The sequence below is a fragment of the Eumetopias jubatus genome, unplaced genomic scaffold (assembly GCF_037043125.1).
Source record: "Eumetopias jubatus isolate StellerSeaLion01/CBP00866 unplaced genomic scaffold, mEumJub1_p1.0 scaffold_16, whole genome shotgun sequence".
NCBI lineage: Eukaryota > Metazoa > Chordata > Mammalia > Carnivora > Otariidae > Eumetopias > Eumetopias jubatus.
In genome coordinates, this window is record NW_028274822.1 from 75,051,795 (window position 1) to 75,174,657 (window position 122,863).

At 48.1% G+C, this 122,863-nt stretch overlaps 1 protein-coding gene and 1 pseudogene across 5 annotated transcripts; one reads left to right on the plus strand and one right to left on the minus strand.

The window, feature by feature from the left end:
• Nucleotides 1–461: 461 nt before the first annotated feature.
• On the minus strand, nt 462–87,162 carry SGSM1 (small G protein signaling modulator 1). Of its 5 annotated transcripts, none has more exons than XM_028124630.2 (27): nt 87,078–87,162; nt 86,929–86,972; nt 57,204–57,279; nt 54,967–55,098; nt 53,309–53,471; nt 51,597–51,749; nt 48,616–48,683; nt 48,194–48,339; nt 47,929–48,054; nt 44,410–44,534; nt 40,920–40,987; nt 39,694–39,857; nt 39,193–39,325; nt 35,670–35,834; nt 33,644–33,782; nt 31,253–31,317; nt 29,256–29,401; nt 25,259–25,387; nt 20,241–20,423; nt 18,937–19,005; nt 17,003–17,593; nt 14,709–14,833; nt 12,666–12,748; nt 7,871–7,980; nt 5,749–5,845; nt 4,520–4,687; nt 462–2,668 (listed from the first exon to the last, which is right to left on the minus strand). In XM_028124630.2, exons 1-27 carry the CDS (start codon nt 87,094–87,096, stop codon nt 2,580–2,582), a joined length of 3,576 nt encoding a protein of 1,191 aa, XP_027980431.2. In that variant the 5' UTR covers nt 87,097–87,162; the 3' UTR covers nt 462–2,579. The 5 variants fall into 5 exon arrangements, with proteins under 5 accessions (XP_027980431.2, XP_027980430.2, XP_027980432.2 ...); XM_028124629.2 differs by having other exon boundaries at nt 47,929–48,060; XM_028124631.2 differs by lacking the exon at nt 54,967–55,098 and having other exon boundaries at nt 47,929–48,060.
• LOC148162319 (ubiquitin-conjugating enzyme E2 L3 pseudogene) lies at nt 23,190–23,679 on the plus strand (annotated as a pseudogene).
• Nucleotides 87,163–122,863: the final 35,701 nt, after the last annotated feature.

Genomic DNA, 122,863 nt, shown 5'->3' on the forward strand with positions numbered 1-122,863 from the left:
GCCTGCCAGGGGATGAGAGACACGTGGCCCAGTTTCCCCCAGTTTCCTGGCCGACAGCCGGACAACCATCAGAAGCGGAGTCGCCTTGGTGGCCATCAGCGGACCACAGACACATGAAGAAGTCCACCTCAGACCAGAAGACCCTCTCAGCCCATGCGGTCAACCCACAGAACTGCAAGCTAAATAAATGGCAGTGCGAGGCCACTGAGCTTTGGGGTGCTTTGTTATGCAGCATTACTCATGCTGACAGCTAACTGATACAAGGGAGCGAGAAGTGTTTCGCCTGCCTTGAACCTCCTGGGGAAAGACCAGGCAGCTACCATGAGACTCGGTCTCCGTCTGGGTCTGGGTCACTGGGGTGGGGTTGGGAGGACACAGTCTTCCACAGCGAATATCTCTCTCCTTCATGTTAAAAAAAATTCCTGCAGCTCAGAAATGAAAAAATAACCCATATACACACATTTCTCTGTTTATATGTATTTTCTCTCTATATAGACACAACTCTTTAGGAAACAGTTACAAGAAAAAGAGGAGGGCACTCCATAGACAGAACGACTTCCCACACACTCAATTTCCAGGACACAAGGACGCACACAATGTACAGAGACCGAAAAAAGCACAGTAAAGCCGAATAAATAGGAGTTGTTCCAAATCACAACCACGGACACTTCTCTGGAACACCACGAGAGAGAAAGCGGAGAAGGGACTGTGTGCTGTACTCTGTGACTGGTCTGGCGAGAAAATAAATAAGAATCGGAAGGTCTAGGACCTGGGTCTTGCTAAAACAATGTCCTCTGTAACGAACAGCTGAGTGACTAGATAGCCTTTGATCCGGAGGGGGCTTTTGCACATTCCCCCCCCCTCCCCGTCTTGGGAAGGCAGGGGACCAGAGCGGGGAGATGCAATTGTCACGGAGCATACTCTTCGGAGGCAAGGGTCATTTAGGTCTCGTCCGTCCTGCTCAAGGGGCCCCCGCATCAGGGACTGCGGGGGGTGGATGCAGCTGAAGGCACTGGGGCCAACGGATTAGCCTTCACAAGCACGCAGGGCAGCGATTCCTCCCCCTCCTGGTTTGCTCAGGACAGAGGACTAATGTACTCTCTCTCTGAAAGCTTCCATGTGCTTTGAGTCTCCTCCCCTCTCCAAAATCCTCCCTGCCATTCCGGGGAGGAGCCTTCCAAACGGACGCCATTTCTCCCACGTCCCGTGCATTCTCAGAAGAGGGTTGGCAGGACCGCTCGAGCAGAAGGACAGGTAGGCAGGGCGAACCAGCTAGATCAGGGTCTGTCTGTGATTGGCAACCCTCTGTGTGAAGACACGGAGGGGACCATTCCCAGACTTAGCCATGACCCTGGCGCCAGGTCAGCGGCATGTTTTCCAAGGGAAACACATGCCCCAGGCTTACCCTGGCTGACCTCAGTCTCCCCTGGCTGACCTGTGCCTTCCTTTTCCTCCTTTGTCCTGAGCGAGCCAAGGCACCTAGAGAAAAGCCAGCCTCCCCGACTTCTCTAGAAGTGGCTTTCGCCAACACGTACCTTCCAATCTTCTGGACCACCAGACCCCACGTGCAGAAGGAGAGGTGAGGTCTTCCCCAGGAAGGGAAGAAAGGGACGTGTACTCTGCCCTGTGGGGGGGGGAAGGAGGGGGACTCTGGGGGGGACCCCAAGTAGCCTCAGGCTGTCTCACACCTACAGACATTTCTCATGCTCCATCACCCTTCCAGGGAGAGGCCTTTCTTGAAAAGAAGAAAATTAGTCTCTCCTGGGGTCAGGAGAAAAAAATGAGAAAATACAACAAACGGCATCCAGCCCCTGAAAGGGAGGTGCACTCCCGTGTGCCTTTTCTGAATGGGAAGGGGCCTCAGGACACAGGCCCCGTAAAGAAAAGGCGAGGAGGGAGATACATCGGTATCCCCTCCTCGATGTCAGTGGTTCTCAAATGGGGACATTTGGCAATATCTGGAAACGTCTTGGTTGTCACAACTGGGTTGGGGAGGGGGCCCTACTGGCGTCTAGCAGGCAGAGGCCAGGGATGCTGCTCAACACCCTACAATACACGGCCCCTCTCCGAAAAGAACTACTACCTAGCCCCAACGACCACAGTGCGGAGGTGCAGAAACTGCTCCAAGCCAACCTTCCAGCCATGCTCTGGAACACCTCCAAAGGCCCCTTTCGGAGCACAGAGGTAGCCCCACAGACCTCTCCTACACCAATTCCCCCCAAAACTCCCTCCCCGAGTCTCATCTGACAGAGCAGCTTGGAGGGACCGGGACAGAGTAAGAGAGATGCGCCTGTTCTGGAGGCCACCCACAAAAATGCTCCCTCCGTCTGCTGATGCACCCCAACTCCCACAAGGGAGGAAGCCCAGACTCGAACAATCTTTGGTCAAACGGAAAAACGTAAGGCTGAACTGAAGGGGCAACCCCTCGACCCCACCTGCCTGGGTGGCCAAAGTTGGGGTAGTTTTTCTTTGCACAGAAGTCCATGCTCATGAACAGACACGGGGACCTCGCGCCTGGGGCGGCCAGGAGGAAAAGCGGGCGGGCAGCTCGGCAGACATGGCCCAGGGAGAGCAGGCCCTCACTTGTTCTCGATCAGAGTCTGCACCTTGTAGACGAGGTCCCGGGCCAGCTTCAGGACGTGTTTGGTGTTGTGCCGCTCGGCCATTTCTGAAAGAGCGGAAGGCAAGAGCTCATGAGCCTCCTTCTCTGTCCACCCTGGGGCCCCCCTTGCACCTTCTAGTGGAGGGGTCCCTGGGGCATCCCCATCATCATCATCTGGCATCATCCCCAAGCAGAGACCTTGGGGAAGGCCTGCCCCTTTGGACCCTGGTTTCTGCCTCTGTAAAATGGGGGTTACCACAGGTTCTGCCTTATGAGGCTACTGTGAAATCAAACTAGAGGATGTGGGTTCCCAGTGCATGCTTGAAGAAAGTTAGGTCTTCCCACCCACCTTGTATAAACACCACGACTGGGGGCCTTTCAAGAAAGCAATGCTGGGGGTGCCTGGGTGGCTCAGTCGGTTAAGTGTCTGCCTTCAGCTCGGGTAAGGATCCCAGGGTCCTTGGATCCAGTCCCACATCGGGCTCCTTGCTCAGCGGGGAGCCTGCTTGTCCTTCTCCCTCTGCCTCTCCCCTTCCTCATGCTCTCTCCCTCTCTCTCCAATAATAAGAATCTTAAAAAAAAATACCAGGCAATCAATCAAAATCAAATAAAGACTATAGGTTAATTAACAGTAATGTACCAATGTTAACTTCTTAGTCGTGAAAATGTTCTAGATCAGGTAATGTAGAGACATCAAGGGCAGCTGAGCGGAGGGTATCAAGAACTCTTTGTACTAGCTTTGCAACTTCTCTTTAAATCGGCAGTTATTCCAAAATAAAGTGTTTGATTTAAAAATAAAAATAAAATAATGTTTCTCGGGTGCCTGGCTGGCTGAGTCGGGAGAGCATGTGACTCTTTTTATTTTTTATTTATTTTTATTATTTTATTTTATATTTCATTTTGTTTTTTTAAATATTTTATTTATCTGAGAGAGAGCAAATGCAAGAAAGAGCACAAGAGGTGGAGAGGGGCAGAGGGAGAAGGAGAAGCAGGCTCTCCGCTGAGCAGGGATCCTGATGCAGGGCTCGATCCCAGCACCCCGAGATCATGACCTGAGCCAAAGGCAGACGCTTCACCGACTGAGGCACCCAGGTGCCCCAGAGCGTGTGGCTCTTGATCTCGGGGTTGTGAGTCCCAGCTCCACGTTGGGTGTAGAGATTACTTTAAAATAAAAATCTTAAAAAAAAAAAAAAAAGCGTTCTTGGGGTAGGGTCAAAGGTGGCTTTTTTTTCTTCTTTTGCTTTTTTTCCAAAATCATCTTCAGTTTTTAAAAATTTTTAAATAGTGATAATAGGAGCAAGAACTTGCAGTTATGGGGCTCCTCAGATGAGCAAGGTATTGCATAATAGGTTTTATCCATGTTGTCTCATTTAATCGTCCCAACATCTCTGTGAGGGAGGGGTTAGGACCATTCTATCCCCACAGAATCTGAAGCCCAGAGACAGGAAGTCACTTGCCCAAGGTCACACAGCTCCCAAGTGGCTGGGATCGGAATCCCATTTCAAAGGCTGTGCCTTTCTGACGTCACTTCAAATGCCTTCCTGGGGCTGCTTTTGTGCCCATCAGCCCTCCGAAGCAGACACTTTTACCCCATTTTACAGATGAGGAAGAGACGTTTAGAAAGAGGGGAAGTGACTTATCCACGGGCACAGATGCTTAGTGGCAGAGCCGGGGTTTGCCCCCGAGCCTGATTTCAACACCCATGCTCCTTCTGCTAGATTCCTGAGAAAAATGCATTCTCCGCGTTACAAGATGTCAACTCATCCGTTTGGAAATAGACCCAAGAAGCGGATGGAAACCGCCCCCCATCCCCTTCACCGCGTGTCAATCTGAGCACATCTCCCACCCTCCAAGGCCCCAGGAAGGGGCCCGTCAGAAGCCCGCACCCCTCAGAGGACAGCCCAGTCCCATGGGTACCGTTAAAGAATTTGATGATGTCCGTAAAGTCCATATTGTTCTCCAAGATGATGTCACGGTAGACCTCCACCAGAGCCAGCGCGATGAAGAGGACGTAGTGGGCGGACGAGACATGTTTGGCTGCCCAGATGGTCTCCCAGACAGAGAAGACGTCATCGTAGACGAGTTCTGCCAAGGCACCGGCACGCACACGCGTGGGGAGAGGGTCAGCCACGGACCTCCCGCTGCCGCCCTCCCTCTGGGAAAATCCCAGGCCAGCTGTGCCCTACGCTTCTGTCCTCGTGCAGCCGATAGAGCTCAGGTCAGGAGACAGGAGACCTGCACTCTGCCACTTGACCATCAGAAGCCTCAGTTTCCCTATTAGGAGAAAAGGCTGCGCGGACTAGGGGGTTTTGAGTTTCCAGCTTCTGTAAGGGAAGGAACCGAGCCTGGCCGGGTTTCATTTACACGGACCTGTCCCTGCTGTCTGTCCCTTGACCAGTGTCCCCCTTTCTCCCTGCACCTTTCAGCTCCTTTAGCACCCATGGGGGTACCGCCTTGCTTCTGCACACAGGCAGAGCTCACTGCTGCCTCTGGGGCTGGTCGAGAAACGAGAGCAAGCGATGGTGGAAAGCAAGGCTTCCTGTGTCCAATAAGCTCAGTCTGAATCCAGCCCCACCCCTGGCAAGGTGACCTCCCCTCCATCATCCTCTCCCTCTCCTCCTCTGCAAGTGGGGTGAGGCTTGAAGAGAAAATACATAGAAATGGCTCAGCACGCTGCCTGGCACACAATAAACACCTCCCTGCAGGGTAGATACTCTTACCAGCGTCACCCCCACCTTGCAGAATACCAGGGTGCTGTGCTATACCCCATTTCTAAGTCACATGGGCCACATGCCGCACGGGACAAGGGGTGCCTTGCCTCTGATAAGCAGCATAACAGAACGGAAGGGCACTACCTGGGCTTAGGAGGTGGACAGAGGTGGCCTAAGATTCTGGCTCCACTGGTCTGACCTCTGAATTGAATTCTTAGCCTTTGTTTCCTCATCCGTAAAATGGGGACTGTAACAGCAAACTGTCATTGCAAAATAGGGCAGGTGAGCCAATAGTCAGAACTCGATAAACAGGTGTTCCTCACTTCCTCTGGCTTTGCTCCAACATCCCCAGCCTCACCTCCATGGTTCCTTTCTTCCCCCTGAGGTTTCTGCTGCAAAGAGTCTGGGAACCACGCCCCGGTCTGAAGTCATTACCTCGCTTGAAATCCAGTAGGAACCAGCGGTAGCAGAAGTAGAAGTGAGTGTAGTCCCCGTTCTGATGCATCAGCTCAAAGAGCTCTGAGTCCAGAATCTGCCCGCGGGAGAAAAGATTGGCATCAGCCTCCCGGCAAGAGGCTGGCCCAGAGGAGTCCGCTGAATAGAGGCTGACCCTCTTACCGGATGCCACACAGCCCCATGACCAAGTGGAGTTAGGCAACGGGCAAAAGATTTGAAGTGAAAATCGACCCAGCTCAGGTCAACCCAGTCGTTTCTCCAAAGATACGCAAATAACCATAAAGCACGAGGAGAGATGCTCAGCATAATTGGTCAGGAAAACGCAAATCAAAACAGTAACGAGGTACCACTTCACACCCTCTAGGACATGAATCCAGAATCAAAACGACAGACAATGAAGCGTTAGTGACAATGGAGAGAAACTGGAGCCCTGATATGCGGCTGGAGGGAATGTAGCCTGGGGCAGGTGAAATGTCAGCCCTAAGGACATCGTCGAGAGAAATGCAAAGAGACGGCCACACAGAGACCTGTACACGAATGTTCATAGCGGCACAATTCCCAAGAGCCGAAGCGTAGAAACAGCCCAAGTGTCCGTCAGTGAATGGCCTGATACATAAAACACGGCAGAGCCCGCCAGTGGAGAATCATTTGGCAATAAAAAGTCATGGCCTCCTGACACCTGCTACCACACAGATGCACCTTGAAAACATGTTGCTGAGTGAAAGAAGCCAGACACAAAAGGCCACATGTCATGTTACTGCATTTCTGTGAAATGTCCGGAATCGGTCAATCTATGGAGACAGAAAGTAGATTAGTGGTTACCAGGAGCTGGGGAGAGGAACTGATGTTACCATGGTTACTAGGGTTTCTTTTTGGGATGCTGAAAATGTTCTGAAATTAGTGATGGTTTCACCACTGTGATTATGCTAGAAACCACTGGACTGTATATTTAAAAAGGGTAAATTGCATGGTATGTGAATTATATCTCAATAAAGCTGTGTGTGTGTGTGTGTGTGTGTGTGTGTGTGTGTGAGACAGAGAGAGAGAGAGAGAGAGAGAGAGAGAGAGAGAGAAATATACCCAGATGTTACTTTGAGGAAAAGGACCAATACAAGCAAACATCTTTTTTTAATTTAAATTCAATTAATCATATAGTGTATAATTAGTTTCAGAGGTAGATGTCAGTGATTCATCAATCTTATATAACACCCAGTGTTCATTCCATCAAATGCCCTCCTTCATGCCCATCACCCAGTTACCCCATCCCTCCACCCCTCTCCCCTCCAGCAACCCTCAGTTTGTGTCCTATGATTAAAAATCTCTTATGGTTTGTCTTCACCTTATTTTTCTCTCCCTTCCCCTATGATCCTCTGTTTTGTTTCTTACATCCCAAATATGAGTGAAATCATATGATAATTCTTTCTCTAATTGACTTATTTCACTCAGCATAATACCCTCTAGTTCCATCTACGTCGTTGCAAATGGCAAGATCTCATTCCTTTTGATGGCTGCATAATATTCCATTGTGTATATATACCACATCTTCTTTATCCACTCATCTGTCGACGGACATCTAGGCTCTTTTCACAGTTTGGCTATTTGTGGATGTTGCTGCTATGAACATTGGGGTGCAGGTGCCCCTTCGGATCACTACATTTGTATCTTTGGGGTAAATACCCAGTAGGGCAATTGCTGGGTCATAGGGTAGCTCTGTTTTCAACTCTTTTCCAGAGTGGCTGCATCAGCTTGCCTTCCCACCAGCAGTGTAGGAAGGTTCCACTTTCTCCGCATTCTCGCCAACATGTGTCGTTTCCTGACTTGTTAATTTTAGCCATTCTGACCGTTGTAAAGTGGTATCTCAGTGTGGTTTTGATTTGTATTTCCCTGACAAGCAAACATCTTTTTAAGGGCTTGTTCATTATGTAGCCAGGGGGCCTGGACTGATTAAATGCTCAGTGAGAATGAATCCAGTGGCATTGATTTGAGCTAACGGAGTTGGAATGAACTGAACTGAGTTAGACTAAGCATGGCTAGTCTGTTGACCTGAGGACCATTGGGCTGAGGTGGAAGAAGTTACATTATCGAGTAAGACCGGTCCTACCTGGATCAGCGACCTCATGTTGGCAAAGTGCGTGTCCATGGCGCCTCCGTGGGGGAAGTTCTGGTTCATCCTCTTCATGAGCTCTGTGAAGCAGCTGAAGGCGAGGGCCTCTGGGGAAAGAGCACAGGAGAAACAGCTGCCACGGCCCGGGGAACCCGAGCTCCCAAGGTGATCCCAAGGTCGAAGGCCCCGAGCTGGTTCGTGAGGCCCACAGTCAGAGGACACGCACACAGACAAGGGAGAGTCCGTGGATCCCACGTCAGGGAATGCTCTGCAGTCTTAACCATATGCTTTCCACCTTCGAGGGGTCGAAATAGCCTTTCTTTTAGGAAATGATGATGACACAAGATCCTCTTTTTATTTACTTTTTTAAAAAATATTTATTTGTTTTAGAGAGAGGGCATGTGCCTATGGGAGGGGCAGAGGAAGAGAGAGAGAGGAAGGGAATCTCAAGCAGACTCCCCGGTGAGCATGGAGCCCGACGAGGGGCTTGATTTCACAACCCTGAGATCATGACTGGAGTTGAAACCCAGAGTTGGATGCCTAACTGAGTCAATGAGGTGCTCCCACATACTCTTTTTAAAAGATCCCTGTTTGCTCTAATAAAAATTTGTTGATGTTTGGTTGGTCCCAAACTTTTTTTTTCTTTTTTCAAAATTCTACCAGTTCATGGATTTCTCAAGTCTGGGAACTGCTGAATTAAAATGGCGATTGTCAATACTGGAAAGGTTCTAACAGGCATTATGCAGAGAAAGGGTCCAATAACTTTGAGAAATGCTAGACAGGAACTACATATAATTGAGAAAGTAAAGGCTCTGAGAAGTCCCGCAATAAAGAAACCTGTTTCATACTGTTTTAGCCAGCGTTTAGAGAACTTTGTTTGAAAATGGTACCTTTTTTTTTTCCTCTTAACACCTGGTAACTTGGGAGAAAGTTACACAAGACTGGAAGGTTTCCCAAGGCATAGTAAGATCTTCATTTTTATTTTTTTATTTTTTTTAAAGATTTTATTTATTTATTTGAGAGAGAAAAAGCACGAGAGGGAAGAGGGTCAGAGGGAGAAGCAGACTCCCCGCTGAGCAGGGAGCCCGATGCGGGACTTGATCCCAGGACTCCAGGATCATGACCTGAGCCGAAGGCAGTCGTTTAACCAACTGAGCCACCCAGGCGCCCAAGATCTTCATTTTTAAAAAGACTTTATTTTTGGGACGCCTGGGTGGCTCAGTCAGTTACAAGTCTGCCTTCAGCTCAGGTCATGATCCCAGGGTCCTGGGATGGAGCCCCGCATCGGGCTCCCTGCTCAAAGGGAAGCCTGCTTCTCCCTCTGCCTGCCACTCCCCCCGCTTGAGCTTGCGCACGCTCCCTCTCTTTGACAAATAAAGAAATAAAATTAAAAAAAAAACCAGACTTTATATTTTTAGAACACTTTAGATTTATAGAAAAATTGAGAAGAGAGCAGAGACAATTTCCATATACCCCCACACTCGGTTTCCCTTATGAGGAACATCTTAGCATGGCCCATTTGTTACAATTAACGACCACTGATGACACATTATTAACTAAACTCCATAGTTTTGTTTATTTTCTGTTCCAAGAACCCACCTGGGATAACACATCACGTACAGGTCCTCCCTCTCTCCTCTCCTCTCTCTCCAGGACAGTTTCTCAGGCTTTCCCTGTTTGTCATGACCTTGGAAGTTGTGAGAGCAGTTGTCACGTATTCTAGGTGAGCCTTCTCTATTGGAATTTGTGATGTTTTTCTCACGATAAAGACTGGGATTTGGGGTTACTGGGAGAAGGACCACAAGGGTAACGTGCCATTTTAATCACATCATGTCACCGGCACCTGCTACCCACAGGATTATGAGCAGTAATGTTGATTTCGGTCACCTGGCTGTCACAGTGTTTGTCATGGTCTCTCTACCAGAGTTTCCCTCCTGCCCGCACCTTCTATACTGAACTGCTGGGAAGGAAGTCACGATGCACAGCCCGTGTCTAAGGAGGAGAGCGTTATGCTCCCTGTTTTTTAACAGCCTTATTGAGATTCACACAGCATAAAATTCACCGTTTTAAATGTAAGGCTCGGGTTTTTAGTAAAATTCACAGAATTGTGCAACCATCCTCTCGAAGGTCAGAACATTTTCAGCACCTCCACAGACAACCCCACACATCAGCAGGCATGGCCCATTTCCCTCTTCCACCAGCCCCTGTCAGCCCTTTGTTTTCAGTCTCCACAGCTTTGCCTCTGCTGGACATTTCTAATAAATGGAATCATGCACTATGTGGCCTTTTATGTCTGGCTTCTTTCACTTAGCATAGACTTTTCAAGGTTCATCCACATTGTAGCATGTGTCAAGTAGTTATTTTTTGACCAAATAGTATTCCATTATAGGGCTACACTACATTTTATGCATGCATCCCTGATAAACATTTGGGTTGTTTCCACTTTTTTGGCTATTGTGAATAATGCTGCTGTGTGCACATTCCTGCACAGAGTATTTGTGTGAACATATGTTTTCATTTCTCTTGGGGTATACCTAGAAGTGGAATTGCTGGGTCTTACAGTAACTCTATGTTTAACATTATGAGGAACTGCCAGACTGCTTTCCAAAACGTTAGACATTTTACAATCCCACTAGCAAAGTACAAAGGCGCCAATGTCTCCATATTATCACTAACACTTGTTGATAGTTTCCATGGTTTTGATTCTAGCCATCTTAGTGGGTGTGCAGTGGTATCTCTTTGTGGTTTTCATTTGCATGTCCCTAGTGACACAAAGATGTTGAGCATCTTTTAATATGTTTACTGGCCACTTGTATGTCTTCTATTCTGTTGAGAAATTCTATCCAAACCTTTTGTCCATTTTTAATTGGGTCATTTACCTTTTTCTTGCTGAATGGTAAGAGCTCTTTACATATTTTGGATATAAGTCCCTTATATTATACATGTGATTTGCAAGCATGTTCTTCCGTTCTTTGGGCTCTCTTCATTTTCTTGATGGTGTTCTTTGAAGCACAATAGTTTTTAATTTTGTTAGGTCCAATTTATTTTTAATTTTGTCACTTTATTCTTTTGGTGCCATATCTAAGAGACCACTGCTTAACACCCAAAGTCATAAACCCAAGGTGACCAAGATGTATGCCTATGTTTTCTTCTAATAATTTTACTGTTTTAACTCTTATATTTAAGGTCTATGATCCATTTTGAGTTAGTAGTTTTGCATATAGTATGAAGCAGGAGTTTGACTTCAATCTTGAGCATGTGGACACTTGGTTGTTTCAGCATCTTACGTTGAAAAGACCCTTCTCTCCTTGCAGGGCTGAAATATCTTGGCACCCTTGTCAAAATCAAGTGATGTAAAACTACCAGAAACACTTATTTCTGGAATTCCTTTTTTTTTTTTTTAAAGAATTTATTTGTCAGAGAAAGAGAGAGCGAGCACAAGCAGGGGGAGGGGCAGAGGCAGAAGGAGAAGCAGGCTCCCCTGCTGAGCAAGGAGCCAGAAGCCGGACTCGATCCCAGGACCCTGGGATCATGACTTGAGCCAAAGGCATATGCTTAACTGACTGAGCCACCCAGGCGTCCCTATTTCTAGACTTCCAATTTTATTGTACTGATCTACATGTCTATCCTTGTGGAAGTACCACACTCTCTTGATTACTGTAATGTAGTAGGTTTTGAAATTGGGAACTGTGGGTCCTCTAACATCTGCTTTTTCAAAATTGATTTTGTTATTCTTGGTCCCTTGCATCTCAGATGAGTTTTAGGGTCAGCTTGCCCATTTGTACAAAAAGTGCAGCTGGGATATTGATAGGGATCGCACTGAATCAATTTGGAGAGAATGGCCATCTTCACACTACTAAGTCTTCTGACCCATAAACATGAGGTGTCTTTCCATTTATTTAGATCTTCAAATTTTTTAAAGATTTTATTTATTTGAGAGAGAGAGAATACGTGAGCAGGGGGGAGGGGTAGAGGGAGAGGGAGAAGCAGGCTCCCCACCGAGCAGGGAGCCCACCAGCCTCAACCCCAGGACCCTGGGATCATGACCTGAGACGAAGGCAGACGCTTAACTGAGCCACCCAGGCGTCCCTAGATCCTAAATTTTGTTAACACTGTTTTACAGTTTTGGTATGCAGGCATACCTGTTTTGTTGTACTTTTCTGATACTTTTTTTAAATAAATTGAAGGTTTGTGACAATCCTGCATCAAGCAAGTCTGTCTATCGGCATCGTTTTTCCAACAGCATTTGCTCACTTCATGTCTCTGTGTCACATTTTGGTAATTCTTGCAATGTTTCAAACATTTTCCTTATTATTATATTTGCTACGGTGATCTGTAATCAGTGATTATGACTCACCCAACTCAGATGATGGTATTTTTTTTTTAGCAATAAAGTATTTTTAAAATTAAGGTAGGTACATTATTTTTCTAGACAATGCTATATTGCACACTTAATAGACTACAGTGTAGTGTAAGCATAACTTGTATATGCACTGGGCAATCAAAAAATTCATTTGACTCCTTTATTGCAATATCCACTGTATCACAGTGGTCTGTAATTGAACCTGCAAATCTTTCAATTCTTCTGTTAAATTTATTCATAAATGTCTTGTTTTAGATGCTATTACAAATGGAACTGCCTTCCTAATTTCACTTTTGGATTGTTCAGTGCAAGTGTAGGCAAGTACAACTGACTTTTGTATATACAACTTGTGTCTCGCAACCCTGCTGGACTTTATTAGCTCCAGTATTTGGGGGGGAGGGGCAGTGGGAGTGGGGAGGACATACTCACCATCATCCAGAATGACCAGCAATGGAGCCAGGAGGTCACACATGCCCTGGACATAGCCAATCTCAATGTGCTGCCAGATGTAGCTGCAAGAGAGACAAGGGGCCCGTGGATGGCGCTCACGACCTGTCTCTCCAATCCGTTCATCCTCTCCCTCCTCCCTGGCGCGGTCCCCCATCCCTCACCTGGACCACTCATTCCTTCAGCTCCCACCTGCATCCCCTACCCCGGGCTGACACTCTTCAAATATCCTATTCTCAGCCACCACAATGGCCTTCCTAAAGCCCAACTCAAGAGCACCACATGCTCACAGGCTCCCCACTGCATGCCATGACAATGTGCAAACTCCTTCACTGGGGGTACAAGGCATTCAGTGTCTCCTCCCCATCCATCTTCACGCCCCCCCCAACCTCCTGGTACTTCTTCCTCTCTGGCACATATTCACGCCCCTGGGCTTTGCCCTACCAGTTCTGTGCCTGGAGTTCCCACCTGCCCCTTAATAATAAGAACTAATATTTACTGAGGGTTTACCGTATACTCAGGCACTAAACATGTATAGCACCATGAAATTCTCAAAACAATCACGAGAAAGGTATTATCATATCCCATTTTACAGATGAGGAGACTGAGGCCCGGAGACATAAGTGACATGCATAGAGTCATTCACCTAATAATAAATGGCAGAGGCAAGATTTGAACCCAGGTGGCCTCACTGCAGGGTATGTGTATGCCAAGTGGTTTCTTGAGTCTCTCCTAATTTACCAAAGGCCATCTTGAATGTCACCTCCTCTGTGAGGCCTTCCATGATTTCTCCCAAAGCCATAACCCAGAAAAAGTTGGTCTATCCTTCCTTCTTCCCCAGCACCTTTTCATTTTAATGTAATATACTATATTGAAGTTCACTATATTTGTATCCCCTCAACTCAATTTTGAGAGGCAATGATTGCTTAGGAGATTGTAAAATAGAATAGTTAAGAGATAGTACTTATTAATAAAAATGAGTTAGAGCAGGGGTTGGCAAACCTTTCCTGAGAGATAATAATTATTTTCAGCTTTGCACGCCGTACATTCTCTGTCTTAACTACTCAACTCTGCAGCAGCAATCACAGATACTATGCAAACAAATGGGCATGGCTAAGTTCTAAGAAAACTTTATTTGCAAAAACGAGTGGTGGGCTGCATTTGGCCTATGGGCTATACTAGTCGTTTGTGAACCCCTGGGTTAGAGTAGAATGGAGAGATGTCCAGGATGCATTATTAAGTGCATAAAGCAAGTTGTAGAAAACATAGTATTAATCCCATATAGGTAAAATACAAAAAAAAAAACATTAAAACACATATGCACGCATGTGATATTATACAATATATACAATCTGTTGTGGTTTTTTACGCATATAATACATATATGGCTTGGGAAGATGTTCGCTCAATTGTTAGCAGGAGTTTCTTCTAGGGGAGGGGGCGTTATGACTGGAAAGGGAAGCAGTTTCTCTTTGGACCTTATGAACTTCTGGTTTCGCTGGTTGATTGAGGTTTTTAATAAGCCTGAGTTGCTTTCATATTTTGAGAAATAAAATATTCAGTATGTAGTGAAAAGTAATAAGAAGCTCCAGGTCTTGGCTTAAGGAAATAAAGCACAAGATTCTAGAACCTGAGAGATGGGAGTATGAGCTCCCATTCAGCCAACTGCCCCGCTGGGGGACTCCAGCAATGTGGTGGCCCTCAACCTCCGTTTCCTCCCCTGTAGATGGGGGATGGGTGGGGCAGGGGGGTGGGAGGTAACACCCCCCAGGCTTGCTGTGAGGACGAGGCGAAACAGCTTTTAGTAAAGGGCTCAGGAGAGAACCTGGTATACAGTAAGGGCTTAATAAATGCTCCGTTATTATCATTGCTCAGATTGTTATCTTGTCGGTGTGGGCTGGCATAAATGCCAGGTGGGCAAGGTGCCAGGAGCAGAGGTGGCTGTCCAGCTGGGCTCCCTGGGGCCCCTGTCTCTGCTACCCTCTTCTGCACCCCTGCAGACCCCCGCCCCCCACCCCCAACCACCTGCACATGATGTTGCGCAGCTTCTCCAGGTTGGCGGGCGTGAAGTACCAATAGTTGCGGTCACACCTCTGCACATCCTTCTCGATGCGGTGCAGGTTCACCGTGTACAGGTCCAGGAGCTCTGGCTGCAGGCCCCGCGGAGGGGAAGGAAAGAACAGTTACACCCCCACTCCTCCCAGAGGTCAGATTCCACAGGTTCTCCCTCCTCCCCCCTCATGGGCTCCAGGTGCCACTGAAATGCACATCCTCTCCCTGGACCGCGTGGGTGTTTGGTTTCCTTTCTGTTGTTGCCCCGGAAAGCCTCTTTTTACTTGGTATGATGAAAGTTCTTTTTGTTTTTCTCCCTTCTATGAAACAAGACAATTCTCTAAGGTGCACAGACTAACTATCCCCGTTGAGCGCAGGAGGGTTATAACTAGCTGGAGGTGCACCCCCACCCCCTGAACACCGGACAGGAAGAACGGAGGAAGCGAGCAAGAGTCCAGTTCTGGCCATAAGCTGGACTTGCTGCCTTGACCCCACCTGATGAAAAGCTGCAATGATATGGCAAGAAAAGTATGGAATATTTCAAGGCCAAAATTTAACCCAAAAAGGCAAGAAAATACCAAATCTGGCTTTTGCCTTGAAGGAAGCTGCCAAATTGGCAAAATGTAAGCTTGGATTGAATGGTTTTGGGGTCCTTCTCCCCTAAGGTCAGGAATCTATTAAGAGACTTTCCTACATTAAGGTGGGACCCCCAAAGAGCCCCATCCCTGGTAAGAGAAGCCCGGAAGAAAAACTAACATTTGGGGTCTCAAGGACAAATGCCTGTCTTGAATAGAGGTGCCAAATGAAGTGTAAAATATATCTCCCTGGATAATTAACAGCTTTGAATCAGGTTTGCAACGTATGCAGGTGGATAATCCAAAAGCAAGAGTAACTTCTACATGAAGGTGAAGAAAAATCTAAGATGACAGCTATCTCTCGGGAGCAGTGGACTGGGAAAAGCCACTGGAGAGACTTCTTGAGACATAAAAGTGAATAGAAAAGCCGATGTGTCTGAATGTTCCAGGAGAGATTTAGAAAACTGGCAGAGTTGGGGCGCCTGGGTGGCTCAGTTGGTTAATCGACTGCCTTCGGCTCAGGTCATGATCCTGGAGTCCCGGGATCGATTCCCGCATCGGGCTCCCTGCTCGGCAGGGAGTCTGCTTCTCCCTCTGACCCTCTGCCCTCTAGTGCTCTCTCTCTCTCTCATTCTCTCTCAAATAAATAAATAAATAAATCTTAAAAAAAAAAAAAGAAAATTGGCAGAGTTTGGAGGTTGGGGGCTGAACTGCTGGTGCATATGTGGCAAACGTAGGAAAGGAAAACAGAGACAAGGAAATGAAAACGCAGCCAGGGAAAACGGAATTTTTTTGATAGGAAAGAAAAAATAAATACAGCTTCCTACATGGTGTATACATTATGTTGTTATACTAGTATAACATATAACTAAAATGATTATAACTGTAGTGGAGGGATGGGGCTGGGAAGGTGTCACCCGTGGGGTGAGGGTGTGGGTGTGGAATGTCTGGAACTGAAGAAAAAGGAAAAAAAAAAGATCAAGAAGTAGCAATACAAGTATGTTATTTACAGACATGGGGGTAAACATCAGAAAATTTGGGCAGAGTAAGTAACCTTCACTGCCTCTGGGAGAGCTCCACGTGGGTGTGCTCCGTGCGGGTGGGTGGGGGCGGCACTTCTGGTTCCCTCTTTAGCCTTGTTTTGACTCTATAAACTATGGGCAAGTGTATCTTAGATAGAAACAACAAGCTCTTTAAAGGAAAATGGAAACACCACGCCTGGCTCAGAAAACCTCCCATTCAGCTGACATCCTTTGGCTTGGACTTTTTGGCAAGAAAGCAAACTTGAGTATTTAAAAGATGCCGGACCTGAGTGTACGCCAAGATGCTCATCCTCAAGGCTGCTATTGACGGAGGGCTCACCACACGTCAGGCACGGAAGACCAGACTCTTACTAATTCTGAGCTCAAGAGAGAAGGTACCCAACTGATAGGGAAACTGAGGCTCAGAGAGATAGAGAGACATGCCTCAGCTGGGATTGAATCTGGGACGGTTTGAACTGCACAGCCTGTTGATCTTGAAGTAGGATAGCCCCCTCCCAAAGGGGCTTCTCCAGGGCAGCCTCTGTGCTGGGGAAAATGTTAACAGACCCGAGGTCGTTTGTGCTGGGAAACTGAGGCTCGTGGGACACGCCCAACCCTCCCGCAGCTGTTAGGTGAGAGAACCGAGTGGAGGAGAATCCTGGCGGCTTACAGAGTAAGTGACACCGCTGGAAGACACGGGGGATGCCTCGTTGTTGGCAGAAGTGACCACGGCCAGAGAAGCCAGGGCGGGGAAGAGACTTTCCATCTCGGGCTCTTCTGAGAGGTTGTCCTCGCTGTCCACCTGGCTGTGCTTCTCCACCTCGCCGCCGCCCCAGCCCTCCATGGCGGCCCCCTCCTTCTCGGGCAGGGCCACGTCCATGCTGCCGGTGAGGGACATGAACTCGTCCATGCTCTCGTTGGCGAGGAGGTCGCTCTCCAGGCTGTCCTGCACGGCCAGCTGCTCGCGGGGGGCCTCCTCCCGGGAGGTGGTGGCCTCGCTGCTCTGCCCATCATCCGCGCTGCTGTCCCCAGGTCGGAGCGCCAGGGGGGCGTTGCGCTGGGCGTCCATGACACTATCTTCTGTGCTCAGGCTGGGCTCTGAGTGCTCCGAGAGGCCCGAGGAGAAGTTGTGGGAAGACGGATGGCCAGAGTCCGGGGAGCAGGTGCCATTCACCAGGTTCCCATTGGGGATCTTGGGCTGTTTCTCCTCCAACCTGCCTTCCGTCTCTACCTGCTCTACTTCGTCCACAGACTCAAACACCTGAAGACAAGGTGCACAAAAACAGATGAGGATGTCCACTGTGGCGCTGCTTCCAGCCGCAACCTTAATCCCCATCAGCGGGGGACAGGTTCAAATATGGAACATGCACGCGCAATACTATACAGTCGGGAAAAAGGGTGGGGTGGGACCAGGTATAATATCTGCTCCTGTTGTAAAAATTAAAAAGTGACCTATTGCATGGAAATGCATAGAATAATCCAGAAATAAGGAAGCACTGAAATTGTCTGAGGAGGGAGTACTTGGGAATTCAAGCGGCAAGAAGCGCACCTTTCATCACACAAAATGATAGGCACGTAGATTTTTTAAGTGAAAAATTAGTTAAAAACATAAGGAACAGGCTAAAAACAGCATATTATATCCACGTGGTTGGCTATTACAGATCAATTTTCAAAAGTAGTTAGATATGTATGAACCACTATGGAAAAGCCTCCAGGATACATCTCAAAGATTTATCTGTGGTTCTTTGTGTCCTGAGATCATATCCTATTAAGGAGATAAGACCACGTTCCAAGGGGACATGAAATATTTCTTCTCTGTGTGTTTATGTCACCAATCTGATTTGATTTGCTATTAAAATCACATTTTTGGTTTTTAAAAGTTTCTTCTAGATTCAACTGTTTTAAATTATGTAAAAAAAAAAAAAAAGTACCTAATTCCAAAGTTGGAACTAGGAAACAAGGGGTATTCATGGAAATGTAGCTTCTTTCCCTGTGCCCCTCCCCTGACTCCTGTAGGTAACCATTCTGATTCGTTTCTGGCTTATTCATCCACTGTTTTTGAAAATAGGTATATTAATATTAGAATTTCCTCTTTTTATGCAAAAGGTGACACTGTGCATATTTTGGGGGCTTTGCATTTTTATTTAATATCCAGTGAGATGAGTTAACATTTCACTGAATAAAATGGAAAGCTGTGGACCCACACATACGATGGCATTTATGTAGAAATTTTCAAAAATTATCAAACATTGCAATATATCCTTTACATACTGTGTACATACTTCTGTGTATGTACAGGCAGTCAGCAGGGTGACAGGGACACACAGCAAAATGCTATTTCTAGGGAGCGCAAGTGGGGATTAGGAATGGTCAAAGCCAAATTTAGCTTTCTCTGCAATATTTTAATTATTTACAAGAAGAGATTCATGTATTACTTGTGTAACTAAAAACTCCATTTTTAACGCTAGTATAAAAAGCTAAAACAAACAGACCATAAGTGACCTATAGATGATAGATGTCCAATGCCTTTACTCCAGGTTGGAGGGAGGGGGTGGATGGGGGAAGGGGAGAAATGGGGAAGGGGCGGGGCCTGCGGAAGTTCACCTGTGTGCTGTTGCTGGAGTCACTCTGCAGGCGGACATGCTGCCGGCCGGAACTGCAGCTCTGGGAGGACTGATAGAAAAAGGGGCAGAGAGAGCAGGGGTGAGGCTGCATCCCAGCTCTGGGCCCCTGCCCCTCAGCTCAAGGAGGGATAGGAATCCCTATCCAATCAGATAGGAATCTGTACAACGAGAAGGGGGGTTCTCCCTCTGTTCCCTGGAGCCTCGGGGGCCACACAGCACCCACAGGACCCCACCTCCCACTCCTGCAACTGGAAAACCCTACCTTTAACTGCCCTGTACTTGAGACTTCTGGCTAATATATAAGTTCAACTCCCGAGTGACTGGTTGGCACTGTTGGCCTGATTTTTTGTTATTCCCCTGTCTGCATGCTTTTGCCCTGTAACTTCTAACTCCTGCATACTCAGTTGCAAGGCTGGGCCCTGTCACCTGCTTCGGCCAGGGGGATGTCAGCAACCTCGCCAGGGCAGGGGTTTAACCAGCCCTTGTGTGTATTTCCGCTTTGTCTCTTTATGATCTGCATTCACTACAAGAACGTGCCCAGCTCAGCCTGCTGGGGGTTGGGACATGGGGCGCACAAGCCGGTCACCCCAGACGTGGGAGAGAGCCCAGCGAAGATCAACAAACCATTTAGCTAACCAGGCGCTGACAGTGGGCACAAGAGTAAGCCCAACCAGCCCCGCTCAGAGGTGCTCGGCTGAGCCAGACCCATGCGTGTATGTTCAGTGTTTACTGTTAGAAGTTGCTGACTTTGGGTGGTTGCTTGCAATGCTATGCAACGTGATTGCTGGCAACCCGATGAGGATACATCGCTGGGGAAGAGAAGTAACTTTCTTCTCAGCTCCTTCTTTGGGCTGCTGAACTGGAGGCTCTGTGAGAGCCCAGAGGTCTGACTTGGCCACTGGAGCGTTCCTGACATTCCAGAACATTCCTGGCACGCGGCAGGCACTCAGTGAGCATTTGCTGAATACGTGAAAGTCTAGCACTGTGCTAGGCGCTTTGTAGGCACTATCTCACGTGAGCCGCACACAAACCTCCCCTACGCAAATGGTTGTTCCCATTTTGTAGATGTGGAAACTGAGGCCCAGAAGTAAAGGTGCTTGCTTGAGGCCCCACAGCTAGGAAATGGTGAGGTTGGATTCAAACACAGGTCTGTCAAACTCCATGTTTTGACAAATGCCGGGGGTGACGGCTCCAGACACCCAGCCGTCACCATTCCTACAATAAACGGCACAGACCCCGGCCTTTACTGCCCCGCTGTGCTCCCAGATGGGTGCCGCCCATCACCTCATTGCTGATGGTGGAGTCCCGGTGCATCATCCGGTGCAGGTGGCTGTCCAGGCTGGCCCCTGACGAGCATTTAGCCAAGGCAGCCGCGTGGGACTCCCGCTCCCTCTGCCGCACGATTGCCTCACAGCCCAGCCATTCGGCCATTGTCTGCGTGTAGCACGCGTGAATCTGCTCGTCCACCTGCCGGGGCAGAGGAAAGGTCACCCCTGGGGGGAGCCAGCCCAAGCCAGAAGAGGATGCTAGCTCTGGCCTGGGACCCTGAGCCCCAGAGACACCCAGCCATCATTCATGAGACATCCGGTGGATATTAAATGAACGCCTACTATGCGCAGGGCACTGGCTACGCCCTGGGGATACACACATGTGTGCAAGGCTACTTCTTTCTTTCCATGTTCCCTTCCTCCCTCCCTCCCTCCCTAGTCGATTCATTCATTCATACGTTCAAGTATCTGCGTACTAAGCCTAGGGGCTTCGGAAGTGAGAGGACTGTTTCTTTCCTTATTACCTTTTCTTCTTCTTCATTTGCTCATTTACCCATAATTCGGAAGTACCTACACCGTGCTAGGTACCACACTAGGCATAGGGGAAACAAGATGAGCAGGATGCCCCGCTCCATCTACCCATCCACTCCCTCCACACATTTACTGAGGACCTCCCACGTGCCCAGTGCAGGGCCAGGAGCAGAGGATACAAAGATGAACACAGCTGACCTCTCCCCTTTACTCCTGCAATGGCCTTACGGAAGGATTACAGATTTCAAGCATTTTCCTTGTGGCATGTCAGCAGACCAGAGGGCAGCTTGCGTTGTTCCTGATACACAGCCCAGGAAACTGAGGCTCTGAATCTGTCAGGCCCCTGGGCACAAGTGGGGGCAGGCGAGCTGATCTGAGTAAGGGTGTGGAGGCGCACAAAGAGAGAGGGCAGAGAGCCTGCCCCGAGCCGAGCTGGGAGGGGTGGGGAGTGTCCTTCAGCCATTCAGGGCTTCCAGAGAGAGGCTGAGGGTCCACCCTGGCCAAAGGCCTTTCCTCCCGCCCACTGACCTCCAGAAGATTCGTCCCAGCACACCTCCCCATTCCCGCTGCCTTTCTCGGCTAGGTTTCCACGGCCCTGCCCCAGGACGACCCCGGTAGCCTCCTTCCCAGTGCCTGCTTGTCCCAGCCTGCCCCGCCAGCGCATCTGCCCTTCGGCAGCCTGTCTCTCTCCTCCCCAGCCCCACCTCTCACTGTCACCCCCACTGTCCTGCCCTTTATGCTCCAGCCACTGTGCCCACCATGCACTTCCCACCCTCCCCACACAAACCCACACAGATACACACACACCCCCCGCATCATGCATGAGTCTCCCCTCGGGCTTTGCTCTTGCCGGCCCCTCTTCCTAGAGGCCCTTCCTCACCCCTCTTGCCTGGAAAGCGAGCAGCTAGCCTTCTGCCTGGCAGAGGTACCTCCTGTGCGCTCTTACAACCCCTGGGTTTGCCTCCATCGGACTCTGCACAACCCCCACTAAACTGGCAAGGACCTTGTCTAATGCACCATCGGGTCCCTGGTCCCAAGCACGGGGCCTGGCACCCCAGAGCGCCGTTCCTGTTTGCCAGGAGCCCAGCAGGCAAGGGGTGAAGCATGGCGGGGGCCTCCTGCTCTTCCCGAGACGATTTTAGACAGTTCACTGGCACGGGGGTCTTATCATACGGAATCACAGTGTGATTTCTATTTCTAGCTCCCCTTTAACTTTTCCGATTATGGGAAAGGTCAGTCTGGTGCTACAGTGTCCTGACACCTCCTATAATGCTTCATAATCCCCCTTTCTGACAGCGAGGGAGCAGGCCTCAGTCAGGCTACGGCATCTGTGTGGAATTGAATTATACCTTTTTGTCATATCCTATTTATTTTTACGGTTTCCTTCTATTATGGCAAGTCATGGCAGTTTTCCACTGAATGCAGGGATATCAACTTATCTTTTTAAATAAGCTCTACACACAGTGAGTCAACTTATTGACGAATATACAACAGCACAGGTGGTACATGGATATGGTTTTAAGAACTTAGTATGAACAAAAGAACGTAGAGGGGCGCCTGCGTGGCTCAATTGGTTAAGTGACTGCCTTCGGCTCAGGTCATGATCCTGGAGTCCCTGGATCGAGTCCTGCATCGGGCTCCCTGCTCGCCAGGGAGTCTGCTTCTCTCTCTGACCCTCCCCCCTCATGTGCTTTCTCTCTCTCTCTGAAATAAATAAATAAAATCTTTAAAAAAAAATAAAAGAATGTAGAGTCTCTCAATAATTTTTATATTGATTACACGCTGAAATGGTAATATATTGGCTATGTTGGGTTAAATAAAGTATATTAAAATTAATTTCACCTTGATGAAATGATGTAGACCCCCCCCCTCCCCACACACACACACACAAGAACACAAGAGCTAATGCAGAAGCCAGTGAGATCCTAGTGAGGTCTGTAGTTAAGCGAGCACTATTGTGCCAATGTTAATGTCCTGGCCCTCGGTAATGGGCTACTGTTCTAGGTGATGCTTCCACTGGGGAAAGCCGATTGATGGGTATGGCAGGACCTCTTTATTACAGTTTTTGCAACTTCTCAGGAACTTATCATTTTTAAAAGTTTTGTGGGCATCTGTTTCTTTCCGGTTTTCAAAACAGGACTACTAAAACATTAACTGAACATTTAAGATTAACATAGGTGCTCCAGTGTGGTATCAGCTGAAGGTGACTCATTGCAGGGTGGTATTAGATCAATGGAACATAATGGAGAATCCACACTAATATGCCCAACTGATTGCTGAGAGGGGCACAAAAGCAATTCAATGAGGAAGGATAGCCTTTCTGTCAAATGGTGCTGGAACCACTGGACATCACAGGCCAAAAAATGAATGTTCTTGACCTAAACCACTCACTGTATACAAAAATGAACTCAAAATGGATCACAGATTGGGGAAAGCAGCAGCACCAGATCCAAGATGGCGGCCAGCAGGAGGCTGATGAAGGAGCTTGAAGAAATCCGCAAATGTGGAATGAAATGTGGAACTTCCGTAACATCCAGGTTGATGAAGCTAATTTATTGACATGGCAAGGGCTTATTGTTCCTGACAACCCTCCATATGATAAGGGGGCCTTCAGAATCGAAATCAACTTTCCAGCAGAGTGCCCATTCAAACCACCGAAGATCACATTTAAAACAAATATCTATCACCCGAACATCGATGAAAAGGGGCAGGTCTGTCTGCCAGTAATTAGTGCTGAAAACTGGAAGCCAGCAACCAAAACCGACCAAGAAATCCAGTCCCTCATAGCACTGGTGAACGACCCCCAGCCCAAGCACCCACTTCGGGCTGACCTAGCTGAAGAATACTCTAAGGACCGTAAAAAATTCTGTAAGAATGCTGAAGAGTTTACAAAGAAATACAGGGAGAAGCGACCTGTGGACTAAACTCTGCCGTGATCGATTCCAGTGAGTGTGAGCGGACACCCCGCAAAGCAGGACTCTGTGGAAAATTGACACGTGCGGCTGCCTGGCGTTTGCTTGTGGCAGTTACTAACTTTCTACAGTTTTCTTAATCAAAAGCAGTCTAGGTAACCTGTAAAGAAAGGATTAAAAGTTTAAGATGTTCTAAAAAAAAATGGATCACAGACTTAAATGTAACATGTACAACTATAAAACTTTGAGAAAAGAAACATAGGAGAAAATTTTTGGGATCCAGGGCTAAGGAAAACATTCTTAGACTCGACACAAAAAGCACAATGTATATGAGGAAAAATTGATAAACTGAACCTCATCAAAAATTTAGAAATTTGTCCTGCAAACGATCCCACTGAGAGGATGAAAAGAGAAGACACAGACTGGGAGAAAATATTTGCAAGCCATTTATCCAACAAAGAAGGAATATCTAGAGCATATAAAGAATGCCTAAATCTAACAGTAAAAACCCAAACAATTCAGCTAGAGAATGGACAAACAACGTGAGCAGACACTTCACCAAAGATACTCAGGTGGCAAGTAAGCATGTGCAAAGATGTTCAATATCACTGGCCCTTTGGGAAATGCCAACTAAAACCACAATGGAACATCATTTACACCTGCCTGAGCGGCTAACATAAAAAAAAACAGCAATGAGACCAAAACTCCAGGGAGGATGCAGGTGTGGATCACTTGGATATTGCTGGTGGGAACAGAAATTGTTCAGCTGTTGCAAAAGCTTGCCAGTTTCTTCCAAAACTAAGCATGCATACCGTATGTCTCAGCAGTTGTACTCTTGAGCATCTAATGATGACTTACGCTCCCACGAAAACACGAATGTTCACTGCTGCTTTATAATAGCCCAAACCAGGAAACAGCCCACCTGCCCACCAACAGGTGGATAGTCACTACTGTGATGCACCCAGGCCACGGAACACCATAGAACTCTTGGCCACGGAAAGGACAGACTGCCAGAGGATTACGCTCAGTGAAAAAGTCAATCCCAAAAGGTTACATACTACATGATTCTATTTGTACAACATTGTCAAAAAGACAAAACTGCAGGAATGAAGAATAGACTGGTGGTTGCCAAGTGCTAGGCTGGGAGGTATGGGTAAAAAAGAGTAACAGGAAGACTCTGGTAGCACTGGAAATGTTCAGTATGTTGACTGTGGTGGTGATACACACACACACACACACACACACACACACACACACACACAAAATGTTCAATGCCCTGGTTGTGATACTGTATTATACTTTTTTTAAGATGCTACCACTGGGAGGAACTGGATAAAGGATACACGAGTTTCTTCTGCATTATTTCTTGTAACTCTGTGAATCTATAATTATGTCCCAAAATAAAACTTTAAATAACGGTATCTGTGTCTTGTATTGTATTTCTACTGGACAGCCCTGCCCCAGAGCTTCCTGGCTCCCCCATGTTCCCCTGTCCCATCTTGGTCCAGCATGAAACCAGAGCACCCCCAGCCCCACAGTACCTGGCTCCTTTTGTTGCCAAAGACCCCACTGCCCATCAGGGGCAACCAACCTCCTTCCTCTCTGTTTCTGTCATCCCGAACTGGTAGTGGCCCAGGAGGAAGGGCCACACGGCCTTGCGGATCTCCGGCTGGATGCCCCCATAGTAGATGAGGCGTAGCAACTCCTGCTCCTCGTAACTCTGTGGTAGGCGGGAGGAAGTAAAGGGTTTGGTCAACAGAAAACCAGAAGGAGGGCTCTGTGAGCTGGCAGTCCCACTTCTCAGATGTGGCCTTTAGAGATCATGGTGTGAATAAGCAAAGCCGTGTGTACCGGGATATCCATCCTGGCAACATATGGGAAAACCCCCAACTACCCGCAGATGGGAATACCAACAAAGAGAAGAAAGGGCAGGAGGTGCATCCATGAGAACTTACACAAAAAGATGTTCAAAGTGTATTGTGAAGTGGGGAAAAAAAACCAAAATGCGGAACATACCTGGTGTGAACCCATTTTGTGCAAAAAACCCAAAAGGTCAGTATAGAATGAGTTAACATTTCTACTTAATTTTTAGTCAGTTTTGTGCATTATGTTGATGTGGCAACATTATCTCAAAGTTATTAATCTTGACTCAGCTCAAAGAAAATTATTTAAAAGCAAATCAATCCAAAATGAACATTTCCAGCTGGTTCTTCATGCACTAATAACTTCTGGGCACACCAGGGTGACTTTAACAACTGTTTGCTGTACTGTCCAATAGATTTGCCCTCTTTTTAAACATTCATTTTCAGGCAAAGGCTTTGCAGTTATAATTAGTCGCACTGGGGGACCAGCAGGTTCTATCTGTTCGTGTGTGTGTGTGTGTGTGTGTGTGTAAAGCACCAATGACTACTAGAAAGTTATCCTGAAGGGTAGTGGGGTTCTGTTTCCTCCTCTCTCTTAATATTCCAAAATTACAAGCATATTTCACATTTTTTACAGTAAGCTCAATGCCCAATGTGGGGCTTGAACTCACAACCCTGAGGTCAAGAGTCGCATGCTCCACTGACTGAGCCAGCCAGGCATCCCACTGATTTTACATCTTAATGCTCATCTTAGATGTGCCCGACGACAATGGCAAAACCAGCCACTCTTTTGTCTTTGTTGGAAATTTTAATTTGTATTCTGCAGACAGCTTTGTCAAAGCTGTTTAAAAATCAGAGAACTATTTGTGGCTGGGGTTGTAAACTCTTCCTCAAAAATCCACCTGCTTGGGTGTTATGCTGAGTGAAATAAGTCAATCAGAGAAAGACATGTATCATATGACCTCACTGATATGAGGAATTCTTAATCTCAGGAAAGAAACTGAGTGTTACTGGAGTGGTTGGGGGTGGGAGGGATGGGGTGGCTGGGTGATAGACATTGGGGAGGGTATGTGCTACGGTGAGCGCTGTGAATTGTGCAAGACTATTGAATCACAGATCTGTACTTCTGAAACAAATAACGCAACATATTTTAAGAAAAAAGAAAAAGAAGATAACAGGAGAGGAAGAAAAGGGGAGTATGTCAGAGGGGGAGACGAACCATGAGAGATGATGGACTCTGAAAAACAAACTGAGGGTTCTAGAGGGGAGGGGGGTGGGGGGATGGGTTAGCCTGGTGATGGGTATTGAGGAGGGCACGTTCTGCATGGAGCACTGGGTGTTATGAACAAACAATGAATCATGGAACACTGCATCAAAAACTAATGATGTAATATATGGTGATTAACATAACAATAAAAAAATTTAAAAAAAAATCCACCTGCTGGGGTCCTGGAGCCCACAGCTGGACTCCATTTCCCAGCCTCCCTTGCAGTTAGGGGTGGCCATGTGACAAGGTACTGGCCAATGGGATGTGACAGGATGTGATATAAGCCATTTCCAGGCCAGGGCTTTGAAGAAGCAGGTATATTCCCTTCAGACTCTCCATTTCCCCTCTGCTGCCTGGAGGCAGATGACCATGAGGCTCTGGAGGATGGTGGGGCCATGAGACCCCTGAACCTCTGGAGGGAGAACAGATGCCCACTCACCAGGAATGCCCACCCAGGACTCCTCAGTGAGCAAGAAATACACCCCATGATGTCAAGCAACTAAAAAAGTGTGGACTATTTGTTACTGTGGCTCAGTGCACCCTAATACAACAATGCAACCAAGAAAGATAAAAATATGGCCGGTTTGTGAAAGGGTTGCAAAAGTGTTAGATGAAAAATATTCATTTTTGACTGATTTATTTTTTCAACCAACTTGTCCCTAGACTAGTATCTCCCAAATTGGGGAGATCACTAGAAGCTTTTGGGGAACTTTCAAAAAATATAAATTCTTGGGCTCCACTCCCAGAGATGCTAAATCAGCAATGCTGGAGTGGAGCCCAGAAGTCTATAAATCTTTTGAATTCCTCAGGAAATGTGGACTCTCCCAGGCTGTCGGGGATTATGAACACTATGACTTTTTTTTTTGAGAAAGTAAGTTGGTATATCTATTTAAATTTTAAATGCATATCAATTTAATTTCTAGGAATCTACCCCTGAATAAAAGCACTGGTCAGGATATGTGCTTATAAAGATGTTGACTGAAGCATTGTTTGAAATAATTTTTAAAAAGAGAAAAAGCCCAATTGTCTATTAGGGGAAGATTTGAATAAATTATGGGCTACTCATCTGTCAGATGCTAAGGAGCTAGCATTCAGTATTTCACCTAGAGATCTGAAAGATGTCTTTGATATAAAATGAAGTTATTGCTTAAAATACAAACACAATTGAAAAAGAATAAGAATTACAGATATACCTACGTAGATGTATCTATGGATGTATAAGCAGAAGAAATATATGGCAGGGTCTCTACATAACTGACACTGTTCATTAACTCGGGATCAGAACGAGAGCTCTGTGGCAGAAAGAAGGTATCTAAACAATTTTTGTTCTATCCACCTGCATTCTTCATTGTTTGAGTTGTCACAGTAAGTAGGCATTCCTCCTGTCATTTAGAAAAACAGCTAGTTTTGGCAAAAAAACAAGTCCAACAACCCTTCTGTTTGTCCAGGTTTGGGAACCAGTTTGTTTTTCCCAGAGTCCCCCAGCGTTCCCAAATTAATACACAGAACAGCACCCTTCCCCAGCATGGGGAAGCCAAGCTGACCCAAGTGCTTACCAGCCTGGCCCTCCCCAGGGCCCGGGTAGGAAGGCACCCAGTGGACCGAGCCACCGTGTTCATCCACGTGTAGGAATCAGGTTATTTCTTCTGAATGCCTGCTCCTGGTGGCGGTTAGACTAGTGTCTATCAAAATGGATTCTGCCTTCCACACCAGCCATGGGAGGTACTTTTCCAACAAAGGTACCTTGTGGCCCCATACATTTGAGGGACTGTTCCATATCCTCTCCCACCCCAGCCACCCCGTTTCTTGAGAGCGACAAAGCATATCAGCCTAGGCAAGGTTCTAGGAAGTTCTGGATACAAAAAAGGTTGACTCATCTTGTTTCCCACTTTGACCAGGACACTTTTTTCAAATGTAAACATCTTCCTTTTGGGGACATTTGCCTTCTGATAAGAAAATCTTACAAATCTGTCTCCAGGCGGAATATCTAATGGGAGGATTCTCAGGCCTGAGGCAGAGATGGGAGAGTTCTGCGGGATGGTGGACTTTTCTCGATGGTGGACTTCTCTCGTCCCAGCTGCCTCCTCTGGCTTAGCTACTTTTGTCATTCTAAGTAGTTCAACTGCACTGTAAGTCCCTTCCTGCTGAGGACTCACAGCACCCCTTGCAGCACTGAGCATACAGCTGGTGCTTGGTGACTGATTCATTCTTACTCCTTCTAGACGATCATGCGTACTTTCCATCCTCCTGGATCCTCAACCCCTATGGGCAGAAGCAGGCTGTGGGTCTTGGAACTCTCAAGAAGGGAGGGGCCTTTGTGTTGTGTACGCAGAACCCAAAGGTGTCATAGCCTCGAGTCCCTGTAAGCAGGTGGGTCTATTGCTCAGATGACCAGATGGTCCCCCCACTGGCTCTGCCCCACCACAGGCTGAGCCAGGCTGAGCCAGGCCGAGGCTTACTGTGCTGTCCTGAAGGTACTGCTCCCAGATCCTGGCCGTCAGCCCGTGCCCAGCATCACAGGGCGAGTCCGGAGACACGATCATGTGATTGACCAGGGCTGACAGGTGGGTCCTCACAGTGGACAGGTGTCTGCAGTAGGCAAGCCCTGGAGAGGGAGGGAGGGAAGCCATCATCCACCATCCAACCTACCTTGCCCTGTCTCACGGAACGCTTATGACCTAGAAAATCCCATCATCCCTCTCTTCCAGACGAGGAAGGGGCTCCGAGGGGCAAAATCCTTGCTGGTTTGACCACTTAATAGTTGTGTGAGCCTGGGGACGTCCAATCACCTTTCTCAGCCTGGGCCAGGGTGACATTACCTCTTCTGCCAGAAACCAAGGCATTTAATCCAGGGGCAGGAGGCAGTAAGTGACCTCACAGGCTCACTGTGCCTCTGGGTGCCTCCAATCCATCCCAAGAGAGAAGGAGAATGGCAGAGGTGGACGACTTTTGTTCAAAGTGCAGCCGGATAAAGAAGGCCCTGGGAGATGCACCTGGTTTGCTTTCAGAGATGGCCCTGCATTCTTAAAGGAATGCCTGCCAACCTGCTGCCCTTCAGCTGGGCACATGGAGGGCATAGTGCCTGGTACACAGGAGACACTCAGCAAATGCTAGCCTGTGTTTGCTTTGTGCCCCCTCCCTCTGGCTCTCCCTTATCAACTCCTAGAGAGGACCCTGGGCCTTCCGGAGCCTGAGGACTGGCCCCTACCAACAATGTGGAGGACAAGGCAGAAGAGGAAAAGGAGGGGGAGGAGGGGGAGGGGGGAGAGGGAGTAGGGGAGGAAATGGCTAACACACAAGCACGTACTACGTGCCAGGGAGCTGCCCCAAGCTCACATACTTAACTCACTAAATTCTCATGACAACCATATGAAACAGGTACTCCTACCTTCTCCATCTTATAGATGGGGAAACTGAGACACAGACTGCTTCTGTCTCTTGCCCAGGTCACACTGCTAGGAAGTGCACAGTTGGGATTTGAACCCAAGCTGCATAGCGCCAGAACCTGGGCTCTCAACCACCATCAGGGATGAGCCACTGAATGCGCTAACACTGTTCAAGATCCATCTCGACCCCCAACCCCTCCTCCAGGAAGCTCTTCCATTTGGGTCCCATAAATATGCATCCAGGGCCTGCTCCACGCCAGGCCCTGCATTAGGCACTGGGGATGGGTGATAACAGGCAAAAACCTTGATCTTGGGAGCTCACGCTCCCCCTGCCCCTCCAGGTACTCAGGCACACACGGCCGGCACTGCTATTCTGCAGGCCCACGCAGGATATAGTAACACTTTTCTAGAATCCCTGACATATTATCTCCCCCACCCAGGCTGGGAGGCTGGGAAAATAAAACGTGCTAAGAATCAACACAGCAGAGTGGAAAACAACAGCAGCAGCAGCCTTTGGGTCAGGCAGGCCTAGGTTTGAGCCCCAGCTCTGTCCTGTATTAGCTGTGTGACCTTGGACAAGTCACTTTGCCTCCTTGTGCCTTAGTTTCCCCATGTGTTAAATGGAAATAATCAGAATACCTGTATTTGTTTTAATTTTTAACTTCTCCTTACTCTTCTGCTTCTGCCCATAGGTGAGGGGAACTGACTTTTACTGAGCACCTATGACATGTAATGCCAGGTGCTAAGGGCTTTATACATGCTTCTCATTTAATTCTGAGAACAAACCCTCTAAGGTGGTCACCGAGGATGCAATGGTGACTAACCACACCCCTGCTACCGAGGAGCCTCGTCGTTGGCTGTCCTGAGAGCCCAGAGATAAAATTTATGCCCAGTCTCTGGTTGAGGAAGTTCAGGCTCTGAGAAGTCCACGTAACTTCACTAAAACTAGACACATCTGAGCCGAGGTTCACGTGCCAGAGCCAGGCTCCTTCCCCCGATATGGATGCCATACAACAGGCATTCGAGAAACACGCCCGTAGACCACAATGGCAAATGAGGCCAATACGCACATCCATAGAAGGCTCTGGAAAGGATCTGGTACTTCATGTTGTCACAGAGGAGCTTCAGCGGGGCCCTGCAGGTGGAGGGAGAGAGGACACTTAGAAAAGATCACCCAGAGCCCACGTTTGCTGGAGGAGGTCAGCTCGTTACCTGTAGGGGGCAGATTAAAACCAGCCAGCCAAGGGGACTCTGGGGGGACTACTGTTTCTACCCATACCGCCACTTCTCCTATCAGCTTTGGGGTCACTCTCTCCCCAGCTCTCTGCGGTTTGGATGGGGCTGATTCGACCCAGTACGGGACTCAGGCTGGAATCACAGGCACTGCGTTAAGAGGTGGTCATGTGATCCAATCTGAGCCAAGGAGAATGAACCCCAGACTCATTTTGTTGGAACTCCAGGGAAATACACACTCTTCTCCCTGCTTGAGTTCCTAAGCCAGAGGGATGTAGGGCAGCAGCTGCTGGGATCCAGTTCTGCCCCTGCATGGGACCTGGCCTGCCCGAGAATGAAAGTATCGCGGCGGCAGTCAGAGGCAAGAGCTGAAGAAACAGAGATTTGTGTTCTGAGCGTCTGGAGCCCACGGTGCCTGAAGTCATCGCACCTCTAGACTCCTCAGTTCTGTCGAGATTTTCTTTTGTATTTGAACCAGTCTGAAGTGGGTTTCTGTCACTTGCACAAAGAGTTCAGAGTTCCGAAGTCAGCCAGCTAAACCAAACTGAGCCAAACCAGGACTCAGAGTCTGGCTGACTGTGAGGCAGGTGATGCCTCAGAGCTTCTTCTTGTGTGGGAATTGGAGGGGGGCTGTTTTGGCTGAAAGAGGAGAGGGGAGTAAAGGCCCCAGCACTGTTGGGGAAATCAAGGACTGCTGAGAGGAGTGTTGTGCGTCCTTGCAGAGAACAGAGTGGAGGAATATCTGCATATTTTTTTCTCAGGACATCTGGGGACACCCAGGAAATCTCAAAAAGACAAGAAGGAGGCATGGCTAAAGTACTCCAGTTACACACATGGAGGCATTAAACATTAAAATCACCCTCATTGTGCCCTCAGGTTGGTGGGACTCAGGCTTGCTCAGTTTACTTAAGAACAGCATAACATAGACAGCTGTCCCACGGTGGACTTGACCATTTAAAAGGTGGTGAGCTCCCCATCACTACAGGTGTGTAAGCAGATGCCATGAGAGGGCATACTAGGTTAGAACAGCGTTTTTCAATGGCCCATGGACCATAGCCCAAGAATCACTTGGAATTTCTCCAATGTGCAGATTCCTGGGCCCTGCACAGACCTACTCAATCAGGACCCCTAAGGAAGTTGTCTCGGAACCAGTGTCACCTCCCCCTGGTGATTCTGATGCACACAGACATGAGAGACTCTCTGGTTACAAGAGTGCTTCTCAAACTGAAAAGTGCACACATGATCTTAGGATCCTGTTAAATGCAGATTCTGCTTCTGGACCACATGCTGAAAGCTAGGCCTTAGATGACTGCAAAAATGTGATGTCAGCTCCCACCCCTTAAGCTCTTATGGCTGAAGACTGGACCACCCATTGGGCCAGAGGCCCGGCATGGAAAAAGGGATTCCATTATCCCCAGCCAGGCCATGTGGCGTCAGTTGGGAAACAAGACCAGTCCTATTATTGCACTGAGCAGCCCTGAAGACACACGAGATCTATGGGCCAGGAAAGAGATGATCTGGGGATCGAACTTTATCCAATAAAAGAAGAAGCATCACTTACTGAACATTGCCAGGTGCTGGGTCCCACCTGCTGGCCATGTTAGACCAGTATCTGATTTGTCCTTACGATAGCTATACAAAGCAAGCATTTGTATCCCCATTCAGCGGAGGAGCAAACTGAGGCACGTGTGGTTAGCAGTGAGTAGTATTTCTAGTTTCTGCCTTCCAGGAGCATGATAGGACTGCACTTCATGGCCTGTGGTGGATGGGGTCAATGAGGTGTGAGCAGAAAGAGTATGTGCTGCATTCAGGGTGGAGCATTTCGTTGTCGTCCAGGCACCCCAGAGCTACCTTTCCCTCTGTCACTGTGACTGGGAATATTTGAGATGGTGTGGCTCCATCAGCCAGGTCCTTTAATGTGGGGCAAGCAGAGCCCCCAGCCGACCCACGATAGACACACAGTATGCACGATGAATCAACCTTTGTTGTACTGAGCCACTGAGATTTCAGGACTGTTTGTTACTGCAACATTACCTTGGTTATCCTGACTGATACACGGAAGGGAGCTCCAATAGCTAGGACTTCACGAGGCTAGGATTTAACCCAGACCTCGAGGAGTCCATAGCTTATGTTCCTCCTCTGAATTCAGTGCTGGGCAAGAAATGGGCATCTATAAATCTTTGGCAAATCCTTCCATACCCTCCGCCCACAGATTAAGGCCCTCATACCTCTCATGGTTGCACCCATTGGATGAGCCACCATCGGCCAAGCCACTCTGTGAACAGGATGAGCAGGAGGACTTCCGGGGGCTGGGTTGCCATAGGGGCGGTAGGTTGCTCACGGAGACATCCATCAGGTCCTGGGGGACTGTGATGGACACGAGGGATGGAGCAAGAGCCCCGGTTAAGCCCGTGTGGGTCACAGAAACCTCATCCCAAAGCAAGCAGCTTGCCCCTAGGCCAGCACAGGGACAGGGAAAGACCCTGAATGTGACAGTCGGAGACAGCGACCCCAATCATCATCTGACCCAGACCTCTGAGCCCACCTGATCCAGTGAAAGCCACCACCGAGATTTGGGGCCCTCAGCAGACAGGCAGAGCTGACGACAGCTAAAGAGAGAGGAATAAGTGGGGCATGGGGGGAAAGAGAGAGAGAGACAAGAGCAAAGGAAAGAGACCCAGTCCCAGAGCAGGAGGCCGAGCCTCACCATGTTGTCATTCAAGTGTCCTCACGGGAGGCTGACAAGAAGGAAGAGGAGCCTGCTGGGGGCTTCTGGGGAAGGCTGATGGTCCTGAGTCCCCAGAGATAGACTCTCTGGGAGAGTCTCTAATGGGGAGACAGAAGGGAGCCTAACTCAACACATGAGGCAGGGCACCCAAGGGCAAGGGACTCAATGGAGTTCCTGCTGATGAGGCCACCTGCACTGTCCATCATCCTGAGCCATATGGCTCTTCCATCAACGGGTCTCAAGCAGGTGGGCGACTCCCACCCAGAGTCATGCGGGGGTGGGGAGGGGCGCTTGTTAAAAAGCCATATGCCTGTATCCCACCCCCGACCTACTGAATTTAAACCTCCTGGAGATACAGGCCTTAAGTCTGTATAGCAAAAAACAATCCTGATAACAGCACCACGTTCGAGAACCAAGAGGGCATGACCAATCTCCTAACACGCATACTGGTGACTCCCGATCACAGGCTCCCAGGATACAGCACCTAAGAGTTTCCCTCACTGCCTTCTCTCCCAGCTCCATGGAAACCACCCCGTCTGCAGAGCTGCAGGACAAACACAACGGTGACTCACACATTACAATTTCTGCCGTTAACTTCCTGGCCTCTTGGCAGTTCCAGACAGGTGCAAACATTTTATTTTCTCCAGGACAGGGTTCAGTAAACATATTCCGTCACGGGCCAGGCAGTAAAGATTTTAGGGTTTCTGAACCACTTGGCCGCGATCACAAACCACTCAACTTTGCCGTCAGAATGCAAAAAGAGCCATCCACAAGATGCAAACACGTGAGCATGGCTATGTTCCAATAAAACTTTATTTATGGACACTGAAATCTGAGTTTCATATCATTTTTCACAGGTCGCAAATATTACTCTGCTTTGGATTTTTGTCAATCACTAAAAAAAAAAAAAAAAAAAAAAGTAAAAACCGTTCTTAGCTCACGGGTCAGACTGAATAAGACTGGCTCCGGCCTGTGGGCCCTAGGTTGCCAAGCCCTGACCTAGGAGATTGAGAAGGGTGCACATCTGCCCCATAGGCCATCCCCCCTCAAGGATGACTGGCAATCCCTGGCCTCTTCCCTCGGGCTGCAAGGTGGGGGGAGTTGTGGACCCAGGGCCACTTGTCATCAGAGCTCAGTAGCTGACAGGGCAGTTCTACCCATGGGTAGTGCAGAAAGCTCCTCCCCAAGCTGACTCACTGATGAGCTGGCCAAGAAAGACCAGTGAGCCCCTGTAAAATGTTCTAGAAAAGCATCCCCAGTTCTCTGCCAATCTCAGGGAAGCACTGATCAGTTTCAGCAAGGTGTGGCCAGTATGCCTTGGCCCCAGCCCCTCACACTCCACCGGCATCACCAGTGGACCCTTTCCTTACGGATCCCACAACACTCCAAGCTGCATCCTGCCACGTGGAGGCTGGACAGCGTGACGGCATCATTTGTCTCCCGCCCGGGGGAACCAAAACTCAAATGACAACATGGCAGAGGTGGCCAGCACCCGGCCCCAGGCGTGGGAGGAGCCCAGACGTTACTGGGGGGCTGTTGCTTCAGGCTCGGCCTGGGGAGGGTGGCGTCCCATCTGGCTTGCGCCCACTGACTGCCCCTGGCCACCACCAGCACGGACCGGCCGGCAGGAACCACCGTCCAGGCGAGGCTCTCGGAGTTGGGGGCAGTGCTGCCCAGGGGGTCAGGAGCAACTTGAGACAAAAAAACAAAAAGTACCAGTGAAATGAAATGTCTGGGGTGGGCAGAACACTGAAACAGCCAAGGAACCCACTCCTCGGGGCTTTACCTCTCCTCTGCCCAGCTCTGCACAGTTCCCATGTACTGTGTTGGCTTCGAGGAAGAAAGAATGCCTGATGTTTATAAAATGCCCTACTATGTGCTGGCTGTTGTGCAGGCATGGGATTGCTTTATCATCCTACCCCGTAGGGGATGCACCTCTTCTCCCATTCTGCAGAAGGGGAAACGGAGGCTCAGAATGACAACAGTACTGAACCACCCACAGCCCCAGCAGGTGGTAATTGGCGTTAACAGCTCTTTCTGACCAAGGTCCCCTTTCTCTTTCCGCTATCATTTACTGATAGCAAGTACTATTATTATCCCCTTTCACAGATTTGGGAACTGAAGCACAGATGTAAGCATCATGCCCAAGACCACCCATCGAACAAACAGTGGAGCTGGGATTCCGACCCAGGGCATGAGACCCCGACCTTATTCATACTCCCCTCACTGATACCCCCGCAACATCATCCATGCTCTGTCTAGACCAGCAGTTCTCAACTGGGGCAATTCTGGCCCCTCAAGGACATTTCGCGATGTCTGGAGACATTTTTTTGTCATCATAACCTGAGAATTTGCTAGATGTAACTGGCATCTATCCAGTGGGTAGAGGCTAGGGATGGTGCTTACCTTCCTATAATGCACAAGACACCCACCCCCCCACCAAACACACAATTATTCAGTCCAATTTGTCGACCCTGCCCTAGACCAGCTCTGTTCAATAGGAATCCACCCTGAGCCACATGCTTAATTTAGAAGTTTCTAGTAGCCACACTAAAAGGGGGAAAAGAAACAGATGAAATCAATTTCAACAATATATTCTGTTTAACCCAGTGTATCCCTAACATTACCATTTTAATACAGAATCAATATAAAATTACTGGTGAGATTTTTGTGCATTCTTTTCTGTTGTTGCTGCAGAATCTTCAGAATGCAGTGTGTCTTTTACACTTAAGGCACATCTCCATTCGAACTCACTGCATTTCAAGTGCTGGGGAGCCACACGCGGCTCACGCCTACCATGCCAGATGGTACAGACCAGTCCCAGCAACACAGGAGTCTGAAAATGCCCTCCTCTGACTCCGAACCTGTCTCCATGTTTCAGAACTCGTCTCTGCCTCTGTGCACAAGGACCAGGTGGTGACGACAGGGGCCAGAAGACACTGAGAGGGGGTTTAGAACCGCTTATGGCCACATCATCCCTCCCCACAGGGCCAAAGTCTTCTCTCTTATTACTTAAAGCAGGCATCTGCAAAGATTTTCTATAAAGGGCCAGATAGTAAATATTTTTGGCTTTGTGGGCCACACGGTCTCTGTCACAATAATCCCACTCCGTTGCTATGGTGTGAAAGCAGCCACACACAATATGGATATGAATGGGCGTGGCTGTGTTCCAATAAAACTTTATTTACAAAAATAGGCAGTGGGCCAAATTTGGATGACAGGAAGAAGTCTGCCCATTTCTGATTTAGGCACTTCTTCAGAAAGGACTTCCTTGTTCTCAAAGATGAAAACCATACATGATTGATTGTGTTAGCTCTGAGGGGCTCAGGCCCCTAAAAAAAATCAACCAAGGATGGATGGGGCACCATTGCCATGTGGGCTGAATCTGAGCTTGGGGCTGAAGCGGGTGAAACCACAATATCCCCGCATCCGGGTGAAAACAATCCGCAAGGAGTGGTTGTGAGAGGCACAATCTCTGGAGCCAGGGCACCCGGGTTTAAATTCCAACCACACTGCGGATTAGCTGTGCCACTCTGGGCCAGTTTCTTAACCTTTCTGTGCCTCAGTTTCCTTTTCTGAAAAACGGGGGTCGGTGAGGACACCGGCACCTGCCTAGGAGGGCGGTGGTGAGGATTAAATTAGTTACAACTTTGGAGAGACAAAAAAGGCAGGCTTGGCACACAGTGGCGCTCCACACATGGTACCTATTACTCACTGAGCATCTGTCAGGCATTTCACATTAGGAGTCTGACACATCATCACACGGACTCCTCAGAATAAGATCCTGGCTGGGGAGGTGCTGTTCTCCTGATTCTACAGACAAGGAAATGAGGTCTGGAGAGGGCAAGTCACTTGGCCACACTGCAGGGGCAGAGGTGAACGCAGGGATGTGTGCTTTTCTCAACCGAGGGTGATTGTGCTCCCAGATGGCACCTGGCAGTGCCTGGAGACATTTCTGGTTGTCACCACTTGGTGGCCAGGGTGGGGGCAGATCTGCTACTTGGCGGGTAGTTGGGGGAGACCAGGGATGCTGCCTGACATCCTACAAGCCGCCAAGCCTGCCCTGCACCCGGATCCAATTCAGCGGTGGATGAGAGCCAGAGCATGAACTGGCCTGGCACGGTTAGCCCACCCTTGCCAGGAGGACATCTGCTTTCAAGAGAGTCTCTCACGGCCCGGCTGTGGTCACTAAAGCAAGGGGAGGCTCAGAGCTGTTACCCATCAAATGGAACAACAGGGCCACCACAAAGGTTAAATAAAATGGGGTGGACAGAAGGAACCTACAGCTTAATATTGAGTTGTTGAACAGACATCCATACGGTGCCTAATAAATGCCAGGCCTCTTTTGGAGAACTTTTCAAACATTAGCTCATTTAACCCTCATGATGACCCCGTGGTAATGATGACCGTGATAGCAACAGTCTGCGTTAACCAAGCATCTACACCAGGGCAGTTGCAGTGCAAAGCGCTGGACATACATTAGCGTCCCGTGTGCCACCTCCTGGTGCTTTGCTTCCCCTCTGCAGTTTTCACGGTCATTTACTGAGGGCCTACTGTGTGCGGGACTTTATTCTACAGACTTGACGTTGGTCAGCTCTTTAACTCATCGAATCCTGAAAATATACCTAAGTAAAAGAACAACGGTGTGGTAGCGGCTAAAACGTACGTGTTCTGTGCCAAGAGCCTTATCTCATTTAATTCCCACAAGGGCCCTACGACGCGGGTGCTGTGAACATCCCCATTTTGCAGATGGGGAAACCAAGACACAGAGGGTGAAGTGACTTGCCCCTCTGGACCAGGATTCCAGAGCCCACGGCCAGTACCCCACGCCACCTCCTGGTCAGGTGCATCTTTATTAAGCCAAGTAGCACGTGGTTCTCATTTGGGGGGAACCAAGATACTAACTTCCCGGTTTCAGGTCCTCCCCCCGCCCCCCACCCCGTTGGCCCCAGAGTCCAGACCACTTGTCTTCTAATCCCGGACACTTGGAATCATTTTCATTAACAGCTAACCGGTGGATCCAGGGGGCCCAGAGATGGGGCAGCTTACCGAATTCAGACTGCATGCCGGGGTAGATGATCCTGAACACGTAATCTGTGGCCTCATCATCTTCCTTGTCTGAAGACGTGGACTCGGCGGAACCCTGAGGGCTTCGCTTGCGCAGTTTGGGAAATACCTTGCCCTGAAAGAACGTGTCCCATTGCATAGTCCTTGGGATATACCTGTCTTCACAATCTGCACAGCCTGAGGGGTTTAGTGGGGTATGTATGTGCTCACAAAGCCACATAAGGATCCACGGGCAAGAAAGGACCACTCCCCAGGCGTCTGGGTGGCTCAGTCGGTTAAGCCTCCGACTCTTGATTTCAGCTCAGGTCATGATCTCAGGGTTGGGAGATTGAGCCCCGAGCTTGGGATTCTCCCTCTCATCCACCCCTTCCCCACCCCACTTGTGCACGTGCGCACGCTCCTCTCTCTCTCTCTTAAAAAAAATGACCACTCCCCATGGCTGACCCCGACTCCAGCCTCCCTGGGTCCCCCGCGATCACTCACCTTTCCCCGCTGAGACCAGAGTGGAGGGTCCAGCTGCCCATGAGGGAGCAGCCCATTTTCCAGGCACGAGAGGAACTGCAGGAGGTGGCCTCCCTTGGGGAAGCGGAAGGGCGGCCTCTGGATCCCGTCCTGGCTGACCAGCACCACTGTCCCGCCGCTGTCCACTGCCACCATGACCCGGCCAGAGAAGACCCAGCGGGAAGTCACTATGAGGCATGGGGATGGGGCCCTCCCGGCACACACATCCCCCCAGGCATGCCAAGCCAGACCCACAGACCTGCTCCAAGGCTCTGGGAAAGGCCTGGGCAGAGGGTCAAAGGCAGTTTTTACCTCCCCTGAGCCTATTAAATCCCACCTGCCATGGTTGCTGACCGGGTAGTATAGGACGTGGTCCAGAAGAGTATGGTTGGTCTACGTGAAGTCACCCACCAAAGGGAAATGATGTCCCTAAACATCCGATGTTCCTCAAGCACGCTCTATGAATCAACCCGACCTATTTTTGTATGGAGGCTTTCAGACCTATCGCTTCTCAGAGCAATATGTGACTTGCTAGCACGTATTGAACACTTACTGTATGTAAGCACAGCACGTTAAAGGCAGTGTCTTATTGGAATACTCAAAATAGACCTATGAGGTTTATCCATTGTCTATTTTACAAATGATGGAACCACGGCTCAGAAAGGCTATGTAATTTTCCCAGGGCGGAACAGTAGGGCCTGGATCTGAACCTAGGTGTGTCTCACTAAATAAGCTTAATATTTTGTGCCTTGGTGGGGCATGGATCCCTTGCTTTCTACAGCAGGATGGCCTTCTCTGTTCCAAATGTACCTTCTCTGAGCTTTAAGGGAGAACCCTATTCATTAATCCCAGATCTTCAGAGCATAGGCTTTGGAATGACAAAGACCTGATTTCAAGTCCAAACTCGGGAGCTTCCAGGCTGTGTGACTTTGTGCCAAGCTGTTTAGAGCCCTGCTTGGCACACCACAGGAGCTCAGTATGTGTCAGCAGCTAACACCATGGGTTTGGTGCTGAGCTCTTATCATACGTCGCAAGAGGTTCACAACAACGCCAGGAGCAGGTGCTGTTGTGATTACATTTTACAGATGGGGAAACCGAGGCTCAGCGAGAAGTCACTTGTTTGAGGCTGCACAGGTAATAAGGAGGTGGGGCCAGGCAGGGGAGCCAGAAGGAACCCCCCAGCCCCGTGCTCCCCCCATGGTCCCTACCTTGCTGGTGGCAGTGCAGGTACACAATCTCCTCTAGGCGGATGGTCATGGCATAGTCCCAGTAGACGCTAGAAGGGGAGGGATGGTTAGGTCCACAGGATGCTTGCTCACCTCATCGTGGCAAAGGGCCCAGGAGACCAGAAGACCACACCCATGGGCTCCTGCACCCTTCTCACTAGGACCCAACTGTCTCTAACATCTGTATTCCAGGCTTCCCAGAATCTCTCTCCCCTTCTTCTGGTCCCAGCACCCCAATTTTCTAAGGAACACTCCTCCCTTCCCCCCAGTCCATGTGGCTGAGGCTGAGTCCACCCACCCACCCTCTATGCCAGGATTCCAGAAATGGCCATCTGACCCCGGCATATTCCACTGTTCTAGCCACAGTGATTGGTTCAGGGATGTCCCCGCAACCCAAGCAGAACCCATGAGGCTCAACTGTTGGAGTCATGTTAGAATAAACTGGGGAAAGGATGCTCCTTTCTGCTAGCAGAGTAGGGGCAAAGATGACAGAAGTCTGGAAATGGAGGGGGCCGTGGCAAGAAAAAGGCTGCCTGGCAATGCATCCATAGGAAAGCAGAACTGAGAGATGGGAAGAGTTCAGGTCCTTATCATTTGTGTCCCTGGATCCAGCCATGCCTGAAGCCACAACCCCAGAACTTTCCAGTTCATGGGAGCCAATGCTTAAGTCAACCTGAGTTTGGTTCCCTGTCACTGGTACCTAAGAGTCTTGACTCAGACCCCAATGTGAGGCCACCGTGCGTCCATATGGTTACAATAGCCATTCAGCAGCTTTGATCCTACAGGCCCCAGCAGTGTGCCTTGAGGGCTTCTATGAGCCTCAGTTTCCTTCTCTGTAAAATGGGTGATAATAATTACCCACCGCAGAGTGCTGTTGTGATGATTAAGTGGAATCATGTATTTGAAGGGCTCAACATAGTGCTAATACGTTAAAAAAAAGTACTGGGTAAATGATCTCTGTGCTGACATACTTAAGGTTTTCCCTTTGGAGATCAAAGCCTACTGCTGTCCTGAAACAGATCACTTTTCCCCTTAGATGACCATGGAGGTGGGGCTCACAGGAACTGGGGTTTTGTGTGGTCCGGGGAATGCACTGAGCAGGTATCCTTCAGATCTTGCTGGGGGGGGTGGGCAGAGCTGACCAACAGCTTCAGAGGCCGCCTCCTGGATCCACCAACACGTTTGCACCAAGGCCACGCTTCCCTTGGGATGCTCTCAGCCAGGGCTGAGCACATGGGGGTGTTAGTGTGGGCCTATTCCCACAGAATAGGGGTACCCCAGAATAAAGGTTAACTTTAGCCCAGGGACTCCCAATGGATCTGGCGGAACATTCTAAGAACGGCAGCATCTGAGACTCTTCCCACCCCTTCCTTCCTTCCCCTCCCTGTTCACAGGGGTCAGACCAGCTTCGTGGTCTGAAGGTCCTGCCCGCCTCCTCTGCTCCTCCCTTTCACTCTGCACAGATGCCTCTCACGTTACAGCTCTCTCGCGTGTCTAACTCTGTCCGCACCTGCATCTTGAAAGGACCCGAACCAACACACGCTTCAAGGTCAGACTTCAAATCCCACTTCCACCAACTACACAGAATCAGTCCCTTCTCCTCTCTGGGTCTCAGTTTTCCTAGCTGCAACATGAGGAAGTTGGAAGAGAAGCTCTCTAAGGGACCTTCCTGCACTGGTCTGCACCAGAGTCAGCCTTGCCAGGGCCCATGGAGTGAATGTCCTCGGAGGGCAGCCAAGCGCACGAGGGTTTTCAGAGTAGCAGCCTCTATGGAGCCCCTTGCATGCGAGTCTTGGCCAGGAGGTCCTTCCCCAGACTCCCACATCGTGCCCATCACCTAGGGTGGCAATGGTCTGTTTTCTCCTGTCTCCCCGAGAGGTGCTGAACTGGACAGCGACTGGGTTTTGCTCACATCTGCAAGATGTTCAGAGAATATTCAGAGTTAATGGTGAATACCCTAGGGCGCCCAATAAACAAAGCAACTCTCCAACTACCACCAGACACCAACGAAGAGGAGCTGTGGCCCCAGTTCCTTTGGAGCTGTGTAACTTGACACCAACAGCCTCCAGGTTCCAGCCTCCCGCCTAAAAGCTTTACCTGCATTTTCTAAGGGACTCTTTCCTGTACACGGAGGTTCCATTACCACATCCCCATTTTACATCAGATGAACAAACTGAGGCTCGGGAAGGTGAAGCTCACTGTCCAAGATCACTCAGCTGGGAAGGAGCAAGAGCTGAGCTTCCGTTTTCATTTTACGTATTTTTAACAGCTTCCTAGAGTAGAACTGCTGGGTCACGAGGTATTTAGCACAGCGCCTAGCACACTGCAGGTGCTCCATTAATATCTGATGAACGAATCCAGGTCCCCTGACTTCCCTGCTTTGTTTCACAGAGATTATCCGAGCACTGGCTTCGTGCCAGGATGGGTGGCAGGTGCTGGACAGAAGACGTGAGGACTAAAGATTACTTGCCTTCGTGGAAATGAGGTCTAGAATGCAACAGCAATAGGTGGGCACAATGTATTACGTGAGCACGATTTTACAAATGCTACGAAGGAGATTCAGGGCTCCGTGTGATCCAAATTCAGCTGGGAAGTCAGGGAAGGGCTAGGGTTTAAGATGAATAGGGCTGAAATAACCGTCCCGGGCCAGGGGCATTTCGGCCTCGCACTGTTCCTCGGGGAGAGTTCCTTGATCAGAAACTCTGGAGTCTAGCAATAGCTGAGTTATGTGGCCCAGCCTAAAACGGACTGTACCTCCAATGGACTGTACCTCCCACTGACTGTCTCTGCAGACAGATGGCCACCTCTGCACAGGAAGTGCTCAGCTTAGAGAACAGCAATAATCACATCAAGCCCTGAGGTTCCTCACACTGAAGCCTAACATGAAACAGAACACGGTAATGGTGTTCTGCTTCTGTTCCGTGAAAAGAGCCCTTATTTTGTATCTAGCTGCCAGGACTCCTCAAGCTGAAATAATCTGGCTGGCCACACTTGGCACAGTGCCTTCCCTCTGCTTGTGTTCCTTCTAGGGCCCTTCCCTAATTGTGCTGGAAGAAGGGGTTGCAGCAGGGAATCCCTGGTTTCTGAGTTTCTTCGGAGCATGACCCCAAAGCCTTTGCTGGGCCTTAGAGACTGCAGGATATCACAGGGAGAAGCAGCCCTGGACCAGATGCCCACCAACCAACACCTCCCGCTTCCCTTCTTGACTGAGCGATGAGAAGGGAGGCTGCAGATGGGGGAATATTTGCCATTGGCAGGCTTCCCAGATCTTTGTTAAGATTTCTCCCTCTGGGTGTTTTGACCAGGGTTTGCCTAACTCCTATGCCCTAAGATTTTTCTAGCTGGTTTCTAGATCCTCCCAATGAGCTACCCAAGCAGCTGCAACAACCAGACCGAGCAGTGGGCCAGGGCACGAAGGACAGAGCACAAACTTCCCCCATGTCAAGGGTAGGAGAGGGACACAGAACCCTACCTCTTCTCATAGTCCAGGTCCCCCATCGACCCGTTCATCAGCTGGTTAGGCGTCCATTTCAAGGTCATGACGTCAGCTGTCTGGTGCAGGGACAGGTACCCTGGCACAGCCTCCATATCATCCCTCTGCAGAGAGAGGGCGCAGGCTTGGTCAAAGCGCCAGAGTCACAGGGATCACGGACCCCAGCCCATCTGACTTAGGAGGCATAATCAGAACCAAGAGGCTGGGGTCACGCCCTCCAAGGCCATGGCCATTTGGAAGATCCTGCCTTCCAGGCGGCCATGCTAAGCAAAGCAGTTTGTAACCAACCCCCAGGATGGGTTCTGTAGATCCAGCTATGAAAGCTGTCTGCCCGCCTCCCCTCACTTTCATATTTCCACCTCCCCCCCTCAACCAAGGTCCAGGGGCCCTGCTGCAAGGGCGGGGTTGGCGGCTCTTTAGAATCAGGAAGGGGCTCTACCCCTCTACAACACCACCCTCTCCTTCACAGAAGGCATTTATCTGGCATCATTTTGGCCAGTCTTAAGGGAGAAAAAGAGGGCAGCTGAGCTCTATCCCATCCACAGAAATTTTCCAGAATCCCCCTCCCCAATACCCACACCATACTCCCTGACCAGCAGCCTGACCCTTTGTCTTCCCAACTAGCCTGCAGAACTTCTCACCTGCTCACTCTGCTTTATCCCAAGTGGGGTGTAAGGGAGGGGAGTCAAGCCTCACACCTAGAGAGGGCAACTTCTCCACCAAATTCACCCAAACAACACATGGAGATAGACAGCTGACATTTACTGAGCACCTAGTGCGTGCACCAAGCATGGCTCGGCATCGTATGCATGGTCCCCATTTAACCACGCATGCCCACAGCCCCATGATGGAGCACTATTTCATGAATGGGTTTCACATTTTAATGGACCTGAAATGGGGATGCGTCTCCTAATGAGTGGCATCTCACGATCATGACATAGTGGTCACTGCCCAATCTCATGCAAACTCAGGCCTAGCTGTTCAGATGCCATTACTTCAGTTTTTTTTTTTAAGATATTATTTATTTATTTGACAGAGGGAGAGAGAGTGCACACGCAAGCAGGGGCAACTGCAGAGGGAGAGGGAGAAGCAGGCTCCCCGCTGAGCAAGGAGCCTGACTCGGGGCTCAATCCCAGCACCCTGGGATCATGACCTGAGCCGAAGGCAGACGCTTAACGACTGAGCCACCCAGGTGCCCCATTTTAGGACTATCTTAACTAACACATGTCAATTACATGTTCCCTTGGGGCGCCTGGGTGGCTCAGTCAGTGAAACATCTGCCTTCCGCTTAGGTCACGAGCCCAGGGTCCTAAGATCGAGTCCCACGTGAGGGTTCCCTGCTCAGCGAGGAGCTTTTCCCTCTCCCTCTGCCTGCCACTCCCCCTGCTTGTGTGCTTTCTCTCTCTGCCACTATTTCTGTCTCTCTCTGTCAATAAGTAAAATCTCTTTTAAAATAATTATATGTTCCTTTGTGTGTAGTTACAAGTATAATGCATGATTTAAAAAAGAAGTATATCCAGATAAAGTCTCAAAGAGCTTTTTCAAAAAGTGTAAAATACAATCGAGGATCACCACATCAAAAACTAATGAGGTACTGTATGGTGACTAATATAATAAAATAAAAACTTTTTAAAAAGTGTAAAATAAAATTTCCAAGTAGTGAGAAAACATTTTATATAACCTAATAGCATTTTTTACTTCCTGATGGTTATGTTTAAAAATGGGACGTGTTAAATTCATAGCTTCTTAGATCTGAGGAGATAGGATCTTGTACCCCCTGTGATGAGGATTCTAAGGCTCAGAGGGAGAAGTGACTTGCTCAGAGTCACCCAGTGATCGCAACTGTGACCACAGAGCTAGAGTGGCCAGCAGCTCTCCCTCTGTTTCCTCCTAACCGAGCCCAAATACCACACTGATCCAGGTGGTCTCAGGAAGGGAAGAGCAAAGGGGATATCTATTGCTTGAGGGCAGGGCTTCATGTGCCTTGCTCACCACCCATCTCTGGGGCCTGGACCGGTCCTGGGGCAGAGAAGGTAACTGATAAATGATACAGACTCTCACAGTGGGCAGCCTGAATTCAAAGCATAACTTTGCCCCTTCCTCCCCACTGTGCACACCTCAGTGTTATCACCTTTGATAAGACTCTTTGCCTCAAATGGTTGTTGTGAGCTTTAAATGAGTTAGTACAGTTAAAAGCACTTAGCATGGTGTCTGACACATAGGAAGTGCTCCATAAATATTAACCATGAAGATGTTTATCTTGATATCCTAAGCATCTAGTTCATAGAAGGTTCAGTACAAATATCTGCTGAATGAGTGAGTGATAACAAGAGAGAATGGATGGATAGACAGCTGGGTGGACAGGTGAGTGGAGAGATGGATTGGAAGATAAATGGACAAATAGTTGGATAGGTGGGTGGATGCATGTAAAGATGGGTAGAGGGACGGAGGGATGAATGGATAGATAGATGGGTGGAAGGAAGTAAAGATGGGTAGATGGATGGATAGATAACTGAATGGCTGGATATAAAGATGGATGGTGAACAGACAGATGTAAAGATGGGTTGATGGATGGATATAAAGATGGGTGGATAGATACGTGGATGGATGGATGGATGGATGGATGGATGGATGGATGGATGGATGGATGGGTGGATGGATGGATGGATGGGTGGGTGGATGGATGGATGGATGGATGGATGGATGGATGGATGGGTGGATGGATGGATGGATGGATGGATGGGTGGATGGATGGATGGATGGGTGGATGGATGGATGGATGGATGGGTGGATGGATGGATGGATGGATGGATGGGTGGATGGATGGATGGATGGATGGATGGGTGGATGGATGGATGGATGGATGGATGGGTGGGTGGATGGATGGATGGATGGATGGGTGGATGGATGGATGGGTGGATGGATGGATGGATCGGTGGATGGATGGATGGATGGATGGATGGATGGATGGATGGATGGGTGGGTGGATGGATGGATGGATGGATGGGTAGGTAGAAAGAAATGTCATATGGATGAATGGATGAGAGACGGAGTACTAGTAGATGAATGAAGAGACAGGTATGTGGGTAGGTGGATGGATGAATGCATGGATGAATGACTGAATGGACAGATGTAAAGAGGGGTGGATGGATGGATAAATTAATGGATGGCTATAAAGATGTATGGATAGATAGATGTAAAGATGGGTAGATGGATGGATGGATGGGTGAATGACTAAATGGATAGATATAAAGATGGATGGATGAATAGTTGGCTGGCTGGATGGATAAATAGAAGGAAATGTTGTCACATGGATGAATGGATGCAGAGATGGACTACTCGTAGGTGAATGAAGAGACAGGTATGTGGGTAGGCGGATGAATGAATGGATGAGCAACCTGGAGCCAGAGGAAACTCCTCCTCTGTAACCTGAAGACAGACCCCCCCCCCCCCGCTGCCTGCCACCCATGGAAGATCTGGGCCCAAGACCTCTCTCACCGGCTGAACCAGAACATTGTTCTTGCCATAGAGCAGCGTGGCCCGGGAGTTCTGATGCAGGGACTCTACGTAGTCACGGGCAGAGAGGGATGGTCGGTCATCCATGCTGCCACTCGAATGCCTCTTCTGGATCTGGCCGTGATAGAGGGGGTGGAGGATGAGGCCTGGGCTGACCCTCAGGGCCCCACTCCATTCCCCACCTCCACACCAAGTCTGGAACCCAGCCCAGCTCCCTCCCAGGGCCCTGCAACCCACCCCTACTCACACAGAGGGCCGGACGCTTGGTGGGGGAGTCCTGGCGCAGGTGTGAGCTGTGGATGCGATGCCTCTGCACCAGCTCATCCGCCGAGGGGTCAGTCCAGAAGTGGTCCGCAGTCTTCATCTTGGTGTACTCCAGGGCACAGGGCCCCACTGCGGAGCATACGGGGGCTGGGAATCCAGAGCCCCGGGCAGTCCACCCTCCCATCTACCCCCCCACCCCCCGCTGATGGGCCACCGATTTCACCGCTTCTCCCCTCCAGCTGGTGAGTATGCCTCACGGTCCTCCTAAGGAGAGGCCAGCACCAGACCCCAGGGAGTCAGAGACAGGGAACAGGTACGTTTTGATGGAGGAGGCTGGAGGGAGATGATGCACCAGTGAGCGGAGCCCAGAGGCCCAGAGGAAGCTCAGAGCACTGGACCACTTACCCAACAAAGACGCAAGGATGGGGCCGTCCACCGGGTCCATCAAGAGGGCTTCCTTCTCGTAGTACTTACTAGCAAGAGAAAAGGACAGGCAGGTTTGGATGGCGACCGGCAGAGGGCGCACAATGGACTCTGACCTGGTGGTTAAGAGCAGGTCTCCCTCTTGTCACCTCTCTGAGCCTCAGATGCTGCATCTATAAAATGGGTGTAATAAAAGTGTATCTCCTAAGGCTGTTGGAAGGCTTTCTGAGAGAGACAACAGATGTGAGGCACTTAGCACCATGTTTGGCCCGTAACTGCTTAATACATGGCTGTATGATACAGCCTGAATGCGAGTAACAGGAATAATGATTACAAAGTGGCTCCTGGCTGGTTCTATTGACTTCGACCACATCTTCCATTTCAGATGGCAAATCGCTTAGGGGCTTGGATGTTGTCTGCCCTTCTAATGTTACTGAGGCAACAAGATGCTTTTTAGCTGTGGTGTGCCCCGGAAAGCTGTCTTAATAGGACTTCCTGCCCAGACAACTAATGTGGATGCTGCTGGCCTAATGTGCTCAAGAGTGCCCCCTGGCTTCTGGCTCTTCAAAATAACTTGTGATGCGGGCAATACAATGTTTGTGCTGTTTTTGCTTTTTGTTTCTTTGTTTGAGTTGTTGTGTAGTGGCTTCTAATTCTTCGTCAACTCATACAATCTAGAAACAGAATTCTAGAGTTGGAAAAGACCTTGTTCTACCCTCCTGAGGGGTCTCAGGCTCAGAGAGGGGAAGTGACTTGTTGGAGGCCACACAGCAGGTGAATGTCGGTTACATCCAACCAGCCTGCCTCTTCCCATTCTACAGCAGGGGGTGAAGAACACAGCATCGGGAGGGAGACAGAATGAGTGGGCGCCCGGCTCAGCCATTCCCACCCTCGCTGTGTGTCCCTGGGCAGGTGACTACCTTCCCTGAGCTTCAGTGTCCTCAGCTGTAAAATGGGAAGAATGACAAAACTCACCTGCCCAGGTTGTTGGGAGGATTAAATGTTGACCTGCTTGTACAGCAACAGCACAGACTTTGCCACCAGGAAGTTCTTGTGAAATGGTGGCAATATCATTGTAATTTTACCCCAGAGGAATCTTCGATCCACCAGAATATTGGCTGAAGCAGAACTGACATGCCCTTGTACATGCTCAGCAGCAAGCTTATACGTTTTGGCGTCAAATCTGAAGATAAGGCTTCAAGACACTTTCCACTCTGCCACGCAGTTTCCATTCCAAAATTCAGCCCAGTTACCTGATCATAAACCTTGGGAATACTGCCTTTAAAAATAGCAGGTAGAATTGGGAGCAAGATGTGACCATGAAGGGTGGTGCAAGGGAGCTCCCTAGGGGTGACAGGTTTTGCTGGAACAGTTCTGTGTCCTGACTGTGGTGTTGGTTATACAAAACTATACGTGTGTTAAAATTCCATAGAACTATACAGAAAAAAAACTGAGTGTATGTAAAAACTAGTGAAATCCAAATAAATTCTGTTGTTCAGTTAACAGTATTTTGCCAATGGCAATCTCCTATTTTGATCCTTGTACTATGGTTACGGAGGATGTTATCACCAAGGGTAGAGGAGACTCTGTACTAATGTTACAACTTCTATGTGAATCTAAAAAAATAAGTTTGATGAAGAAAGAGGTTGGCATTATAGCTGAAATAAATCGCTAATTCCTTTTGACTGACTTATTCAGTAGAAAATACAAGGTCATACGCCAAAGGCAATAACTACAGAGGCCCTGAATCCATGCTAGGGCACAGGGCAAAGATGTGTCACAATTTACTAGAAGATGAAGAGATTAATTGGACTCCAGGGCCTGGATTTCTTCCAGTTCCTCTCCTGCCTCCCGGCCTTTGCACCTGCTGTTCCCTCTGCTGGGAACACTCTTTTCCCCACACCCCTTTTCCTGGTAATGCCTACATGCCCTTCAAATGGAAACTTATGTCTTCCAGAACACTTTCCCTGACCACCCAGAGGAGATTAAATACCACCCACCTGGCTTGGAATTCTCATCATATCTTGTCCCAGTTACTAGTTACCTGTTTTCCCTGCTACAATATGAGGTTCATGAGAAGAAGCACTTTGCTCTATGCTTTCACGCATATTTTCCTAGCAAACAGGCAGAGAATAAAAGATAATCATAATACCCATTGCATGTGAAGATGCGGTTAAACAGGCACTTTCACACACCAAAAGACGAGGAGATTCTCAGATATTTCCCTCATATTCTCCCTCCCTCCCTCCTTCTCTCTCTCTGGTTGGAAAGGAGTACTGGCCATGAAGAGTCTCTTCATTCTTCACTGGCTCCCCCATGCTCTTAGCATAACATCCAAGCTTTGAACATGACAGTTGAGACCAATGTATCCCCAACATCTAGGTTAGTGCCTGGCACATGGTAGGAGCTCATTAAATATTTACTGGATGAATGAATGAACGTATGAGTAAATGCTTGCCAAGAGGGCTCATACTATAAAACCTTTATACCAGGTTGGTCTTAGCTAGAAAAGAAAATGTAAAAAGGTATCATTATTTCTAAAATGCTGTGTACTCACTAAAACTCCCCTTCTCACTTCTTCTTCAGAATGGCCAGCAATCCCTGTCCCATTTACCAAACGAGAGCAGAGACAGAGGAGCTAAATGACTCCTCTAGGGCCACAGTTAGCAAGAAGACCGTAGGCTTAATTCATGGAAGAAGAAAGATGCCTAGGATTGCAAGATCCTACACTCCACTCCAAATCTGAAGATCCTGTATTGACAGTAAGTACCTGAATTGTCCCAAGGTTCTAAACTAGACTAATTCAGAGGCAAACATCCAGAAGGCCTTTATATAATCTCTTTCAAATCAAGTGCACATCAAGGGGGAGAAAAGAAAGCGGCTTTGTGCAATAGGTTGCAATTCCCAAGAGGGCCGGCAGGCGGCGGCAGAGCACACACAGGCGTCTTGTCTTTCTGGCTCACCTGCTGTTTTCCACCAGGTAATGCACAATTTTGTCCAGCACCTTCTCAAACAAGGCAGTGCGAATCCACAGGTGCTTGATGGCGAGTGGGGACAGGTTGGGTAGCTTCGGCAGCTTCCGCACATTCTCCTGGAGGCCCTGGATCTGGTTTCGCCTTCAAGGCCAGCAAAGGAGGTTGAATATTCATAAAAGAGGAAATCCAACAGGACCAATATGCAAACAGCAAAACGTTCAACCTCTCTAGGAAATGAAGGAATGGCAACTAAAACAACAAGAGCCCTTACTGCTCCTGGCAAATGGGTAAAGAGTTGGAAAAAATCATAATACCCAGCGAGTGTGAAGATGCAGTGAAACAGACACTCTCATAAACTGCTGATGGGCAAGCCGGATTCTCACAGTGATATTTCTCTTCTCTTCCCCTCTCTTTCTCTCCCCCCTCTATCTGCCATGGATGAGCAACTGCATCAATGAATGAATGGTTCTCCCTTACCACCTGGCATGAGTATCTCTAATTCCTCCTTTAGAAAGTCACTCCCAATATTATGGAAGGCCCATGGAAATCCATCCCTTTAAGAAGTTATCAGCAAACACCTGGGAATTTAACAGGTGGATTGGAAGGCACCTGAAGACCATGTGGCCGAGGAGTCAGATTCCAAATGGGACTTGGCAATGCCAAAGCCACAGGCTGGCCCATCATGCAGTTCTGGCCAGGGGCTCTGGGCTGGCATGGCCTGAAAGGCAAGGCAAAGGCCATTTCCCATCCAGTGAAGTGAAGTGATCACCCGTGGCAGAGAAGGCAAACACGGCACGTGTGCCTCTCTCTATTCTCTTCCCCAGAACAGACATGGCTAATCAATCCACACATTCTTTCCCACAAAACCTAACAGCAGCTCCAGAATCTTTTACAACAAGGTCCTTTGGGGCAGCGTCTAGCACGAATTGGAGCTGAAACCTATGTGTCATCCCTGACCAGGCCCCAGACGGAGGCTTTGGCTGTACAGTCGGGACTCTGGGGGTGACCCTGGTGGAAGGCGCTCATGTACATACACTCAGGCCATAAGCCTCCCCCCAGTAAACACAATCATCCCTTAAGACACGTGAGTGAAGTCACTGCTCCCCTTCAATGGTTGCCTCAATGTCACACCTGATCCATGCAGACAGTGACCATATTGGTTTCATCAAACTTTTGTCTTCCTGCATTCAGAATGGGGTCTGGCTCCCAAGGGGCGCTTATTCACTCAACAATCATTTCTTAAGCTTTTACCAGCTGCTGGACACTGTCCAGGCACTGGGGACATAATGGGGAATAACAGATTTTAGTTGTCTGTTCTCATGGAGTTCAGAGTCAAGTGGGGGAGATAGACAAGAACCAAGTAAACAAATGAACAAGTAAATACAGGTGGTGATAACCAGAGGGAAGTAAATAGAGGGAATGATCTAAAAGACAAATGGGGTGAGGGTTGGAATTTATCCTTAACTGAGGGAAGGCCTGAATGATGACAAGGAACTAGCCACGGAAGATGAGGTATGTGAACCGAGTGGTGGGTACAGCATGTGCAAAGGCCCCAGGGTAGGAAAGAGTCTGGTGGGTTTGTGGAGCAGAAAGGAGACTGGAGAGAGTGCCAGGAGGTGCAGGCTGTCGCACAGCTCAGGGAGGAGCATGGACCATCCTCCGCAGGTGTGCCCTGCCCATACCCCATGTTCTGCACTCACGCGTTCTCGATCAGCTGCTCCAGGTCCTGCACCTTGCGGCTCAGCTCCTCAGCCGGCGGGAAGTTCTTGCCCACTTTCATGAACAGAGCTGCAATCTTGTTGCTACGCAGAAAGCCAGCCGCCCGCCGCCGCAACCCATGCAGGACGCAGGCCTCCACAGCCGCTGCAGGGACACAACCATCAGTCAGCAGGCCCTGCTCTGCCCACGCTCCCCTGCACCCAGCTCAGCACTCCAGTCATACAGAGAACTGCAGGCCCCAGAATCACAAAATTCGTGAAAGCCTCATAGGGAAAAGCACATAGGCCTCCTTACCTTACGCTCCCTCAAAAGGGAGCAAGAGAGCCTAGCAGTTAACCTGTGCTCACTGCCCAAGGTCAGGCTGTCCGTGTTCATGTCCTCTCCAGTGGATCTGAACCACACAACCAGTTGTGTGACCTTGGGCAACTACTTCCCCTCCCTGTGTCTCAGTTTCCTCATCTGTGAAATAGGGATAGTATGAACCTGTGTCTTAAAAGGTTGCTGTTAGGGCGCCTGGGTGGCTCAGTCGTTAAGCGTCTGCCTTCGGCTTGGGTCATGATCCCGGAGTCCTGGGATTGAGTCCCACATCGAGCTCCCTGCTCGGCAGGGAGTCTGCTTCTCCCTCTCACCCTACCCCCTCTTGTGCTCTCCCTCTCTCTCTCTCCATCTCAAATAAATAAAATAAAAAATCTTATTAAAAAAAAAGGTTGCTGTTAGAATGAGGTGGAAAGGGGCACCTGGGTGGCTCAGTCAGTTAAGCGTCTGCCTTCAGCTCAGATCGTGATCTCGGGGTCCTGGGATCGAGCCCCGCATAGGGCTCCCTGCTCAGTAGCCCTCTCACTCTCCCTCTGTGCTCTCTCTCTCAAATAAATAAATCTTTTTTTTTTAAAGAATAAGGTGGAAAAAATGCATGGAAAGCACTTCATGAAAAGTCAGGCACATAGTAAGTGCTTTAGGAATATTAGCTATTACTCCTGCCGGTGAGGGACGAGGGACTGGAACCACGGGACTGTCGAGCTTTATCTGGGTTAAAGAATCACATCAACGTCATTACTGTGATCCCGGTAAGAGCTGACATTATGGATCTCATTCTATCTCCGCCACAGCCAAGGAAGAAAAAGAAAAAACCACCCCCATTTTTCAGATGTGAAAACTGAGGCTCTAAGAGGTGAACTGAATTGCCCAGGGCCACCCGGCAAATAAGTGACAGAACCAGGATTCAAACCCAGGCCTGGGCCCAAGGTGTACTCACAACACTGTGCCTCCATGAAGAATTTGAAGAGAAGACTCAGTCATCATCTTCCAGTATCTGTGTTTCCCCTGGGTGGTAGCCTGGGCTCTACCACTAACCTGCTGTGTGACCTCAGGTAAATCGCTTTCCCTCTCTGGGCCTTAGTGTTCCCTCCTGGGAAACAGTCCCTGTGTAGGCCATTCTGATGGCCCCAATCCTATTTCTGGTACTTTCAGCAGGCCTCTATTAACTATTTTCCTGCCTTCTGTCTCACACAGCAGACTGGGAACTCACTCTGGTATGTAATAGGAGCATAATCAATGTCGATGGGAAAAGTGAGTCTATTGTAAGAGCTACTTCTTATTGGGTATCTGCCTGGTGTAGGACCAGTGTTGAGGTTTACCTTACCTAATCCCAGTGGAAAACCTGGGATTTCTCCATGAAGTGAGTGTTCTAGCTGCCGTCCCTCCACACAAGGAAAATGCCAGAAGTCCACGGTGAAGAGCGTGGCCGGGGTCATGTTGTGCACGAGGAGAAATACTGAGAAGTTTTGGTTCAATTACTTGTTTGGGGGTATTTTTGTTGTCGTCGTTGTTGTTAGCAATTACTTAGCCTTTTTTTTTTAATTACAATTTTTTTTTTAGATTTTATTTATTTATTTGACAGAGAGAGAGAGAGACCGCAAGAGAGGGAACACAAGCAGATGGAGCAGGAGAGGGAGAAGCAGGCTTCCCGCCCAGCAGGGAGCTCAAAGCAGGACTTGATCCCAGGACCCTGGGATCATGACCCAAGCCGAAGGCAGACACCCAACGACTGAGCCACCCAGGCGCCCCTATTACAATTTTTTTTAAGTAGGCTCCATGCCCAACCCCGAGATCAAGAGTCGTGTGCTCTACCGACTGAGCCAGACAGGTGCCCCAGTGATTACCTGGCTTTGAATGAATGTCCACTCTATTGCCTAATTTGCCCACGGGCTTAAAATATGCTGGGTAAGCATCTCCTAAACACCTTCATTTTTGCTTACATGCACAACACTTTTCATTTGTCTATACTGCAACAAGTTAATTATCTAGGCATTGGAGACTTGGTTGATTCTTTCCGGCAACAGCTCATAAGGAACAATGGATTGGAGACACCTCAGGGAGACCCTGCAGGCCTTATTCAGAGCCATCACATTTCTTCTCTCATCCCAAAACTGTGGTTGAAGTTAGACGATTACCATGATTTTTATCACTTTCTATTCCTCTAAGTCTTTAATGGGTAGGTATGGTCGCACATTCTGAAATGGGCATGCCTTTACATGCCCGTTTTCTTTACAAAGAGAGATGTCCAAGAGAAAAAAAAATAGGTAAATAAATTCCCATATTCACATTTATATATATATACACATATATATACACATATACATGTAAGTGTGTATATATGCACCCTTACATACACACAAGTATATAAATATACATATATATGTAATTTAAACAAACATATCTCACTAAAAAAATAAAATTTTGCCAAGGTCACCCAACAAACAAGTGGCAGAAAAGGGACTTGAACCCAGGTCTGCCTGGCTGCAAAGGGGCTGAGCTGACATCATGAGGCTCCCAGGTCTCGGCGTGCGCTCCCATGGGTGGTGCGCCCAGCCATCGGGACGAAGCTGAAGGGCTGGCCAGGTGTCCTTGCTCAGGCCTCTCCAGGAGGCCAAGACTGGGAGGAGAAATTACAGCACGTCCTTCCTCCCAAGACACCCCAGTCACGAAATAAAAAAGGTTTCCAGGGAGAAAGAAACACCCCCACTTATACGTACACGCTGAATCCTGACTCTGGGGACACGCAAAACCTGCGTCTATAGCCATGGTGGAAAGACGGTAAGAGGGGCGCCTGGGTGGCTCAGTCTGTTAAGCGACTGCCTTCGGCTCAGGTCATGATCCCAGAGTCCTGGGATCGAGCCCCACATCAGGCTCCCTGCTCGGTGGGGAGCCTGCTTCTCCCTCTCCCTCTGCCTGCTGGCTCTGCCTACTTGTGCTCTCTCGCTCTCTGTCAAATAAATAAATAAAATCTTTTAAAAAAAAGAAAGAAAGAAATACGATTAAGAACCTGACAGCGTGGTTATTTCTGGAAACTTTGTGAGCACAGCTGGTTCGAGAAGTCTAAGGCATGCTCCGAGCCCCGGGCCCGCCTCCTTTGCTGAGCCAAGCTGGACATGATCCCGCAGGAGGGGTCGATGGCTCCTAATTCCCTGTATTTTTAAAGCCCATTCATCCTCTCCCTTTATTTATTTATTTATTTAGGCAACAGCTGTAGGCAGGGCGAGGAAGGGGTGCGGAGCCCGTTTGTCAGAGACGAGACCAGCATCACTAGGGGTGTGGGTCGCCATGCACCGAGCCCACAAGAGGGGAAGGCAGTCAGTCCCTCCAGCGTCAGCAGTGATGAACTCCTCATGGGGTGCAGAGGCCAGGCCCCTCATTTCTTCTCTAGACTTTTCCGTATTTCCAAATTCCCTAACGGAGCTCCTTGGGAATCCAAAAAATAACTTTGGAGTCACAAAGCAAAAAAGTGGCATGAGAAGGCTCGCTTGCCAAGATGCCACTCCCCTGAGGCAGCCCACTGAGAAAGAAGCCACATTCAAGGCCCACGGGCCACGGACTCACCACAGAAGGAGATGATGTGGCTGCTATCCTCATGGACAAACTTGCGTGTGACGGCCTCCTCCATGATCTGCTTCACCTGGAAGGCAGAGGCAGCTGGAGGGGGGCGGGGAGACCCAAATGCGCCCCAGGGTGAGGCCACCCCAGAGGGCTGTGTCGCCCCCTCCGAGCTTCTCAGGCCAGCTGGGGTGTTTGGTTAACTGCTTTCCTTCCACACCTCCTCACCGTGTCTTCTGTAAGCCTCAGGCCTGCAGCCCGTCAGAGCTCCACACTTCACATTTTATAGAATTATTTTTTTGGGTGCTCTCCATGGGTGGGGTTTCTTTTCAGGTGTCCCACGAAATGTCATCTCCTTTCTGGACCCCATTATCTGAGAAAGCCCTACCTCCCCACAAGACCCATCCACACCTTGCTACAGCTCCTTCTGGGTACTTACGCTCTCCCTGTCCTCTGTATTTCTTACTGTCTCCCTGCTCTAGGATATAAATTCCCTGGGGGCAGGGTCTCATCTGCCTTGTTCACTGCTATATCCATGGAGACTAGAACAGTGCCTGGTGCATAGCAGGTGCCCAGTAACTATTTTCGGAAAGAAGGAAGAAGGAAGGAAGGAAGGAAGGAAGGAAGGAAGGAAGGAAGGAAGGAAGGAAGGAAGGAAACAAGTAAATAGAAGAATCAGAAAGGTACAGTTGACAGATCGACCCTGGAACCTAGCAGACCTGGGTTCAAATCCCTGTTCAGTCACCTACCAGTTGGGTTTGTGATCTCGTTTTGGAAAACCGAGGCTCATCGAGCTGAAACAACTTGCCTAGAGAAGTAGAGCTGGCCGAGAGTGGAGACAGAATTCCAGGCTGAGTCTGACTCCCCAGCTGTGTGCTCTTCCTACCATCCTCACATGCTCAACAAATATTTTCTGAGCACCACTGATGCGCCCAGCAGGGGGGACCCAGCGCTGAAAGGGCAGCCGTGCCTCTCTGCTCACAGAAGGGACCCTCTGGTGGTCTGAATACCCTTCTGCTTTGCTGGATTCTGGGCCCTACTCTGCCCAGAGTCATTATGGGGCTTTAGCAAAGCATTTCTCTTCTAGGGCCTCAGTTTCCCCACCTTGAGGTTGAGGACATCAGAAGAGATGACCTCCAATGCTGGTCCCAGCTCCACATCACCAGGGCTGTGATGTGGGGGTGACAGGAGCAGTTCTGAATCCAACCCCCTCCATGGGCTTCCTGGCTGCCCCGTGGCCCACTCAGCCTCGGCTTCGGCCGGGCCAGCTCAGCAATGCCCCCATCGGAGAGTGATCTCAGGCTCTCCATGCCCCTCTCTCCCTTCCTTCTGCTTGCCTCCTGGAGGGGAAGACAGAACTCAGAGCACCCCAGGTCCCACTCTGTGGGCAACACATGGGGGCCCGCCCCACACGACCAAGTCAGCACTCTCCCCGTGAACGACCCCCAAGCTGGGCTTGGCCGGCTGCATTTCTCAGTCTGAAAGCTCTCCAGCCAAAGCCGTGAAACTGGTCCTATTCACGGGTGTGGAAACTGAGGCTCAGGGAGGCCAACTGGCCTACTCAAGGCCACACGGCTAGGAAGCAGCTACCGGTGGACTTTGGACTTAGGCCGGTTTCTTGGCTCTCAGCACCAGCTGCCGTAGCCTGTGGCCCCTTTAAGCTTCTAGCTGTGTTCCCTCAGGCGAATCACATCACCTCTCTCAACCTTAGTCTTCTCACTGGGTAAAGGGCATAGAGGAATAGCACCTGCCTCCAGGGGCTACAGGAAGACTGAACAAGGTCACGCACACCGTGTGCGGAGCACCGAGCCCCACGCAGAGGGTGCCTGCGCTAAGTGTCAGCAGGACGCATGCGTCATTCTGCCGCAACACTCACCTGGCCTCTTCTTACTGTTATTCTGGTCCCGACTGAAATACTGCTGGCTCAGAAGAATAAATTCCCCTGCTTTCAGGGCTCCCAGGGTGGCTGCTTTACTAACACCCATCAGACTGATACAGATTTCATCCTCCCCACCAGGCTGTGGACCTCCTGAGGGAGAGCACTCGGCCTGATCACTGTGGCTCGCGTACCTCACAGGTGCCGGGGAAATTTCGGTTAGAGGAACAAGTGGCTTGAAAGATCTGGCTTCTGCATTGGGAGACTATTTTAGCTGAAAAAACGCTTTCCTGTCACCATATTTGTGGGTAAATAGAGAGGCAGCAGCATTCACATCCCTGTTTGTCAAAGGAGCAAACAAAAGCACAGAGAGGTGGGATCATTGGCTCGGGGTCACACAGCTGGTGAGGAGAGTCAAGGCTTAGACAGACCTAGGTTTGTCTGACTCCAGGGGCTGAGTTCCTCTGCAACATGCCATTAAGCCCACAGGGTCTCAGAACATTTACCCACCCCCCGCCCCCAGGTACCTGCCTCCTTCTTTCCTTTGCTCTCCTGAGGCAGGATACAGTGATGCAGGCCTACAACCCAGTGTTTGAGAACCTGCCAGGGGGGCTTGCCAAGCACCCAGACCCGGACGTCCCTTGGGAATAGAAGGGGGGGAGGGGTCCAGGCAGCTGGGTCGGGAGTGCTTTTGGAGAAGTGCAATGGTTCATTAAGAACTAAGAATTGGGGGCCAGATAGGCCTGGATCCAAATCCTGGCCCAACCACTTACTAGCTGTAGGACCTCAGGCAAATTCCTTTACCCAGTACCAACTCCCAGAGCCAATAAAATCCGTTGGCTCTGCCAACCCAGAGCCTGACCATTTCTCATCCTCTCCATCAGTACCTCTCCGGTCCAAGTGGCCTTGCTCCAAGTCACGTCCCTCCTGGATTCACACTGTAAACTCTTGCTTGTCTCCCTGCCTCGTCTTAACACAACCAGAAGGATCTTATTAAAAGGTAAGTCAACAGAACCAGACAGAAGATCAATAAGGAAATGGAAAACCTGAACAACATTATAGACTAAGTAGACCTAAGAGACATACAGTACCCTCGACCCAACAAGAGCAGAAAACACATTTTTCTCAAGTGCACATACAGGATATGGCATATTACAGATAGGGCACAAAACAAGTCTTAACAAATCTTCAAAGACTGAAATCATACTAGGTATCTTTTCTGATCACAATGGCGTGAAACTAGAAACCAACCCTGTGAGTGGAAATTAAGCCACACACTCTTAAACAACCAATGGGTCAAAGAAGAACTCACAAGAGAAATTTGTAAATACCCTGAGACAAATGGAAATGAACACACAACATACCAAAAACCATCAGATGCAAAGAAAGCAGTGATAGGAGGGAAATTTATAGCCAGAAGTACTTATATTAAAAGACTGGGAAAGATCTGAAATCAACAATCTATCGTTATACCTTGAGGAACTATAAAAGAAGAACTAACCCCAAAGCTAGCAAAAGGAGCAGAGATAACAAAATAGAGAGCAGAAATACGATGGGAAATTTTAACAAAATCAAGAGTGGATTCTCCCAAAAGATCAACAGAACTGACAAACCTTTAAGCCAGATTAACTAAGAAAAAAAGACGACTCAAATAACTAAATCTGAATTAACACCAATCCTCCTCAAACTCTTCCAGAAACAAAAACAAAACCTTGAAAATGAGGGAATACTGGGCGCCTGGGTGGCTCAGTCGTTAAGTGTCTGCCTTCGGCTCAAGTCATGATCCCAGCGTCCTGGGATCGAGTCCCACATCGGGTTCCCTGCTCCGCAGGAAACCTGCTTCTCCCTCTCCCACTCCCCCTGCTTGTGCTCCTGCTCTCGCTATGTCCCTCTCTGTCAAATAAATAAATAAAATCTTTAAAAAAAAAAGAAAGAAAATGAGGGAATACTTTCATTGTATGAGACCAACATTACCTTGAAACCAAAGCCAGGCAAAAACTACAGACCAACATCTCCCATGAATATTGATGTCAAAAATCCACAACAAAATACTAGCAAACAGAATTTGGTGGTATCTAGAAAGGTCAGTACACCATGACCAAGGGAGGATTTACTGCCAAAATGCAGGGATGGTTCAAGACACAAAAGCCAACAGATGTACTATACCACATTAACATAACAAAGAGGAAAAATCCAAGAGCAACATCGGTTGATGCAGAAAAAGAATCTGACACAATTCAACACCCTTTCCTCAGAAAACACTCACTAAACTAAGAATAGCCAGAAACTACCTCAACATAATAGAGCTACCGTCCCATGCAATGGTGGGAGGCTGAAAGCTTTCCCTGCAAAGTCAAGAACAAGAAAGACAAAGATGCCTGCTCCCGCCTCTTGTATTTCACATAGCACTGGGAGTTCTAGCCAGATGAATTAGGGCAAGAAAAAGAAATCAAAGGTATGCAAATCAGAGAGAAAGAAGTAAAATGATCTCCGTTGGCAGACAACATGATCTTATGCACAGAAAACCCCAAAAACTCCACAAAAAGACTGTTGGCGGTCGTAAATACATTTAGCTAAGTTGCAGGATACAAAATCAACATGTGAAAATAAGCGGTACTTCTATTTTTTTAATTTATTTTTTTTAAGATTTTATTTATTCATTTGAGACAGAGATACAGAGAGAGAGAGAGAGCATGAGCAGGGCAGAGGCAGAAGCAGCCTCCCAGCTGAGCCAGGAGCCAGACGTGGGGCTTGATCCCAGGACCCTGGGATCATGACCCGAGCCGAAGGCAGACACTTAACCATGTGAGCCACCCAGGCACCCAATAAGCCATATTTCTAAACACTGACATGGAACAATCCAAAAAAGAATATCAATGTTCCATTTACAATAGCGTCAAAAAGAATAAAATGCTTAGGAATAAACTTAACTAAGGTGGTGAAAGACCTGGGTGTTGAAAGCTCTAGTAGACCTGTTGAGAGAACTTTGTAAAGAGGCCAATAAATGGAAAGGCAAACGTGTTCAGAGATCGAAAGACTCAATATCGTTGTCAATAAAACCCAAAGCAATCTACAGATGTAATGTAATCCCCATCAAAATCCCAATGGCATTTTGTTGCCTTCTATTGTTTCTGGGAGGTTTTTTTCCCCAGAAAACAGGGAAATCTATCCTAAAATTCATATGGAATCTCATGGGACCATGAAAAGGCAAAGTGATCGTGAAAAGGAAGAACCAAGTTAGAAGTCTCACACTTCCTGACCCCAAACCTTATTACAAAACTATGGTAATCAAAACAGTGAGATATGGGCATAAAGACAAGTGGAAAAGAATAGAGAGCCCAGAAATAAACCCTCACGTCTATCAGTATATGTGAAATGATTCTGACATGGGTGCCAAGACCATTCAATGGGGGAAAGGACAGTCTTTCCCACAAATGCTCTTGGGAAAACTGGATCTCTACAGGCAAAAGAATGAAGTGAGACCCTTACCTATTCCATACACAAAAATCAACTCAAAATGGATCAAAGACCTAAACAGAAGAGTGAAAACCACAGGACTCCTCAAAGGAAACATAGCAGAGAAATGTCATGACGCTGGGTTTGGCAATGATTTATTGGCTGTGACACCAAAAGCATAGGTGGCAAAAGTCACATGAAATAAACTGAGCTACATCGAAGTAAAAACCTTCTGGACATCAAAGGACACAATAAACAGAGTGAGAAAGGCAAGCCATGCAATGGGAAAAAATATTTGCAAATTGTGTATCTGATAAGGAGCTAATGTCTAGATAGATGATGAATTCTTAACAACAACAAAAAACAACCGGATTCCAAAATGGGCAATGTCTTTCAGAGAAGATCTACAGATGGCCAACCAGCACATGAGAGGACGCTCGACATCCCTCATCATCAGGGAAGTGCAAATCAAAACCGCCATGAGATACCACCTCACACCCGCTGAGAAGGGCTACTATCCAAAACCAGAAAATAAGAGGTGTGGGTGGGAATGCGGAGAAATCGGAACCCTTGGGCATTGCTAGGGGAATGTAAAATCGGGCAGCTCCTAAGGAAAACAGTACGGCAGTTGCTGAAAAAATTAAACAGAACATTACCTTAGGATCCAGCAATTCTGCTTCTGGGTACACACCCCAAAGAACTGAAAGCAGAGTATCAGAAAGAGATTTGCACACCTGTGTTCACGGCAGCATAATCCACAATGGCCAAAGGTGGAAACAACCCAACTGGCCATCACTGGACGCATGGCTAAACAAGATGGAGCGGACACATTCAAGGGAATGTAATTCAGCCTTACAAAAGAAGGACATTCAGACACCTGCTCCAACATGGATGAACCTTGAGCACATCATGCTAAGTGAAATAAGCCAGCCACAAAGAGACACGGTCTTACAGGAGGCGCCTGGAGTAGTCAAGCACATGGAGACAGAAAGAAGAATGGTGCTTGCCAGGGGCCGGGAGGAGGAGAGCGTGGGGGCATTCTTGCTTTAATGGAATTATTGTTTAAAGGGTATAGAGTTGTGGTTCTGTAAGAGGGAGAGAGACTGACTACACAACAATGTGAATTACTTAACACCACCGAACTTAAAAATGATGAAGGTAAATTCTATGTTCTGTGTATTTTACCACAATTTTTAGAAATGTGGATATTGTGTGTTAATACAGTGTAAATAAATGAATATTTTGTATTTCTTTTAAACGTAAGTTAGACCACATCCCTCCTCTGCTTAGAACCCCGCAGGGCTCTCATCTCACTCAGAATGGTAGCCCCAGTCCTCATGATGGGCCACAAGGCTCTGCACGACCTGGACCCACCACTGACCTCCGGCCTCCTCCCCAGCTGTCCCCATCCCTCAGGCCACACACCGCTTCTCCTTGCGGTCTGCCCAACTCGGCGGGCACAGGCCCATCTCGTGGCCCCCTGCACGTGCTGTTCCGTTTGCTGGAACACTCTCTCCCCAGAAATCACCACGGTTCAACTGTGTGCTCAAATGCCACCTCCCCAATCATGCTATTTACAACTGTCAACCTCACCCCACCCAACACTCAGCGTACCTGTTCTCTGCTTATTTCTCTCCATAGCGCTTCTCACCTCTAACCTACTATGCGGGGTACTTATCTTGTCCTGGGCATCACCAATTTCATGGGCTTCTATAATCTACGAGGTCAGGAATTCCACGTACGTCCATCACTGCCCTATTCTCAAGACCTGAAGAACGCCGGGCATATGGTAGGCACTCAGGATCTGTGGGATGAATGCGTACCTCCCATGGCGACATTTACACGAGGCGAGAGAGAGCGCTCAGCATAGTGCCTGATACATATAGTATGTGTTCCATATAAACAGTAGCATTTTAATGATGATGAGGCAGACATCCTGCTGCCCAAACAAGTCACACCTGGTCCTTGCACCCCGCACCCCGCTCCTCTGCTCACCCAACACATTTATGCAGGTAAAACCAGGTTAAAAAGAAAGAAAATCAATCTTGCAGAGGGAAACTGCCACCAAAGGCAGCCTGCGGGGCTGCAGGGGGTGTGGCAAGAAGGGGCTTTGCTTTCAAGATGAGGAGGTGGACGAGGTTATAAGCAGGTAGAATGCAGAGAACGAGAACTAGTAAGTCCCAAGAGGGTCACAGTTTGTCAAGTGCTCTCCTGCCTGCTTTGTCTCATTGGATCAACCCAACAATTCAGGGTAATTGTCTGCCCATGTACAGAGGGAGAAACAGAGACTCTGGGGAGGACGTTTCCCCCAGAATTCCTATATTGAAACCCTAATCCCCAGCATGATGGTATCGGGGGGGGGCGGCTATGGGAGGTGATGGGGGTCATGAACAGGAGTAGTACCCATATGAAAGAGACCCCAGAGAGCTCCTTTCCCTCTTATGCCAAGTGAGGACACAGAAAAGACAGCCGTCTATGTACCGGGAAGTGGTTTCTCAGCAGACACCCAACTACCAGCACCTTGATCTTGGACTTCCCAGCGTCCAGAACCGTGAGAAATAAATGTTTGTTGTTTAAGCCACCCACTCCATGGTATTTTTGTTACAGCAGCCCAAATGGACTAAGACACTTCTCCAAGTCGGCCCAACAAGGAAGTTCCAGGGGCACACCCGGGACCCAGAACTACAGACCCCAAAGCACAAGAGCAGGGGTCTGCAAACTTCTGTAGAGATCTACCGGGTAAGCATTTGTGGCCTTGCTAGCCACCTGGTCTCTGCCTCAACTATCCACCTTCACCCTTGTACCGTGGGGGCAGCCATATGTAAATGAATGAGTGTGGGTGTGTTCCAGTAAAACTTTATTTACAAAAAGAAGTGGAGAGCCGGTTTTGTCCTTTGGGCAAGAGTCTGCTGACAGTGAAATAATAAAAAATATGTTATCTATTAGTCTCGGCCTCCAGTTTCCGGCACAGAGCTCGTAAAACCCTGATAATTTCCTAAGTGATAATAGCACTAGGAGCATCTTCTGGTCTGATACTTGACCTTTGACCCCAGTTCCTGACACCGAATGAACTGTCCCTAAATCCCTTGGCCTAAACCCTTGGCATTTCCTCGGTGATAGGAATGTCTTTTGTTCTAATGAGGCGATGCCGGGTGGGCTCCTGGATCGCTTCAGGGTGGGGACTGGTCACCAAAAAGACCAAGCCATGATGAGAAGCTTGGAACCTTTAGCCCCATCCCTCATTCTCCGGGAAGGATAGTTAACTGAGTTAACTATCGATCACGTCTGTGTCATGAAGCCTCCATAAAAGTCCCCAGAGTGCGGGGTTTGGAGACAATCTGAGACTTGTATCTGAAGTGGGGGAGCAGGCTTGCAGGACTGGGCCCCGAACCTGCGGGATCTGACAATGACTCCAGGTAGCTAGCGTCAGAATTCAGTTCAATGGCGGGCCACGCAGCGGGGGCCAGAGACCTGCCCGATGACATGTAGCAAACCCACAGCCCTCTGGGTCCGACGTACCGTGCAGTAAGAGTGTGAGATAAAGGAGGGATGCACGGGAGTGTGTTGTCCCAACTCACCAATCCCGCATGAGAATGTCTGACAGCATCGGGCTGGCCCAGGCTGCCCGTCCTAGCATCACAGTGGGGACAGCTCTGGGGTGAGCCCTAACGCGGCTGACCACCCCACTCCCAGGGACGGCCCCAGCTTTTCCCAGGGGCCAGCCCTCTCTCAAGCAGCTTGCAGCCCTCCTGCCAATGTCCCCCGGCTCCTCAGAAGTGGCCATCTGCCTGTCGCCTGCCAGAGCCACTCTGACGCAGGGGCCCAGCCACCTCTCCGTGTCCTCCCCCGTGGCGAACGCAGAGACTGCCAGGCCCCATCTGCTCCATCCACACAAGGAAGCCAGGATAGAAAATCCCTCAGCTTTACTAAAGTTCTGGCTGTGCTAACCAACTAGGAGGCACCCTCAGGCTGGCACTGTCCCTTGGGGCATCAGTTCACCCCTCTGGGCTCAAAGACCCGCCCAGCTCCCACTTTCCAGGATGCCCTCACCTCCTTTGTGTCACGTCTCCTCTATCCACATTTCAGATCCCGCAGACTGTCATCTCCTCCACTGCTACGGGCTGAGTTGTGTCCCTGCCCCCGACTCATATGCTGAAATTGTAACCCCTAGTACCCTAGCATGTGATTCACCTTTTGACGACAAGATCTTTACAGCGGTAATTATGTTAAAATGAGGTCATTAGGGTGGGCCGTCATCTGGTACCACTGGTGTCCTTGTAAGAGGAAATCTGAGCACAGACGGCTCCAGAGGGAAGACCACATGAAGATTCCCCCACACAGGCAGAAAAGGGCCATCCACAAGGAACACCCAGAACAGAGCCTTCCCTCGTAGACCTCCGAAGGAGCCAAACCTGCTGATGCTATGATCTTCGACTTCCAGACTCCAGAACTGTGAGAAATCAAATTTCTGTTGTCCACGCACCCCGGGGTGTGGTACCTTGTTATGGCCACCAGGAGTGACTGCCAGACCCACCATCAGCATCCTCACCATCACTCTCATCTTCATCCTTCTGACTGAGCACTTCTGTGCCAGAGAAGGAACAAATAACAAGTGAATGAATTCTAGGCTTACTGGTATTATTAACTCACTGTACCCTCTTCACGGCCCTGTGAGGGTTGGTTCTACTTTTATGAGAACCAAGATCAGAGAGACTAAGCAACCAGCCCAAGGTCACACGGTGAACGGGAGGCAGAAGCAGAATCTAAACCTAGGCTCTTGGTGCTACCCGAGGAGTTTCAGCCAATGGCTTGTCTCTGAAAATAATACTAAAGCTCTAACTTACTCTGTGCACAGCACTTAGCATAGTGCTATGCTAAGCATACATGGTGTTATGGACCAGATGCTTGTGTCCCCTGGTCACATGCTGAAGCCCTACCCCCCACTCCTGGTGTGATGGTATTTGGAGGTGGGGCCTCTGGGGGGTAATTAGGGTTGCATGAGGTCATGAAGGTTAGGCCCTCAGGATGGGACTGGTGTCCTTAAAAGAAAAGGAAGAAATCAGAGCAGAGTGAAAAGGTGGTGGTCTACAAGCCAGGAAGAGAGCCCTCGCTGGGAACCCAATCGGTGAGCACCCTGACCTAGGACTTCTCAGCCTCCAAACTACAAGAAATAAATGTCTGCTTAGGCCACTCCATCTGTGATCTTCTGCTACGGCATTCTGACCTGAGATGCATGGCAAGCCCCACGTAATCCCCACAACACGATTCCCAGGTGGCCCCTACCACCCATTTACAGACAAGGAAATTGTGAACTTAGAGGTATCCGTTACTACCTAGCCAAGGCCATCAGAAAAATCCAAGGTCACCCTGATGAGGTTTATATGTTGGTCAATCTGACTCCAAGGGGAGCCTCTACCCACCATACTTTGCCCCAGAAACAGGGGTCAGATGCACTCACTGGGGTAGCCGGCCTCAGTGACACGACAGAAGAAACAATCCCTTCCCTTTCCTCTCCCTCTCTCCAGAAGGCCTGGGGGACCCCTAACCACTGCATGTGGTGGGTAACTACACTAATGAGGTTATTCCGCATCTCAGCACAAGCGAGGATGGAGTCTGGGGGGCTTCTGTCGCTCTGTCTCAGGATGGCCTGGCCCAGCAAAACAAAGATTTGGAAGCCAGTTGTTGGCAAAACACACAGGCAGGGGTCTTCATTGGGGGTTCTGTGTGCTTGAGGGATAGTGAGAGGGTTTTTCGGTTTGGGGCACAGGGGCCACAGGGCTCAGGGATAGGGAAAGGAGGCCTCTGGTCCCTCCCTGGCTCCTCAGACAGGTCCTGATGATGTAGAAGGTGCCACACTATGCCCCATAGACCCCTTTGGGATTGAAGGCTGCTAGGAGGGCTGCCAGAGAACCCTTGGCTACCAGTCCCTTAGGGGACAGGGGATCATTTCAGCCACTGGGAGGGCCTCCCCCAAGGCCTCACTGCTTCCCAGGGTGGCCCCCACCTAGTGGCTGGAACATGTGGGCTGTAAAGAAAAACCCTCCTCACCCCAGCTGGGGACAGCTTTAAAGGGCCATCCCGGCTCCCTGTGGGGGTCCCTGTGGGGCTTCCATGGAAGCCCCCGTGGCCCATCTTCTCCCTTGGCTCCCTCCTGCTTGCCTCACTTTGCTTCCCTGGGTGTTCATCCCAAAGGCACACCCTAACAAGCCTGCGTGCTGACCTCCATCTCAACAGTGGCCTCCACTCGGGGACCGCCAAGCTACAGCATGGAGGCATCTGGCAACAGTCAACAGGGACAAGCTGCAAACAGTTCACATGCCAGTGAACTCAGTTCGGCAGGAGGCAAGAGGCCCCCATACCCTGAGCACACAGAGCAGTAGGGATGGAGCCGGGCAGTCCTGCCCTGGAAGACCTTTCACTCCAGTGAGGCAAAGGAGGGACCAACTAAGACAGGCACGGGGCAAGTGTGATGTGGCCAAGCAGAGCTGCTAACAGAGGGCCCAGAGGCACCGGCCCCAGGTGGGAACTGGCTAGAGATACAGATGGTTGGCCTCGGACCCATGGAATCAGCTACTCCAGCCTGTTTATCAAGCACTCCAAGGGATTCTCATGCACGCTCAGATTGCAGCAGGGGATTTGAGGGGAGGACAGAAAACAAGGAGCTGTCCCAAAATCCTCAGGAAGAAACTGAGCAGTCACGGCTTCTGTCCCTCCCGGGACCTTCCCCACACAGCTAGTCCCTCTGGCCGCCTCTCCCTGCCCCTATGTCAGACTAGGGGAGCTAACAGTTCCTGGTTCCCCACTATTACAACCCCGGGGTGCTGCATCCTTCCCCCCACCCTGCCTTGGTCAACAGCGCCTTTATTAAATTCACCTTACTCCACTCAGTTTGGGGGAATCATCTGTTTCCTATTGTTACCCAGACTGTACATGTTCATTGTCTCGTGTCCAAACTCTGCTGAGTAGAGGAGGTTGTCTGCTTATCGCTGTGGACCCTGAAACTCAGAAAGCATCATCCCCGGGGAAGGCTGGATCCAGGCCTCTCGTCCTGGGGATGGATCTGGGGGCAGGGTGGGTGGCGGAGGGGGGGAGGCAGCACCAGTGGGTAGTACTCAGCCTAGGGAGGGGTTCCGACAAGTGAGGTGCCTCCCCACTTCCGCTGGCTCCCAGCTGTGGGCTAGAACCTGCCCCCAGAAGTTAATAACAGGCTGACAGCCTGAGGCCAGAAGAGGAAATTAAAAAGGCAGTGGGGTGGAAGCCTCCCCCGAAGGTCACTGAGAGCCTTACAGCAGAGGAAGAGGCTGTGCCCATGCCTGCGAGGTGGTGGGGGGGGCCACCCTGGGGGTCTGGCCCCAACTGTAGGCACGCAGTAGAGGCCACAGAAGGCCTCGGAAATTCAGCTCAACCACCTTCCCTCTCTCGGGCTCCCAGGCACGGGCTTGCACTTGGTCCACTGTGGAGGCTGACAGATTTGAGGGACCTCGGGGTGGTCTGGGGACGGTGGTGGTGGCTCCCCGCAGCAGTCCCTGTGAGTTCTCTAAGTTTTGCCCTGGAATCATGCCCAATTCACGCAGCACAGTGGCTGTGGTTGGTGGGACTTTGGGGGGCCACACAGACCTGCGTCTGCGTCCCTACTCGGCCCCTCATATCCAGGGGTGAGGATTAAATGGGCCATTATTTGCAAAAGGGCAGGCCTGGCTAGCACATGGTAGGAGTTTTATGATGTTGAAGCTTGCTGCTCATTTTTTTTTTTTTTTTTGAGCACTCACTGTGTTCCTGGGACTGTTTATAGCGTGACAACCCAAATGAAGTAGGTAACTGAATTATTCCCATTTCAGATGGGGAAACTGAGGCAGAGAGCTATTAGATAACCCACTCAAGGTCATGCAGAGGAGGCAGGATTAGACCCAGGGCCTTTATTCTAACAAATACTTTGTCTCATAGCAAAAGCTGGAGGCCATTTTGAACAAAATGCTTTTGTTATAGCCCAGCTTAGAGTGAGAATATTTACTGAACACCCACTATGTGCCAGGTACTTTGTATAGAATACCTTATTTAATCTTCACAGGAACATCATTATCCCCATTTTAAAGATGGATAAATTGAGGCTCACAGAGTTTATGGAATTTGCCCTAAGGATACAAAACCAAGAAAGGGTTCAGCCAGGACTTGAACTTAGGTCTGATGATCAGCAATGCCTCCAGCCCTGCCCAGAAATGGGTCAGGCCCTCTGAAATCCCAAAGTGCTGAGAAACCCATAGGTTTCTGAATAACCGGTGGGTTATTCAGAAGGGGTTCCTCAGTCTCGCCCAACGTGGGGACCAAAAAAGCACAGAACTGGGAGTCAGGAGACCTGGGCCACCTGACTCTGCCAACCACATCCTGTGGGGGCCTTTTAGGGGAAGGGGAGACCTCAAAGGTCAAAGTGGTCAGGAAGTTTTCATCCCTGCCATCCATGCTAAGGACTCCTCCAACATCTGCTTGCACTCCTCCAATGATGGGGAGCTCACTTCTTTTGAAACCAGCTTATTAGCTCTAACAACAGGATGTTAGGAGACAGTTGAGAGGCTAAGAGCCAGAATGTGGAGTCACTGACTTGGTGTCGAATCCTTGACCACTCATGATTCTGGACAAGTTTCCCCACCTGTAAAATGGGGTGGATGATAGTAGTACACCCATCTCATTGGGTAATGGGGCCTTGAATGAGCCTGTGGAGACAGCGCCTAGCACACAGTAGGGATTCTATGAATAGGAGCCAGTCTTGGATGACAGCGACTGCCTGGTTCACGGTCCCGGCCCACAGCAGGTATTCGTGAGTGTGAGTTCAGTGAATGTGCAATTGCTAAGGGGCCCTTCGCTGTTATGCACTTACCCCAGCTTCCCATCCACAGGTTATTCAGGACCCAACTGGCCTCTGGGGCAGTGGCCTGGCCCCACCCCTCCACGTGGGACCTCGGAGCATCAGCCCCTGCCCACCTCCGGCCCCACCCTGCAACCATTCAGAAACCAGCCCCGCCCTCCCACCCTCCACCTGCAAATATTTAAATAGTACACAGGAGGAGTAATCTCCAGAGGGAGTCAGGCAGGGAAATCCAGGCCAATCTGCAAATCTGGAAGAGGGGGCTCCCGGGGCTCCCTGACCTGCCTTGTCTTCCCCCTTCCTCATTCCAGCCACCTGTCCACCCATACCCAGGTACTCTCATGTTGCCCACCTGGAACCCTGCCAGGTTCCAGATCAACTCACTATTCCCCCCTGCCTCTCCACGCAGTGCTGTGCTCACCCCTTCTATGCTTGGAGAGGAACAGTCCAGCCCAGTGTGCAGGGCTGTCCTAAGGATTATGGAAAAATATTGGCAGAGGGCCCCCAACAGGACCCAGCACACAACTGGCACCATAGAAAGGGAGGCGCCCTAGTGAAGTCGGTAAAAACATGAGCTCAGGTGTCACCAGGCCCAGGTCAAATTCCAATTCTGCCATTAGCTGGGTGACCTGAGGCCTCAGCTTCGTCATCTGTGAAATGGAGATGATACTCACCCCACCTGTCAGGGCTGCTATGTGCAGATTTCATGAACAAGCCATGCATAGCACTCAGAATGGGGGCAAGGGCTCGGGACCACCACCCTGTGTAAAAGACAGCTTCATGCACATCACTCGCCTACCCCCTTCTGCCATTGTATACTTTTGCTTAGAATTTATCACGGCCTGACTTTCACTATAGATCTGTGGGCTTATCTGTTTAGCGTCCACCTCTAGGATGGTGCTGGGTAAACAGTAGGTGCTCAATATATGTTGGGTGATCACTCTGATTATTTTAGCAATGCTAACGCCAGCAGCTAGGGCTTATCAAATTTGGTTCCAGGCAGTGTCTTTAAGTCCCTCTGACACCTGTTCTCATTTGTTGTGTGTTCAAGGCTGGGGTGGGCAAACATTTTCCATAAAGGGTCAGAGAGCAAACACATCAGGTTTTACAGTAGGACTGCCAGATAAAATACAGGCTACCCACTGAAATCTAAACTTCAAATATGTAAGGAATTTCTTTTAGGGTAAGGATGTACCAAATACTGCATGTAGACCAGATCCATCCTAAAAGATGATCTGTTGTTTTTCCGAAATTCACATTTAAGCGGGCAATCTGAATTTTTATTTGCTAAATCTGTCAAACCGATTTGCAGGCCACATACAGTCTATGTCTCACCGTCTCTTGTTTTCACAACCCTTTTTAGGATGTCAAAACCGTCCCTAGCTTAAGGGCGGTGCACGCACAGGCTGGATTTGGCCCACGGGGACACCTGGTATAAAGCACCCAGCACTGTGCCTGCGGCGCACCTCAGGCCAAAATGAAAACCAGCCGGGTTGCTACCTGCTCTCTCCAAGGCCCGCTGCCTCGGTCCTGACTCAGAGCACACTGCACCCCAGCTGGGGTCTCAGGTGGCTGGCACCTGGAAGTACAGGTGGGTGAGTAATGCTGAGCCCGCAGTAGCTGACGAGACGGAGGCCCCCGGACCCTCAGTCTGCGAGAAACTCACAGTGGAAAGGCCAGTTAATTTAGGACGTCTGGAGGGCCTTTACGGTGGCTTTAAAAAATAGCTCCCAGCCTTTGGGCAAAGTGAGGAGGAGAGGGCAGTGAGCAGAGGGCCGGCTATGCCTCCCGTGCAGGCACCCCGGATGCTGAGGACAAGATGCAGATGCCCTAGCAGGCCAGTGTCTCCAGCCCTGCCTCGGACTGTGGGCCCTAAGATGCAGCTCTCCCAAGGCAGTGTCGTGGGCTCTTCTGTGCCTATGCTCACACATGCCTTCTGCCAGGTGCCCCTCCCTACGTGCTCCAGCTCGCTAAGTGCAACTCAGGTTTCAGCCCGGATGTCACCTCCTCCTCCTGGGAGCCTTCCTGGACCCTCCATACCCAAGCAGGGATAAATGCACCTCTTCCATGTTCTGCTAACACCTGCCTTCCCACCACTTGTCACAGGAACCAAAACTGTCCCTGGTTTACTCAATGTTTATGGAGAACCTCCTATGAGTTTGGTATAAGGTGACAAGCAGATAGAATCCCTGTCCTCCTGCAGGTGACAGTCTTATCAAGATTCACATGAACCAAATCCAACAAATGGGGACATTACAACAAAAAGTGAGGCCAGTTCTCTGCAGCAAAAGAATGTGGTTCTATGAGAACAAATAACAAAAAAACCTGACCTGGTGAGGCAGGCCAAGAGGTCAGGGAGGGCTTCCCGCAGGGGGCGATGCTCAAGATCTAACGTACAAAAAGAACTGAACTCTCTGGTCCGTGGTTTCTCCAGCTCTAAGGCAGAGGGAAAAAAGCTGTCCCCTGCAACCGCCCCCGGAGAACCACTTTGGAGCTCAAAGGAAGGGACAGATGTAAGGACAATGTGGCAGGGAAAAGCACTACATGGAAATCGCTGGTGGCTTTGTATTTTTTAATTTGTTATAGGTGGGGCGCACAGGAGGTGAGCTGGGCGGGGCTGGAACAGGGCTGCAAGCTGTGACTGTTTCCACTGTGTGGCCCTGCCTCCCTTTTCTGCCAAATCCCGTCCCTTCACCCAAATCCATAGGTCACACCTGCCATTCTTCCCGTGTGACTCACCATTCCCACCCCCCCCCCCTTTGCTTTGTGCAGGCTCCTCCACCTGATATCTCCACCTACTCCTACCTCCATCTCCAGCTCTGGAGAAACCACCCCATCCTCCGGACTCACTGAGGTGCCCTTCTCCTCACTCCCTCCCGAGAGCCCCCCAAAGTTGATGTGACTCCCCACTCCTTCTAAGCTCCTATGGTCAGCTATGAGCACTGGGCTCTCCAGTCAAACTTCCAGAATTCACACCCCAGATCTTGCACACATGATCTTGGGCAAGTCATGTCCCTTCTCTGAACCTCGGGCATTCCCATCAGTAAAATGGGTCTCAGTTATTTGCCTCAGTCATAAGATAATACATCAAAAGCATTTAACACGGCAGCAGCTGCATAGTAAGTCTTATCGAGATAGACATGAACCTGCATATATTGACAAGGTGTTCACCCGTGCCTGGCATGGTGCCTGGGGGCATTATTTCATTTAATCCTCAGGGTAATTAGATGAGATGGATATGAGGACTTCATTCCACAGATGAGGAACCTGAGTCTTGGTGAGGTTAAATACTTGCCCAAGAGCACACGGCTTTTGAATGGCAGAGTGGGTACTCGAACCCATGACTAACTGCCCTCACACTGAGCCAGGCACACAGTAGGTTCATTTATTCATTCAACACCGACTGGTGCATCCCTCAAGCTGCGTGGGTGCCTCGCATCCATGCACCCAAAGATTCATAACAAGCGTGCAATGTGGGTGTCACTGCTATTATTCGATTTTCCCAAGGAGGCAGCTGACCTAGGAGGGATGGAGACCACCTGGCCTGTGAAGAGGCTGGGATCTGAATCAAGGTCGCCTGCTCCGGAGTCCCAGGTGGCCAACGCACCTGCTCCCTCAGCCCAGTGCAGCCAAGTGTCACGGTCATGGCCAACTCCCAGTCCTGCAACACCAGCTGGCTCCACCTCTGCCCCACCATGACCCTTCACCCCTGACCTCCCCCAGGTGTGCCCGGCGCCTCACAGCTCCCTCTCCCCACTGCACATCAGCTTCCAAAGGAGAATCGTGGTCACAAAAGGAAAACGTCCAAACTGAAATGCTTATTACTGAATGAAAGAAGCCAATCTGAAAAGGCTACATGCTGTACAATTCTAACTGTAGGACATTCTGGAAAGAGCAACACTATGAAGACTGTAAAAAGATCAGTGGGTTGCCAGGGGTTGGAGGGAGGGACAAAGGGATGAACAGGCAGAGAGCAGAGGATTTTTAAGGCAGATAAAGAGATGTATAGGAAATCTCTGTACTTTCTGCTCAATTTTCACTGTGAACCTAAAACTGCTGTAAAAAATAAAGTCTATTAAAAAAAGAAGAAGAAGAGGGGCGCCTGGGTGGCTCAGTCGTTAAGCGTCTGCCTTCGGCTCAGGTCATGACCCCAGGGTCCTGGGATCGAGCCCCGCATCGGGCTCCCTGCTCCGCGGGAAGCCTGCTTCTCCCGCTCCCGCTCCCCCTGCTTGTGTTCCCTCTCTCGCTGTGTCTCTCTCTGTCAAATAAATAAATAAAATCTTTTAAAAAAAGAAGGAGAAGAAGAAAGGAAAAAGGAAATATCCTTTCTGTGCTCAGGGGCTATTGTAGGATGTCAGCAGGGATCCCAACACTCCGGCACACAGGGGAAGGGCCTCCTTCCAGATGGGGTCCTCCACGCCCTCCGCCCACCGTGGCCTGCACTGGGCTGGGGCCTTCTCAGAGAAGGGGTCTGCAGGGGTCCGGTCAGTAGGAGCTCAGTGGCCACTGGTGAATGGATCAAGGCTTCCTCTCCTGGACTCTCTCTCTCCCTCTCTCTCATACACAGTTCCAGAACAGACCTGCCCCACCCTCCCACCCACACACTTCCACCCTGCCCTCCACATGCACACAGATGGATAATGAAAACAAAGACCCAGGACGGTCCTTCTGCAGCCCCATCTGTGCGGCGGGAGAGAGCCGGGGGTGTGTGGGGCGGGGCACATAAGTGATGACGCCATGGGCATGTGGATCTTCAGAGTGCTAGAAAAGTCCTTCCTCTCGCACCTCCCTCTTGACCTGCCCTAAACGTGGCTGTGGGCCTTGCTAAAGCCTCTCTCTCACTGGGCTAGGCTGGCCCCAGTTAATCATTTACTGGGATGCTATAAATAGGTGCCACGCATCGTTCCCTCACGGTGTAGGGACTGGCCAACCTGCTCTGACCTGGAAGCGGGGCGTTCTGGGCACTGAGGATGGGTTTCCCACACACAGGCTTCTCATCGCTGCCCTGCACAGGTGTTCAGACACCCCTTGACAAGGGGGTCCCCCACCTCCCCCTGCCGTGCCTGGTTCTGGGGCGTTCACCTGGGGGCATCTTGGCAAAAAGGTCCTTCCAGCCACACTCCCTCCCGCACACAGCCACTCAGGGAGATGATGCGGCTGTGAAGACAATCAGCCCCCCGCCGCCCCTCCATTCCGTGTCTCACATGCCCAGCCCACACCCTGGAGACAGGCCAGCACTCTCCTGGGGGCTGTGCCTGCCGCAGGGGGGTGGGCAGCTCCCCTGGCAACGCCCCCACTGCCACAGCCCCATGGGCCTCGTGCATGAGGAAGGCATGCACAGACTCTGGAGCAGCCTCCATGCTCTTTGGGGGTCTGAGCAGCTGCAGGAAAGAAGAACCGGTATATTCCCAGACGGTTGCTTCAAACATGCACAGGGCACAATCAGGAAACAGACTAACTGCCTCTAGCCTAGGTCAGGAAGACGAGCCTCCCAGGACTGCATCCACGGGCTGGGTTAGGACCCTGGCTCCGCCTCCTCACCAGCTGTGTGACTTTGGGCAAGTCACTTCACTTCCTCCATGCTTCCATGTACTCACCTGTAAAATGGGATAATAAACAGGACCTACCCCTCTGAGGTGTTCTAAGGATTAGCTATGTTAATGCATGTAAAGCACTTAGCACAATGTCTAGGGCACAGCAGAACTTTCCTGAAATGCTCTATGCCTGTGTTGTCCGAAGCGGGATCTCCAACCACATGTGGCTATTGTGCACTTGAAACTCGGCTCATGTGACTGAGCCACAAGATTTTTTATTTGAGTTTTATACTTAATTTAAGTGTAAACAGGCATATATGACTAGTGGCTCCCATTGGACGGCACAGGCCCGGAACACACAGTAGGGGCCCAAAAAATGCTAATTATGATTATTATTAGGGGTGGTTGTCATTGCAGGGCTCACCGGGTTAGAAATTAGGGAGCATTTCATTTCTGAGTAAGCCGAGGTTGGGTAAACAGTATTCATCTTCACATCCCAGCATCTTGCAGGGCGGTTCTGAACTGTATCTGGGTTTGGCGATTGTGGACCCCTTAGAGGCACTGGGGATACAGTGTCCCTACAGCAAGTACAGAGTGTCTGCACAACTTCAGGGTTGTGCACACTGCTAGAGTAGAATCTCTGATCTGGCGGACACCTAGCACCCAGCTGGTCCTCAGGCAGCACTTCCAGCAGGACTGGGGCAGCCGTCCGCACGTCAGGGCTGGACTCCAGATGCTGGCCCCCTCACCTTGTCTAGGTGGACATCTGTGGCTCGTCTGCCTGGTTCCCATGTCCCTGTCTGGTCATTTCACCTTGACTCTCCTCTCGGTCCCCCTCCCCCGACTCTCACTGGGCTGAAGCCACACCGTCCCTTGACCGATTGGACCAATGTGCCCCACGGTGATTGGAACCCCTGGATAGAGCTGCACCTGAAGCTGGCATCTCTCCAAACTTCCCAAACCCCTGAACCAATAAATCGATTTTTTGAGCCGCTCTTTCCCTTTTGGCTAAAAATACGCTGCTGTGCTGCTTCTCAGTTGTGTGACCTTGGTCCAGTTTTATTTTTTTAGATTATTTACTTATTTATTTATTTGAGAGAAAAAGAGGGAGAGCACACAAGCAGGGGGTTAGAGCAGAAGGAGACAGAGAAGCAGACTCTCTGCTGAGCAGGGAGCCCGACACAGGGCTCAATCCCAGGATCCTGGGATCATGACCTGAGCCGTAGGCAGACGCTTAACCAACTGAGCCACCCAGGAGCCCCACCTCGGTCCAGTTTCCTAACCTCTGTGAGCTTCAATTTCCCTCATCAGTAGAGTTGCTGTTTGAATCTACTCTAAAGGAAGCTTGCTTGGTGCATTAAATAAGGTCAAAAAAGCAATTTAGAACAGCATTTAATAAATGGTGGTTGTAAAGATGTCTTTATTTCTAAAAAAAAAAAGGAAAAAAATGCATGATAGTTGCTATAATTCTAACTTACTAATTAAACATAATTTACTAAATAATAAAAATTAAAGGAGAATCTGTTCAGGGTCCCAGTATCACCACATCTCTTAACTCTTGGGGCTTCTGTTATCTGACTTTTAAACGGGGATTCATGGCTAAAGAAACTGTTACTGTCCTTTATAAACCTGAGTTCCTTCAAGGTTCTCCAAAGAAAAAGCACAAGAATCTATTCCTGTCTTTCTGTACTACTAAAAGAAAAATACACTGCCTTCCATTGGAGCTCAGCACTCTTAGCTGCTCACCCAGGGGCTCAGAGCCGCTAAGTGGCGGAGCCAGCAGGCTTACGAGCGCATCGGTCCCTTCTTGGCTGAGGGATTACCTCGATGAGGCCAATGAGCAACCAGACCCAGAGGGAAGATCCAACTGCCTACCTCAGGATGGCGAGGCAGCCAGGCGAGACTCAGCCTTCCTGACCCCCGTTCCAGGGCTCATTCCTCTGGACCCCAGGAAATACCCCCTCCCCAGTCTATAGCACTGCTCCCGTGGCTGCAGCACCCCCAGCCCAGGGCTTACCCACGGGGCATAAGAGCAGGGCTGCGTGGTGCGGGATACGCTTGCCATCTGATGCACGAGGACACGAGCCAGAGAGATTCATGCATCCACTAAATGACAGGGCCGGCACTTGAACTCAGGGCTGTCTGTCTCCAAAGCTTGGACCTTTCCCCAACTCCACATGCTCAGGGTAGCTCATAACCATAAGTAGGTCATTGGTTTCAGCTCCGGAGTAACGCAGAGCAGGGTTCTAGGGCCAGAACCCCATGCTGCACTATTGACAATGTCCGTGACCTATGGTAACTTACTTGCCATCTCTGTGTGTCTATATCCTTATCTTTAAGGGACAGCGTTTTAGCCACTTCATGGGGTGGCATCGGGACAACTAAATGAGGTCATCGATATAAAATGCTCAGTAAATGCTGTTTAACAAATAAAAAAAATCTTTATCCTATTAGAATGCCTTTAGTTGAGCCCTTGTTTTCCCTGAGTGAAATGAAGGCTCCCAAATAGTCTCATCAGCTACTGAGTTTGAATAGGTCTTAAATACAGGCTTGGCAAATTCGGAGTTGACAAATTGCGGGGAAACTTGGCTCTCGGAAAGTGATGCTGGCCAAATTTGATGGCTTGAGGTTCTTAGAGTCCCGGAGCTATCCAACCTTGTCCACTTAGAAAGCAGAAGGACATAGGGCAAAGGGATCTGTTAGGAGGCCACAGGTGGTTAGGGGCAGAGTTGGGCAAGGGCTCTGGTGCCCTCGCTTCCTGTCCTGGGGTCTGCTGGCCCACTGGGGTGACAAAAATGCCCTTTCCTACCTGCCAACCAGTGACAAATGCTACCACCGGAGCCCCTCCTGAGGTTACTGCAGGGGAAGACTCAGCCAGGCTGCACAGGAGACGTAACCAAGCCAGAAGCCCTTCTGCCACCCTCTTTACATCCAACCGGGGTGCTGAAACCCAGGCCCTGCACTAGCAAAGGCTCCTGGAAGCCGTATTGCCAGAGCCCTGAAAAAAGCATCAAAATGGCACCACACGGATGTGACTGCATTATTCATGAGCAGAATTTCTGCCATCTTAAGCCTGAAAACACGACACATGCAAACTGATCTGAGTCAACCCTATAAGCATCAGAGAGCCCAAAAATATCCACACCCAGTATTCCTATAACCATTCGACCGGCAAGCACTTCTGGAACCCCTACTTGGCCAGTGGGGGAGCGGGGCAGAGTGGGGGGGGGGCCTGTGGTTTCTAGCCTAAGAATTGAAAGCTCAGGAAAGAACAAGATAAGTTTCCTCTCTTGCCTAATGGCCTTGTGCCCTGCATTCGTCCCCTGCATTTACCACTGGCCCACAGCCTGAGCAGTCTACAACATGGGTGAATTCATGCCCCTCCATCCCCCCGTTCAAAATCCTCCCATGGCTGCCATCTCACGTCCGAGGGCCACAAGACCCTGCAGAAGCAACCTCCTACTCCCTCTCTGACCGCGTCTCCTCCTCTTCCATTCTGTTCACTCTACTCCAGGCTCCTTGGCCTCTTCATTCTTCATTGCTCCTGACTCTGGGCCTTTGCATATGCTGTTCCCTCTTTCAAGAACACCCTTCCTGCAGACGTCAGCAGGGTTCTCTCCTTCTCTCTAGGTCTCTGCTCAAATGTCACCCCATCAGAGAGGTCATCCCTGACCACCTCCTCTCCACCCACTTTCCAGTTTTATTTTCCTCACAGCACCTGTGACTTCTAATACAGGCATACTTTGCTTCATTGTGCTTTGCAGACACTACTTTTTTTTCTTTTCTTTTTTTTTAACAAATTGAAGGTTTGTGGCAATCCTGCATCGAGCAAGTCTATATTAGCACCATTTTCCCAACAGCGTTTGCTCACTTCCTGTCTCTGTGTCACAATTTGGTAATTCTAACAATATTTCCAAACTTCTCTTTATTATTATATTTATCACAGTGATCTGTGATCAGTGATTATGACTCACTGAACACTCAGATGATGGTTAGCAATTTTTTAGCAGTAAAACATTTTTTGGGGGAAGCCCGCACCTCCGACTTAAAATGTGTAGTATATAGGGCACCTGGGTGGCTCAGTCGGTTGTCTGCCTTCTGCTCAGGTCGTGATCCCGAAGTCCCAGGATCGAGTCCCACATCGGGCTCCCTGCTCAGTGGGGAGTCTGCTTCTCTCTCTCTCTGCCCCTCACCCCCTTCTCCTGCTCTCTCTCTCTCAAATAAATAAAATCTTTAAAAAATGTATATATTAAAAATGTATACAATATATACAATAAGGTAAAAATATAATTATAATATATAACAGTATTTCTAAGTTAAGATATATACCTTGGTTTTTTGAGACACAATTCTTTTGTACACTTAATAGACTACAGCACAGTGTAAACATAACTTTTATATGTGCTGGGAAACCAAAAATTCCTCTGACTTGATTGATCACAATATTTGCTTTCTTCTGGTGGCCTGGAACCGAACCCGCAATATCTCCGAGGTGTGCCTGCGTCTATTTATTATTTGTCTGTTCCCCAACCAGATCATATGCTTCATGAGAGCGTGTGAACAAGGATGCTGCTTTGCTCCTTCTCTAAACTCCTAGAGCTGTACCTGGTACCCAGCAGATGCTCAATAAATATTTGTGGAGGAAGGAAGGCGGGTAGAGAGAGAGGAAGGAAGGAAGGAAAGAAGTGGCAAGTTGGAAGTTCTACTTCCAAGAACTTCCAAGAAGTGGCAAAAGGTTCCCTCCTGGCCCCTGTTATCAGCTGAAACTTTCTGAAGTCCAAGGGCAAGCAAGACCCTCCTTGCTCATAAATCTTCCACGGCTCCCCACCATCTGATGGAGCAAACGCTACAGCCAGGCATTCACAGCCCCGAACAAGCTGCCACTCACGGACCTGTCCTGCCTCATCTCTTCCCCTACACACACTTGACCCCAAGCCACATTTCCAGGGACTACGCTGAACCTCTGCGAGGCCACCCGTCAGGGCCTGACGACAAAGCAGGATTTGAATCCTGGCTTCTCCACGGCCTGGCTGTGTGACCTTAGAGGGAGCTGCTTAGCCTCTCTGTGCCTATGGCTCCTCCTTTATCATGGTGAAGCAGATAATTATTCTCCCTCTCAGGGCTGTTGTGGAGAGTGGAGGAGGGAACGTTTGGGGTGCACTCAGCACAGTGGCCAGCACAGAGGTTTCTCAGTCTCAACAACAGTGCCATTCTGGGCTGGGCGCTTCTTTGTGGTGGGGAAGGGGGGCTGTCCTGTGCATTGTGGGAAGCTGAGCAGTATCCCTGGACTCTCCCCCCTAGATGCCAGCAGCACCCCTAGTTTTGACAACCAGAAATGGCTCCAGACATTACCAAATGTCCCCTGGGGAAGGGCTGCCAGATTTAGCAATACATACACTAAAAAAAAAAAAAAAATTCAGTTTATCTGGAATTCCAATTTAACTATATGACCTGTATGTTATCTGGCAACCCTACCTGGGCGGGGGACAAAATTGTCACCCCTCTTTCACTGAGTACCACTGAATTAAAGTGGAAGCACCATGGGGGTCTTAGTAGAAACATGGGTTGATTCTCTCACTTTCCTCCAGTTTTCTTAGGATGTGGCACCCTCCTCCCCCATCCCATCACCACCCCCCGAGGGCTGGGAGGCGCGGAGCAGCTCCCCAAACACACCCAGCTCAGGCACTAAGGGCTCAGGCACTACTACAAGGGCTCCCCACAGCAGCTCTCACACCAGCCCCAGTTTTCAGAGGTACACGGAGCCTCCTCTCCAGCACCCGCCTCGTCCCCCTGCCTCCTTCCCAGGGTCTCTCCTCCGGGCCTCCAGCCGCAGCCTTCTCCCTTCCAATTAAGAGGCCTCCCAGGCCCAGCACCAGGCAAGAAAACAAGGCAGTTAGTCACTCCACTTCCGTTATCAATTCGTGTCACGTGGCTGGCTCCTTTAAGGGCAGTTGTCATGGCAACGAGAAGCCAGTCCCCGCTGCTCAGGGAACCAAAACAAAATTAAGGGGTGGAGGCGGGGAGAGGAAAGGAGGGGAGGGCAAGCGAGCCAGGAAGGAGCCAGGACGAAGCTGATTGGGTTTAACTGGAGGAAATTATGCCGAGGCCACCCTGTCTCCAGCTTTCCCTTGGCGACATTGGGGAGACAGAAAAAAATAAGACGTCTGCCCAGAAGCAGCTCAGGCTCACGTGGTGGGTGTTTTCACATGGCTTATCCTGAGAGGTGAGTAATCTTCAGCCTCATGATGAGTAAATTGAAACTCAGGACCCTTGTGAAGGTAAAGACAGATGCTTGTCTACGACTGTGCAATTTACAAGCAACCAAGTTTAGCTCCACCCTCTACCTCCATACAGTTCATGTCCTCCCTGCTCCTTTCCTTGTGCTCTTAGGATAGGACCACGTGCTCTGCCCCTCTGCAATAGGCACCATGCTGCTTTCTCTCTGTACTCCAGCCCCTTCCCAGTCCTTTCATCCCTCGAGTTCACAGTGCTCCCTCCAGCCACAAAGCCTTTGTATATGAAGTTCCCTCTGCCAGGAAGGGTTTTCCTCTGTGTCTTCCCACCTCCTACCTCCAACTAGAAGGTTTACTCATCCCTCACGTATCTTAAACATCATTTCCTCCAGAACGCCTCCTGGGCCACCTGCATAAGGTTACTTCCACCCTGTTATGTGTTCTTGTGGTGCCACGTGCCTCTCCTTCACACATCAGTGCAAAGCCTGTCATGATCCCTTGAATTACACTCAGAATGTCTCTTGGGGTCTGTCTACCATACTGGGATGTCAGCCCTAAGCGGGCAGGACTTATCTTGTTCACTGCTGTATCCACAGAGCCCAGACCGGTGTCTGGCACACAGACGCCCCTCAGTAGATAAACATGCCAGAATTTGAACCCAGCTCTGGGTGAGCCCAAAGCTCCTTCTTGATCCGCTTCATGGTACTAGATCATATTGGCTCCCAGAGTCAGCACTGGACAGAGCTTCCAGCCCCACAGCCTCCGCTGGCCTTTGCGGCTTCCGTGGCCCAGCCTAAACTTGCACACCTTGTCTAAGGAAACGGATTGTTAAGCCACCCCTTCCAGAAAGAATGATGGGAGGTGCCTCTGGACGAGGCTGTGACAGGCAGGGATGTGGCTCCTCTGAACCCAGAAGATGGGGGAGGGGGAAAAAGGAAGAGCAGACTTGACTCCCAGGTTTCTAGGCAAAGAGCTTCCCTCCACCATTCCACTGGAGACCAGGTCTCTGATACTGGGGGGAGATGCTCCCCAAAGAGGTGCGCAGAGGAAGGAGAGAGGTCTGCCTTGGGGGTGGGGGATGGACTTGTTGCCATGCCCTTAGGGGCATCCACGCTGAACAAAGGGCTCATTGAAGACTTGAACTTGTCTTCCCTTTACTGGTTCCATGCCCTTGAGGCATCATTTATTCTATCTGGGCCATTTGTCACCTCTGTATGATGGAAATCATGCCACCCACATGCTGAGACTCATCCTGTGCCGTGTAGCCTGGATGGGCGCATTTGGCATATAAGAGGAAAGAGCCTGGCTCTGATGTCAGACAGACCTGGGGGTTAAGTCTTTGGCTTTGCACCTTCTTGGCTGTGTTCTCTTGAGCAGCTCACACCTCCACTCCAGGCTTGGTTTCCTTGTGCGTAAAATGGGGACAACCTCAGTCACCTCATAAAGTTACTGTGCACACAGGGTATAGCACAGAGTAGCCCCCACTATACGGAAAATCTGATTACTGAAATGACGTGCCCCAAGAAATGCAGAATTTAGAATCAGCCACCAACTTGTGAAGATAAGCCTTGCCTTCTGACTGCAGGTAATGGGGTGCTTGAGGCCCTTTGCCCAAACTTGCAAGGTTCTGTCCCTCACCCCGTCAGGCACCAAGCAGGGTGCCAGGGGGTCACTCTGATCAGGTGATGGCCTCGGCCTTATGCCAGTCAGAAAGCTCATTACAAGCCCCAAACTCGGCTGCTCCCAGGACAGAGGATGCAAGCCCACAACTCCGGTCCCCAGGGGCAAAGTGTCCCCCACACCCTGCCAATATCCCAAACTAGACTAACATGGGTGGGATCTCTAAGAACAGTGGACCAATGCCTCTTTCTCCAGATGTGGAAACTGAGTCGTTGAGAGGAGAAAAGACTTGTCCAGGGCACAGAGGGAGCTTCTGGTCGAGCTGGTACCAGGGCCCCAGCTGAGCCCTGCCCGGAGGCACTGTCCTCCCCAGATGTCTTGCTCACGCACTCTTCTGCCTGTAGACCCCTCCCAATTGAACCAGCACACCATTTCCTTAAAAACATAGCCATTCCAAGTGAAAACATCTGGGAAGCACAAATTAACCTAAACTAACTAGGTTTAGTCAAACGATGAACACAGAGACTGCAGGTTTTAACCTGAAGGCTTTTGGGGAAGGTTCTATGGACACCCTCCCCCAACATAGTCATCAGAATATTGTAGGTCTGTAGGTTCTGTTGGAAAGACGGTCTATCTAGATAGAGCTTTCTTCAGATCTGCACAGTGCCTCTAAGAGGGCTAAAGTGAAAAGTTCTGGGCCTTTCTGAGGAATTCCACGTATCCTATTGTGCATCCTTATTCAGAAATGCTACAGTGTACAACCAGCCCTGGAGCCGATTTCTTTCAACAACGCAGGACTAGCCACACACAGAGACCTATACACAGACATACGCCCGTGCTTTCTGAGGAGGGCGGGGCAGCAACAGGTCCCAGCTTCAAGGCTGTCTTTGATGGCTGTCTGCCACCATGTGGGGAGGGCCTTCTTGGTGCTCAGTGCTGACACCAAAGGCTGACACCCTCAACACACACACACACACACACACACACACACACTTAAAGGCAAAGGAATCAGGCCAGCCCCCAAGGTCTGCAGCCATTCATGGTCTCGGGCTGAGGACTCAAGATAGGTGATCAGCTCAGCAGTGATGGGGTCCCAGGGTGAGGGATGTGAGGTGACATAAGGAAGGCAAGATATACACATACTGTCACACATACATGGTCACAGCCTCACTCATGCACACAGAGACTCATGCATCACACAGATACACATCATACTCCCAAAAACAGATAAACACACAGACACATGGACATGCAATATGGAGATACACTTGGATATCTCCGGACAGATGCACAGATGTTCTCAGACACACACACTCACATGTCCTCGCCCACACAGGCGTGAATGTGTTCTACACACACGCACACACGGTCCAGGCATCTAAATGCTTCCCAGGAACCCATCACTATAGATTCACCCCTCTGCGGGAAGTCAAGCACTATTAACTAAAGGCTAGACTGGGCTCCCCAGCTGGCCCCAAGGAGAGTGAAGGGGCAGAAGGGCAGCTGAGCCCTACCTGATTCTCACCCTACTGCGTGTTGCGGGTGGGGAGGGGTGGGTGAGGGGAACCCACCTGCCAAGACGCCCTGGTACATGCCCACAAATGGAGTAACCCACTGACCAGGGACTTTCAGGGAGGGAGTCCCCTGGCTCCCGGGGGTGGATCCAAGGACTTAAAATTGGGGGGAAGAGGAGACGGGGAGGGGGTTGTTATTTTCCCAAAGTGAATCTTTCCCCTTTTCCGAAGTCTGGTCCTCCTTCTGCAGCCCCATCCAGACCCCCACCTCCCAATACGTCCAGTCGGCCCCCCCAGGTGCTTGCCTCACCTTAGTGAGACCCACCCACCTGCTCCTCCACAAGAGGGGGTCCTACTCAGACACATCCAGGTGTGCCCCACACCTGGGGGGCCCTCCCGCTGCATCCGCCCCTGCACACAGCATCCAGAGCCCCCCAATACCTGAGGCCCCCACCCCCAAACTCACCCGCCTCCAGTGCTGCAGGAGGTAAATACCTACCCGGGTGAGCCCCGCACCCGAGGTGGTCGCCCCCGCTGCCACGAACCACTACTCCTTTAGAGACCCTTCCCCGGGGGGCTGCGACAGCCCCCTTCCCCAGGGTCGCGCCCCCCGCCCCCGCCCCCGCCCCGGCACTTACCTCCTTCTTGACGGTGCGCAGCAGCCTCTGTCGCGTGTCCGCCTCTGTGGGACGAGACGGGGGGGACGGCCGGTCAGCCCAGCGCTGGGGGCGGGGGCCCGGGGCTGTCCTCCCGCCGCCCCCGCGCCCCGCGTCCCGCGCCCGCTTACCCGCGGGGCCCGAGGCCATGGCCGCGCGCGCTGCGATCCCAGTCCGGGCGGCGGCGGTGCCTGCTCGCTGGCTCGGCTGCAGCAGCCGCGGCGGGGCGGGGCCGAGCGCCCGGTGACGTCAGGACCCACCGCGCGGCCGCCCCGCCCCTCCAGAGAGCCGCCACTGCGCGGCCTGGCTCCGGGCCGGAGGGTCCTCTGGGGCCGGACGCCCGCTCGGTTCCCCGTACGGCCAGCGCCCCGCCCTCCGCGGGAAACCCCGCCCCCCACGCCCGGCGCCCCAGGTCCCTCACAACCTCTACTGGGCTGGGCAGGGAGGCGTCATTTGTTTGAGGTCTGCTCTGTGCCAGGGTCGAGCTTCAGTATTCTCATCTTTAAAATGAATATAATATGATAACATCATAGGAATGATATGAGACGTAAATGTGATAGTGAATGTAAAGCACTTAACCGAGACCTGGGAAAAAAGGCCAGCAACCGTAAAAGATAGCTGCTGTTTATTATTATTATTATTATTGTTATTATTTTATTATCATTATTGAGAGTCTTCCAAGATACGGCCTTGAGTGGCTCCCTTCCCCACATGCAGATCACTGGGAGAGCGGGATCCTCCCAAGGACCTCAATAGGGCACCTGTCAGCCAGGACCTCCAGGGCCAGGCAGGCAATGGCCTCTTTGGGACCAACGCTTGTTCCACCAAATTCCTGACCACGGCCACCCAGACTGCAACTCGGGTCTACAAACATTTATTGAGCACCTACCCTGTGCCAGGTTACTGTGCTGCTGTGTGCCACTGGGTGTGACAAACAGCTTAGGGACTTGAAGTCCACATTGAGGACTTGCATCCTGCCCTCAAGAGCCCCCCCCCAGAATTCAGCCCTCCTGTCACAAGGACTGAGGACCGCTCAGAGTGTGTCCTCTCCCTGAGGGGATTCGGAATCCCCTCTTTTCCACTTGTCAGTGTCGGTTGTCTTTGGCCCTAAGCCAGAAAGGTGATTTTGGCTAACCTAGGGAAAAGGGAATAAACTGGAAGGGTAATGGGCATTCCCAGAGTCCAGGAGAGACTGGGGAACTGGGTTGAAAGCAAGGCAGCTCCAGAAAGAGAGACCTTTGGGAATAGTCACCTGGTGAGGACAGCGTGGTTAGGGTGCCACCACTCAGATGAAACAAGCTACAGCTGTTGGAGGCTCCTGTTCCAAGGAGGGAGCATCCCACTGGCTAGCCTGAGACACACACCTGCTCCTTGCTAGGGAAGGGGACTCTCGATCACAGTCCCACCCACCCAGTATCTCCAATGAGAATGTGGCTAGTCCACGAGGGGGCCCAGAGAATGTGAAATAGTTGCTTGGTGGCCCCCCCACCCCATATATTAGAACCATAAATTGAGAACCTACTATATGCTATTGTCTGCTTGATCTTATTGGCTCCCCACCCCTCAACACTGACTTTTTTATATCATACGAGAAGAAAGGCAGGCCTGGAGAGGGCTTTGTCCAACTTCACACGGCAAGTGAGCCGCAGCCAGAATTATGACCTCAGGATCCAAGAGATTGATTCAGTGGTTCTTCCCCTTGACTGCACCCTTAAGTTAACGAGGGTACTTTAGAAAAGTAGGGTGCCTAAGCATCACTCTGGGGAGCCATTTTTCAGAGCCCACGTTTCTCCCTTTCCTGCCAAGCACTAAGTCTGGGAAGTTGACCTACTCTGCGCTGGTCCTTCTTTGAAAACTTGGAGATTTTCTCCCAAGATAAAGGATTTGGTAGTTTTTGGTTTAATAGCAGCAGGAAGGTGGGCATGGATGGGATCAAGCAGGGCTTGCTGGGGTTTCTTAACAGGGTCTGCTGCAGTTGGACCACTCACCACTAGGGGCGCCATCACTTAGAATCAGCTTGGGAAGTGTTGGCACTCTCCCCAAAGCCAGAGCAGAAAAACCTTTGGGTGCCAAAGCCTTCCCCAGGGTCTGAGAATCATCTGACACATGCTTCCCAGGCTATGCCTCATCCCACGCCACTGCCCGATGGTGCAGGAGCCAGAACCAATGGGAAAGCCTCTTTCTCCTGCCTTGTCCCTTCTGTGGTCTGTATTTGAGAAAGCTCAGCAAGGTGCTCAGTACAAATTAGAAATGCTCAGGAAGTCCTGCCTATTATAGAGGAACAATCATTGGAGGAGCAATTTGGAGCTGAGAGGCAATACACTGATAGCTGGCAGAAAGGATGACCTCACAATTCATGATATAATAACAATGATAATAATAAGTGTAATTTTTAGAGCATTTAAATGTGTCTGGCACTGTGCTATGAACTTCTCACATATTAGCTCATTTAATGCACCAAACAACCCCATGATGTAGGTTCTTCTCATTATCTGTATTTTATACTGAAACTCCCAGAGAAGCTAAATAGCTTAACCTAATGCATGTAGCTAGAACATAGAGAGGCTGGATTCAAGCCAAGGTGCTCTTAACCAACTTACTATAGAGAGAAAGCCTAGTTCTCATTGTCTTGTGCGCCCCTTGCAGCATTTCCTTTTCCTTGCTGTGACAGTTAATTGTATATGTCAACTTGATGGGGTCACGGGCTGGCCAGATATTTGGTGCAATTTTACTCTGGGTGTGTTTGTGAAGGTGTTGCTAGATGAGATTCACATTTGAGTAAAGCAGATGGTCCTCCCTCGTGTGGGGAGGCCTCAGCTAACCAACTGATGACCTGAATAGAACAAAGAAGGCTGAGTTAGAGGGAACTCTTCCAGCCTGACTGCGTGAGCTGAAGCATCTGTCTTTTGGGGCCTTCAGATTCAAAGAAAAACCTCTGCTCTTCTTGGGTCCTGGGCCTTCAGACTTGCAGTAGAACCACACCATTAACTCTCTTGGGTCACCTGTTTGCCAGCAGCACGTCTTGGGATATTTCTTTTTTTTAAAAAAAAAAAGATTTTATTTATTTATTTGACAGATAAGAGACATAGCAAGAGAGGGAACATAAGCAGGAGGGGTGGGAGAGAGAGAGAAGCAGGTTTCCCGCAGAGTAGGGAGCTCCCAGGACCCTGGGATCATGACCCGAGCCGAAGGCAAACATTCAATGACTGAGCCACCCAGGCGCCCCGTCTTGGGATATTTCAGCCTCCATAACGCATAAGCCAATTCCTTGTAAAAATTGATAAATAAATCCAGTTGGTTCTGGTTCTCTAGAGAACATATACTAATATAGTTGACACTTCAGTGTCCATTCCCCTCGCCATCTTCCTAGTGAAACTGAATTTGTCCAGGCATTCACCCTCCTCCCCTTAGCCACATGCCCCTTCCCCATCCTGGGTAGGTTCTTTTTTTTAGAGCAAGAGAGGGAGAGAGCTCGTGCCTGCTGCACAAATGGGGGTGGTTGCTGGGTTGAGGGGCAGATTTCTTATTTTGCAAAGTACATTTCCTCATTGCAAAGTCATTGACTTAGGGTTTTCTTTTACTTGCCGTTGAAAGCGTCTTCCTGATACAATTATTCTGTGTAATGTATTCATCCGTTTCCATGAACGTGAAGAGGAAAAAAAAGATGTGACCTGCTTTTCCACTCGAAAAAATGGACATCTTTCTATGTCAATAAATATAGATCCAGATCATTAATTTTCATATCTATGAAAGGATTTCACAAGTATGGACGTTTCATAATTACTATCCTTTATAATTGCATATTTAGATTGATTCCATTTTTGCTATCATAAACAATATTGTAATTGGAAGGCACCCTTAATTATTTCCTTAAGCTATAATCTCAAAGGTTGGTACCAGGTTTTAAATTGTAACAGGTCAGGGTTAGAATACATAATGATGCAGCAAAGCATTTTCTGGCTAGTTAGGCACTAGGACATTCTGAATGGCTCCGGTGGATAGCAGGTTGCTGGAAGAGATGATCTCACCATGATACATTTCTAAAATTGAGGCCAGAAAAAAAAAAATCTCATTTCCTCCTATAGACAGATAATAACTGCTAATCTCAACTTTGTCCTGCTTGATTTTCCTTAAAGAAGGCTGGATTTTTTTCCTGATTTTTCCAAGGCAAGTTTCATTCATTCATTCATTCATTCAGTCAGTCAGTCAGTCAACAAGTTTTTATTGAGAGTGCACTGTGTGTCCTTATTGGGAATATGGTGTGGATAAGCCATATTGTAACCGAACTAACAGGAATTCACTCCTTGGTGAGTCACACATAGAAACTACACCAGCTAAGGACTCCTGGGTGGCTTAGTCGGTTAAGCATTTGTCTTAGGCTCAGGTCATGATCCCAGGGTCCTGGGATCAAGTCCAACATCAAGTTCCTTGCTCAGGGGGGAGCCTGCATTTCCCTCTGCCTGACTCTACCTCTGCTTGTGCTCTCTTTCTCTGACAAATAAATAAATTAAAAATCTTAAAAAAAAAAAGAAAAAGAAACTACATCAGGTAGAGATGTCCCACAAAGGATACTTTATTTGCAGCAAATAAGTTGATCACAGGGAATAACTTCCAAAGCCATGATTCCCTGAGCAGTGGTGAATGGATTCCTTTTGTTTAGGGTGAGGATGAGTATTTAGAAAGGGGAGATTGTCACACATGCTCCTTAAGGAAACGTGCCTATACATACATTGCATGTTATGTTAATGAGGTTTGTGCTCCTCCTTGGGTGGAGACTTTCATATTATAATGAAGTAAAGGTAACTGCCCATCACTCTGTGGGTCATTCCATGGTCCATCTATGCAGGCATGAGTTGGGGATTAAGCTCAAAGTGGTCTGGGTGGTCCGGGCTGCCAGAGCTCTTCATCCAGGAAGTCATTATTGCTTGAGAGGTAGTTTTGGTTTTCCATCATGGGATGTTACGCCCCTGGGGTCTTTTGTCTGAGTTAAGAGATCAACTGGAGGGTGCCTGGGTGGCTCAGTCGTTAAGCCTCTGCCTTCAGCTCAGGTCATGATCCCAGGGTCCTGGGATCGAGCCCCACGTCGGGTTCCCTGCTCAGTGGGAAGCCTGCTTCTCCCTCTCCCACTCTCCCTGCTTGTGTTCCCTCTCTTGCTGTCTCTCTCTCTGTTAAAAAATAAATTAAAAAATCTTAAAAAAAAAAGAGAGAGATAAACTGGAGAGAAGAGCGTAAGGAAAACTGTAGGACAAAGGTCAGTGGGTACAAGCAGGTGAGTAAAGTTAGGTCTTGGGGTCTAGCTGGTGACAATATGATGTTATTTTTCTCATGGAACTCATATTTGAGCTGGGGGAAGACAAACAATAAGCAAGTAATCAAATCCATAAAATAACAGATTGTGATCAATGCTGTGAAACATGTGAACTGGATGGCATGACACTGGGGACCTTGGGGTTGGGGACATCAGGAGGAGTCAGTCAGACTTGTGGAAGAATGTTTAAGGAGTGACAGCACAGCTGAGACATGAGTGGGGATGGCAGTAGCCAGGCCAAGAGTTGGAGGAAAATCATTCCAGGTGCATGGAAAAGTAGGTGCAAAGGCCCTGGGGTGGGGTTGAGTGTGCCTAAACAAAGAAGGGAAAGGATGCAGTAGAGTCTGAAACCCAGTGAGTACTCAGGGCTCCTCCAGTCCATAACTCCCTAGAGGAAACCAGGGAGCCTGACATGCGGCTCGATCCCATGACCCTGGGATCAGGACCTGAACCGAAGGGAGACGCTCAACCAATTGAGCCACCCAGGTGCTCCAGCAAGCCTTTTTTTTTTTTTTAATGGTGATTACAGTCACCATTTTAACCATTTTATTTTATTTTTTTAAGATTTACTTATTTATGGGGGGGGAGGGGAAAGGGAGGGAAAATCTCAAGCAGACTCCCTGCTGAGTTTGGAGCCCCACTGTGGGGCTGGGTCCCAGGACCCCAAGATCATGACCTGAGCTGAAACCAAAAGCCAGATGCTCAACTGACTGGAGCCACCCAGGCACCCCTCCCTACCATTTAAACCATTTTATTTTGTTTTATTTTATTTTATTTTATTTTATTGTTTTTTAAGATTTATTTATTTATTTGAGAGAGAGAGAGAGAGAGAGAACTAGCAGGGGGAGGGACATTGGAAGAGAGAGGAAGCAGACTCCCCACTGAGCCTGGAGCCTAATAGGACATGGGGCTTGATCCCAGAAAGCTGGGATCATGATCTGAGCCAAAACCAAGCATCGGGTGCTTAACTGACTGAGCCACCCAGGCACCCCTACCATTTTAACCATTTTAAAGTAGATAATTCAGTGGCATTTAGTACATTTGCAATGTTGTGAAACAATCACTTTTATCTAGTTCCAGAACATTTTTTCCACCTCAAAAGGAAACATTGTGTTCATTAAGCAGTCACTCCCCATTCTCCCGTCCCTGCAGCCCTTGGCAACCACTAATCTGATTTCTGTCTCTATGACTTTGCCTAATCAAGACATTTCATGTAAATGGAATGATACCACATGTAGCCTTTGTGTCTACCTTCTTTCACATACCACTATTTTTTTTTCACCAGGCTAACCCATCCCCCCACCCCCTCCCCTCTAGAACCCTCAGTTTGTTTTTCAGAGTCCATCGTCTCTCATGGTTCGTCTCCCCCTCCAATTTACCCCCCTTCATTCTTCCCCTCCTGCTATCTTCTTCTTTTTTTTTTTAACATATAATGTATTATTTGTTTCAGAGGTACAGGTCTGTGATTCAACAGTCTTGCACAATTCACAGCGCTCACCATAGCACATACCCTCCCCAATGTCTATCATCCAGCCGCCCCATCCCTCCCACCCCCCACCACTCCAGCAACCCTCAGTTTGTTTCCTGAGATAAAGAATTCCTCATATCAGTGAGGTCATATGATACATGTCTTTCTCTGATTGACTTATTTCACGCAGCATAACCCCCTCCAGTTCCAACCACGTCGTTGCAAATGGCAAGATCTCATTCCTTTTGATGGCTGCATAATATTCCATTGTGTATATATACCACATCTTCTTTATCCATTCATCTGTCGATGGACATCTTGGCTCTTTCCACAGTTTGGCTATTGTGGACATTGCTGCTATAAACATTGGGGTGCACATACCTCTTCAGATCCCTACATTTGTATCTTTGTGTCACATACCACTATTTTTGAGACTCATTCATGTCATAGCAAGGGTCTGTACTTCATTCCTTTTTATGGCTTTTTACAATATTCCATTGTACTGATAGAACACATTTTGTTTTTCCATTCATCATTGATGGACATTTAGATTGTTTCCACCTTTTGGCTATTGTGAATAGTGCTGCTATGAACATTTGTGTGCATATTTTTGTGGGGGAATATGTAATTTTACTTAACTTGGGCATATACCTAGGAGTGTAATTGCTGAGTGCTAAAGACTGGATGTTTATATCCCCCCAAATTCATATATTGATATCTAATCCCCAATGTATTTGGAGGTGTATTGGAGGTGTATTTGGAGGTGGTGTCTTTAGGAGGCTATTAGGTCAGGAGAATGGTGCCCTCGTGAATGGGATTAGTGCCCTTATGAAAGAGAGCCCAGAGAGCTCTCTTGCCCCTTCCACCATGAGGGGACACAATGGGAAGATAACTGTCTATGAATCAGGAAGTGGGCTCTCACCAGACCCCATATCTGCCAATGCCTTGATCTTGGACTTCCCAGCCTCCAGAACTGTGAAAAATAGATTTCTGTTATTTATAAACCACCCAGCCAATGGTACTTTGTTATAGCTGCCTGCAAGCACTAAGTCACAGCTCATAGGGTAATTCTACATTTAACATTTTGAGGAGCCTTCGAATTATTTTCCATAGTGACTGTATCATGTTGCATTCCTACCGGCAATGTATAAAGACTTCAATTTCTCCACATCCTTGCTTAAACTTATTTTCCTTTTTTTAAATTATAGTCATCCTAGTGGGTGTGAAGTGGTATCTCACTGTGGTTTTGATTTGCATTTCCTTAATGACTAATATGTTGAGCATCTTTTCATATGCTTGTGAGCCATTTGTATAACTTCTTTGGAGAAGTTCTGTTCAAGTCCTTTGCTCATTTTTAAGTTGGATTGTCTTTTTGTTGGTGAGTTGTACAAATTCTGTATGTATTCTGGATACTAGACTCTCGTTACATATATAATTTGCAAATATTTTCTCTTACTCCATGGGTTGCTTTTTCTCTTTCTTGATAGTGACCTACTGAGATAGTACACAAAAGTTTTAGAATTTTATGATGTCCTATTTATCTTTTTTTCTCTTATTGCTTGTGGTTTTGGTGTCATATCCAAGAAACCATTTCCAAACCCAAGATCATGACTATTCGCTCCTGTTTTCTTCTAAGATTTTTATAGTGACAGATTTTATATTTAGGTCTCTAATCCATTTTAAGTTGATTTTTGTATATGGTATGAGGTAGGGGTCCAACTTGATTTCATGTGGATATCCAGTTGTCCCAGCACAATTTGTTGAAGAGACTATTGTTTCCCCATTGAATGGTCTTGGCAGCCTCTTGAAAACCAATTGATCAGGGCACCTGGGTGGTTCTGTCTGTTAAGCATCTGCCTTCGATTCAGGTCATGATCCTGGGGTCCTGGGATCAAGCCCTGCATCAGGCTCCCTGCTCAGTGGGAGTCTACTTCTCCCTCTGCCGCTCCCCGACTCATTCTCTCTCTCTCAAATAAATAAATAAAATCTTTAAAAAAAAAAACAAAGAAAACCAATTGATCATAGTTGTATGGGTTTATTTCTGGAGTCTCGTTTTATTCAGTTGATCTAATTGTTGTTCTTAGTCCAGTATCACAATTTTGATTACTGTAAGGAAGCATGAATCTTCTAATTTCATTCTTCTTTTTCAAGATGGTTTTGGCCATTTGGGGAATCTCGATATTCCATATGAATTTTAGGATCAGTTTTTCCATTTCTGCAAAAATAGCTTTAGAGATTTTTATAGGGATTGCATTGAATTTGTAGGTAGTTTGGGACAGCATTGTCATCTTCACAATGTTACATCTTCCAATCCATGAACACAGGATATCTTTCCATTTATTTGTATCTTCTTTAATTTGTTTCAGTGACATTTTGTAGTTTTCAGCAGATAAGTCTTACACCTCCTTGGTCAGGTTTATTCTAAGTTACTTTATCCTTGTTGATGCTATTGTAAATGGAATTGTTTTCTTAATTTCCTTTTCAAATTGCTCATTGTTAGTGTATGGAAATGCAACTAATTTTTGTCAATTCTTTTTTTTTTAAAGTAATCTCTACACCCAACGTGGGGTTCAAATTCACAACCCAGAGATCAAGAGTCACACGCTCTACTGACTAAGCCAGCCAGGCACCCCAGAAATACTACTGATTTTTGTATGTTGATCTTATGCCCTGAAGCTTTGTTAAATATGTTTATTAATTAGCTGTAATAGTTTGTGTGTGTGTATATTCTTTAGGATTTTCTCTATGTAAGACTGTGTCTTCACAAATAGAGATAAATATTGCCTAATGGGTGTGGCTAAAACTTCCAGTGCAGTGTTAAATAGAATTGGTGAAAGTAAGTGGGCATCCTTGTCTTGTTCTTGATCTTAAGGGAAAGCTTTCAATCCTACACCATTAAGTATGATTCCGCAAGCCTTGGGGGTCTTGAATCCGTCCCCTTCTCGACTCCCTGTTCCTACTCCTTGCACTCTGGCCTATACTCTCACCACTTGCTTGGACCACCGCAACCACCTTCTAAAGTGAGTTTCCACTCTTAACCTCCATCCTGAAACCCATTCAATCAGTTCTTGCATGTGTCGACCTTTTTTCTCTCTCTCTGGAGTTCAGGGGATCAGCGCCATCCCGGCCTCCCCTTCCCGCCTTGCTTTTTTCATAGCCCTTATCCCGATTTTGCTCTATATTTTTATTCGTACTTTTATAAAGTTTATTTCTGTGGCTAGACTATCGATCGGTTCCGTGTCTGCCAGTCTGACACAGCAGCTTTTCCTAGCTTGTGAGGTAAGCGTTACAATCGGTGTGTTTCCTATTCCGCACACAAGGAAACTGAAGTCCATGACATGGAGTAATAGGCCCAAGGACTGGCCGCCCTGAAGTGGCAAACCCAGGGAGGACACAAAAGCAGGAGGAAGAACACACGAGGCGCTCAGAGGTGACAACCAGCGTGATGCATTTGGGGGAACTGCATGTTGTTCAGTAAAGACTTGAATATTGGGGTATGGGATATTGGGGTGCCTTAGGGAGAAGTGGGGTCCACTAAGAAAGGCAGCACCACATAAGAAAGGTTAAGACTACAGTCTCTGGGGCACCTGGGTGGCTCAGTCAGTTAAGCCGCTGCCTGCAGCTCAGGTCATGACCCCAGGGTCCTGGGATCGAGCCCCACATGGGGCTCCCCGCTCGGCGGGAAGCCTGCTTCTCCCTCTCCCAGGCCCCCGGCTTGTGTTCCCTCTCTCGCTGTGTCTCTCTCTGTCAAATAAATAAATAAAATATTAAAAAAAAACACACACACCACAGTCTCTTGTCAGACATACACATAATCGAACTTCAACCCTGCTGCTTACTAGCTGTGTAACCTTCATCACAACCCTTAACCTTCCTGAACTTTAGTCTGCTCGTCTATATTTTTTATTATATTTTTATATAGTCTGCTCGTCTATAAAATGGGGGCAATAATTATCAATCTAAGCTGGTCATGAGTACCAGATGGACACCAGGTGCTCGGTGCTTTTCCCGACACTTAGAAAATGCTCGGAAAATAATAGCCTCTGGTTTGCAGACTTCAAAATCTGGTTGGCTTAGCTCAGCCAATCAAGCGAGGCGGTTTGAGGTCACATGGCCATGCCTGCTCCAATCAGCTGCAGTCACAGGGCTGAAGTTATTTGCTTGCTGCGGCCATTGTTGCTGAAAGGATTGGGGAAGGCCAGCAGGTCAAGGGGTGCGGAGCCCTAGGTGTGTGCCTATGCGGGAGGCCTAGAGAAGGCGGGAAGAAACACGTTTCTTCCTGTGGACCTGTGGGAGCTTCAGGGTGTCCCAGCTGACATGGTCCTGGCTTCTGTTCCATAGCCATTGCCCTCTGAACATCCTTCCTTACCGTCCACGCCTCAGCTTTTGCATCTGCAAAATGGGAGAGGTGTTAATTCTGCCTGTCTTCCAGTGCACCTGTGAGGACGAGCATCCAATGACATCGTGTTTACGGAGACTCCTGGTGTAAATGCCATGTAAATATATAGCATCATTCATTTACCGAAGAAGTGATAAAACTGTTCTAGTGAGCTGCTAAAGCAGATCTTAATCAAGGCTCTTGGGACAGAGAAGACACTCACTCTGAGTCACTTAAGTCGATGGAAACATATGGGGGGATATGATAGAAAAAAAGCAAGTCAGACAGCATCATGCCTCTCCTCTGTGGGCTGCATGAGGGCTGTTGATTTTGTCTCCGGCTCTGTGTAACTTTTTTTCCTCTTTCCCGGTGGGTGTCTCTCCCTTGGCTAGTGTATGAGAGGGAGACTTACTTTTAATTGCAAACTCTTTTCGGTAGTGTGCTTTTTTTTTTTTAATATTATGAACATATGTGACCTTTTCACAAAATATAAAATAATAACGATAATGATACAGATTATGGGTGGGGGGTCTCAGCCGGTGTTGAAAGTACTGGCCCGTGTTGGATCTTGTCTCCTTGTGAAACAGCTCTTTCTCCAGGGAACCCTGGTTTCTTATTTTGGAAAGTGATGTTAGAAACCAAGATCTGCGCGCAAGGTGTGGTTGTTTCTCCTGGGGTGTTGCTGCCTCTAGGTCCTGTCTGCTGGCAGAGGCAGGAAATAAGTGTGGGTGGGTGGGTGGGTGTGTGTGTGAACCTACTTATCTTCATGAAGCTAAACATGAGTTCACACTGATATCTCTAATCCGTCCCCACGTGGGTCATTCCAGCCTCCTCCCCTTGCTTTGCTCAAACCCCAGCCCTGAAGAACCTGGCTCCACCCTTCTGCCATACCTGTACTTAATGCAGGTGGATACTCTCTCCCCACTTGATGTATACAGCCAGGACACCCTCGGTGAATTATGTGAAGGAGAAGTGGTGGGAGGCGTGGGTCTGTAGGAGCAGCACCCTTGGCTCCCCGGGGGACTGTTCGCAGAGTTACGCTGGACTTCTGAGAGTCTCCCTTGATGCTTGACCAAGCACCCAGTGAGGAACACTGGCCCTGAGCACCACACACGGCTACGGGGGAGGCTTGGGTCTGAACACCCGGGCCCCTCTTGCCACAGTACCCCATGGCAACCACGGAACCCAGCATTTATTAAGAATAACCCAGTGTTGCGGTGCCCGGGTGGCTCAGTCAGTGAAGCATCTGCCTTCGGCTTGGGTCATGATCCCTGGGTCTCGGGACCGAGCCCCGCATCGGGCTCCCTGCTCCTCAGGAAGCCTGCTTCTCCCTCACCCTCTGCCTGCCGCTCTGCCTACTTGTGCTCTATCTCTCTGTCAAAGAAATAAAATCTTAAAAAAAAAAAAAGGAATAGGGCAGTGTTTGGAGGCACTACTGCCCCTACCTTAAGTCAGAATCCCAGAGGCCCATCCAGGCAGAGGAGGCAAGTAGAGGACCCAGCACCACCCAAAGCAAGGCTGAGCGTAGACGCATGTGCACCCTTGCCTCCAGCCTAGCCGCCCTGCCTCCGCAGTGAGCACAGTGAGGAGCATCCCCGCCATCGAGGAAACAGACCATGGGGGGCGGGGGGTGCAGAGGAAGGAAATCTTTTCTGTATGAGGTCAAGCAAGGCAGAGGTTTAGGGAGACTTGTGCCCTCCTTACAATGATGCGAGAACAAGAATGCTGTCCCTCCTGCCCTCCAGCCAGGGTGGCCTCCGGTGACAACCGGGAAATGAGGCTCTGACTGGGTTCCCGCAGGAGGGAGGGTCGGGGCAGGGTGGGCCAGGGTGACAAGATGGACAGGTCGCTCTCCTGGCTCCACAGTGGGATTCACACTGCAAAGGGCACACTTCCATCTGGCCTCATCTGATTCCTCCTCCTGCCTCACACTCCCTCAGGGGTCTTGGGTCTCCAGTTTCCAGGAGGAATGCAAACATGAGAGGTAAGTTTGTGCTAGGGCCCCAGAAAAGCCGAAACAAGGTCCGGGACGCGGGAAGCTGGATACCGGCTACCTTGCAAGCCAGCTGCGCTTTCAGGTCAGCTTTGGCTTCCCAGCAAAACCCCCAGGGTTGCGGGTCTGGAACCAGAGGGAAAGTGAGCTGGTTGATGGACAGTTCTGCGTCCAGCCTGCACCCTGGGTAGGTGATAGGGGGACCTCGATGGCGGGGATGCTCCTCACTGTGCTCACTGCGGAGGCAGGGCGGCTAGGCTGGAGGCAAGGGTGCACATGCGTCTACGCTCAGCCTTGCTTTGGGTGGTGCTGGGTCCTCTACTTGCCTCCTCTGCCTGGATGGGCCTCTGGGATTCTGACTTAAGGTAGGGGCAGTAGTGCCTCCAAACACTGCCCTATTCCTTTTTTTTTTTTTTAAGATTTTATTTCTTTGACAGAGAGATAGAGCACAAGTAGGCAGAGCGGCAGGCAGAGGGTGAGGGAGAAGCAGGCTTCCTGTGGAGCAGGGAGCCCGATGCGGGGCTCGGTCCCGGGACCCAGGGATCATGACCCAAGCCGAAGGCAGATGCTTCACTGACTGAGCCACCCGGGCACCCCAACACTGGGTTATTCTTAATAAATGCTGGGTTCCGTGGTTGCCATGGGGGTACTCTGGCAAGAGGGGCCCGGGTGTTCAGACCCAAGCCTCCCCCGTAGCCGTGTGTGGTGCTCAGGGCCCTACTCGTCTCTGCTGTAATGCAGAGTGCTCCAAAGGTAGAGCTCACAGACAAAATGAAAATCACCCAAAAACAACAGCTTCCTCTCCAAGGGGCCCAGGTTGGTGACATCTGGTGTACCTCCCCCAATGACCTATTTGTAGGCGAGGGTCCCCTTCTCTCCACCATTATCCCACCAGGGAGGTGAAGTCCTTAAGAATTCTGGAGCTGGAAGGTTCTCTCAACAACTGGATTTAGAAAGGCAAAGGACAGTTTGGGGGAAGACACAGTGTCCCGAAAAGATCTCAGTGTGAGTTTTGGAGGCTTAAAGAGGGAACCCTATGAAATCAGGAGAACAAACAGTAAAGAAATTAAACTCAGTGAGCAGTTATTTCTGGGAAGATGGACTTCTGGTTGCATGGATGGGCGGGGGACACAAGTGTGTTTACAGCTATTTGAAGGAAGAACCCCATAGTGATATTGTGGAGGTCGCAAATATACACCTACAGGATTAATTTTTTAAATGTCCTAATGCCACACAATGCCTCACTGCTATTTGTCAGAACTCCCTGACTCAAAAAGACCTATCTTTCTTTCCACATAGATGGAAGATAAAGTGCCGGGCCCTGGAAAACTGGTTTAAAAGATTTTAAAAACTCCTTTGTAGGTGATAAATAAATAAATAAATAAATAAAACAAAAACTGATATTAGAGATACCTGTAAAGCATTTGAGTAAAAAGAATCATTTTCTAAGTGTGAAAGTGGAAAACAGCAATACTTATATGTTACACGACATGTAATATAATTATATCATTGCATCTAAACTAATAAATATCATAAGTACACATTTGATCTCCCTAAAAGTTTGTATTATTAAGACGAGCCCAAAATCTTTATTCTCTCGCTGAGAAAATATTTTTTATTACAGCATTGGAAACTTGACTTAGATTTGGGTTCAGCTTACATTTGGGCATTAAGAAAAAATCTGGAGTATCTGGTACCTATGCTCTCATAATCTACTTTTTTTTAACTTAACGTACTTTAAATATACTACTATTTATGTCCACCAACATCCTTAAAATGGACTGGAAGTGGTAACTGTCACAGAGGAATTTCCATGAATACACGGATGCTCTTCCCCGGAAAAGGGGGGCTCTTTGCTTCTCTCACTGATGATGTTCTTGAAGATGCAGGACTTGCTTCCGCTTCTGGAATGCTCCCCATGTGCCTGTGCATGCACTTCGTGCTTTCCACGACTTCTCTCATTCACCCCTCACAACCCAGGGAGGTGGTCTGCGGGCGTCCCTGCTCTTGGCTGCAGACAAGGACAGGGGAGAAGGCTGCTTTGCTCTGGATTCTTGGGCAGAAGGAGGAGGAGGGAGGGCTGTGGGCAGGGGTGCGAGGGGAAGCCGGAGGATGGGGCAGGGGGAAGGGACAGTGTGGTGAGCGTCCCTGCAGAGGCCAGCAGAGCCAGAAACCCAAGGACCTGGGGTCAGAGGGACGCAGAGCCCGGCGGCTGACGAGTGGCCCAGAGCCGTGGAGACGGCCTGGCTGTGCCCTGCACAGAGCCCTCCTCCGCCCTGGTGTCCTGAGTACTGGGGACTTGAGGACAGTGCAGGCGGCACACTTGGACGCAGTGCACCTGGGGCAGAATATGAGAGACCCGGAGACCCGGCACTGATCGACGCCGGGGGGCGGGGGGTGCCCTCCTCCATCCGCCCTCCTGGCTCAGGCATGCAGGGTCCTGGGTCCTGTTCAGGGGACCTTGTCTGACCTCCCCTGCTGAGGACACCAGCACAGGCCGGTCACTTCCCTGGCTTCTCTGCCAACCTTTGTCCCAGCCTTTAAAACTTTCTCTCCCAGAGGTCCTGTGACACCGTCACTTTTCCTTCCCTTCCACCAGATGCGGCTGTACAGCCACCCGACAACAACCCGCATTTCTGATTCCGAGGTCCCGGGTGGACGAGGCAGAGAGGGCATCCGCTGAGTCCTCCCGGTTCTCCAGAGGCAAGTGGAGATCCGAGGGTTTGCCTGGGCCCTTTGACATTATGGTGACAGTTTTGACTCCAATAGTTGTGGCCTGATGAGCACTCAGCGTGTGTCAGGCTCTTTTCACTGATTAGCTGCTGCTTCTTTTTTTAAAAAAGATTGTATTTATTTATTTATTTATTTACTTGAGAGAGAGAGAAGAGCGCATGCACACATGGAAGCTGGGGGGTGGGTAGGAGCAGAGGGGGATGGGGGGGAAGAATTTCCAGCAGACTCCTCGCTGAGCATGGAGCCCAATGCGGGGCTCAATTTCACGACCCTTAGATCATGACCTGAGCTGAAACCAAGAGTCTGACACTCAACCAGTTGGACCACCCAGGTGCCCCTTCACCAATTAGCTTCTTCACCGCCCCCAGGCCCTTTGAAGTGAATTCTTACCCTACATACCAGGAAATTGAGTCTCAGAGAGATGATGTGACCTGCCCAGAGTCACATAGCACATAAGTGGACAAGCTGTGATTCCAACTGAGGTTCCCAGATTCCAAATGCCAAAGACTTAACCACTATCTTGTCCCATTGCCTAAGGCTGTTGCTAATTACTGAATATCTACTATGTGCTGCACACCAGCCAAAGCTTGGAGAATACAGAGATGAATAAGACAGACTCACTCTATGGATAGTTTGTCCTGTATCCACTCTCCTGGGAACCTTGTCCCCATGCGTCCCCTGCATCTAGCACAGAGCTTGGCACAGAGTAAGGCCTCAGTTAGTACGGAATAAATGAACTGCTCTTGGTTACACAAGCACTTTTTGCGGTCCATGCCAGGGAAAGTGGAGGACAGAGGATGTCCTGTGACCTCACATTTGTCCCATCCAGGCATCTGTTTGGGTCCTCATCTTTGGGTCTGTTGGCTCAACCACACTGGGCCACCCCAAAGGTCCCTTCTAGTCCTGGAGTACCACTGTCTGTAAGCCGGTGGTTCAGGATGATCTTTCCAGTGGCTTCTTCATTTTCTCCATGCTCCTTGGTTTCTTTGGAGCCTTAAACACGGTAGAGAATATGTATGGTGAGTTCTCTAGATGCTTTCCCCTGAAAAACACATTTAAGCCTTATATTTTACATCTAGTTTCAGGAGCTTCCTAGACCCTAAGTTAAGAGTCTCTGTTACAGAGGATTCTTAAAAACCACAGACATCCCCAACCAACAGAATCACATCTCAAATGGTGCAATTTATTCACTCAGCAAATTCTTACAAATTCCTGCCATGTGCTGTGTGTCCTGCCGGGTCCTGGGGACCACAGGGAACAGCTGCAGCATTCAGGTGGGTCAGGAGGCAGCTCGTGGGAAGGAGTCCAGTCAGCAGCCTCTGGACTCGCAGGCCTCACCTGCAGAGCGGGCTCTGGAGGCTTCTGTAGATTCTCACCTCTCTGGGGTGCCTGGGCTTTTCTCCCACCTGGCCCCTCTCATTAGAGTCCTCTAGAACAGGCTTATCCAAGATAAGCATGGATAATTCTAAATCTTCTCTGATGGGTAGCCATGTTCTCTAGTGCTTCTGCTCCAGAGGATAATTCCACAGGTGTGCAAACTCAGCTGCTCTTAGTGTTACAAGTTCAAAGCCACCCTCGCCCTAACTTCCTCAACAAAATGTCAGAAACATTTTCCTCCCCTTTTTGTTGCTAATAATAATAATGACAACAACCAATAATAACAAAAGATTTAGCCATTCATCAGGCCCATATGGATCGAGCACTTTGGGGGCACCTGGGAATGTGGGGTGAACAAGATGGCGTCTTTGGCTGAGGCGTGTGGGTGGGGCCAGGATGAGATGATGCCTGCAAGTGCCAATCCACATTTCACAGGGTCTGAAACTTCCCCAGTTTTGTGGACCGCTTTAAGGAAAAAATAAAAACTGCAAAAACAAATTTTGGTTCAAAAGTGACAACCTGCAGAGTTAAGAAAACTTCAAAATATTGATGGCATCATAAACCCCAGAAAATAAGGTTTTCCTGTATTGCCTGCCATCCATATACCACTTGCTCCTGGTTTATTTATTTACGTATTTTGCTGGCATGGTCTTTGATTGCTTCTCCATAGGACAATGCTTTTGCTTTTTCTTTTTTTTAAATATTTTATTTATTTATTTGAAAGAGAGAGAGAGCACACGGGGGAGGGGAAGAAAGGAGAGAGGGAAAAGCAGACTCCCTGCTGAATGGAGAGCCAGACGGGGGCTGGGGTGGGTGGGTGGGGAAGCTCGATCCCACAACCCTGAGATATGACCTGAGCCAAAATCAAGAGTTGGACACTTAACCTACTCCACGACCCAGGCACCCTGGGAGAGTGCTTTTTCTAGTATGTTTTGTAGAACAAGTAAAATAAATTTCAGTCTTGGGCTCCTGGGTGGCTCAGTTGGCTAAGCGACTGCCTTCAGCTCAGGTCATGATCCTGGAGTCCCGGGATCGAGTCCCACATCGGGCTCCCTGCTCAGCAGGGAGTCTGCTTCTCCCTCTGACCCTCTTCCCTCTCGTGCTCTCTCTCTCTCAAATAAATAAATAAAATCTTAAAAAATAATAATAATAAATTTCAGTCTTTCCTCTAGCATGGAAGATAGAAATTTGTTCTTTCTTGGTGATAGTTTAGAAAATGATGTGTCACGTGTCATCAGTTGTGACACCATCTAGATTTTTGAGATTGTTGTCAAATTTGGGAAAGACTTTACTGAGCTTCTATCAGCATGTGATAATGTCCATAATCTGGGCACTTTGAGCTTTCTTTGTGAACTGATTAAATTGTTATACTCTTTGAAGTAAGGACACTCATTAACTAATTTGTCACCGATGTAAATTCATAAAGAGTTTTCTATTATCTCAATTTCTTGTGAAATCAGTCAGAAACTTCTTGTATTCTTCAAGATGTTAAGATTTACTCCTCTTTCTAAATTTAGTTATCAAATAATCTGAGAACCCGATCTTTGATTCTATTTGCAATTTATCTCTTCTTCTTCATGAATGATCGCTTTTGATATGATACAAAAACTTTTTGTTATAATTCTCATTGTTTGGTGCATTTATAACTATATATGTTGCATTATTGAGTGTGTTCCAGTAGGAATGGATTACCAGCACAATTCTCCTGGCTCTACAATAACCTGAATGTCCTAACTGAGCACTCCAGCTTGTTCATTACAGGAAGTGGTCCGCAATCTTGCATATTTGGCGCCTGAAAGTTGGGGGGAAGAGGTGTTGGACAGGAAATGTTTTCTTCTGGTGATTATGGACACCCAAACCCACACACAAAACCACTACATACCCATTTTCTCCATCATTTCCTAAAAGGAAGACCATCTTAACTCATAAAGAGTAGGAAGGATGTGACTTCAGAAAAAAATAATCATAGCCCTTCCCAGGCAGGGACAGTTGGTAACTTCTGCCACTGGTTTATGGATTTGAGTCTTGTGTCCATTACCTCCTAGCTGTGTGACCTTGGGTAGGCCACCTGGCCCCTCTGCCTGCTTCTCAGGGTGGTTGGGAGGATTAAGTGATCTAATCCACGGAAAGCCCCCACTCAGCCGGCTCCAGGAGCTCCAGCAGCTGGGAGTGATCTTCGTCGTTATTCACGAGGCAACAGCGCCACCCAGTGGCTCTTCATCCCGCCTGCAGACAAGCCGCCTCCGCGCAACAATAATGAGACTTGGCGGTTGGGCTGTGGGTGGGCACCTTGTGCGGGGAGCGGGGAGGGGGCGGGGGCAAGGCTGAGGCAGAAGCAGGGAGAAAAGCCACAAATATTCATGGAGTCATGAATGAAGTTGGACCCTCACCTGACACTATATGCAAAAATTAATTCAAAATTGGTTAAATATCAAAACATAAGGCAAAACCCATAAAACTCTTAGAAGAAAACAGGGCAAAAGTTTCATGACACTGGATTTGGCAATGATTTCTTGGATATGACAACAAAAGCACAGGCAATAGAATAAAAATAGATAAATGGACTCCATCAACATTTAAAATTTATATCCAGGGGCGCCTGGGTGGCTCAGTCGTTAAGCGTCGGCCTTCGGCTCAGGTCATGATCCCAGGGTCCTGGGATCGAGCCCCACATCGGGCTCCCTGCTCTGTGGGAAGCCTGCTTCTCCCTCTCCCACTCCCCCTGCTTGTGTTTCCTCTCTCACTGTGTCTCTCTCTGTCAAATAAATAAATAAAATCTTTTAAAAAAATAAAAAAATAAAATAAAATAAAATTTATATCCATCACAAAACACAATCAACAGAGTGAAAAAGGCAGCCTGTGGAATGGGAGAAAATATTTGCAAATCATTGATAAGGAGTTAATATCCAGGATATACAAAGAACTCTTACAACTCAAGAACAAAACATAAATGACAAAATTCAAAAATGGGCAAAAGACTTGACTAGACATCCCTTTAAAAACGATATACAAATGGCCAACAAACACATGAAAAATGCTCAACATTATTTTATTCTTTTTTTAAAGTTATACATTTTTTAAAAGACTTTATTTATTTGAGAGAGTGCAAGAGACAGCAGGAGTGGTTGGTGGGGGGGGAGAGGGAGAAGCAGGGTCCCTGCTGAGCACGGAGCTCCATGTGGGGCTCAATCCCAGGATCCTGGGATCATGACCTGAGCTGAAGGCAGACCCTTAACTGCTTAACCGACTGAGCCACCCAGGGGCCCTGAAGATGCTCAACATTATTGATCATTAGAGAAATGCAAATCAAACCCACAGTGGTTGCCACTTCACATGCATTAGGATGGTTACCATCAAGAAACAAGAGAGAGTGCGGAGGAAGCGGGACCGCCGTGCACTGTTGGTGGGAGTGTGAAATGCTGCAGCCTCTATGGAAAACAGTGGGGTGGTTACCAGAATTAAAATAGAATTGCCACATAATCTAGGAACTCTGCTTCTGCGTATATACCCAAAAGAATTGAAAGAAGGGTCCTGAAGAGACATTTGTACACCCCTATTCATAGCACTATTATTCACTGTAAGCCAATATATGGAAGCCATCTAAATGTCCATCAACAGATGAATAATGGATAAAGAAAATGTGGCCTGTACATACAGTGGAATAATATCCAGCCTTAAAATGGAAGGAAATCCTGTCACATGTTACAACCCGGATAAACCTTGTGGACCTTATGTAAGTGAAAATAAGCCAGTCACAAAAGTACAGATACTGTATGAGTCCACTTATATGAGGCACCGAGGGTAGCCAAATTCACAGGGAGAGAAAATAGAATGATGGTTGCCAGAGGCAGTTTTGCAAGATGAAGTGAGTTTTGGAGATTGGACACGCAACAATGTGACTGTATTTAACACTATTGAGCTGTACAGTTAAAAAGGATTAAGATGGTAAATTTTACGTTATGTGTATTTTAGCACAATTTTAAAAAATTAAAGTGCCAGTACCACAGAAGACAACACAAAGCTAAAAGTCAAGATACAGACTTTAAGAAAAAATATTTGCAACTCATATGCAAATAAGCATATAGACTATATAAAGAATATTTTTCTATGAATAGAAAATGGTGGGGCACCTGGGTGACTCAGTTGTTTAAACATCTGACTCTTGATTTTGGCTCAGATCATGATCTCAGGGTCATGAGATCCAGTCCCGTGTCGAGCCCCACGTTGGGAATCCATGCTCAGCAGGGAGTCTGCTTGGAATTCTCTCCCTCCCTCTTCCTCAGCCACTCCCCCCTCTCAAGAAATAAATAGAAAATGGTAGATCAAGAAAGAAACAGAAAAACAGAAAAATAAAACAAATGGTTAATAAATCTATGCGAATATACATAATCTCACTAATCGTTTGAGAAAAAGGAGTTAAAAAGAAAAATTATTTCTCAATCACCAATTTGACTAATTATGATTGATAATATTCTCTGTAATTAAGGATGTGGGTAAATAGGAACTCTCGTATACTGATAGTGATGATATAAATCAGACTTCTTTTTTGGAACACAAATCTTTCATTTTTACCAAAGTATTAAATATCCATACTATTTCCTTACTATTCTATTTCTAGGACCAATCATTAAAGAAAAAAATCTAGCTCATGTAACAACTGATGAATATACAGGTATGTCCCATTCAGTATTATTATAATAGCAAATAATCGATACCAATGTGAATGCTCCTCAGTGGATAAAGTATGATAAACCATCCTATGGAATAATGGTACAACTATTTACAAAAATGATCCATATGGTGGCACCTGGGTGGCTCAGTCGTTAAGCGTCTACCTTCGGCTCAGGTCATGATCCCAGGGTCCTGGGATCGAGCCCCGCATCCGGCTCCCTGCTCCGCGGGAAGCCTGCTTTTCCCTCTCCCACTCCCCCTGCTTGTGTTCCCTCTCTCGTTTCTCTGTCAAATAAACAAATAAAATATTTTTTAAAAAATGATCCATATGTTTTGTGTAAAGTCTGGCCATGAGACAACACATAAAACCAGGCTGCCTTATTTAAATATATGTGTATGTTCATTTATAACTGGCATTTCTAGTGTGCACATACTCACCTATTAGAAATATTTTTATTTTCCAAAGCTTTGAAATCAAAGATGATCACTGTTTTATAGATGAGGTGGTTACTAGGTGAGGCAGAGCTGAGAGAGGCAATTCCTTCCAAATGGAAATCTCTGGAAACTGCAGAAAACAAGTGCAAAGTAGGGTAACCTTCACGGAGAACAGGGAATCAAACAAAGAATTTAGACCAAAGCTCTTTGCACACTGACTTGACCCCATTCCACTGACTTTCTAAATTGTACCCTCTTTCCTTACTGACACAGAGAAACAAAGGCAAAAATTCTAATCTGTGGTCACCTCATTAGACAAAATGGCCAGCTACTCATCTCCCTGTTGCAATACAAAAGCAAAACTAAACAAAACAAAAAAACCCAAACAACAATAACAACAACAACAAAAACCCCCAAAACCCAACAACAACAAAAGAAACTATGAAAGCAAAAATCTGTAAAATTATGTTTCATTTAATAAATATTCTCAGAATCTCAGATAAGAGTTTAGGCCAAACAGACATGGATGAAGCCATGCACTGCCAGGAGGAAGATGACCTTGATGTTCACTGTGGTCCCTACACAAGGGCTTCTCAGATGTGTCCAACAGTTCCCTCTTGGGCTGCTTCCTCCTCTTTGCTCAGCCTGGGGCCTTTCTTTTGCAAACTGCAGAATAAGTCATAAGCCCCTTTGAGACAATCCAAGTTCCTCAGGCTTATGCAAAGCAAAGGGAAATAAATAAATTATCCTAAAACATGAGAAATAGAATTCTTATTTCAACTGACAGCTGGCTGATCCTTGTCGATGCAGGAAAGATCACTATAAAGAGTGACTATAACCACTTGTAAGTGTTGGAAGAACCCCTGAGAACATACAGATGAATTTGATTATATAAAAATAGAAAAATTTTGCATGGCATAACATTCAATAAACAAAGTAAAAAAGATAAAGCACAAAACGGGAAAAATTTGTATCATATCACAAAGTTATGTTATATTTCCTAAGTATAAGGAAGAAAAGACTACCAACAGTTCCAGCAGAAATGCTAGAAGCATGAATAAACAGTTCAGATAAAAAAGAAGACAAATGACTCTTAACCTTGTTCAAAAAAGACAAATTCAAATGCAAATTACACTGAGATACTGCTTCTCTTCCACCAAAAATTGAAAAGTTTCATAATATACTATGTTAGTGTGATTGTGCTGAAATAGGGTGTCCCACACATTATTACTCAGAAAGCATCATTCAGCCCAAAATGCAGGTGATTTTGGCAATACCTAGTAAAACTGCACAGGCGTTAACCCTTTGATTCAAGAATCTTCTCAAAATGTATCCCAAAGACATACTGGCGAAAATATGAAAAGATTTATATACATGATCAATTGTTGCAGTGTTGGGAAATTTAAAACATCCTTCTAAACTCAAATGTCTACAAAAATAATAATAAAATTTGACAAAGCTTGGTAATAAATATTAAGGAAAATTCTAGAGATTAAAAACTGTGAGGTGCACCAAAAGCATTACTTTAAGGCAAATTTAGAGCATTCATTATTGATATTAGAAAATCCAACTTAAGTTGGAAACTATGACGAGCACACTATGAATGTGCATACACTAGTTGTGTCTTTCCACAATGCCAATTTATTCGATTATAAAACAAGGTTAACATAATTGCAAAGCAGGTTCAGGATTCCAAACTCAGTGACATTTCACTCCGCATTTAACTTGGCTTCACACAGGTCACACAGAGCAAAGCACAATACAAAGTCACAACCAACAAGCTAGAACAAGTGGTTAGAAGTTGACAAACCAAACACAAAGTCAGTCCGTGAGCATGCAGTTGTGATGAGGATCGGGTCTGGTATGGGTCAGCTCTGGGCATTTCCTGCTCATTCTGTTCAAGCCGTGGAAGGTCTCTGTTATATTCAGAGATCAATCACGCAGAGACTTTGGTGGTATTTGCCTTTCAAATGTAGTCAGACACGGAAGGGTCAGCATCTGGAGGGTCTGACCATTTACTGCCAAAGTCTTCCCATTTTAAGGGAGTTTAATCAGGCCTGGGACTTTGCTGGCCACTTCTGGTTCGAGTGATTATCATCAGCTCTATGTCCTTCCAGGCTCTTTTGGCTTTGCTAGTTATCAGTTCTGAGCGCCGCCATCCTGTGCTCGTTTCAGTGATGTCTGTACCTACCTGCAGGGCCCTGGGCAACTTACATCACAGCTTGACATGAGTGACTCCATCTCGCTCTCTACAGAACCAATAACAGAATAAACTCATAGAGTGACAGTGGAAGATACACAAATGAGAACAGATGTAATGAATTAGAAAATAGGGATGATAGAAATAAAGCTAAAAATTGGCTTTTTGAGAAAAGTAAAAACATTATTTAAAAAAATTTTTTTAAATTTTATTTATTTGACAGAGAGAGCACACAAGCAGGGGGAGCTGCAGAGGGAGAGGGAAAAGCAGGGAGCCTGATGTGGGGCTCATTGTGGGGCTCGTCATGGGGCTTGACCCCACAACCCTGGGATCATGACCTGGGACAAAGGCCGATGCTTAACCGACTGAGCCACCCAGGTGCCCCCAGATTAAGTCTTAAATGAGATTTATTAAGGAAAAAAGAAATCACAAAAAATTATATTAAGAATTAAAAAGAAGACATAACTATAGTTACAGCAGAGATAGAAAAGATAGCAAACGGATCTTAGGAACAAATTTACGCCAATACATTTGAAAAATGTGTAACAAATGTACAGAGTTCTAGAAAAACATCACTTTCCAAAACTGATTTGTGGAGAAATGTAAACTCTAGTTTTATAGCCATTGAATAAATTTAATCATAGTTTAAAAGCTTCCCTCTGTCTCTGTCCATCCATCCATCCGTCTGTCTGTCTGTCTGTCTGTCTCTCTCTCTCTCTCACACACACACACAGCAGGTCCTATTGGTATTATTGGCTAAATACCAAAATTTCAATGGAGATATCATTCCAATCTTATTGAAGTATTTCCATGAAATAGTAAAAGGGGCTACTTTCCAATCCATTCTATGAGAACTCTGTGATCTTAATACCAAAATCAGACAAAGACTAAGTAGAAGAAAGGAGAACTATACGCCAGTCTTACTGTGGATTGCTGATATAAAAAATCAAAAGGAGAAGGCATTGACCTTGTCTTCAAGTCAAAGAACCCAACCCAACCCAAACCAAATCAGTTAGTGTGCAGTTCAAGACAACATGTCCTGAAGTGCTAAGTGTTGTGCATGGCGTTTAAAATATTAGATAAACAAAGACTAAGGTAGGAGGTGGCTGCTGGAGAAATTGTCATGAAGGAAGTGAGCTAGGAAATAAATGTTTTAGAAATAAATCTTCTTTTTAAAGATTTTTATTTATTTATTTGAGAGAGAGATAGTGAGAGAGAGAGAGAGAGAGAGAGCACAAAGGGAGAGTGAGAAGGAGAAGCAGACTCCCCGCTAAGCGGAGAGCCCGATGTAGGGCTCGATCCCAGGACCCTGAGATCATGACCTGAGCCAAAGGGAGATGCTTAACCCGACTGAGCCACCCAGGCACTGCAGAAGTAAGTCTTTAAAAGCAATCTTTTTTTCTGTCCACAAGGAGGTAGAAATAGGGTACAGTACATGTGGGGAGTTTGGTATATGTGGGTAAAAGTGAAGAAATCTGCCTGCTTGGAACAGAAGATATATTGGGGGAAAATAGAAATAAGATAGGGGGAGAAGATAGGATTGCTTAATCACAATCAATCAAATTTGACTTGTTGAACACAGTCGTGGCTAGGGAAGGGACATTTGGAACTCTCACCTCAGCAGCTGACACACAGATCCGTGGATGGTTGATGGATGGACAGACAAATAGACACACAGATGAAAGGGTGGATTTCACATGTAACAAGTCGTCCAGGCTGTTGGGAAGGAAAAATTTTAAAGTTTCAGTTAGGAGCACCTGGGTGGCTCAGTCGGTTAAGCAGCTGCCTTCAGCTCAGGTCACGATCCCAGAGTCCCGGGATCGAGTCCTGCATCGGGCTCCCTGCTCAGCAGGGAGTCTGCTTCTCCCTCTGACGCGCCCCCCTTGTGCTCTCTCACACTCTCTCTCAAATAAATGAATAAAATCTTTAAAAAAAAATAAAGTTTCAGTTAGCCATAAATCTAACAGATTTGTCAGAACCTAGATTTAGTGACATTAAAAGACATAAACCAGATGTCCACCAACAGATGAATGGATAAAGAAGATGTGGTATATACACACAATGGAATATTATGCAGCCATAAAAAGGAATGAGATCTTGCCATTTGCAATGACGTGGATGGAACTGGAGGGTGTTATGCTGAGTGAAATAAGTCAATCAGAGAAAGACATGTATCAGATGACCTCACTGATATGAGGAATTTTTAACCTCAGGAAACAAACTGAGGGTTGCTGGAGTGGTGGGGGGTGGGAGGGATGGGGTGGCTGGGTGATAGGCATTGGGGAGGGTATGTGCTATGGTGAGTGCTGTGAACTGTGCAAGACTGTTGAATCACAGGTCTGTACTTCTGAAACAAATAATGCAATATATGTTAAGAAAAAAAAAGAAGATAGCAGGAGGGGAAGAATGAAGGGGAGTAAGTCGGAGGGGGAGACGAACCATGAGAGATGATGGACTCTGAAAAACAAACTGAGGGTTCTAGAGGGGAGGGGGGTGGGGGGATGGGTTAGCCTGGTGATGGGTATTAAAGAGGGCATGTTCTGCGTGGAGCACTGGGTGTTATGCACAAACAATGAATCATGGAACCCTACATCAAAAACTAATGATGTAATGTATGGTGATTAACATAACAATAAAAAAATTAAAAATAAATAAATAAAAGACATAAACCCACACCAGGCACACAGAATCCCTACATGAAGACCAAATGGGAACCAAATATTCTTTCCTTCAAGGCCATCATCAGCTTCCTCCTGTATTTTCCCTTATGCTTCTAAATTGATTTGTTCCTCTGAACTGTCCTAAAGAACCCACCTGGCACAGGCGATTCAGTTAACCCAGAGACCACAATCAAGTCCATGGGTAATGGGCAAATTTTCACATTTCTACCCTGTAACCTTTTTTTCTCTTTAAATTTTTTTTTTTAATTATCATTTTTTTAATCTTATGGGGGATGGAGGGTCTTTTTTTTTTTAAAGATTTTATTTATTTATTCATGAGAGAGAGAGAGAGAGAAGCAGGGGGAGAAGCAGGCTTCCCCACTGAGCAGGGAGCCCGATGCGGGACTCGATCCCAGGAGCCTGGGATCGTGACCTGAGCCGAAGGCAGACGCTTAACCATCTGAGCCACCCAGGCGCCCTCTCTTTAAATTTTTTATTGTTATGTTAATCACCATACATTACATCATGAGTTTTTGATGTAGTGTTCCATGATTTATTGTTTGCATATAACCCCCAGGGGTCCATGCAGAACGTGCCCTTTTTAATACCTATCAACAGGCTAACCCATCCCCCCACCCCCCTCCCCTCTAGAACCCTCAGTTTGTTTCTCAGAGTCCATCATCTCTCATGGTTCATCTCCCCCTCTGATTTCCCCCCCTTCATTCTTCCCCTCCTGCTATCTTCTTCTTCTTTTTTTTTTCTTAACATATATTGCATTATTTGTTTCAGAAGTACAGGTCTGTGATTCAATAGTCTTGCACGATTCACAGCGCTCACCATAGCACATACCCTCCCCAATGTCTATCACCCAGCCACCCCATCCCTCCCACCCCCAACCACTCCAGCAAACTCCCTCAGTTTGTTTCCTGAGATTAAGAATTCCTCATATCAGTGAGTCATATGATACATGTCTTTCTCTGATTGACTTATTTCACTCAGCATAATACCCTCCAGTTCCATCCACGTCATTGCAAATGGCAAGATCTCATTCCTTTTGATGGCTGCATAATATTCCATTGTGTATATATACCGCAACTTCTTTATCCATTCATCTGTCGATGGACATCTTGGCTCTTTCCACAGTTTGGCTATTGTGGACATTGCTGCTATAAACATTGGGGTGCACGTACCCCTTCGGATCCCTACATTTGTATCTTTGTGGTAAATACCCAGTAGTGCAATTGCTGGATCGTATGTCTACCATGTAACCTTTTAAAAGTCAATCTGAAATTTCCCACTGAGTGTCAGGGAAGTAATATGCATGATAAAAACCCTGCCATTCCCTTCCCCCCCAAAAGAAGATGTCCTGGCCTGCAACAATCTTTTCTTTTTACCCCACCCTCCTCCTTATAAAAACTTGCCATTTTGTACAACTCCTTAGAGCATTTCTCTACTTGCTAGGTAGGATGCTGCCTGATTTGTGGACCACTTAATATGGCCACTTAGATCTTCCAATTTACTCGATTGAAATTTGTTTTATTATTTTTTAAAATTGAAGTATAGTCAACATACAATGGTGTATTAGTTTCACGTATACAACATAGTAATTCAACACTTCCATACATTACACAATGTTCACCATGAATTTTGTCTTTGTTTTTTTTTTTTTTAAAGATTTTATCCATTTATTTGACAGAGAGAGAGACATAGTGAGAGAGGGAACACAAGCAGGGGGAGTGGGAGAGGGAGAAGCAGGCTTCCCGCTGAGCAAGGAGCCTGATGCGGGGCTCGATCCCAGGACCCTGGGATCATGACCTGAGCCGAAGGCAGATGCTTAACAACTGAGCCACCCAGGCGCCCATGAATTTTGTCTTTGGACATCGCCAATCAAGTTGCCTAAAGAGCCAGGGTCTGTGGTCACATGACCTCATGGGAAAGAGGCTCTCAGGTTCTTATGGTGTTTATGCAGAGTGCAGCTCATTGGGAGATGAAGGACACCCCTCAGGAGACGTGTTTTCTCCCAGCATGAGACAGAATTGGATTCTGAGACTGTGGGAAATCAATGCCATGAGGAGGGGTGGCCTAGACAAATACATTGCAATTTGGTTCTGTTCCATGAGCCATGGTGTAGCCACATCATGAAAGCCAGAATTCAAATGGGAAGAATAGAATGCTAACAAAGAGTCATGGAACTGGAAGAAGAGAAGGTAATTATGACTCATAATTCCATCTTTAATTCAGTCAACAGATGTTACTGGGTATCTAGAACATTGTTGGTACAGGGAATGCCCAAATGAGTGAGTCCCAAACATGGGAAATGCATAATGTCATTTTTTGAAGAATGTCATAAATCCTTTGGGATCAAATTTATCTGATTCCCACTGGCCTGAGACTGGTGCCTGGGTCCTTCCCTTTGGGGTAAACCCTCCTATCCTCAGGCTTTTACTTCAAAGAGCAAAAGTCTAGGGGTCATGGACCCTAAGTTGTGAGAATCACCATGAGATGCTTTTAGGTTGGCTCACGGCTTGTCAAAGCCTCTGACCCAGCCCCACCCACAGCCCTGCTTTTAGAGCCAAAGGAGACATACAAACAGCCAATAGCATATGAAAAGATGCCTAACATCTCCATTGGGGAAATTGCAAATCAAATCCACATTGAAATATCAACTCAGAACCTTTAGGGTGGGCACATTGTATGTATATAGTACGTTGTTTGATCCATTCATCTGTTGATAGACATGTACTTTGCTTCCATCTTTTGACTATTGGAATAATAATGCTGCAATGAACATGGTGTGCAGATACCTCTTCTTTGAGATCCTGGTTTCAGTTCTTTCTGGATATATACCCAGAAGTAGGATTGCTGGATCCTTTGGTAAATCTATTTTCAAATTCTTGAACAACCTCCATACTGTTTTCCACAGCTGCTGCACCATTTCACATCCCCATCAAGAGTGCACAGGGTTCTGATTTCTCCACATCCTGAGCCCATACTTATGGTTCCAAGGGTAGACTCCTTCCTCCTTAGAGGTCTTATGACTTGGATCACACTCTGCCCATTCATCTCACTTACTCAAGTGGCCACCTCCAGGGGCTGAGCAAAGGCACACACTTTGGCATCCCAGCCTTAGGCAGGTAGATTATTCTGGTAGGCAATTTCGTGGCCCACGTTCATTGTGTTTCCGAAGACTCATGGGGCTTTCAAATGGAATTCCCAACACTACACCAGTTGTTTGACCATACGGTATGGTCATTATTTACGACTGAGAAATCTTTCAATACCCAAATGTTACTCTTTGGGGGAGAATCATGCTCTTCCTGTACTACCATATGTATTGCTCTTCACCTATCCCATTGCAAAGACTTATCTTTATGTTCATCAACTAGTCCCACCATCCACAGAACAAATAGCAGTGAACTTTGATATGAAGTCTTGCCGTATGACAACTCCCTCAGAGAGCTAAGCATCTTTAATTCAGTGGGGGAAAGATCCAGAACATTTGGCTCTACAATGGAGGTAGGTCCTCAGGTTGTTTTACTACCAATCCTAGAGGCAGAGACTTGATCTTGCTTGCATGCTCCCAGAAATACCCCCACTCTTAGCATATGTCATTTTATAGAGTAATTTTGTTGCACACATCTTTCTAGAATGACTTTTCAATACCGCTCAAGACCTAATAGTTTCTTTATGCTTACATATAATCTGAGGTCCTTCATGCCAATAGCATGCATGCCTAAGAGGTCACATCCAGCCCTGGAATCAAGAAGTATTCTAATCTAAAATCCAGCTGTCGTCTTAGGAAGCTGCACAGAATTCTCTCAGAACCTCCAGCCTGGGTGTGTTTTAGTTGCCAGTACATCCCTAGCATTTGAATCAGAGCTTGGGTTTTCCACTGTCCTCTTGGAATACAGAACTCTTTAATAGTTACTACACAGGTGGGTTCTGGCAATCCAAAGAGCTCCCATTTATCATGGGCAATCTCAACTGCGCAGAGGATGGGCTTGACAGTATTCAGCTATGAGCTGGTGGTAACAAGTTCTCCATTTATGAATCGTGTGCATTTTATTTACACTTTTAGGAACAGACGATAGCACCAGTGCATATCCCTCCTTCTTACTTTCCTCCTTGGAGTTTTACTGGGACCTTGGTGCTTTTAACATAACGTTGACCTAAGCCCAAGCTTCACTTCTGGCCTCTTGATGACCTTCTTCGATATATGGCATTGTAAAAGGTGAAATGAAATAGTCACTTATGTCAAGGGGTTTTAAAATGGAGCCAGAGGCCAGTAAGGAGATGGGCCTTATGAACATCCTTACCTGTAGGAGAACCGGGAATGTCTGAACTGCGCCAAACTGCAAATATTCCAGGGACCCATCCCAAACACTTGGAACTTTCTATAGGAAGAGACTTTGCTTAGGGATAGGCTTCGAAACCAGGTATGTTCAGCCAAGATTAGTTTTCTGCTACCAACACCAATCTTTGTAATCTGAATTCTTTGTAAATAACGTATACAAGCTTTCCCTTTTGTCTTTAAAATACCTTTTACTTTTGGGGTGCCTGGGTGGCTCAGTTGATTAAGAGTCTGTCTTCAGCTCAGGTCATGATCCCAGGGTCCTGGGATGGCAAGCCCCACGTAAGGCTCCTTGCTCAGCAGGGAGTCTGCTTCTCCCTCTCCCTGCCCCCCACTTGTGCTCTCTCTCAAATAAATAAATAAAATCTTAAAAACAAAACAGAACAAAAACCTTTTACTTTTGTTCCTGGGGGATGGGGAACACTGATGTAAATGATGTGATTTGAAGTTTGGGGTTCGTGAGTGAATGGCTGAGAAAGAATTCTTGAGACATTTTTGGTGCCAAAGGGTGATTTTATTATAGTGCAGGGACAGGACCCATTGGTAGAAAGAGCTGCAGCCACAGGTGTGGGGGGTGGCTGATTATATATTTTAAGTTTTGTGGAGGGAGAGATGGTAGAGATAACAGGTTTTTAAGGAATTTCTGTATGCAGAAAGCAGGGTCTTACGGGACCTTGAAGATTTAGCTATTGTTAAGACAAGGTTACTTTTAGTCTTTAATGAAATATAAACAGGAAGGCATTAAGGTGGTCGTGGACTCCTTGAGGAATGTTCTGCCTATTTCAGGTATCTATCAGTGGCCTGCCAGCTGTAAGGAGATTTAATTTAAACTACATTTTTCTTGCCTTTTGTTGTCCTCATCAACATTTTTTGGGTTGCTGCCCAAATCTGTGCTCCAGGAGCTGCAATTCTGAGACCCCAAATAAATACTTCTGTTTTTATTCGATGCAATATATATATATACATATATATATATATAAAAGCATTACTCACCACCTCTAGGCCCTTTAAACATTTTAAGTAACTTAATTTTGACACAATCTGAAACTTGCAGGGAAAATTCAAGCACAGCAAAAGTATCCTGTTATATTCTTCACTGAAATGCGTTAACTTTATATTCTCTCTCTCTCTCCCTTTTTACAACAAATTGCATACATTTACTGTATACATCTTGATGCATTTGGTCATATGCACACACACCTGTGATACATACCATCACTATAACCAAGGTACTAAACGCATCATCTCCAGAAATGATCTTGTGTTCTTTTGTGGTTATTTACTTATTGGTTGGGGTAGGAATATCTAGCATGAGATCTACCCTCCTGGAAGCAGAGACCTGGGGGCAAGCTGGGGGAGGGGAACATGAAGCCAGGAGAGAGAGAGCGATCAAGGTGAATTTACGCAGGGTGGTGTAGAATACCATTCCTTTTACCCAGGTTTCTCTGTTAATTTGCAGAGGCATGTTATATTCTCTTATCATCCCTTCTCCCTCCCTGCGATCATTTCTTCATTCTCTTTTAAAGATTCTCAGCGCTTTCTTTTTGTCTTAATTAGGCTGCATAGTGGTTTGGCTACTCTGTTGGTTTCTTAAAGAACCACCTCTTTATTTATTCTATGTGTATTTTTCACCTCCCGATACATCCTCCTCTTCCATTGGCTGGTTTTGTTAGGTTTATTTTAGTGTGTGATTGTGTTTTCTCCATGCAGGTGTAAATACATACATACATAAACGTATGTGTAGATCCAAGATATTTACAAAATATTTTTCCAAATTGCATTTAGTTACCTATCGCTTTTTTGCCTGTGTATCCCCGATTTTCCAGCTTAAACACCACCTTCTCTCCCACTGCCCTCCCCTCCTTTTTAAAAAAAGATTTATTTACTTATTTTAAAGAGAGAGCGAGCAAGCAGGGGGAGGGGCAGAGGGAGAGGGAATCTCAAGCCGACTCCGTGCTGAGCACAGAGCTTGACCCTGGGCTCCGTCCGGTCCCAAGACTCTGAGATCAGGACCTCAGTGGAAACCCGAGTTGGATGCTTAACCGACTGAGCCACCCAGGCATCCCTCCCCTCCTTTTTTTGCCCAGAAAGAACGCCAGCAGATTCCTGCAAGTCATCAAGAACCTAATGATAATCCCATCAACTCTCTGGCACTTGGGGTTGTTTATAAGAGTTATAAATCAGTCAGATTTCCTATTGGATTCATCATTAAATGGAATCATTCATACATCCATCTATTCTCTTTTGACATGTAAATTGAACACATAGTCTTGGCCAGGCATTATTATATCTACTGGAGAAGGAGCAGGGAAAGAAAAGACCAAGTCCCTTCCCTCGAGGCCCTTACATTCTGCTGGTGAAAGACCAATCGTGAGTGGTGATGTAGACTCTGTGGCACTCAGGAACAAATCCAGTGCATGACCTGTAGCACCAGTGGGCAGAAAGTGGTACAACTTTTTTGAAAAGCATGAAAGAAGACCTACTGGAAAGAGTCCCATGTGCCATGAAGAGGTAGGTACTTACTGAAAGATGCATTTCAGGTGTGCTTAATGCAGGTTCAGGAAATATTTACTAAGAGTCTGCTATATCTGAGGACTGGGCTGGACTCAGGGTAGGGCACACACTGAGTCCACAAGTGAAGTCTGGGAGTGTCTCATCCCATTCAGCATTCCAGAATTTTCTCCTCTGATTCCCTTCTCTTTTCCCTATACCCTCTCACCCGGGTTGCCTCCCCCAAACAAACCAGACTCTTAAATAAACCAGAACACGCACTAGGCATGGTCACTATCCAGAAGGCACCTGGGCCAGTTTCTATGGTGCCATCTACACAGCAGCCTGGACACCCACAGACGTCTTCCTTGGAATCATTTATGAACACAAGGATTTTCCAGGAAAATCTTAGTGAGAGCTCTGCAACTCAGAAGTAAATCAATGTCTAAATTCAATCCAACCTCAAAGTAACAGGACCATGGAATCTATTATATTCTGGAACTTAATGCAATGACTATAATTCATTTGAAAAATAGCCAGGGATTTTCAAGTGTTTAGCCAGTTTAGGCTTTTCTAGTCTTTAGAATATTTTCAAGATATTACAAACAAGACATTGTATTACTGGCACACCAGACAGTGCAGAATTGAGTTTGGAATGAGAGCTAAGGGAACACACAGCTTTCTACAGAATTATGGTGGGACTTCAATGCAGTGGGTAAGGTTAGGATTATTCAAGAAAAAGTGTCAAGAAAAAGTCTTTTAATTAAAATAGGTGTCCAGTACTACTGGGTATTTACCCCAAAGATACAAATGTAGGGATCCGAAGGGGTACGTGCACCGTGATGTTCATAGCAGCAATGTCCACAATAGCCAAACTGTGGAAAGAGCCAAGATGTCCATCAACAAATGAATGGATAAAGAAGTTGTAGTATATATACACAACGGAATATTATGCAGCCATCAAAAGGAATGAGATCTTGCCATTTGCAAGGACGTGGATGGAACTGGAGGGTGTTACACTGAGCGAAATAAGTCAATCAGAGAAAGACATGTATCATATGACCTCACTGATATGAGGAATTCTTAATCTCAGGAAACAAACTGAGGGTTGCTGGAGTGGTGGGGGGTGGGAGGGATGGGGTGGCTGGGTGATAGACATTGGGGAGGGTATGTGCTACGGTGAGCGCTGTGAATTGTGCAAGACTGTTGAATCACAGATCTGTACCTCTGAAACAAATAATACAATATGTTAAAAAAAAAAGAAGAAGATAGCAGGAGGAGAAAAAGAAAGGGGGGGAAATCGGAGGGGGAGACGAACCATGAGAGACGATGGACTCTGAAAAACAAACTGAGGGTTCTAGAGGGGAGGGGGTGGGAGCATGTGTTAGCCTGGTGATGGGTATTAAAGTGGACATGTTCTGCATGGAGCACTGGGTGTTATACAAAAAAAAAAAAATAGGTGTCCAGTGGAAACTAATATAACACTGTATGCTATTTATTTTAATGAAAATTAAAAAATTAAAAATAAAATGGGTACACAGTGTGTGCATCAAGGATTTAATGCAAAACAATGCAATTATAAAAATTAAAGAATTGCTGATTAAAAACAATTTTTTAAAGATTTTATTTATTTGACAGAGAGAGAGCACAAGCAGGGGGAGCAGCAGAGAGAGAGGGAGAAACAGTCTGTCCGCTGAGCAGGGAGCCCGATGAGGGGCTCAATCCCAGGACCCCAGGATTAAAACCTGAGCTGAAGGCCGACCCGCAACCAAATGAACAACCCAGGCACCCCTAAAAATGTTTTAAGTAGCAAAATCAAAGAATGACAGAAACTTGGAAACAATCAACAAAAA

Bases quoted from the DNA above. Each gene is read 5' to 3' on its own strand.
- SGSM1 (XM_028124629.2), bottom strand. The intron at 35,835-39,192 runs GTAAGCTGCCCC...TTTTGTCTCAAG, and splicing joins CGGCATGCAGTCTGAATTCG to TTGCTCCTGACCCCCTGGGC. The intron at 19,006-20,240 runs GTGATGGGCGGC...TTTTTCTATCAG, and splicing joins ACTCCACCATCAGCAATGAG to TCCTCCCAGAGCTGCAGTTC.